Here is a 127,729-nt window from a genome sequence, read left to right on the forward strand (position 1 = left end):
AGTGTCCTCCGTTCCGGATTCCAAAATATGGTAACACTCGGTCGTGGCTGGAAATGCCGACAATAACCAATATATTTCCGCTTATAATTACATCTCGCATTATTGCAGAATTTCGCCAGTTGGAGATTCGATACAGGAACGAGGGAAAGATGAAGAATGAGGTGTGCTAGTGAAGCAAGTCTGATTTTACGCCGTCGGTTATAGAAGACTTTCTGCGCGTTCGTTGTGACTGGTGGATTTGATCGCATACGAAAAAAATTTGTTTGTAGTACTAGAAACATATAAGATTACTTTAGGAAGTAGGGCAACCAAACAATGCGGCACAGCCGTCGTACAGAGCTCGTAGACTCCTTAGGCCCTTACGTGTGTTGGTAATTTTATGGGTACAGACGTATAGTGGTGCCATTTTCGGCACTGTAGCCTAATGAGATGATCGAATGTCATATTCAATATATGCAGTGGCACCAACGCAGTTTACAATGTATGTTTTTAGATTTCAGGCCATCTGTGGGACGGTCACCCGGGTTGGAATCCCCATCCCGGTACGTTTAGCGTAATATATTTGGTGTGCCAAGAGGGTTCTCAGTGTCACACCTGTGTGCAGTCAGTAGAATCTTTGGTGTGCACGAGACACCGATTCCATATTGGACGGTCACAGATATCGATATAAGCCTATTATACTTTGTATAGAGCATAACGATTGTTGATTTAGAAACTCGTTTGAAAATTTAGCCTTAGATCTGTAGTGCATCACCGTCTATATGTTTTTTTTTCTTTCTGCAGGGTCGTATTTTATCACTCTGATTTAGTGGCAGAGGCCTATGCTATACCTGTTTTGAGGATGACCACCATGTTTCCTTCACCACAACCAAATGCAATGGTGGAGCAATCAACACCACAGAATTTTACACACAATGGAATGCGACCACCCAGGTGAATGATTATTAAAATGAATATAGGCCTACTGACAAGTTACTACATCTTTATAAAATTTTCGATACAATCCTGATAATACTTATTACCTTGGTTTCCACATGCAAACTGGTTACTGAGTGCTTTTTAATAAATGTAGTGTCAAGTTTACCAGGAACTGGAATTGCTGTAGTTTTTCAACTCTATTGGAATGGTTGAACATTAATCATGTCTCCTTGTCTTTCCCGTCATGTGAATATTTGTGACTGTGACGCTTACGTCATTGGCGATCTATTGCTATATTTTATGAGTTCGTTGTGCAATAATTCTATGCTTCTCCCTCCCAAATCAGTTTTAATGTTGTTTCGATTTATCAATGTTCCACTTCGAATTTCGGCCACAAAAGTTGATGGAACGTGGTCATTTCGAGTAAATTTTCAGTGCGTAATTCCAATTGTCAAATGTCAGTGATTCCGTTTTGCGCCATCCCTACCTGATGACCGCATAGCTACGCCATCACCAGTGTGGTCGTTTCTCTGTTTTGACTCCATATTCTATAATTTTGTGTAAAAATTATTGGATTGAATAAATTTGTCTACTTTCCAGCATTGTACATATTCTGCACTTTAGCATATAATGACTTGGTCAAAAATGTTTTTTTCCCTTGAATATTTTCCAAAGCTTTTTAAGATGTGTGGTGATGTTGAGTTAGATGTTCTTAGAAGACTCCATTGTGTTGATATGCTATGCAGACCAATGTATACCATAAGGATATTGGTTGCTGTCGCTGACGATTTATTTATAATATACCGGTATTGTAGTTCTGTACCTCCAAAAAGCTCTTATAATGATATAACGCGCACATAGGCCTACATCGTGCATCATTTTCAAATTTTTGCTCACAGGCAATACACACCATACATATTCCAACCAAACTTTTTGAAACAACAAATGAAGCAACATCGAATGACCCATGATTCCATGATCGGGCCGCCCGGTATGCATCATTCCGTCAGCATGAGCCATACACCACAGTCTACCGGTCACACTCCGAATATAAATCATTCCCAATTGCCAGTGAATTTGGCCGGGTCAATTTTGGACGAGATGAATAAGAAAAAGACCGGGCGCAAAGTCGTAGATTGGTCGTCGTCTTGTGCACTGTATTTACAAGTGAGTGAGATAGCCTAGCAATTGATTTTGCACGTTACTCCCTTAACTTACTCATAGAGGCCTGCAGAAGTACTATTAATTGCTGAGCCGTCTCTTGATTCATGTATTTTGTTCTGTAGAAACAGTTTGTTTTATTGTGCTGTATTTTAGCTTTTCAACTGTGGCATACCCCAGCGACAATATCCCCGTCTCTAACATATCAAAGAATATATTTGTGTTTGTATTTGTATCAATGTGAGCAGCTATATTTTATTGTTTGACATAACAATTTGAGTCGGCCTATTCGATTTCAAGGCGAGTAGTGACAGCGGGTGACTTCGATTCTTTCTAGTACTGATACTGTTTTCTTTGTGACTAGAATGTATACGCCTACCCAAAACAAGGCTAACAATTCTTTGAAGTAATTAGTCCACTCTCAACAATGACATATTAGGATTGGCCATGGCCGCTATGCTATCACACATTGTCAAAGTCCTTAGGCACTAGGAGTTTGAGCACTGGGGAGCACACACAAATCCCCACCATTAGCCTGAACTCAGATATATTGGCACAGAAATGGGTAGCCTATACTGTACTCTGTACATACCTGATATTCTTAAGTTACATATCAAGTGTGTAGTGGCATCAGCTTCCTAATCACAGTGTAAATGGCTAAAAATTGGGTTGCGTGGTTATTGTCATTTGTCAAGTATGCCACCCGTAAATGCCTCGATCACTTGTGCTCATCTTGGAATTGAAGCAGCTGGTACTTGAATTTGTATAGCCCTACATATTTGTCCGTGCTCTCGTATGTCCACCTTGCGTATCTTTCTTTTCATAGTATCACCAATTAATACCAGTGTACTATAGTCTTTCAAAGCCCCTTTCTCACTGACTTTTGTTTTACAGAATCGAAGATTTCAACGTGGCGATCGAGACATACCGGAGTTGATACCTCATCCTTCATTTGCTTTGGAAATGCAGTCAGTTTTTGCTTACCGAAATAATCCGATGACGAGCATCACGTCGAAATTCGTCAGGAGTGCCACAAACAAGATGAAGTGTCCGGTATACAAGGTAAATGGGTGAAGCACCTGTCACAACTAGAATAGATGTCAATAACACCTCATCTCTCAATAACTTCTTGAATGTCCTCAATTGAATACTTTTCGATGTAGCGTCGAATGCTGCGACTCTCTCAAAGACATGTTTATACTGCCATGATAATAATTATTTTGGCCGTCATAAAAATTTACCAACGAGTTGCCGCAATGTTGATAAATTTGTCTATGTTATACCCAAAAGAGCCATAGGTTCATGACCACCGATTTAGATCATCTAGATTCTAGACATATGTGTATCTGTCCATTTTCAAAAATAAGATTGGAGTGGGTCTGGTCCTAATTAGTGGGAGAAATAACTTGAAATCCGTTAGCAGGCCAGTAGCATATTCCAAGTTGACCGGTAAACTTGAAATGTATTTTCTGTTCTTCGTGCAGGTTGTTTGGACGCCAGACGGAAGGCGACTGGTAACGGGGTCTGCCAGTGGAGAGTTTACACTTTGGAATGGAACCGCGTTCAATTTTGAAACAATTCTTCAGGTGAATGGCGTAGAGAGAATATTATGATCTTTTTACGCTCCAGCCTTCTGAGGACACATGTTTGAAATGCTCAGTGTCAAACCTGTCTGTCTATTTACCGGAATGTTGAGTCCTATTCTTTTGTTATCGATAGGCTTGAACCCTGTTTGGGTTGTAAAGACCGGACTTGATCTGTAGACGACAAGCGCTGCCCACTGCCCATTCCGTGCACAAAATGCAGACGTTAAGAGATGCGCATTTATGATGTATTTGCAGGCTCACGATTCGCCCGTCCGTGCGATGGCTTGGTCCAAACACGAAAGCTGGCTCATTACCGGCGACAACCAGGGATACATAAAATATTGGCAATTGAACATGAACAACGTGAAAATGTATCAAGCGCACAAGGACCAGGCTTGCCGCTCGGTGAGGTGAGTGACGGCGAGGAATGACGTTTACGGCGGCGCGGTGTGATCTTTTGTTTGTGTTTCCAGTTTTGGGCCTACGGACCATAAATTTGTCACCGCCAGCGACGACGGCACCGTCCGGGTTTGGGATTTCTTGCGATGTCACGAGGAAAGAATCCTGCGTGGCCACGGCGCCGACGTGAAACAGGTATGTTCGACAGTTGATGTGTGACTTTTTTGTCGGCTGAAATCTCGGAATAACGGCCGATATTATATATCGAGTGTAATGTAATGAGAAATGCGTGTTTTTTTGACATTCGTCAAAAAGCCTTGTAGTTTAATATTAATATTAATAATATTGCGAATACACATTTTTCAATTACATAATCTGACTTTAAAATCATGGCAAAACCTTTCAATAATGCGAGTTCCGATCTTATTAGTTGGATTTTGCAAAATAGAAAGCAGTTTTGAGATAAATTGGTACCCGGAAGTTGGTAGTATTTTGGGTTAGTTGCGACTCACAAGTGTACACTATACGATGGACTGGACTTCTTGCAATTTCAAAAGTAGCTATCTTAAATTATCTGGTTAAAGTGCGTAACCTCACGGCCGAATCTACTTTTTCTGATTACATACTGTCGAGTGAATATGTCGGCCCTTATATTTACTATAGGGTTATCATATTTTGGAATCGGAAAAGGAGGACCCTTTTCATAATTTTCAAACTCGAAATACCGGAGAAAAATCTTGAAAAAATGTTAAATTTTTCGCACTTCGTTGTCGGTTGACCAAAAAAAGGTCAACTCTCCCGCTCGGCGCCCAACATACAGTTTCCTGTCACATTGTCAGGTGGTTGACTAAAAGGTCAACTTTCCGGCTCAGCTCCTGAAATGGCCGCTTTACTTCGGTGCTGATTTACAGTATCTCGGTCCAATTTGACCAAAATTCTCAAAAAAGACGACATTTCGGCGTCCTCCGAGGACATTTTCAAAAACCTGAAAAAGGAAGACAGATGCTCCCAAAGGAGGACGTATGGTAACCCTAATTTACTGCTACGACCATTTACTATCGCATAAAGTAGTTTTGACATGTCTCAGGAATCATTTCTTGTAATTGAGTATAAAATTTACACTTGTACTTATACTTCTAATTAAGTAAAAATGCTGACTATAACGGGACACTGTAAAACCCGCAAAACCTGTGAAACTAGCAGGGTTTTGCGGGTTACTACTAGGAGGGTTTTGCGGTTGACTAGCAGGGTTTTACGGGTGATAAAGCGGATTTTTGCGGGTTTTGAGGGTGAACAGCAGGGTTTTGCAGTTGACTAGGAGGGTTTTGCGGTTGAATAGCAGGGTTTTGCGGGTGGCCCTACTGGAATCTCGGTACGTTTTGCCTGATATATCAGGTGGGCAGCGATGATTCTCCAAGTTGAAGTAATGTAATAAAAAATAATAATAAAAGAAAACATAGTGTGAGCACACTCCGCACAGGACACCGATTCCATGCAGGGCGGGTGGCAAAACGGATTTTGCGGTTAACTAGCAGGGTTTTGCGGGTGATAAAGCGGGGTGAATAGCAGGGATTTGCGGCTGACTAGCAGGGTTTTGCGGGTGATAAAGCGGATTTTTGCAGGTGAATAGCAGGATTTTGCGGGTGAATAGCAGGGTTTTGCCGTTGACTAGGAGGGTTTTGCGGTTGAATAGCAGGGTTTTGCGGGTGGCCCTACTGGAATCTCGGTACGTTTTGCCTGATATATCAGGTGGGCAGCGATGATTCTCCAAGTTGAAGTAATGTAATAAAAAATAATAAAAATTAAACATAGTGTGAGCACACTCAGCACAGGACACCGATTCCATACAGGGCGGGTGGCAAAACGGATTTTGCGGTTAAGTAGCAGGGTTTTGCGGGTGATAAAGCGGGTTTTGCGGGTGGCGCACATAACAATACCAACAAAAGCAAGGCATACTCAGGTAATGTGTGTATCTTTTACAATATCATTCCTTCATGGCAAAAGTGTTTCGGTAATCTAATTCTACCTTTATCCATTGTTTTGTCACCAATTGGAAAACTCCGAATGCCAAAATTGCTGACTTGATGTACCAAGACCATAAACACACTCGAGCAAACAATCTCAATTCCCAATGATTTGCTGGTTTTGCGTACAGATATTTGGGTTTCCTTTCGTTAATAATTATCCATTCCATGATTTCTACCTCGCGAGATAGTGTAATGGTTGTGCGTCCGGCTTCTCGATCGGTAGGTCGTGGGTTCGACTCCCGGCCGGGTCATACCAAAGAATCGAAAACTGGTATCCGCGGCTATCCTGCTAGGCGCAATCAGCAATCACGGATAGCATGGAGGAGAAAAAAACCGGGGTGCAGACTAGATGACCTTACTATAAAGGCCGTATCGCATCTTCGTCGTCAAAGCATCTCGATGGTGCAGGCGATAAAGAATACCATATCTCTCTCTTTCTTCTTGGGGCCATGAAGTGATGATATTGTAAAAGAAAAGATACACACATTACCTGAATATGCCTTGCTTTTGTGGGTATTGTTATGTGTGCCACCCGGAAAACCCTGCTAGTCACCCGCAAAACCCTGCTAGTTAACCGCAAAATCCGTTTTGCCACCCGCCCTGTATGGAATCGGTGTCCTGTGCTCACTCACACTATGTTTTATTTTATTATTATTTTTTATTACATTACTTCAACTTGGAGAATCGTTGCTGCCCACCTGATATATCAGGCAAAACGTACCCAGATTCCAGTAGGGCCACCCGCAAAACCCTGCTATTCAACCACAAAACCCTCCTAGTCAACCGCAAAACCCTGCTATTCACCCCGCTTTGTCACCCGCAAAACCCTGCTAGTAGTAACCCGCAAAACCCTGCTAGTTCTGCAGGTTTTGCGGGTTTTACAGGTTTTGTGGGTTTTGCGGGTTTTACAATGTCCCGACTATAACCACCTCTGGCTATTACACCGGTAAAATTCTCCTGTTAAACAAATACGTTCTTTCGCGTCAGGTCGCCTGGCATCCGATGAAGGGGATCGTGGCGTCGGCGAGTAAAGACTTGCACACGCCCGTCAAGCTGTGGGACCCGAAAAGCGGACAGAGTCTCATCACTCTGTAAGTGTTGGCGACGGCGGCTTTATCCGTAGCATATTATCGATCCTCTCTCTGTTGACAGTCACGCTCACAAAGGCACTGTGATGGATGTGAAGTGGAATCGGAACGGAAATTGGTTGCTCTCCGCTTCGAGGGATCATCTCGTGAAACTTTACGACATCAGAAATTTGAAACAGGAAATGCAGGTGTGTGCAAATGTAGGCCTAACTCATACAGTAACTATGGTTTTCTGTGCTTTGTTTGGGACTACTATTTAATCAGAGGTTGTCTGTAACTAAGTACTTCTACTTCTAGTATATTTGCCTACTTACACTAATTCCTCAAGTATTTGTATCTTAGACTACTTATACATGACTGTTTTCTAGGCAAAACTACTTGTGCACTAAGTATCAATACTTTGACCACGTCTGCTTATAATGTAGGCTACTTGTAAATAGTTTGGAAGGCAATTTTTGGTACGTGGCAATTGATATGACTATTCTACCTTTGGCCTTGGACTGCGTTTACGCGTGCCTCTCTGGTCGTTTCGATTTCTAAGTCTAGTGTGCATTTTTTTGGCCTATTTCGTGCCTTTGATTCCCCTGTGGTTTTGGTTCAGACAATGTCAACTATGTGTACTATTTGGCGGATGTGGTCAAGTGGATAGTACTCGGGTAGAAGTAGAAGTGATGCTGTAAATTTCTTCAATTACAAACAAGTAGAAGTAACAATTTTCAAGACACCTGGAAGCTACCTGTGGTAGATGTAGAAAGCTAGAGCTATTCTAAGTACTCACAGATATATCCTTGTCAATTGCCGGTGGAAAACATTTACAAATTTTGTGTGTTGGCAGGTATTTCGCGGTCACAAGAAAGAAGCGTTTTCAGTAGCTTGGCACCCAATACACGAAAACCTGTTTGCCAGCGGAGGCTCGGAAGGCAGTATTCTGTTTTGGCATGTCGGGTAAGGAGTGTCCGTGTTGTTTAATACACGTAAAATACAAGCCCAAGCTTTCAAACAGTGAAGAGAAAGAAGCCGGTGCCCTGGAAGGCGCACATGATAGTTTGATATGGAGTTTGGAATGGCATCCTCTGGGACATGTACTGGTGTCTGGATCTAACGACCACAGCACGTAAGGACTAGTTGCTAAATATTCGCTTGCTGTATCAGGGAAATTCCATCGAATCTTGGTCAAAGACTGATTGATTGCTCCATTAGGACTTCCTGCAATAGGTGGTTAACTGCTGTTACTATTGTGTGACCACTAAGGACTCGAATGAATCTTATCGCATAAGTTAGGACATTTTTCTGCTGTCTTGTGGAGTTGCACTGCGGCAACTAGATTCACGGACTTAATATTTGTATATTTGCATATCTACTATTATTGTGGGTCGCTGTGGGCAGCGGTTTCTAACCTGTGTAGGAAGATGTCAGGTAAGGACCGCAGATTTTTCATCCATGATAATTATCGATGGATGTTGTTTCTATTTTAAAAATATTTACTCCATCGAAAGTAGCTGTTATCCTGGTGTGCTTGCATAGCACATTCACAAACATATGCTTTAGAACCGGCTATGATGTTAATACTGCATAGACGACATTCAGCATTTGTTACATCCCGTTTCTGTTGTGCCATCATTGTGAAGGTGTGCGCGCTGCGGCAAATTAATAGAATTAGTGATGTAAATCTACTTGAAATCTTGATAAATTGAGATCTGTGTATTGTACACCAGTTGGTTCACTGTTTTTCAAATTCGAGTCTATTCTGTCTTGTGACGTCGACAGAAAATTCTGGACGCGAAGCAAGCCCGGAGATTTAATGCGGGACCGGTACAATCAAGCGTTACTGCCACAGACGCACGACGACACTTCCACCACCGTCGGGACGTCGAGGACTGTCGATCCTGCGAACGAAAGCCCCTTCATCCCAGGTGGGAAGCCGCGTGGTTAGGTTATTAGCTAACAATGAGTGGTAGGATCCAAAATATTTCTAATAAATTAGAACCTCTATCGGAGATACTAAGACAATGCGGATTGCTGACTGCGAAGTAAGTTCATCTAAATGCACCATTTCCGTGGTCATTCCACTCAATTCGTTTTCATTAGTGGCAAAATATTTCCTAAATGTCGTATTCAATTCACGGTATGACTGATGTGCCCTACTGGTGAGTGTCAGTCAAAAATCTTTTAGTGAATTTCAATATGTATTAAAGTTCTGTACCTCCAAGATTCACTTTTAGTCAATTAGTTTACAATATGAACAATGAACACAGACTTGGACAACTATGCGGTGCCAGTTGTGTAATTACAGTGAAATGCCTATAATCTGCAGATGAGCATGACCATTTGATATGAACTGAACTTATTTATATCGTTGTATTTCTTTGAAATTAGGAATTCAATTCAATTTCCAAGTTTTCGCGAATTCGGTCGAGTATCACTCATTATAATGTGAAAGCAGCAGGAATGGTGTTGAATGTTCAAATATGTACATGTTAGGTGACCGCAAAGAATAGAATGCTAGTTCTTCATCACATCAAATGTTATTTGGTCCTTTTTCGGACATACCGATTTAGTTGCACTTTGTGACAATGCTGCGATTTGATCACGCCGTCACATATATGTCATTTTCATTTACGTGTGCGGCTTTACACTACATGTTTTGTGTGCTGCGATGATAACGATCGAGGTTTACAGCTGTCCACTGTGAAAAATACTATAATTCTAACATATTCTCATTGGTAAATCAACCGTTAGTTGTAAGGTGCATATAATTTCAGTATCTATAAATTATTTCTCACTACTCGACTCAAATCATTGTAATTAATACTCGATTCAAGTAGAGTGCTCGAAGTATCGTGTCCAGCATCAATTGTTTCGTGTAATTATAAAGCTCTGTACCCTGGATGGCTTGCTGAAATATCGTCGAACTATTTCAGGGATGGGAGACGCCGATGTCGCGGAAGCAGAAGTAGCCAAGAGGGAGCAGGAAGAGCAGAAATACGGAATCCCTGGTCTGGACTGGTCCTACGAAGAGAAAAACGAGTTTGAACGAAAGATACTGAACCAGCACGACCGCAAAAAAGCGCCCTACGCACGCCCGGTGCCGAGAGCGTTCGTGGCGGCGTGGGAGGCCAACAAGGAGGGACGGCCGGCCGACAGGGACCGACCGAGGTCGCCTCGTTTTCGAGAATTCGAACGGGACCAGAGAAGGTGGCGAGATCGACGTGACGACCGTCCTAGAGACTGGGGCCGCGGGCCGATGCGGCATGGTCCCGAACACCGCCCCAACCCGGACGATGACAGGGTTTACGTGGACGGGATCGAAGTCGGGCCTGATTTTGACCCGGAACGTATAAAAAGTGGCCCGGACAATCCGCGACCGCCTGGTCCGGACCACCCTCCCCTACCACCTCCCGCGGGGCCCGGAATGTCACCGCCGAGAGGTAGGCGTTTAAGCGATGTTCCGCCACCCACAGGCGGCCCCGGTCCAATTAGAGATTTTGAGGAGAAACGCAGGATGAGAGAGAATCTTTACGCAGAGGTGGCTAGAAGCGGTAATGAAAGAGATATCGAGTTGTTGAGAGAGCTGGAGGAATACGGGTTGCCTTTGGAAGAGGAAGAATTGTTTTTCGATCCGAATGTGCCCAGAATGGGTGGTGTAAACGAGATGGACAGAGCTGGGCCCGGTCCCGCGGACCACCCCTTTCCGAGAGACCGGCCGCCGATGGACGGCAGGATGATGGACGGGCCACCACCTATAATGCGGGGCTTTCCGGACAGGGATGGGGAGAGATTCCGCCACCCAGACCGGGGCAGGCCTCGGAGTCCGCCAAGAATGACCAGGGGCAACGGCCCACCAAGGTGACCGGGCTCTGTCGGTAGGCCCGAGCAGGCCATTGATTTGTCGCGCGCCCACTGTCGGGACCCCAGTTTGCGAACTGCGGGAAGACGCCTGTGAAATTTTGCGTCAAAAGCCGAGAGCTACATGACAGGGGTTCTTGAACTTAGTTGAACAACTGCTTGGTCACTAAAAAGATATAGCAGTCAACACTACCGTCCAGCCCTAATGACCTCGTAATTTTATGGTCGTTCGTTGGCAATTTATGGTCTGGTCCCCTTGAAACTAGTCCGCTGACCCCAGTTTGAGAATCCCTGTCGCAGAAGTTCGCTCTATTGACAATCGTATGTCGTGACATGCAGAGAGTATTTTTTTCGGTATGGTTCAATTTCGTACATTCTGTGAGTAATCATATTAAAGAGAAAAATCTCGTTTCCTCGCGTTATCACACTTCCACGGGAGTTCAGTATTGTACATTCTGTGAGTGACCGTAGTAAAAAGAGAAAAATCTCATTGCCGCGTGTGCCGTCACGCTTCCGTGAGGTCGTCGTTAAAATACAGGTGAATTCCGGGGGTCCATTGTTCGCAGTCCATGCTCAACTCGTAGAGCTGTTCGTCTTGGTCGACGATTCCGTTCTCCTCGAGCGTCCTTTTCATATCTAGAGGAACACCGTCGTACTTCCAAGTGTAGCTTTTCGCGTGGGCGTTGAATTTCAGGTAGCGTTGCAGTATCTCTTCCATGTTCTCTTCCGAGCAAACCTTGAAATTTGTATGGTGTTATACATGGATAAAACTGATAACTACCACCTTCACCGATAAACCCGATATTCAAAAGGTATGGCATATTTCTGAAACTTCAGAGCATATATATGACGGACTTTATAGTGATTGCTATGCTTGGGCATGAAATAGAAGACTGTGTCTGGACAGCACCTGTAAGTAAGTAATATATAAATTTTTCCAGTCTAAGTCAAATATTGTAGTGACATCACTCAAATTGGCGATATTTAAATCTAATGGCTCATACTGATATTTCTTACAAAGTGTGATACCAATGAGCTGATATAATGATTATAGTTGGTCAAACCCTAGTTATATATATATGAATATATCTATAAATACTGACTTGAAGCCAGCGCTGCGTTAAGTTACCTCTATGGATTGTTCTTGTGATGTTAAGGTGTTCACGATTCTGACGAATCTTGTCTTGATACTCAGCACGCCGACCTCGTACTTGTTATCCTTCCACCAGGGCCGGCCGAAGTCATTGGCCCAGTCAGAATTGGGTAATGGTGGAGGTACATGGACAAATCTGCCTAGAGGAGTGTAGTACTTTCGAATTCCGGTTTTCTTGTCTATGTGAGTTCGGATCTGGGTGGAAAGAGATGGACGCCTTCAATACATATTACCAGATGCTGGGATTTGTTGAATATACGTTACTTCTTCAGCTCCAAATCAAAAGTGCATACATAAGTAGGCCTACAACACATACGCATCCTCGTAGTCGAACTACCATATGTTCAGCACAAATTACATAAGAACACATGTATAGCTGTATCTTAGTTGGACGACAACGTGACAGTCGGTGAGAAAATCCACATTCAAGTAGAAATGCATGCAGTTTCTACTGAATGGATACTAGTCAGCGCGCGAGATTATCGGACTACGATCTGACATCGACTTGCCTACCGACACATGCTACAGTTACGTTCATCGCTTGTCGTTTTATGATAGCTTCTATATTACTTTTCCCTCAGTTTGCGAGTCTCTGCTCTAGGTCATGGTGAGTGCCTGATTAAACACTAATCCAAGTCATTTCGACAACTTCCTATCTTATCATAATATCGTAATCTTGTGGTGATTTTGAATTGATAAAAATATCGCTAAAGGTTTATTATTATCAATGTTTTGAACTCACATCCGCTATTTTCTCATCAAACCAGTGTGAAATGTCTTTTCCGGCGTTGCTGATGATGGGTTTGAGCAGTACATCCCCTAAATAATGAATTTTTATATATCGATCCGATACTATTAAACCTATCACCGACTACGTGAGCCTACCTGAATATTCCTCACACAGTGGCGTCAAATCATACACCTTGCCTAGATATGAGACCCACAAGTCCTTGATGGTGTTATGTAACCCAACTTCACCAGGAGTAAAGAAAGATGGACGTTTGTTTCCTTGACGCATGGCGACGGGGCTGTTCTAGATCTAAGAAAACAGTTTATACGCCGATCATTTCGTTCCAAATTTGTTGCAGGAGTCGTACTGGAGTTCCGCTTCTGTAAGTTCACCATGGTTACGTTGAAGTCATTCATGTGCATCGAGAATTCGTTTTAACCACTGAGCTATATCGTCATCATTGGTTTATTTTATATTTATATAAACGGGCAGACGACTAGGCGAGTGCATTCATTTTCCCCGATTAATTCTTCTAATGTGGAGATATTCGCTATTCAAGCACCAACTAAGACTGTAAATTAGCAACTGACAGCATTAAAACATCGATATCATTCGGCAGTTGAGACCAGAGATGAGCAATATGAGCATGGATTTGGATTGGAGAAGTCCCGATTTCAGGATTTTGCTCGGGTTAGGATTGGATTGTGGATTTGGAATTGAGCATGTAATTTCTAAGAATTTAGAACGTTTATGTGATTTTTCAGTATAATTTCAGTCATTATTTGACGTGAACTTGGATTTCGATTGACATAATAAGAAATACATCTGGATCTAGACTTGACTCCTAAATCCAGAACTTGTCTGATGGGGTGACGAAATGTTACCAACGAGTTACTCTACCAAAGTTCAAGCCAGTATTTTTCACTCTTAATTTACTTACTAACCACCAATTTTATGTAATCATCATAAGTGGGCAGAGCAATATGTTGAAGATGCAATAGGCAAATAAGTGTCGGTTCTCTGCTCAATTCCTAATGCAAATTTGTGATTTTCTTACTGTGTGGAATAATATAATTCTCGCAATACTTCAATATTGATCAATGCAAATGCATATCGCCGACAGCGAGATACAGAATACGAATGCTCGAGCTTGACGGTTTCTATTGCGGCAATCAATCAATCAATCATTGGGTTATAATTTTCATCTGAACAAGTTACACACAATGTACAATGCGATAACACACAATGCGATGTAACGAACAGATAGGAGGATGTCGAACGACACGCATCGGTAGCGATCCTTTACTCTAACATCCACCTCGGCCCAGAGTGCCCGATGTCACAGTTCTTTTCGATGTTGATCTTTTTTGAAGCCGCGGTCCTTTCTACTAGTTCTTTCCATTCCTTGTGAGTGCTTTCTTTCTTCGGGTCTTTTTTCTTGGCTTTTTCTGGGGAAGAGGAGCCCAGATGAACCTCCGATCGGAAACGAACCCGGTCCACCTGTCTAGTAGGCGCTCATCGTTACCACTATGCTATCGCTATGGAGGCAAAGTTGGAAAATGTATATAGGAAATGAGGTCTGCATCTCTCACGAACTGATTTGTCAGACCAGAATTTTCTCGTCATGAATATTTGATATCGCGGTAGATTTACGGAACTTAAGTCCTCAAGAAATCGAAAGGCTTTTGACCAGAGATTTCTAGAAATCCCCACTTTCGACGAAGAGTCAGTCACGTGGCATTATGCCAAAATGTGTATTTTAAATGTGTACATTGTACAATCGTTCTCGGAGCACGAAGCATCTGTGTTATTCGTTATAACCTAATTCGTTACCATGGCGATACCGCGACTCACGTCGCATATCCAGGGCTCTTCAACCGGGTGCTTCCTACACCCGAGAGTAGTGGTTCCCAACCTGTGGTACGCGTACGGGTGTGCAATATCGTACAATATGTTCATGTAGGCTGTACTATGGTAAGCTAGTACGTTTCATTCTTTTTGTGATATCATAAGCAAATGTTTCTCTTCATATAAACGTTGGTAATGGACTTATTATTGATTCCTTTCGGAGTAGAACAGGATGGAGTTGACATGTGTGCGCGATACCTGTCTATAATGATTCTTAAGGAAACCACCGAGAGAGCTCAAAAATATTGAATTGGTACTTTCTGCAAGATGCTTATAAACAGCGCAGTGTACATCATTGCAGGGGCGTAGCCAGGGTGTCTCGTTCGGGAACCACTGTGCTAGATGGTGGTCCGGTAACCTCGAGCCCTGATTAGTATGGCAAGTTTTTGTTGCAGTTAAATCCGTGGAAAGTTGCATTTATTTTTGACAAAAGTTGCAATAAAAAGTTGCATTCATTTTTTCACAAAAGTTGCACTAAAAGACCATATTTTGCTCGGTTGACTAAAAAAAAGGTCAACTTCTCAGTTCCACTCCTGATTGACTGAAAAAAAGGTTAATTTTCCGGCTCAGCTCCCGAAATACCCGTAAGAGCGTTACTTCAGTGCTGATTTACGGTATCGCAGTCGAATTTGGCCGTGAATTTCACCTAAATCGAAAATACTTTAATGTTGCAAAAAGTTGCATGAAAGAAAATGGACAAAAGTTGCAAAAAGTTGCACTATAAGATTCCTTCAAACAGCTTAAAACAGCATTCTACATATCTTCCGAGTATTTAGGAAGCTGCTGGAAGCTGTAAAAAAAGTTGCAAAAGTTGCAAAAACTTGCCCTACTGATTAGTATTTAGCATTTCAAATAAGTTGCAGCCTTGTTCATCAATATTTCAAGATGCCAGAAGAGTACAACTTGCAGGCGTACGACGTTAAACAATAATTATGCGGCCCTCAACACATAATTAAATTAGCGCCTGTTGGCGACCGCTGGTTCCTAAATCTTTGAGAGAATTATAACTTGGAAATTTCATTCACAGTAGGCGCGATTCAGGGTGACTAGGATTTTTCATATTAAATATAATAAAGAGTGTAATATGAGTCCCACCGTACAAATGCGATCCGCAAAGGAAAATGACAAACACCATAAAGAAATACCAAGCTGGAATGGTGTGCGTCTCACGAATGAAGGTTTTTCTTGTACGTGATGGCGGTACAGAAAAGATGCATATACATTATACAGTTACACACTACACAGTATTCGGTATCAGATAGGAATGATCGATACGACCTTGAGGGTCAACTATAGTCTGATCACACATGCATCGAACAGGTACACTTGACTCTATACAGTCTGGCTGTAAAAAATGTTAGCCAAAAAAAATGAAAATAAAAATAAAAGTAAACGATGGTAGCAAATGATCAACGAAGCAATATCTGGGCGAGGTAGGGCAACAGTGTTAATATAACGACAAAAGGTGATTAAGTAGGTCTTTTTTGAAGCTATTATAAGGCAATTCACGGATACGTGGTGGTAATGCATTCCAGATGATAGGTCGATAGATCTCTTGGTCCGGTTGCTATTGGGCGGGGGTATAGGTAGATATTTCCCTTCGACAAGGATGTCGTGTATAGTGGGAATGGACATTTTTAGCAGGTATGAAAAAGTCATCAAACACAGGAGGCAAACTATTGGAAAAATATTTGTAAACAACTTTTGCTACTTCGAAGCGATATATAGTTCGTCAACTCGTAGAATTCGATGCTTACGGTAGTAAGGCCTACCCCCCTACAATCAGCCACGAATTTTTCATTGAAACATAGTTTGCATTGTGACGCAACAATACCGTCTGGAATAAGATGCCGTGGCTCCGGGAGCAAGTGCGCCGCAGCGCAGCGAGAGTGTGAATGCTCATTGCTCATTGCTCAATCTCGGCCGTAACAATAATGGCCAATGCGCTTGCGGTTTGCACTGCGGTTTACTCGCTGCTGAGCTGCGGCATTATATTCAGACGGCACTGTAAAGCGTCACAATTCGAAAATCCGTGACAATGCAGAATTCAAGGCTGTATTATGCGGGTTCCAGGACCACGAGCAGAATAAAATTTATATTTTCGAAATCAGTACCGCTGTAGCTTTCGATTGATACCAATTTTATGAAATTTAGCGCTAGGCAACCCAGTCTAAATAGTGCCGTAAATTGCCTTTGGTCAAATGGAAGAATGCCGTACCCATTACCCAATCGCTGTGAGATTTGTCTGTGTCCACTCCACAACCAGACCATTGTAGGATACTATGGTAGAACACGACGCTACTCCCTTTCCGTTGCCTGATCTTTTATTGTTATCTACTGCTACATTCAATTCAGTGTGCAACTGTGCAGTAGGCCTACTATGCATATTATGTTTTAGGTGGGTGTTTGATAGGGCTACCAGGACCGTAACTGCCGCGCCCCAAACCCCCAATTGAGGGTGGGGGTGAAGGCGAGTTCGAAAGGTGCCCAAAATTATTTCGTGAATTAACATAAATTATAAACTATTTTTTGGAAATTTATGCAACTTTTTCAAAATTTAATATCGCCAAATATCATGATTATTGGGTACTCTTTCCCCAACAAAAATACGAATGATTTATAGAAATGGAGACCTCGGCGTCAGCCATTACTGCGCCACGACGCATCAAGACTTATGAAGTGATAGGCCATGTAACATGCGACTCCGAGAAGTGTACCAGAACGATCAGCAGCGAGAAGACCTTGGCCGAAAAGGAATGCCCTTGTGCTGACCGAAAACTTCAATATCTACAGTGTTTAATTGACGATAGGCGCCTACATGGATGGCGCCGAATGTTCCTTCCTCATAGAAAGCCGGTAATTCGGGATTTGAGCCTAAAGATGACCTGTTTTTTAGTCAACCGACCACAAAGTCGGGAAAAATTTACCATTTTTACAGGATTTTACTCCAGTATTCTAGGTTTGAAAAAATTGAAAACGTGTCCTCTTTTCAGATTCACAAAACATGGTAACCCCAGTGTTTGATAGAAAGACTAGTCCTACTCCAAGTCGGTTCGACTCCTTACCGTCTTTTCATTTTATCGCAATATTGTGGTGTTTCGAAATGATTAACTGAGCGAACCCAACTGACCTTTTAATAGATTTAAAAATTTAAAGCTTCCCATGATACTTTGAAAAATGCAAAGGTTTGGGATTACGATCCTCTTCGTTACAAAACGAGGGTGATTCTTAGCGATCACAGATCATAATAGGATTACAGGCCTGACCTTAGCGGACTGAGAGATGATATATAACGAACACGTCCCCCAAGATTCACTCATCGCAACAAGATGAAGCCAAACGCGCTTGATTTATTCGAGAAGTTCACAAAACGAACGACCTGTCACGGACTAGACCAGATCACCGAACAAGGCAGGCCGACATACATCAAGTGCGTTCCTGGTGCAATAGCGAATATATAGGAGGGCGATGTTATATTTTTTTTCTCAAGGTTCATTTGGGGGTTGGCTCTAGCGGTATTATTCGGCGGTATGTGTTGGCAGCTGACGGCGCGCGTGTTGGAGTACACTGAGTTTTCAACCGACACGAAGCTACATGAAGAATTCGCCCCGTACGTTGAGTTCCCATCCATCTCCATCTGCAACTACAACAGGTGCGGCTCTGCGTTTCACGACTAGAGGTTGTCAAAAGTAGTCAAGAAAGCTACTCAAGTAGAAGTATCGACGAAAAAATCTACTCAAGTACGAGTAGAAGTACTTCTTCATTAAGCCACCTAAAACTACTTGAAGTAGAAGTAGAATTGATTGACTTTAAATCTACTCAAGTAAGTAAGTAGTTTTGAAAACAGTCTTAATTCGTTCGCATGGACTGTCGAAAGCTGCAAATTGAGCTATGCACAAAGTGCATACAGCTTGATTCGAATTGATGCATCCCAGGAGGTATCGATTTTCGACAGAATGAGCATTCTTTTGCATCATGGGATGCAAATTATAGTATTGATATGAAAATGCGATACTAACCATTTGTTTACTAGAAGACCCCGTTTTAGATAATATCATGGCATGGCGCCCTACCACGTATTATAAGGCCCCAAGTTTAGGTGGAGAGCAATGCGTAGAAGTTGTATAGGATATACGGTTTCATCACTTTGCGCGATTAGTATACGGTAATAATAAATATTGTCCGTTGTAAAAGTTATATTTAGTGTAGCTCTATTTTCGTAAAATAGAGGCATTACTACACTTGCTTTCATGGTTCAAAATGTATGCTCTGCAGACAAAAGAACTGAAAGTAATTAGAACTTAAAGTATGATACTCACAATTCAGAGTGAAATACAAATACCACTCCTAAGCGGAAAACATATTTTATGTCTTTTGTCCATAAAGCTTCAAAGGTGATCTGCTAACACAGGTATAACGTTAAAAAACGCTGGATTTTCCAGATTAGCAAGACACGTGATGGGCTGCTAGATTACGATATATGACAGGTAAATAGGTAATTGCTAGATTGCGAAACGGTAGTTTCAAACGCTATGATGGGCCATATTTCATGTGATGAAATATTTGATATGGGCGACAATGTGGTGTGAGCGGAACCAAGCAATCCGATACCTAAATTATATTCACTGATACTTTCGGTAAAACATATTCATCACTCCGTAACTACTCTGCACGAAGCGCAACAAAATTTTTGGGCTTCACTTGACTTTTATGAATATTAGATGTTGGTACTCCGTGACAACAGCCCCAAAACTCCTCAGGTTATCTTTTGTATTGGGGGATTAAACGACTTCTACTTGACAAACTTAAAATGGCGAAAAGAAAGTAAGTAGATCAGAAAATATTACGAAGTAGAAGTAGAGAAAATCAGATTTACTTGAGTAAGTACCAGAAGTAAAGAAAAACTACTTGAGTACTTTCAAAAAGTAGAAGTACTTCGTTGCTGACCACCTCTGTTCACGACACAGTGCACACATTACCAACGCCCCCCTTTCCAGGTTCTTCAACATCACGGATCATCACGAACTGGCGGCGGTCGACGGCTTGATTCGGCTTTCATCGCCTGCCAGACTACAAAGTGAGGATGCATTATGGGAAAAGTACATCCGCGATTACTACCAAGACTCGAAACATTCGATTTTTCTCAGCGACGAAGTGGAAAAGAGAGGTTGGCAGCTCAGCGAACAGACGATCATGAAATGCACTTTTCATCACAAACCCTGCAATTACACGGTGAGCAATCTTTCTTCGGAAAGCGCAAACCGCAAACACATCGCTCCATAAAGAATGACGGGCACGACTGCGGACGTGCCAGCAATCCGACAGTCGTCGGGCATTTCAAATTCAGTATCCCCATTCAAGTCCAAATGCAAGTAAATGCAGCTGAATATAAATATTAGTCAGCGGCTCGAGATTTCCAGACCCCGATCCGATCATGTAATATCGACTTAGCCCAATACCGAAACCTGTCTTTTCATTTTCATATCTTAAACATTTCTGTCATCTTCTGTTACTTTTCATTCAGTGCGCATTATAGGGATGGTGTGAACGTGAGGTTCACGTTCGCGTTCTGTGTGTGAACCTCGGAAATTCAGAGGTTCGCGTTCACAACAGAACCTTGATAGGTTCTGCACTGTGAACCTTTTCATATAATACAGTTTTCACTTCAAATTTATTGCATTTCAACTGCGGGACACTCTATGCACGGCGCTGGAAGCATAAAAAAGCAACAATAAACGAGCATGTACCTTGGCAATCTCAAAAATTTTAATTGCTTTGTTACAAAACTTTGCTCGAAATATCTGGCTTTCCGCAATCACACAGCATCACAAACGAAATACACTACATGTAGTCAGCGAATGATGCTTATTCAACCAATCAATGAAATTGATATCGTTTTCTGATGTAAAATATTAAGCAGGCGTATGGGGTCAATCTTGACTTCATATGTTTAATATCATTAAAACCAAATCCGTGCAATTGAGGTGTTGGCTACTGTATAACCTGTTAATGGGGCAATATCGGGGGGCAAGTATAGAAACCTGTTTTACACTCTGCTCAATATCAATGTAACAGACGCCGAGTACATTGCACGGTCTGGCCTAGACCGTTCAGTCGTATGCTTATAATCCCTGGCAAAGCGACGGAAGATATTGATTTTACGGGATTATTATAACATAACATCGTTGGGTTATATTTTTAATCAGAACACGTCACACACAATGTACAATGCGATAAGACACAATGCGATGTCATGAACAGGTAGGAGGATGTCGAACGACACGCATCGGTAGCGATTATTTACTCTAACATCCACCTCGGCCTAGAGTACCCGATGTCACAGTTCTTTTCGGTGTTGATCTTTTTTGAAGCCGCGGCCCTTTTACTGGGCTTTTTTGTCGCCGTAAGAACGGCAACGGCGGGAGAAGAGGAGCCCAGATAAACCTCCGACGGCAATCGAACCCGGTCCGTCAGATTGGTGGGCGCCAAACCACTACACTATCTGCCCCGACTACACTATCTCCCCCGACTATATATCATTTGATTGCCTCAGTTTATACATTTAGCGACCTTTAAAACGCCAATATGTACTTCAGCATTGTGTCATTATGTGGCCCGAGTCGTCTCTACTAGGTATCGTGTTCAACTGTACATTAATATAGGCTATTACTTCGTTGAAAGATAGGGTTGGAATTAGCAATATGACGTCACGTGACGTCATGAGGTTCACGTTCGCGTTCACACAGAACCTTTCAAAAAGGTTCGCGTTCACACGAACCTGAACCTTTCAGAGGTTCACACCATCTCTAGTGCGCAATACTGTGCATCGTGCAATGCGCATTGTACAATGTAGGCCTACATGTCTCACAAGCCAAACGTCCCTAGTCAAAATGTAGATGCTTGAATGTAATGCTATACTGCAAGTTGATTCGACTCCTTACCATCTTTTCATCGCAATCTTGTGGTGTTTTGAGCCGATGCTCTCAGAGTTTCAGTTCCTTTATCACAACGATGGGGAAATGCTTCACATTCAACTCGCACGAGAAGAAGCAATCCATCCCGGGAGACGGACACGGTCTCAAAATAACACTCAACGTCATGCAGGTTGGTGATGTCTAGAGTTGCATTTAAGACAAAGGTGTTATAAAACACTTTGTTTAAAGCATGTTGTAACAGTGTTTTTAAAAAAATGCCTTTTTATAACAAAAAAAATTGTTTTTTGAACACAAACAAAAATACACAATAGAACACGTTTTATACAAGGGGTCATGTTTTGAAAATGTTTGCTTTAAATTGATTTTTGTTTTAATTGCAATCCTAGTGATGGCGTGTGCGGTATAGGTATACAAAATGACCTTGAACGACCTCCGTATAGGATCTCTACTCAGAACATCCCGATTACGGGAGACCGGAAGCAGGCGTTAAAGTCCACGTCCATCCTCACGACGAGCCGCCGATGGTGGAGGAATTGGGAACGGCCGTGCCGGCAGGGACGGTCGGCCTCATATCCATCAAGAAAGTGGAGGTGACTGATTTATGACATTTTTTTCACAAAACAAGCTATCATAATCACCGGCCATTATTTTCATCCACAAGTCACACACAATGTAGGCCTACATTGCGATATACAAGACAAAGTGCGTCGTATAAAGCAGATATAATGATGTCGATACGACCAAGTACCGTCTCTCAATCTAACATCCACCTCGACCTAAATGATCGACGTAACAGTGCTGTTCGATACAGATCTTTCGACTTTCTTTCTACTTACAAGCTTTGTCATAGACTTTTCATTCGTTTTTCTTGTAATTCGACCTTCACCGCGGGTCTTTCTCTGGGCTGTTTGTAACGACATAGTAAACAAGCGACGTATAGAGGAAGATGAGCCCAGATAAACTCCGACACTCGTAACGATGACCGTGGATTAACCCAGGGCACCCTTTCCGCCATACCGTCGATTTCAGCAGATGTGCGATGGCTAAACAACGGTCATCACACCTGCCTGGTTGGCGAATATAGGTTTGCTTGCTGTCAAATTTTCATCCAAAACAAGTAGAAATACACCTCAACAGTCTCGCGCGTCATGTTTATACGACTCATCACGTATATAAACCGCCGCTTTCAGTGTAATTTTTCTCATGTAGGGGAGACCGGGGACAATTGTAACACTTTTCGTATTTTCCAACATTACGTGTTCTTCTCGTGGAAATTTCACTTCCAAAGTTTTATATAAAGAAGCCAACAACTCGATAGTTGATATGAAAACTAAATTGGAACTCAATCAACAATCAATCATGGAAATTTTGGGTCGCAAAAATTGCTGCTCAAATGTTACAATCGCCCCGTACCCAGGGGCAATTGTACCACCCTTGCGGGGCGATTGTAACAGTGTTATTTATAACTAAACACAAACTGAATGAACAACGAAAACGGAAGCACAAATTGTAATATTGCATGAAACTAAAGGAAATGACGTTTGAACGCTTCCAGGCTACGCCCCATCGCATTTATGGCATCTGAATGCAATATCACCCTTCGTGTCTTGTTCAAGCTTAAAGTGTACAAGAGACACATTCATTCCATCATCTCCCTATACATATTCGGTCTCTTCTACCAAGGTTCTGTTGTTCAGCGGGCATAATGGGTTGGTCATTCGGTCACCTGCGAAGGTGCGAAACCGACCTGGCTAACATATCTTGGTTGAATGGGCCGATGATAGTATATTAAAACGAGGACGCAACATTGTGTGGCGTTAAAGCTATAATGACATTTATCTGTGCTGTAGAAAATTAACATAAATTGTTCACATCAAATATCAAAATGTAAGTGGGCCATGATCAAAGTCAGAGGACGAGAATTAAGACATGACTATTGGAGTTCGACACACCAAAAGTCGATCAACATGAGAAAGGGTGGTTGAATCACGAAAAATAACCGAACCGTCAGATTCACATCACCACTATTGTATGGCCGTTTCGACAGATGATCATGTTAGAATTGGTATCGCAAGGCAGTATCTGTTCTGGTGAACTTCTGGCTGTTGCAAGATTATTCTGCAGTAGATGAATGGTAATACCAACGTATGAACAAAGACATTCAGAATTGATAACATATTGTAACGGGGCAAAAGTAACAGACTGTTACGATTGCCCCTGACACGCTCGACCATGATTAGTGTCTCAGTATGGTACCTTCCCGGCGATACAAGTCCTATTCTTTCCATCACCACGGTAGACTATAGTAACATCGTTCCAGCTACACATATTACGTTGTAACTACTTGAGGTACTATTCGTCCAGACAAATTATTCCAGACCAGAAAAACTTTACTCAAGGGTCAAAAATTTCGTTTTTTGCAAATTATTCCGGGGTTTCGCATCGTAGCTCAACGTAACTCCAGGTATAATAGGAGAGATAACTACTGCATGCGCACTTAAAATATCAAGCTGATTTCTCCATCCTACTAGCGGTGAGGTCGATTGTTACATTTGCCCCTAGTTACATTTGTCCCCGCACATGTGCATAGTGCGACGTGCATCCTTTCGTGCTGGTGCACCCCATGCGGATATTCATGCATATCCTGAGATGCTCCGTGCACACAAGTCGAAGGGCACCGGATTAAGCGTCTACTCAAAATCCGCGATTTCGATATGAGTTTTCTGATGTCTGAGCACGGATGATTTTTTCACAGAGGGAACTAATGTCGGGGCTTTGGGGAATCTGCAACGAGAATCCAAAGAAAATGAAGTACCATCACAAATACAGCTTCGCCGAGTGCATGACTGAATGCAGGTACTGCGGCGTGTCACAACTCACGCACCAGTGGATATCATATAGTCATTCATGTTTCAGGATCGGTTACGTCATCAAAAAATGCGGCTGCAAGCCGTATTGGACGTATCAAGTTCATGACGCGCTGGAGTGCGATGTCTGGAACATGATCAATTGCTCGGGAGACGCTGAAGGTGTATGCTACACCATGAAAGGTTCCGCGCCTCATCTAATCGTCGCGGTATTTTTCGTCACAGCGGATTCACTGAACCTGACCCCGGACGAATGTGGGTGCGACCAACCGTGCCACTCTGTTGGCTTCGTTCAGGCGTTGTCTTACGCGACCTATCCGGGAGTTCTGGTGGGAGAGATTTTGGCGGCGGACGAAGAGAATCCAGAGAAGGGGTCCAACGATATCGGTGGGTTTTTACAGAGGTGGTCAAAGTAGCCAGCACTGCTACTCAAATATAAGTAGAAGTAGCGATTTTCAATACATGTCCAAAGTACTTCAATTGGAATAGAAAATGATAAATTTGAAAAGTAGCCTATACTAGACAGGGTCGAGGCATCGTATGCTTTTAGAGGGTAATCGGAGGTGACTACTTCAGAAAGTGCAAAGTACATTTAGCGAACAACGCAAAATAACTAATGACATTACAATAGCGGTGGAATCTTCGGAAATATCGCGATCCAGGGGCTGTTCAACGCTACACTACTGCTTCATGAAAAATATCATTCCAAAACTACTTACACTTTTCAAAATCCAATGTGGGAAAGGTAAGAAGATTTACCTAAGCAAATGTTCAAGAAGTGGAAGTAATAAAAATATATAATCAAGTGCTAGTAGTGCAAACAAGGAAAACCTACATGAGTACTCCGAAAAAGAACAAATACTTCGTTACTGATCACCTCTGGTTTCAAGTATAGGCCCGAGTTTTTGCGCAAAGATGGAAAATTGCTTCGCAGAATCTCACATCATGACAGCGAACGAGTTAAACATGTCCGAGATCGACCCCTTCCGCGTCAAACTGAACGCTTATCGAGACAACCACCTGATGTTAGACATTTTCCACGAGACGCTCTCTTTCACCAGAGTGACGCAGTCAAAGAAAATCACTGAAATGAGCCTCGCAAGTAAGTTGGTCCTCCGACATGACGACGAACTAACACGATGCCAATCTGCGATGACGTTTTTCAGGTGACTTCGGAGGACTCCTCGGATTGTGGCTGGGAATCAGCGTCGTCACCGTCGCTGAGATCGTGCAATTTTTCTTTCAGTTGCTCGCCGCCTTTCTCAAGAAGCGACCTGTCGTGTTACCTGTAGAACACGTATAATAATTATATGCTATGAAATGATGCGTTGTCTGATTGCGAGAATCTTGCGGTATAGGGGCCGCGCGCGCACGATCAGGATCCAGCTTCAGTCGTGTCCTCAAACTACATAGCCTAGATGACAGAACCACGGTTAGTCATCTCTACTGAGACATATCCGTGATTCGTTCCATAATACTATAGAGATTGCCTCTACCTCTATAATAATACCACGAGTGTCAGCTGTTACGTATTCTTGAAGTAGGCTATCTTGTGTGGCCGACGGCAGACTGGGAGTCTGGCTCGATCGATCGCAGCCCAAAACACCCGATTCTATAGAGCGAGCACTAACTTTCATCTCGTCTGCCTGTCGCCGAACTGGAGGTCTCGTCGTACAATCTAGAACAGGGTTCTCAGCCGTTCTTTGCCTGTGGCTCATTTTCCGGTTGAAAATGTTCTGTGGCCCACCTCTTATCCTAGAGTCATATCCTATTTCTATAGAATATGCGCATTTTTCTCTAACTGATCGGTGATCATTTACAAATTTGAACCTTCATACTCATGAAATCGCTCGAAGCCCGACGAAGATTTTCAAGTTGAATAAATCTCCTCCAACAAACAGACGACTAACGAAATTTGGGCTCATTCGAGCTCCCCCCCCCCCAATTGGGAGTTTTAGGTGCGGCGGTCCTGGTAGATCGTATAACTCAATATATATATAACTCAAACCCAATAACCTAATCCCCGCATCCGCTGTGGGATTGGGAATTTTTTAACATGCAAGCTGTGTACATTGTACATTTATGTCCGGTATCTACTGAAGTTGCGATGTCAGAACATTCCATCCAATCATTTCATGCGACTCTTACATTATGTACACAGTGATTTCAAGGCCGGAAATTTTAAACCTACTGCAAACATCAATGCGCTGCGCTAAATCCAATACATAATACATTACGATTTGTTGTGGTGGTTCAGGCTACTTCGATACGAAGTTGATAATTGATAATAAATTGCAATTAGGGCTATTTTCAGAGGTGGTCAAAGTAGTCAAGAAAGCTACTCAAGTAGTAGAAGTAGCGACGAAAAAATATACTCAAGTACGAGTAGAAGTACTTCTTCCATAAGCAACCTAAAACTACTTGAAGTAGAAGTATAATTGACTGACTTTAAAAGTACTCAAGTAAGTAAGTAGTTGTGAAAACGATCCTAATTCGTTCACATGGATTGTAAAAAGGTGCAAATTGAGCTATGCGAAAGGTGACGAGCTTGATTCATATTGATGCATACTAACAGGTATCCAATTTTCGATATATTTTCCGGAAATTAAAGGCATTACTACACTTGCTTTTATACTTCAACATGTATGTTATCCAAACAAAAGAACTGATATTAATTATAACTTAAAGTATATGATACTGGGTTGTAATGACTCGAGTCATGACTCGACTCGAGTCACGATTTTTTGGTGACTCGACTTGACTCGAGTCATTTTCTTAAAAATGAAAAATGACTCGACTCGAGTCAATTTGTGTATTGACTCGACTTGCACTCGAGTCATTGCGCATGACTCGGAGTCCGAGTCTCGGACCAAGTCATATATGACTCGGACTGGGTCTACCAAGACAGGCATTTCATTGTAATTTCGATGAATAGTAAAGTTATCACACTATAATTATTTCGTCTATCAGTACTAATACTTGAAAATGCCACCGGAATCTGTTATAAGTGAGGAAAATTAGCATATTATAAATGCGAACCATTCGATATCACCAAACAGAGTAATAAAAAGTGGGTTTAACAAGACTTTAACTGGAAACAGAGCGGTCAACACAATGACTTGGACTCGGACTCGATACTCTACACCGTGACTTAGACTCAGATTTGACTCGGTACTGAATTGAAAATGACTTGACTTGACTCGAGTCAAAACTATAAAAGTGAGATTGACTTTTGACTCGGAACCTTGTGACTTGGTTACAACCTTGCCTTTAGTCCAGAAAGTTTCAAAGGTGATATGCTAACCAGCTCTAAAACTAAAACAAAAGTCAGAGTCCACTTTTTCAGATTAGGACACGCCATGGACGATGGACATGCTAGATTACGATATGACAAGTAAATGCTAGATTGCGAAACATCAGTTTCAAACGTCATGATGAGCCATATATACTGTGATGAATTATTTCATATGGGCGAAGGACGACAATGTGGTGTAAACGGAACCACGCCAACCCGCGTCCTAAATTATATTCACCAATACTTTCGTGAAATCATACTGGTCACTCCGTATCCACTGCGCGCGACTAAAATTCTTCGCTTTACTCAACTCTTATGAAAATTAAATGTTGATACTCAGTGAAAACAGCCCCGAAATTTCTCAGGCTATCTTCCAGATTGGAAGATTGAACTACTTCTACTTGACAAACTGAAAATAGCGTAAAGTAAGTAAGTAGATCACAAAATAATACGAAGTAGAAGTAGCGAAAATCAGAGCTACTTGAGTAAGTACCAGAAGTAGAGGAAAACTACTTGAGTACTTCGAAAAAGTAGAAGTACTTCGTTACTGACCCGTTTTCCCTCTCATTTCCGACTTGTACATTGCGACTCTATACGTGCCATATGTCCCATCAGAGTCGGATAAAAAACTTATGGTAGCCTACGTATATTTAATAATATGAATATACTTTTGAGCAAATAACATGTCAAATACAACCAAATTTTCAATAGTTCTACAATTTTAGAAATAGCTCTGTGGCCCACCTCAAAATGCTCCTATGGCCCACCAGTGGGCCATAGACCACCCTTTGAGAACCCCTGATCTAGAATAAAGAACGTTAGAAATAAAGCGGCATGACTGAAATATCCATAGGTCGCATCGACCTCGACGTACAGTTCGATTTTAACTACTCTGCTGAAATATTCGAGATAGGCGTAATATGGTTCCTGTCCAGGTATAGTTCAAATATCTATTGCAAACGAGCTCCGTCAGCATTGCATAATCCTCCAAATTAATTAATGAATTCTTCAGGCCATTTTCTTCTAGAAAGACCCCCAGACGGCCGGTAAAACTACGACGTCGAGCGCGTTAATTGAGATAGAACGTTTTGAGTGACGCAGTTTTGGCGAGTTCTCGAACGGAAAAAGAATTTGTATTTCTACTTTGTCTGCTCAAATCTAGAGCCGGATATCAGCCACAGAAGTTGAGTGGCCACAACTGCCAGCTTTTCATTGACTTCAACAATTTACCAAAATTTCCCAGATAGTCATTTGCCGACTCCAAGTCGTTTCGGCACCCTCCTAACTTTTCATTATATTATCGCAATTTTGCCATGTATTGATTTGATAAAAATTTTAATATAATGACGATGATGACGAAACAGACTAGATGAATTTAAGGTGGGTGTCTGATTAAAAGGCTACTTCAAGTCGTTTCAGCACCCTCCTATCTTTTCATTACATCGCAATCTGTAGGTATGCTGATTAATAGAACGGTGATGATGGCTTCCAAAACGGTTCAGTATGGGTGGAAAAGTGACTACCCGACTGCATACTAGTATGTCGTAGTTCATAATACTGTGTTGTGGTTACATTATGCCATGTAGTATGTTCATAGCCTTTATAAAGGCTATGGTACGTTGTGGATATCAAAATACCTATCGCACACAATTTTCATCATGCGAACGTCTTGTTTTCGATGCGTCTTGTTGTCATGTCAACAAGGACAATCAACGAGCTTCTTGTCAGAATTACTGTTTGGGCTAGCGTGGGCTTTGTCAATCAATCGTCAGACTGTATTATTTTTTATATCAACTGATATTGTAATTGCGGAAACGAGATCAAGTATGGAAGTTGAGAGCATTTACAATCTGATTCCAAGGGCAATAGAGAAACCTCATAAACCTTCCAGATATGAATCCAGATTTCGAACGCACGTTAAAGAAGAGACTAAGCAGCAAAGGTCGCCCAACAAAACAATGGGGCCAGCAAAAGTGGTGGTTCCCACACCTGGAGAATTCCTCAAAAAAAGATCAGGAGAACCCAAGTTGCCAGATCCAGAAAGAAAGCCCCTTGATTCGAGCAATAAAAAACCACCTGTGCCCAGGAGAGATGAAAGACCGCTGATGGGTATCCGTACGAACAAGAACTTCATAAACACAAACGCGGTCGAAAATATAATGTCAGTCCCTAAAAAACCAATGCCAAAATCTGTGGATACAAGGTGGGGCGATGCTGGTCTGTTGGAACACTCCGGCCTAGTCCCGAAATACACGAGAAAAGGCGGCTATGGCGAAGTCCCAGAATATTTAAGGAGGAGAAATGAAGAGACGAGACGCGCTCAGGAAGAGTATGATGCGTACATTCGCGAAAGAATGAGGATGGGAGCCATGAAGCAACTTACAGACGACGAGAGGGAAGGTATTATCGGCGGCCTGAAGAAGAATTGGGAAGAGCTGCACCACCAGTACCAAGGCTTGTCGGTAGTCACCGACACCGCACCGAAGAAAAACAGGAAGGAAAGGATGGAAGCGGAAATGAAGCAATTGGAACGGGACATTGAACTCATCGAAAGGCATAAAATTATTTACATAGCAAACAACTAATTTTAAAATGATTGCTTCATATGTTCTTATATGTTTCTGTTATGTACTATTAGCAAGTTTTAGCGCCCATTAAAATATTTCGTATCCACGCTGTCGTCCAAGTGATTTGGATTCTGGAGTACAGTGGTCTGCATGTTACGATAGCTATAAACTGGTGGACAGTCATGAAGTGCTTCTACTTTTTTAGAGTACTCAAGTAGGTTTTGTCTACACACTTACTCAAGTGGTGATATTGATAGACTACTTTCACTTGTAGTTTTCAGGACAGCCTGAAGTACTTGCTTTTTACTTGGAAATCGCTACTTCTATCTGTATTTCAGTACAAATTTCCATTATTTCTACTTGAGTACCAACAATGACTATTTTGATCTCCTCTGGCTCTAAACTGCTTTTGATTTGATTAATAGTGTGAGATATTTATAAGGGAATTTTAAAATGCAAATTGGCGATGTTCTGGATACCATATTTTATAAAAGAAATTATTTTCTCAAGAACATCTATTTTGATCATGACTGAATGCAGGGTTGTAATGACTCGAGTCATGACTCGACTCACGATTTTCTGATGACTTGACTTGACTCGAGTCATTTTCTCAAAATACGGAAATGACTCGAGATTGACTCGAGTCATTGCGCATGACTCGAGACTCAGACGGCCAAGACCGACATTGCATTGTAATTTCGAAGAATAGTAAAGTAACCACCCTATTGGGATTACATCCATTGGTACTGGTACTTGAAAATGCGACCAGAAACTGCTAAAAGTGAGAAAATTACTATATCATAAATGCTAACCATTCGATATCACCAATCAGAGTGGGTTTAACAAGACTTTAACTGCAAATTGTGCAGTCAACACAATGACTTGGACTCGAGTCATAAGACCATGATTCGGACTCGACCCTCTCCTCGATGACTTGGACTTGACTCGGTGGTGAATTGAAAATGACTCGAGTCAAAACTATAAAAGTGAGATTGACTTGTGACTCGGAGCCTTGTGACTTGGTTACAACCCTGACTGAATGGGTCATGGGCATGGCTATCTGATCAACAGATCCATATATATAGGACAGCCATTACATACACCGTAAGGAATGCATTTATTGAATCACACTAATTCGTTTACAAACCATCTATTTGTAACCGGTTAATGGGTTTCTGTGCGGCACTGCTACTAAAGAAGATAACTATGAGCACATATATTTCCTCTTGTTTTATCTCATTGTGTTATAGACTGTAAGGTCATGATGGTGGATGTGATACTGGTGTGATACAATCATATCAGAGGCAATTCGACCAAATTAGAAAGACAGATTATGACAAATAGCTTAAATAAAGCATCTTAAAGGATACGCTTCGTTTAAATTACTGATAAGACCGAGATTTCGTTCATCTGACTGTGCGATGATGTAGCTTTTGTGAATAAAAACTATATCTCTCTAAACAATTCTGATTCATGACTAGATGAGATACATATAGCCATGTTGCAATTTACACTACACATATCTTTTGTTACCATATATCATATACGTTAGGTCAGTTATGTTATTGGAGTAGCTGTCAAGTGTCAACAGTTGATTTTTAAGTAATTTTATCTAATTTGAAGTGGGAGCATGCATATAATGATCATCGAGAATATCTCAAGTTCAGATAGTCAGAAGTGTGTACTACAACATTACGAAATAAAGTCCTACATCTATGCCTATATAATTGGCTTCACAAAGTTGTTTTGGCAATTCTTGTCATTTCATTATGATGCTTTGAAATGATGAGGATTTGACAGATATCAAAAGAATGAATCTGTTCAACGACAACATTCGAGTATTAGTATTCAGTTGTCAAAAGATCATTTCTCCTTAACATGAGCTGTACATAGATTGGCAGATGTGGTGAGCAAAGTAAGTTGTCTACTTGCATTAATTACTTGGGTAGCTCTGTTTCAAGGTCTCCAAGTCTGTAGCAATATATAATATTTTAATTCTCATTGTCTGTAGCACCATTTGTCTAATCTAAATTACTTGCAGGGATGCATCCTGTAATTTAAAGATTTTATGGATCAATTGCTGGATATCATACAAAGCTGATGCAACCAGACTTATAATTTACAGTTCTGTTCAACTTCATCATCAGTATACTACCATATTTCAACCTATAGTCATTTTTGTTTGTTAGCACTCTTTTACCAGTGAAGTCCAACATATCTGGACAGTGGACACCAAGCCATACCATTCAGGCAAGAGCAAAGAGTTTGGAAGTTGGCTACTACTATGTGTTGCACTATGTAAATAATGACCCCAATTAGAGCAATGCCACTCCGAACAGGAGATGAGCGTCTCACACAGACAGAAATGCGAGCATAACCCTATTTTTATAACGCTCTGAAGTTCACTTCAAATCGCCTGTGGTTAATTTACATCTAGTTTTGCCTAAAAAGCTAGTATGTAGCAGTTGTTTAAAATCTCAACGACTTCAGTAAGTAATGGAAGTAGGCAAAAACTACTTGAGTACTTTGAAAAAGTAGAAGTACTTCGTTAGCCTACTGAACACCCCTGCATATATGTACGGACTGGTAGACCATGTAACTATGAATAGACCATACCAAGTCATTTCGAAAACTTTCTGTACGTTGGTTGCATTGCAATCTTGTAGTCAACGAATGAATGATCACGATGTCAGGTATAATATTCCTGACCTGATAATATATCGTATCTCACAGGATAACCATGATTCAGACATCTGTATGGATCATTTGATATAGAAAATAAAATTTAAATAAACGAATACCCAAAAATCGCCCGCTTCGTGAACAGAATCTTTTCACCTTTTCATCAAATATTACCGCTTGATTTTCGTCGCGCGTTTTCTCAACTTTTCCGAGAACAGCTGGTGCGTTCGCATTCTTGCGTCATCGATCGTGGCTTCGGTCCAGTTACGACGCTTTCTTTATTGCGCTCGAAGCACAGACCTGTTGCATAACGGCGAGCCTGGGTTTATTCTGGAATATGGTTCTGACCGTAGTTGTTTGCCGCCAGGGGTTAGGCTTTTTGCTCGGGCTTTAAAAAGTCCTTCGATGTCCAAGAAGCGCAGGTATTTTTGGTGTGGGTTAGAACGCGCTATCCTTTATGAATGACTACGATATCATACTACGATGATTCATGTACGCGCCGGAGAAAAGCACTGTAGGGCCTACCTCTTTCGCATCGTGCACTTCGTCTATAGATAACTAAGGTAAACCGTAGATGCGACACTCGCGAGCATTACGTAACGTCACGCTCCAATTATACTCTACGGCACTGTTGTTGTTTTGCTTGGCGCTTATGCAGCAGGAGGCAGATTTCAGCATTAGGATGGTAATATCTATCCATGGGGTATGTTTAGCGAGTAGCTGCTCCGTATGGTTACTAACCAAGCTTATTGGATCCATGCTACACAATCTGTGCTAGGAAAACGAGCAATCGAATACAATTTTAAAGTCAATAAATACGGCTGCCCGAAGCGGATTTCCAGTATCTCAAGATTGAAGTTCCTTGGTGTAAGGTGTCGCATTGAAAGTGATGACTCGGACGTGTAATAATCTATCCGCATTTCAGCTGACGCGGTCTCGATCCCTTCAAATTCTGTAGATACCGGTATGTTGCTTAACATGGAATCACGCCGTATCTAATAACAATATGAATTTTTATTACTTGACAGACGATTATTTGTTTGAATCCAATTGCAACTTGGCCTAGACAGGCAGATTTGATTGAGACTACTCACTGCTGATCTTATTCAAGATCTGCTGAATAATGTACAATGATATGGAGGACAGGAGAGTGACGACAAGGAAGCAAGTGGCAACTGGTGATAAGACTCTGGAACCTAGTGCATTGCTCAGAATAGCCACAATACTACTGCCTACCATCTATCTTCATTCAATAAGTCTGTAATGGAATACGGCTGTCCCAATGCGGCAAGCAGAAGATTGATAGAAGTCGATGTGAATTTCAGTCGAAGCAGGTGATAACGCAGAAGCATTTCACGCATGGGACTATTTCTATGAAAGTTTATCAAGGATCAAATTTATCAAACGTTTTGCTCGGCACAATGAAGCTAATGAGTCCAGTCAAAGAAGAAGAAACTTTAAGGAGGAAAATTTGGTGCGTTGTGAGCAAAAGTCCTCAGTACATTGCATGGGCACTTTCAACAACACACGTGGCCCTCTCGGAGGAGAACACCGCGGTTTGGAAATTGTAAAATCTGCATTGCAATTTCCAACCACGTGGCTCCTACATTTCATTTATGAAGAGGAAGGCTTGGCCAAATATTCATATTTTTTAGAGGCAAACAAACCCAATACTGAAGTAGAAATGATGTTAATTTCATCTCAAACGCAAGTAAAAGTAGCGATTTCCAATAAGGCAAAAAGTTGTTATTCTAGGCTGAGTTTAGAAGTAGTCAAATATCATAACCATGCTAGTAAGTCTTACAAGTAGGTTACTTGAGTAGCCTACTTTGAAAAAGTAGAAGTATTTCGTCACTATCCACCTGTTGGAATCTGCCAAAATATATCTGACTGTGACATAACCAACAGTTCATGTGTTTCTGTTTTTATGTGCCATATTTTGTGATTTATTTTCTATATCATCATGAAGAAGGAAGCAATAAAATGCGATTTTACCAAATTTGTCTCACCTGGGAGAGCCTAACAAGGATTAGAGAACCGAATCAATGGTCATAAGTCACAGGAGTAAGGGAGTGTCTATATTTCCATCAAACCGAAATACATAACAAATAAGGTAGCATCAATAATGACATGGAAGATATAGCCTACACATGTGCAATACTAGGATAGGAATGAGTGATGAGACCTTCGCATTCAACTTGTCGGATCACACCCACATCATCATGTTGTACACTGTCTCATCTGATTGTATAAATAGTCGTAAACATATATGATTAGAATAATGTAAGGGTTAAATAGGTTAACAGTAATGATATGACGACAAGATGAAGATTTTCTACATCCATCATACGACTGTCCTAGTGTTCACGGATATGTGTTGTGACAGTGAATTACAAATGAGAGACCCTGAGTGGACAATAGATTTCGAGCCAGGTTACTATTAGATGCAGATAACTATAGATTTGCCCGTTGACAAGGATCTTGTAGTATGAGGGTGAAAATATTTGTGTGTAACTATTACCTTGTAGAATTCAATGCTTAATGAGGGTAGGTGACAATCTGGTACGTAGAGGTGTTTCTACATCTGAAAGCAGATGGGCTGCGAATCCCGCTGGTTGAACTGCATGTTTTGAAAATACTGGGTGTCAAAAATGTGGCAAATAGAAGCCGCCTTAAGATAACAAATCATCCAGTTAAATTATGTCAAATGTGAAAAATCATTTCACTGACAGCTTAAACGATGAAATGGACATTGCGCTGATTTTATGGAGTTTGTGCTTCTGAGATAAATTCCAGCGGTGATTTGGATATCTGACTGTGGAGTTACGCTAGTCACTCCATCATGCAGGCATTCACAGAGTCTCTTTGGCAAAGCTGTGCAATAATAGAGGGATCATCAATGATGTTACGTAGGTCTTATGTCACACAAATTTCACAACCTTTAATTTCATCCTCTTCGACTGGACTCAGCATCGTCATTTAGTTTCATTTTGTCGAGAAGAAACTTGGTCCTCGATAAATTTTCATAGAAATAGTCCCATGCATGAAACGCTTGGTGGGATCACCAGCTTTGACTAAAATTCGTACCAAAGTCCATCAATCTTTCGGTTGTCGTAATCGGATAGCGTGATTCCATTACTGACTTCTTGAATGAAGATAGCTGGTAGGTGGTATGATAGTGACCCTTGTATAAATTTCATATCCAGCAACCACTTGCTTCTTTGCCATCATTGTCCTCTATGTCATTGGACATTATACAGCAGATAACATGGTCAGTGAGCAGAGACTTTCAATCAAATCCCCCTTCATCGGCCAAGTCACAACGGTTACAAGTAGATTCAAAGAATTTATCCTCTGTCAAGTAACAATAATTCCTATTACTACAAGGCGCGATTCCATGCTAAGCGGCATAACGGTATCTACAGAATTTGAAGAGGCCGAGCCCGCGTCAAGTGAAATGCGGTTTCTTATTCTGATTGATATTATACCAACACGTCATTAGTAGTATAGTTACTTTCAATACGACACCTCGGAACTTCGGAACTTCTATCTATAGAGAAACAAGAAACACGCTTCGGGCAGCCGTATTTAATGGCTTCAAAGTTGTATTCGATTGCTCGTTTTCCTAGCACAGATTGTGTAGCATGGATCCAACAACCTTGGTTAGTAACCATACGGAGCAGCTACTCGCTAAACATACCCCATGGATAGATATTACCATCCTAATGCTGAAATCTGCCTCCTGCTGCATAAGCGCCAAGCAAAACAACAACAGTGCCGTAGAGTATAATTGGAGCGTGACGTTACGTAATGCTCGCGAGTGTCGCATCTACGGTTTACCTTAGTTATCTATACTTCGTCAAAAATCTATTTGAAACTGTGGCTGTGGCTGCTGGCTGGTAGGCCTACATGCGGCTTGATGTCCGTCTCTGTGAGCTGTAGGCTTGTCATTGGATTGATTAGATAACACATGAATGGGTGATCAAAATATCACATCAGTATACAATTTGAACCAAAGAGTTGAGATCAGATTTATTGTTTAGGATTGGGTTAGTGTGCAGGCCCACCCCGAAGTGACCTTAAAAACTTATGATAGGCCTATACGATGTATTTTTACATTGAATAGTGTTGTTTTAGTACTGTGATACATACAGGTTAGCTCAGTTGTGGTCAGTTTGGTCCAGATTATCATATAATATTTTTCAAATGCAAAGTAAGACGGACCACACTGTTGATTTGCCTGCTCCTTCATTTAAAAGCAGAGGAATGAAAGAATATCGCACTCCTTGTACATGTACTTTGAACCTTCATTAGGGTCAGGGATATCTAGATATCCCTGATAAGGGTGCGGGGATATTTTCAAGCGTTTAAACACAATATAATTATATATGATTGGATTGCTTTTCGAGGTAAATTTATAATCAGTATCAATTGATGCTGATATTTAATCTTATTTCCTAACTTCAGTAAAGAATTATGACTAAATTCTTGATCTGCAAGGAATGTTGATCATAGATACTCGGGCAGATCAGGCAAAGGCTTTTCGGCAGACCATGATTGCTATGGTTCTAGTTCAATATATATTGTCGTACAGTTGACTTCCATACCAATTGTAACTGATTTGACTAATAAATATACCCTAAATTTTTGTTACAAGATAGCGGTTACCTTTTGCTAAATTGTCATTTGCCGTGTGTTCAATGATTTTCAAAATCGAATTTAGTTTCAATCGTTACAGAAACTTGAGCTTACTATCACTTGTCATGTGAATGTGACAATGAAAGATCTAATGCTAACACTAGGCCATCCCGTTTGCTCAAATTGAGGTAGTAACGGGAAATGTCGAGGATAATGGTAAATGTATATATGAATATATTTTGTGATACGATTGTTGATATACAATGTTATTTCCAATTCTCTACGTTATTTCCAATTCTCTACTAGTTGCTGACGATTACCCCTGACGAGTGTCAGCCGAAAATATTCGGGTTTATTTCAATGTGAATATACTATTCAACTAAATATATAGTGGATACTGATACAATTCGGAGCCTTGCTCAGGCAGTTGTGCGAGAGCATCGTAATTGTTAGGCGATGCAGTGCGTATCAGTAATATTGTGACTATTTACAATGTTTCGTTCCAGTTATAATTCGTAAGTTATGCATCATATATCAGGCACTGATAATGACAGTGACAACAACAGTGAATCATCCGTCACGGTGGATATGGGCACTTTCCCCCCTAGATACCGTGACGTCTCTCTCATCGGGTATGGATCAATGAGTCTGATATTTTCGGTTATTGACCAAATGGACCAAACAAATCTGCGGCGGATCGCAGTAAAAAAGGTAAAATATTTGTTATAAGTTTTAGATTGGCACCTTCATTTGTTAATTTTAGCACATATGTGTAGTCGTACGTTTTTCTGTAACTTTCTTCAATGAAGGAAGTAACATATGTCCAAGAAATTATAGACACACTTCAAATCAGTCAATGCCATTTTAACTCATTGTATGTATAATTTTAATGCTTGCTTGTACAATTAATGAATTTGTTGTTGAATTTATTTTTGCTGTTCTTACATTGCAATTGATTATTTTGATCTACAAGTGAATGCGATGCCAAACACTAGTAATCATTAAATTGTATTGCTAGTACTGTACATCTGCATTGTTTTTGTGATGGTCTGTTCTTCGGGCCTGTTAGATCTTGCTTTCATTTCTTGAACATCTTAATATACATCGAATTTAATTGAGTTGCACACAGCACAGAACAATGGAATGTTGATTACCAGTTAAATGCTACAGGATATAATATTGGCTCATGGCTTGTATAGTTGTAATAAATCATGCTAACCATGTAGTTTCATGTCTTAGAAGGTTTAGTTTGATGGCATTACGCATAGGTTCTTGGATAGTTTCGAATTCGATACTAATCTCTCTGATGTTCTATTGTGCAGATTTCATATGCTGGAAAATTAATTCCGTCATATGTTGCCTGGAGTGAAGTACATGTTTAGATGTAAAATGCAGGATTAAATTATGGTGACTGTGAAATATTTGTGGAATTTCTTTATAGAGTTGTTGAGTTATGGATTGGCGTTGAGTGTGTTACATTTGCTTTTCTGTATGTCCCCATGATCACATATTTACAGGAAGTGCCATCCATGACTCTAGGACTGTAGGAAACATTTTTGATTGAAGCAAAGAATTATCTCCTAGTTTGATCTTACATAAGCAGTATTGTGTCAACAAGTATCTACAAATTCATTTTTTTCAGGTTGGTCTTCAGGGCGAAAGAAAGGAGGGCGTATTTCGTCAACTTTTAAGGGAAATCCGTATATTAAACCGTTTGGACCATCAAAATATTGTGAAAATTCATCATGTTTTAGTGTCAACTGCCCACGATTGTCCGGTAAGTACACTTTTGTTGGAAAACCTCGTAACTATTGATCTTTTTAGAAGGATTACTGGTCATCGCAAAGTGGAAGTGTCTCTCCATGTGTTTCTCAGTCTCCTTTCATGTTGCATACCGAGGAAATACAATATTGTCCAGATATCTTAGGAAAATTACCTTTATTGCACATTACTACGAGTACATCTTCACAACAGGATCACAATTTCAACACATATGAGGATTTTCAACAAATCGACTGTCTCTATATCGGAATGGAATTGATGGACACTAGCCTAAGGAATATCCTTGAGAAGCGACAACTTGATGCGGAATACGTGAAACTTTTTATGTATCAAATAATGCGTGGGACAAAGGTATGGGAAATGATTAGATGAAAGATTATGGTTGCTCACTTTTACTCCAAAATAATGTTATTATCTGCGTTATCCGTAAGTTGATACTGGATAGATCAGATTTGTTTTCCTCAGTCATGTAGGCTAATCGCTGATTTTACCAAGATCCAATATTGTTTGTCACCTGTATAACTCCCTTAAGTATTACTGTTTGCCTGTTAGCTTGTTTTGAATGCATGGTAACTCCTGCGGAATTAGTAATGGAGTTGGTACCCACTACTCTTAGAATTGTAAATATTTGTACTTCCCGTGTCCCGACAACCATGTGTAAGGTAGAAATGTTTGCATTTGAAGGCTTTTTGATGTGTTGGCAATGCGGTGTAAATAACATAATCTTGACGTAAATTGAATTCTATTCGAGAGAAGAGTCTGGTGACATCAGCAGATTCCAATCTTCTGAACCATCAATTGAAAAAAATGCATGTTGTCTGGGGAAAGGAAAGAAATTTGTCGATATTGTAATATCCTGTTTACTTGGTGAAGAAATTTCAAGGCAATCTTGGTTTTGTGTTTATCAAATCATCGCACGCATGCAGAATCAATGCCTTTTGGCCGATACCCTTTCTTATATTCAAATTTTTCGGTTAAATTTCCTGTGTCGTTTCTCAAAAACTTCATTTGTAATTATGCGACAGACTGATTCGGTTTCAAGTGGCACATGTAATGTCGTTGGTATATTTAGAATTTAATTGATGGATTGTTCGAATTCTGATGTGGATGATAATAGGAAATGCTTCAAATTTTACATGTCTCGAAATATGAGGTATTGAGACAAGCAAAGAGGATGTCCAATATTTGTATTATTGTTGATTTTCTGGATTTATGCAGTGTTGATGTGAGAAATGTTAGCTTGGTTTAATTTTGTACAAAGTTCAAAGTCTACCAGAATTTTGTTGACGGCAAAACGCAATTGAGATGGATTTGTCTACCGGCTGTCTCCCTGCAGGCTTTTGAGTGTGCCCCTTTGTTTTCAACTTTGAAATTGTTTTTTCAGTATCTGCACAGCGCCAATGTTATCCACAGAGACCTCACTCCATCAAACATATTAATAAACACGGACACACTGATGTTAAAAATAGGAGATTTCGGTGTTTCAAGATTACTTGATTATCAATATGACCATACTGTGAGTGAAATAATCTAAAATTGGGCGTAACATAATCTAGTGATGTATATTATGCTTCTTTATCTTTGTGCTGCATCGTCCAAATCTATGGTTATCTGTCCTCATTAACGAGTACTTGAAAGATAAGAAACCTACATCGAAAAAGATATAATGTAATTCACTTGGCTTGCTAACTTAATGGAATCTAGTCATGTTTTCATGGTGTGATATCATCAAATGGCAAGTGGTTTTAACTGCCCCGGGAAGGGCAAGACCTCTGACTCATCCAATGAATTACGTGCCAATGTCATTGTATTATGATAGTAACCTTTATATATAGATACCTCATTTGTCGAGGAATGCAATAGCATACTGTTGTGTTAGTATGCTGATGTAATGTGCGTGACGTTGGGGTTTATTTAGAAACTCCAGTAGCCTACCTGAAAACTCTGACTGACTGACATTACAGTTTTCTAGGAAATTATGCGGTCTATTATAGATGATTGGTAATTTTTATTGGTGCATTTAGGTTAAGATTATGGTACATATCCTCCCTCATTCATTCATAATTATTTATGTGATGCTTTGTAAATATGACATTTTCCCCACATTTTCGACCTTATTTCAACATCAATCTAACTTTCAGATCCTCCAAAAATCCCGATTCCATTTAATGTTTTCAAAAAATCCCGAATGAAACCAATCACGTCATTGAAACTTGGTACGATTGAGCATGATGTATTGGAAAATTGATGTCACATTGCGTTGACTGATGTTTTCATGTTCCCACCCGAAAAAATGCTCAAATTTCTGTCTGGTTTGAATTTTGAATCTATTATATGTTCTACCGCATCCACATGATCTCACCAATGTTCGGCAAATCATTGTCTAACGAGCAAAAACACCCACCAATCATGAATTGGGAGTAAAGATGTCACAGTAGATTGACTAGGCCTATACATTGTCAGAATCTACCGATTCACAACAATCATGACATGAATATTCCGTCTCCATGCTCTGAATAATCAGGGCGCATCCACAAGCTTTACCAGTGTTTGTGAGTTTTTTAGAGCGCGTTATAATTTTGCAGTATCACCTATCTATTCCATTGACCACTAAATATTATCAAGCGCCGGAACTGTTGCTTCACCCCCACCATTACACACGGGAAATGGATCTATGGTCCATCGGCTGTATCTTTTTGGAGATGTCAACAGGTAATTGAACATGTTCGAGTATCAATTTCGCTCTTGTTATGATAATATAGAATTTGAACTAGTTGATGTTGCCATTTTGGTCTACATACTCGGAATAAAACATGATGTCACTCACTGATCCACTTACGTTATGAATACATCGATATTTCCAGAACGAGTTTGTTTTGTCGGGTGGAACTTCAAATAACCTTATTATGGTCGCGACATCCGGGGGCCACACAAACGTATTCAGTCAACAGACATCACACGGGCCAGGTTCATTCTCGGAACTAATAAGGACGACTTTGTTAGTGATGTTTTTTCGGGACCATCTCGGCGCATAAGGAATTTATGAAACTAGTGTTGTTGACCTGGAACTAATGTAGTGTCCGTTGAGTTACTGACTTGTTGTGACAGCCGGTGTGTGCGTTGTTAAGACGTGTGCCTAACTCGAGTAAGATCAGTTCAAGCAATTCGGTTTTGTTCGATATAAATTTGATGCTGCTAATCGCCGATTCGTAATCACGTTTGTGAACCCGAGTTTTTTTAATCTCAGGTTCAGTGGCATTCCCTGGGGACAACGCTTACGAGCAGATGAGTCTTATTTTGGACACGGTTCCAGTAACTGCAAGCGATTGGCAAGCGGCCGCCGCCGCAGGATGCATGGACGAGGATTGCTGCCCCTCTTCGAGCAATTACAGCGTCCAAAATAACGGCGGTTGCCCGAGTCGACCAGTCGAGAATTTCCTTTTCGATATAGAGTTTTCCGGTTAGTGTACCTGCGAAATGTTTTTATTTCCGTATGGCCTCAGTCTCGTGCTTATCAGCTGAAAAAACAAAAGAAGGTAATTCGATCCCCGGCTGATCGCGGCGTGATTGGTTCTTTGTGACGGGGCGCGTTTTCATGTTGTTACTACAAGTCGCGTCTTGCACCTTACAGGCGTTAACCTTTTGAAACAAATGCTGCTTTTTGACGCCGGGATGCGTATCGATGCCGAGGACTCCCTGGCGCACCCATACTTCGTTTCCTACTGCGACCCAAGGCACGAACCGTCTTGCCCCCGTCCGTTTCATATCGAAGACGAAATAGACGAGCATTGTGCCCCGGATTTTCAGGTGAGAGATGCGTGTCTACGTATACGTCAGGTTCTAAAAATGATAGCGTGATAGCAGTTTCTATTGTATGACGCATTGTGAAACGCGTTGTAGTAATTTGAGCGTCGAAACAGAAAATGCATCGCTTTGTAAAACTGCTTGCAATGTTGTTAGTGTAAGATTTCGTGCATGATTGAAATGATTGGTTTCGCTTGTTGCGGTTGTAATGTTTTGACTGCTACTCCGCTAATCGTGATGTCAACGAAAACGAGTTTCACGACACAAACGGACTGTGGCATCCTGTAATCGTATGGCAAAGTAATCCAGCTTACCTGAGAATTATTAGAAGTATTAGCCAATTATGCAGTGATTCATGATGGCTATTTTTCATAGGTTACAAATAATTTCCCATTACGTTTGTAGCCTGCGGCTATCTCGATTGTATTATGCAACCATTGACTGGCGTGCGACTGCAATTTGTCAATCTGTTTTAATTTGCACTGCGATGTTACTGCCTTACGCTATCTGACCTAAAGTTTTAGCAAACACCCGAATCGCTAGGCGTAGTTACTATTGTTCTCTTTGTCATTTGTTTGTGTTATGTTAATTTTTTTCTAACCGGACGACGTACGGCATACGTCAAGCCGGGTTTGGCACTGTGTGATTTAACGTTGGTGTTTGTTTTGCGGAAGGCCATGCTCCAAGACATCAATTACAGCGTTACCAGCTCGTTCAGTCGAAGCACGGACGCCACTTCCCATACTGGACAATCTGACCGTATTGACGAACTTTCCACCGTAAGATAGCGATCAATTGAATTTCAGATATTATCGATCCTGCCTTACACGCTCTCCCTCATTTCGATGTCGCGTTTTTGTGTAATTGATTGAGTAGATACTTGTAATAAAAGTTCAGCCAAATGGTACTTGAGGGATGATAGCACGGCGACTGTGTTTGTAAAGATTTTCAATACGAGTCTAGTGTCAGCTTCTGACCGGCATGTTGGATATAAAGCGCTGATGTGTGCAATTCACCCCCAAGTATAATCAGTATTAATGACTGCCAAAGTATTCTCCAATCAATTGACCGACGCTATACGCATCCTGTCTTGCGATATTGAACGGGTCGATTTTTGCAGGGCTTGAACTCTTGTAGTACTTCGATTGTCGCCAACGGCAGTTATCGACATCTTTTGAGCCTCGCCGAAAACACACAAGAAGACGGATTTTCGGAATCCGAAGCACGTAACATCGCTGTTGATTTGGATTATGGCGTACAGGTGAGATTGTGTGTACATTTTATTGATATGTTCATATTGAAAATCACAAGTTAGCAAATGAAGAGGAATTTTTGAAAACTTTAGTATAACTGCATTGCATACAACCAATTGTGTCTTGGAAACAAGTAGAACACAAAATGCAGGAAAACTGCGGGCACAGCCAGTGTCTGATTTTCAAATTGAACTAAAATTCCTTCTGCTTACACAAGCTCACGATCTGCAGATTTAAACAAACCAGCAGTTCCCGAACTTCCGGTGGACTCTTTGCGATGACTTTGATATTTTGCCGCCCTATAAAAGGCAAAGAACGCCGTAGGAAAAGTTTGAACCTTAATCGAGGAAATAAGAGGCAGTAACTAACAAATATAGGAAGTTTTTAGTGTGTACACTTGTTTTCACGCAATTTAGTCATCAGTGCTTGGTTTTGGATAGTGAAACTCATATGTCGTGTACTACATCCAGTCGGTTTAATGATCGTAATAATAATCTTGGATAACAATAATTTCATAATTATGTCATATTATGTATGAATAATTAATTCATAATTATCTCATTACATAATAATTATCATAATAATCTTAGTGACTATCTCACATTGCAGATTATATAATTTACTAAAAAACATTAATAAAACTGGGTTATATTTATTAGTTGAAAATGTGTGAAAGCCGAAGTATATCTACTGACTACCTCCGAGCAAAAGTAAAAATTAATAATGATGACAGGTAACGTTGGACACATAGGTTAATGTTTGAAAACATTCTTGAACTCGAGACTAATAATAAAGCAAGTGTTACACCCAAAAGAGCTTGATTATCGAATCACAATCGTTGAAAAAATTCTTATCGCGTACCCACTTCAAGTGCTGTATGGACCCCAGTTTTGGGAACTGCTGCTCTATAAGTTGAATACGCGACAGAAACATCGTTTGTTGTTATTCAAGGTAGTACTGGTCAGGCAAAAATCATCAAATCTGTATTTCTTCAAATATAAATCCAAGCTCATCCACCGCAGTCCCAAATCTTTACGGTCCGACATTTCAGATCCGCGACGGCTCGTTGAGCAAGGACAGAATGTCTATCGATATCCGCCCTGCTTCCACGAGTGCCGCCTGTTTCGACCCTTACAAATGGGATCACTCGTGCAACCCGGCTGTAAATAGTGTCGCCGGAAAGCAGATGATGGTGCTCAAGGGCTCGGCGAAGTTAAACAAAAGCTTGGAGGAGATGTAAGATGCCTTGTTGTGACTGACTAGACTTTTAGGTGTTACGATAGCGCTAGCTCACACTCTTTGCCCTTAGGGATGCGCAATAAAAGGATCGATCAGCTTGTTGAGGGATCGCCTGTTAGCAGATGAGGTCAACTCAGTCACTTGACTTGCTATGTTTCAAATAGTGTTTCGCTCGGGTGCAAGTGAAAACTGTATGTTCTCAAGTGGACAAAATTAAAATACATTAAAATATTTCGACGACAAGACAATGTTTTTTTTTTTGCCAACAGGCTGCGAAAACTCTGATTTGCAAAATTGATCTAGCTCCACCAGAGCAAATAAAGTCACACATAGGCGTGATATTAAAAATTATATTCCACTGTTATGACATGCAAGCTATATCGATTTGGGGATTTCAGAAATCACAGTCTCCCAAGACGATGTTAATCTGAGGCACGGGTTGCTTGTTCATATATTTTACAAGTATAGTATAGTGGGGTTGGTGTGAAGACGACATCTTTCAAGCTGGCCTGGGGCTCATTGAGCATGGAAATAGCGTTGTCAAATATTGAGTACCGTATTTGGTTTGCGAGTGACCGCATTGCTGACCAACTATCTGGACAGTTTATCAGACAGCCTGTATTATTCCACCCAGATCTGTATTCTTCGAGTGTTTTTATGCCGAAAATCTGCTTTTATTCAACTTTGTGCCTGCGAAAATGAGTTTTAGTTTTAAAGTAACTTATTCGTCGAGTACGATAGTATGCATAAATCCAGACACTTCTATGCGCCGTTGCGGATCAATATTTGATTCTATCATGCAATTCATTTAGCATTGTTATATACAGTAACAGTACTACAGTTCAGTTACTACTGGTATGAATGAATGTATGTCACATTCAAAGCCAATGTTTGAACGATGTTTCGCGTATAAATTCCCTGCAATGTCGCGTTTCGATATCTCTAATTCTCTCTAGTTTCATATAACTCGCTTATTCGAAAAATGTGAGCTTAAGAACTTATAACGCGTAATCTGCTGTCGCTACACTGCTTGAGCGAAGATTATGAAACGGCATTTTCGCATTACACGGCGTAGTCCTTGAAGACCTCTCGACTTCTTCGGTTTTTGCAGCGGAAGAAACCGCGAACCTAATCGAGGCGGCACCGCGCACAAGAGCTGCTGGTCGATGGATGTGTCCGTTCCGAACAACATGGACAATCACTGGGGAGCTTCGTCTCTGGAGCTGTCTTCTGAGATGAAGAAGAAATCTGGAAATTCCACTCCGGAGTCGGTGGACAAAGTGGCCGATTCTTCGGGCACGGTCACACCGGTTGCGCGGTCCCCGGTGGACTTGGAGACGATCGCGTCGCAGAGACATAACGACACCCATTCTCATCAGGTGTCCCGCAGACACCACCATCACCACCACCACCATCATCATCATCATTCCCACCACCATCATCATCACCACCACCACCACAAGCACAAGTGAGTGGTTTTTTTTCGATTTGTGGCGATAGATGAATCTATTCTAGTGGAGAGCATTGGGGCTCGACCAGTTGTTTTTGGCCTACTTGTAGTTTGACCGAATTCTGTATCTTCAGAAGTATATGTACTGAAGTCCTGGATTCTTATTATTATTTTGGGATCTAGCTTTGTGTGTGTTCCATGGTACTGTACATATCTGGCCCTTCTGTTATGAAAGTTTAAAACGCTATCAGCTATAAAATTTGAAGTTTTCCTGTGCTGTCCTGAGTTTATTCGATACCCAAACTAGAATCGGGTAGTTGTGCAAGCTATAACGGTCGCCAGATGCGGTCGAAGCAGTCAGCGTTGCAAGCCAAGCAGAAGTAGAAGTAACGCCACGAATTCGTACACAATTACAAGTAGGGATAGGAGTACAATTTTGCAGGGCTTTAACCAAGTCACGAGTCGCAAGTCAATCTCACTTTTTAGTTTTGACTCGAGTCAACTCGAGTCATTTTCAATTCACCATCGAGTCAAGTCCAAGTCATTGCGTTCAATGTTCCGTCTTGAGTTCAATCCGGTTCAACCCACTCTTTTCAACCCTGGCTTGCATTCATAATATCGAAATTTTCCACAGTCCTAACCGTTTCTGGCCCCATTTTCCAACTGTCAAGACGACATACCAATAATGTGGTGACTTTACTATTCTGCGAAGTTTCAATGGAATGTCTGTCTTGGCCGTCTTAGTCTCGAGTCATATGACTTGGTTCGAGTCATGCACATTGCCTCGAGTACAAGCCGAGTTATTACACAAATTGACTCAAGTCGAGTCATTTTACGGATTTGAAAGAATGTCTCGAATCATTACAGCCCTGCAATTTTCAGAAAATATTTTCAGTTACGATAATACAAGCACTTTTTCTGTTTTTGTGATGACAGTTTTACCCATGAAAGTGAAACAAACTTTTCACAGGACTACCTCGTATTTCTCAAAATACAAAGTAAAAATGGAGTAGTTTTTCTACTAACTGTTTCAGTAGTTTATTGCAAGTGATCTAAAAACATAACGACTTCAGCAGTATTTTGTCACAGACCACCTCTGCTTGTCCATTATTTTGTTGTTCCCAATTAGATTTTTGTACTGTTTACTCTGTGCGGTCGTTTAGTGCTGGGTATTTTACGATGTTTACGCAATCCACAGTCCCAATATTTGTGCAATCGTCGTGATCATCCCGATTATTTGCAGAAATCGCCACGGCCACAGCTCTTCGACGAATCATAGTCGAAACGAATCGGACGAATCGTCGAAAACTACCGGCGACGCTGCGGCTGGCGAAAGACAGTTCAGGGCTCTGACGGATGACAAATCCGAAAAACACGCGGGCGACGACGCAGCAACGAGTGACTGTTCCGCGAAATCCGATCAGGACAACGAAAAGTCGGACGTATCTTGTCGCGACGTTCTGTTTTATAACCACGGTCCGATTCGAGAAAACGGACCGCCGGACGCAACCAAGCACGCGTTATATTCGACCATCGAGGGTTCGCTGACTCACTCGAAAAACTCTGCATTTTCAAAGCACCCGGCCAGTTCGAAGTATCCCGCCGACAGCAATAATCAGGCGATGAAATCACAATCAGCCGTCGTGGCAGTGCCTAAATCAGCTCCGCCTAGCCAATCGTTTTGCGAGTATTTACGTAACGTAGTCGCGGACACGGCCGACGAAGAAATGCGTCCGCGTACGTGGTCGGAAGGCTGTGCCGTAAGTGGCGCAAAAGCTATCGACATGTGGCGTGTCGATAATTTAATGAAAAACTGCGCGGTCACAGACGATGTGATTAGCTGTGGCGTGGTGGAAAAGATATACGCTCGCTTTAATCAGTTTGTTAAAGAGGGGCTTTGTTTTAACGCGGGTCGCATCGCGGACGAGGCTTTGTCGGACCAGGAAAGGGTGTTGTGGCAGTCGAGACGCCGGCATTTTTCAGACGACCCCACCTTGGTCGCGTCCGCTAAAAGTCTGATGTCGAAATCGAAGGACCGGGAAAGCGCTGTTGCAAATACAGTCCCGCTCGTTACGTGTCACGGCGCCGCCATTAAGACCGACACGCAGTCGCGGTCGGGTCTCCAGTGTCGTTTTTAATCGTTTTTACGTTCCTACCTTTTTCGTGCGCGCACATACTGTTTTACGGACCGGCCGGTGTTACTGACTCGCTGTTAATTTTTAGAACCGCTTCTCGCTCGTTCATATTGAATGTCACCTCATACCAACTTGATAATTTATTTTAGAGACTCGCTATTTATGTCCACTGAATATGAAATCGTTGTCCGGGTTTCGCGGGCATTTTTATTTGTGAAATTCGCGGGTTGTTAACGGTACGTTTGCCGGATTCCGACAGCCGAGACCGCTGTAATTGGTTCGCACTTACCGCTGTTTTTTGGTGTATTTCTCGGGATTTTGCTTTTACGAAAACGCGGTTCGCTCCGAATGGGTGGAATCGTGGTTGAGAGATGGATTATGTGGTTTGGGGCAGATGAAGAATTTTTCCTGCGGTGGTGGGGAACAGAAAAATAAAGTATATTGGTGTTCACTATGGGAATTATTTTTGCCTCTGGGTATTTTCGTTCGTCGCCGAGCCAGTATCCGAACCGATTCTGTCCCCCCTCTCTCTCGCGTTTTTTCCGCCGACGACTTGCTGCGTTTTGTGGTCTTGTCTCGCCATGCACTTCGGATTCGATATAAACGTGTTTGAATAAATTGGACTTCATGTGACAGTATGCTACTCGTTTGGTGTCTGTCGTAGTTTGTAATCGTTGAAAATGTGGGGAAATGAAGGGGTGTGGTAGTGTAGCTGACGTTGTGCTCTAATGTGCTCTAATTCGCGAGCGTGTTGATCGTATTTGTCTCTTCTACATTCCTAGTGCAGCGAGTACCCACAAATATGTTATTCTTCTATAGTTCACCTGCAACGATATAAATTGACGAGATGCACTACGACGACATCGTCGGTTAGCAGTTGGCCTGTAGGTCTTCGGAGCGACTGTAGTCCGGGGATAGTAATTTGTAGGGATGGTACGAAGTCACAAAAGGTTCTAGTTTCGGGTCAGTTAGTCATAAAATTTCATCATTTCGAAACTCTTCGATACCGTATAGGCTATCTTCGCAGCAATACGCAAGTACCATTCATAACTACGCTCAACGACTACAGCGTCGGTTAGTAGGTGGCCTACAGGGCTTCAAAGCAACCGCAGTTTGGGGTTAGTAATTTGCAGGGATGGTACGAGGTCCCAAAAGTTTCCGGTTTTGGATCAGTTTAATACTAAAATTTCATCATTTCAAAACACCACAACACTGCGCTACGATGAAAAAATAGGAAGGTGTCGAAACGACTTGGAATAGTCTTTGAGATCAGACACCCACCTGGGACTAGGTGATGTATAGGGGAGGCATGCACACTGTATGGAAAGTAAAAGAAGGTAATATAAAAGGACAATCGACAAAATGAGGTGGCATGTGATGGTAGGTGAGATCGATATGTCGGGTCGTGGCCCGGTAAAGTAAAGGGCTGACTAGGATTCATTCAGTAGAAATTTCTTGTATTTCAACTTGAATGTGGACAGTGGACATGCTTGACGACTGATGGATAGCCGGTGAGATACTATTCCATACTATGCATTAGGTCCGGCATATTTGATGGAGCCATAGAGCGACGATGATCTTTCGCGTCGATCATATGATGACGACGGTGTGAGTGAACGTCATAATATTAATTCAAACATAACTCGCCTACCGTTTTATCTCTGGTTTTGTATAGTATAGCAGTGTCCATTGTGTATCATGCGCTGATGAAAATAAGACAACTGTTGATTATGATGCATGCAAATCCAAATAAGTCAATCTTAGTTCGAAGCGTCTGAGGTTTAACTGGGCTCCTCCTCTGAGGCGCTGTTCCTACATCATATTTTCGAAAAAGCCCGCAATAAGACCCAATGAATACTAGGTAGAGAATGAAGAAGTAAAGGAAGGACAAAAAAAGCCGAATGATCAATACCAACCACCGTTAGATCGGCATTATTAGCAGAGGTGGTCAGTAACGAAGTACTTCTACTTTTTCGAAGTACTCAAGTAGTTTTCCTCTACTTCTGGTACTTACTCAAGTAGATCTGATTTTCGCTACTTCTACTTCATGATATTTTGTGATCTACTTACTTACTCTTCGCTATTTTCAGTTTGTCAAGTAGAAGTAGTTTAATCCTCCAATCAGGAAGATAGCTTGAGGACTTTCGGGACTGCATTCACAGGGTATTAACATTTAATTTTCATAAAAGTTGAGTAGAGCCCAGAATTTTCGTCGCGCTTCGCACGCAATAGATATGGCTTGACCGCTATGGTTTCACGAAAGTATCGGTGAGTATAATTTAGGTAGCGGGCTAGCGTGGTTCCGTTCACACCACATTGTCGCCCTTCGCCCATATAAAATATTTCATCACAGTAGATATGGCTCATCACAACGTTTGAAACTGATGTTTCGCAATCTAGCATATCATATCGTAATCTAGCATGTTCATGGTGTGTCCTAATCTGGAAAAGTGGACTCTGACTTTTCTTTCAGTTTTAGCATACCACCTTTGAAACTTTCTGGACTAAAGACATGAAATACATGTTCTGCTTTTTGAAGTAGTATTTATATTTCACTTTCAATTCCCAGTATCATATACGTTGAGTTCTATTTAATATCAGTTCTTTTGTCTGGATAACATACATGTTGAAGTATAAAAGCAAGTGCAGTAATGCCTTTATTTTCTACACAATATGGCAATTTTACGGTCCACCATATTTTTATTACCGTTTACTAATCGCGTCAAATGTTTACACCGTATCCTATACAACTTCTCCGTATTGCTCTTCGACTAAACTACGGGCCTTATAATATGGCGGAGGGCGCAATACCATGATATTTTCTAAAACGTGGTGTTCGAGAAAACAGAGGATTAGTATCTCATTTCCATATCAATACTATCATTTTCATCCCATGATCGAGCTCGGTTCCTTTCGCATAGTTCAATTCGCACCTTTTGACTATCCATGTGAACGAATGAGGATCGTTTTAACAACTATACTTACTTACTTGAGTAGATTTAAAGTCGGCCAATTCTACTTCTACTTCAAGTAGTTTTAGGTTGCTCATGTAAAAAGTACTTCTACTTGTACTTGAGTAGATTTTTTTGTCGCTACTTCTACTTCTACTTGAGTAGCTTTCTTGACTACTTTGACCACCTCTGATTATTTCTATAGTAATATCAGTAGGCCGAGATAAATGTTAGATTTATAGACCTAAATTTGTCGCTAAGAAATTTTCCTATCTGATCATTACATTGTTTTGTGTCTTGTGGGTCTCATTATAAATTGTACGTTTTGAGCAATGATATATATCTAATTATGTATATATGTAAATAATAGAACACTTGATTATGATCCTAAACTATTCCATCATAAATGTAATTCGGAGTCTCCGGATCCACCGCACTCAATGACCCATGAACGTTGCTACGCTGCATGACGCCTATTCACGAAGTGAGAGGTGTCGAGTGAAAGATAACATGGAATATTGAAACGGAATATTTATTGATTAGTGCTCATTGATACTGAAATTCTTTACTTATTTATCCTTGTAAAAGTAGTAATCGTTCATTTTAAAACAGCATAGACCGATATACCAAACTGGTAACCAGACCAACTGTTAGTTCGTGTCCTATCATCCTGTCACATATAATTTGTTGTTGAGAGCTGATGGCTGTTGGCTGTTGGTGTACGTGTGAAACTGTCTCCAACACTTTGAGGTATCGAACTGATGTATTTGATTTCCAAATTACACTTTTGAATTGCCCAAAGGTACTGTACTAGTGTACTTTGTCCACCATTTAAAATCAGCATGGAAAGCACTATTACGGTACTGTAAGTACTCTCGGCCTAAATATAAATCAGGAAAAGGGAACAATGGTGAAGGTATTTATAAATAAACATATGTTAAACATCTCACTAATGCATTACGTCTTGCTAAAAGGCAATATTTTTGAAATTATTTTGATTGTGCTTTTTCACAAAAATATTTGTGGGGTTTCTTAGCTGATTATTCATTCACGATGTTCACTAATGTTTGTATATGTATGATCACGTTTGACATCAACATCTTAAAATAATCACAGACCATACAGGCTAGCCTACTGCATAGGGTTACATATGCCCTCCATTGAAAGTGTCCTCCGAGGGTGCCTAAATGTCCTCCTTTCGGCAATTCGCCCTCTTTTACAGCTAGACTAATGGACAGGATCAACGGCATAAATGACGTGAAATAGGTGATGCGGACGTTCCAGCGAGTCATTCTGGAATCAAATCAGAGTCAACACAACAGAATTTCCAGTATATTTAATACGTTACAAAATCGGCTGTTTTTAATTTCGGCAAACTAAATTTCATGACTTCGTGAAAGTGTCCTCTTTTCTCAATTCCAAAACATGGTAACCTACTACTGCACCTCCAATCCTATACATCAAAAGTTTCTGCACTGTAGAAAGCTCCTACGGAATTCATATTTTTTTTTCTCTAGTAGTGATATGTTATTCGTTTGAATGAAGGCAGCTTTGTAGCTGTGAATCATGGCGCAAATCGGCTCGCTGTTGGCCAATCAGCCACAGAAATCCAAAGAGTGGCAGAAAGACCAAGATGACATTGAGAGAAGTAGAGCAAAGATCGCAAATGCATTAAAAGATGCCAAAGAGAGGTTAGTACTTTATCTTGATACAATCGGATATATGTTATGTTGGCTATCATCTATCTGTGATCTTTTCGTATGCAGACACCACCAAATAAAAAAATGTGACAGGAAATATTCACAACACTATTCCTGTTGCTTGCAGGTCGAAGAAGAATATTAACTTGGGCGATGACATCGACACAAAATTCAATCAACTTCAGGTTTTTGGGATTAAGCTGATGGACATGCTCAGAGAATCGTGAGTGACTAACCGATGACATAATGTTGTCAATATTTTGTCAATATTTTTCACAAAAATCTGATGTACCTCCTGTAAAACATAATTCTATGATGACAGTATTTGTCATCTGGGAGCATTTGTTGTGATCATCGCATTATCACTAGGGCAAGTTTTTGCAACTTTTGCAACTTTTTTTTACAGCTTCCGGCAGCTTCCTAAATACTCGTAAGATATGTAGAATGCTGTTTTAAGCTGTTTGAAGGAATCTTATAGTGCAACCTTTTGCAACTTTTGTCCATTTTTTTTCATGCAACATTTTACAACTTTTTCGATTTTTCATGAAAGTATTTTTGATTTTGGTGAATACACGGCCAAATTCGACTGAAAAACTGTAAATCAGCACTGAAGTAACGCTCTTATGGGTTTTCGGGGGGGCTGAGCCGGAAAGTTGACCTTTTTTTTTTAGTGGAACTGGGAAGTTGACCTTTTTTTTTAGTCAACCGAGCAAAATGTGGTCTTTTAGTGCAACTTTTGTGAAAAAATAAATGCAACTTTTTACTGCAACTTTTGTCAAAAATAAATGCAAGTTTTCACGGATTTAACTGCAAAAAAAACTTGCCCTAATTATCACTTAAGTTGACTTCTATTGTTTGCTGTAACTCATTATCCGACACTCTTTGAATTTAAACCACGCAGGCTGCTTGATCGCACCAAACTTTAGAGGTAGCTAGAATATCATAAAACACATCAATACACACTGAGTGTAATATCCCTTAGCAAGGATATCATAACACATATCCATGCACTGACTGCAATGACCTTATCTTGATTGCACTTTAAATAAACACGGAGTCCATTTTTTTTTCAATTCAATTCAATTTATTGCTAAAACTTTCATCATTTCAATTCACCACAAGACTGCGATTCTATGAGAGATAGGGAGGTGTCGAAACGACTTGGAGTAGTCTTCGAAATTAGACACCCACCCGCCACACTGAATGAAAAGTAAAAGAAGATAATATAAATGGAAAGGTGTCATGTGTCGGAAGGTGAGGTCGATATCTCAGGCCGTGGTCCAGTAAACTAGAGGGCTAACTAATATTGATTCAGTAGAAATTGTTTGTATTTCGACTTGAATGTGGACATGCTCGATGACTGTCGGTGCCGGATAGCTGGCGAGATACTGTTCCACAAATCCACAAATTTTGTGACGAGTGTTGCTAAATTAGATTTGTATCAATTGTTGCTTTCAGAAATATAGTCTATAAAAGGTACATATTGGTACTTTCCCACATCATCCATACGGTACTCTTATGATTTCATAATAAGTGATTCTTAAATGCTCGACTCGACTCACAGCCTAAAACTCGACTCGGATTCGAGTCAATTGATTTTGTCCAGCCCTTCTCACAACTAGTGTCATGATGGTCACATTCGGGATGCGTTTTATTCAGGGGAGTCGACCAAAGATATGACTGGTTAGAGTTGACTGAAAGAATGTGTCAGTTGCTTGAACCTCTAGCGATAGCAAGTCCATTCACAAGCGCCTCGGAAGAAAGAAACATCCGGTATTTATCTCCACAGCGTTGCATGATAGATTGTCTACAGACTTGACTAGACCTCTCTTACTATGCGAACAGGCAAAAGGATTTACTGTATAGACAGAGGGAGATGATGGAACTGACTCTTCTTATTGGTAGGAAGCTTCTTTTTGAAGGAAAGCATCATCAAGCTGTACCCGCTGCAATACAATCACTCAAGTAAGTGGATAGAGCGTGATCTCAAATTGGTTATTTAGTAGGAAATTACCGTAGTGCCCAAATAACCCCACACATCCGGCTAAAAATCTAAAGTTGGCAATATACCCTAAATAGCAATAATCATGAAAACAATGAAATAATTATTATATGTAATTGTTCCATATAATTCTAGAGATGAAGTGAGAGTAACTTGTACAGCATGTTACAGTTACATGTTACGCAAACACTTTTGATGTGATATTAAACTGCCTTTGCAACATTGCAGATTCAGTATCGATGTGCACGGCCTTAATTCAGTGAATCTTGTGCCATCGTACCTGATCCTAGCAGAAGCGAATATCGGTGAGTGTATCCGTTCATCGTAATCGAATTAAACGGTGAAAGACGCTTTGAACATTGTAGGACTTGGTAAGCTGACGCAAGCCGATGAATATTTGGCGCAAGCAGAATGGACGGTGATGAAATCGCCCGACGCCAAAGATTCAGTCAGATCCAAATTATTCAGAAATATGGGATTGTTGCATGCGGCTAAAGGAGATTATGATAACGCTCTGAGAATGCTGTCGGAAGATGTTAGTATGATTTTGAGTGCTTCCACTGATTACAACGGCATAAAGATAGTCAGTGACGCAGACATTCTATTTTAAGAGTGCTGAATAAGCCTCTTGTTTTCTCTATGTCTACTTGAAGTAGGATTGGTATATCTTGGGAATCGCTACTTGTACTTGTAATGGAGTTGTAATTCACGATATTACTTCTACTCTTACTTAGTAGCAATGCTGACTACTTTTTCCACCTCTGCCTATACTGTCATTGTCAGCTGTTACCTTCTAGTCATAAAGCAGTCACGGAACCCTCCTGCCTGAGTGGTTGGGATAATTTGCTCCATCACTTCAGAGGTTTTACTTATCGGTAGTCGGGGTATGGCAGAAATAGAAAGAAACGGTTACTTTGAAAGCGTTGCATATTTCATGTGAATGATGTATTTTTGTGGCCTTTTCAAACTTATCACCAATTTCATAATTATATAAATAGGGTTTCTATTGGTTAAGAACCACTGCTCTCTAGTCTATATGTTGAAGCATCTATCTATCCATCATATGCAACTATAAATATCTATTTATTTCAGATATATCATGCTAGTACAGAATGGAATTCCAATCACATAAGGACATCCGGCGGATATTTCCACATGGCGAATGTATTCTTTCGACAAAACAAAATGGATATTGCCGACTCTTTATACACTCAGGTACGTGTTAGCAATGGCGTTGCGTACTCGGAATTAGGAAAATTGGTGTTTCAGGTTGTAAATATTTGGTACGAATATCTGTGCGATGCGGTCGACATGAAAACAGCAATGGAAGAGGAAGCAAACGCGTTTGGCCCAGTCTTAGCTCAGACTGGTCCAAAGAGATTTCTCGGTAAGCTTCTCTTCCCCAAATGCATTGATGTGCTTAGGGACTAATTAATTGTGATACCGCATTTCAGATCAGACCCAAGAAGCGGAGGCAATCCAAACATTGAGCGCCGTACTGGATATGAGAGATCAATCGCCAAAGCGACAGCCTGCCGCCATTTCTAAGATCTGCCTCACCCTTGCGATGCTATTCTATATATTGGATGATATTAATAAGGTGATGCATCTTTCGCTTGATATTACATGATATCTGTGATTACTGATTATTGAGCGTCTTACACCATGCTGAAAATCAAATATATTTTAGGAATAAGCATTTTTCAAAGTACTTGAATATTCTGTGACTACACTACTTACTAGTCTTTGGACAAGTCGCTAGCTTCGAGTCACAGGTCATTTTGAGTCACCGCAACTTTCAACTCGAGTCAAGTCGAAGCATTTGAAAATTTTTCAAGTCAAGTCATCTCAAATCTGACTCGGTAGTGACTCGAGTCAAGTCATTCATAAAATGTGACTCGAGTCATCCCAACGCTGCTGCTTACCCGGTTTTGATTTTAGACTAATCCACTTCTATGCCTTTCAAATTTCCAATACATGTCAAAACGACTTCGATTGTAAGTTGAAAAGTTAGTAGTTTGCCTACAAAGTGTTCCAGTAGAAGTGGGAGTAGTACTGAGTACTAGTCAGCACTTGAGATTACTGGACCACGATCTTATATATCGACCTCGCCTCCCATCACATGCCACCTCATTTTTGTTGCTTGTCCTTTTACGTTATATGCTATTACTTTTCATTCAGTGTTCATGCCTCTTCTTTACATCGCCTAGGCCTAGGTGGGTGTATGACTTCAAAGACTACTCCAAGTCGTTTCGGCTCCTTCCCATCTTTCTATTGTATCACAATCCTGTTGTGATTGAAAGGAAAATTATTAACAGTAAACTGAACTGAACTGAAGAAGTAGAAGTATTTTGTTACTGAATCCCTCTCCTAGTGACTACTTTGACCACTTCTAGACTCGCGTTTTGTTTAGGCCAAAGACTATGGACGGAAAGCAAGTCAAAACAAAGATCAGAATGAGTCATCAGATCAGCAGCACAGTTTCTTGCGGTTGCTGGATAAGCGGCAGTAAAAATTCGTTATCTTTACTTCCATTTCTAAAGTCGCTCTTCGCATTTATCGACACGTGTTATCGGATGATACCCAGTATTATACTCAAATCGCACCGCTGTCTCGTCCAAGTATTACCATAGTCGTAACGAGTTGCTAAGCAATCACTTAAAATTGCAATTAGGAACTGTGTACATTGTAATGTTGACGTGACAATATGTTGTGTATTTTTCCGAATACGTACGAATATGAAAATATTGATAGAATACCGTGTGAATAGTAGGCGTGTGTGCTGATATTATAAGCAGATCCTTGGGATTTTCTACGATCAATTGTGCAGCCGTCGGCGAAACCTTGAAATAAAACACATTCCTCTTTGCCTGTATTTAACTACTCGATATATTTAAAACGCAGCTGATAACGATTTTTCGTTGCATTCAATTATGCCGTACGGCTCAAAAGCATAGCTAATCCTGTTCGAGAATGATTTCATCAAACAAAGCCGCCGGTTTTGATACTTTAGAAATTACACACGATGCTTTCGAGATTAGCGAATACAGGCCCCGATTTATTCAGTGCGAATAATAAAGTACAGTCCATTGATCTCACAATTGTTCCTCGATATCAAATTCAAGGATGGCTGTTTTCGGGCACGAATCCGTGTCAGGCTAGCTGAAATATAGACTTCAGGTTGGCCTTGCTCCCAATACAGATGGACTTCGACTCGTGGTAGCGTAGACGTCGCTTCCTTCTGGCTCGCTGTAGATCGCTTCGTTACGCAGCACATTACATTCGCGGTCGGTAGCGGTGGTGGAGATGGTGGGGAGTTCTGCGTTGGCGTTGGTTATGATGTTTTGCTCTATCTCCTGAAAGGCGCGATTTGTCGCACAGCGCGGTGAGGGTCGTGGGGTAACCGATCGCATCCGTGGTTGCTCCACATCTCTTGAAATTGTGTTAAGCTCGTGACGCTGCTGTCTTGGAAAGCGTAACTTTGTTTTCCTGCGTAGAATAACGTTCATATTGAAACCTAGTTTTGTGATAGCCTACTTAAAAAATTAGTACGGTACTGCGGAAGTGCCGTAATAATTTGGGTGTGACGTCATCATATCGGAAGCACATCCCCATTATATTCTTACATCGATATCGTCGTTGTTCAATGTCCATAGTCTACTTGTCTGAATCTACATCCACAACAGACATTAGCAGGATGGATTTGAAGTTGAAATTCCGGAGATTTTCCCGGGGTGAATCGGATTTAAAATTACGAATTGGATTCAGATTTTTAATTAGATGATCTTGAAAAATGTTGGTGTCTTTTGAACTTGTGCCTGTGTGCAGTGTCAAGTACACGACATACATATAGTGCTTAGTGTTAATATAATTGGGAGTCATCCATACAATTCATACATTACATTTGCGTCGATTCGTAAATTCTGTGTCTTGGGCAGATACGTAGGCTATAGGCTTATACAAGTACCGATGGTTTATGGTTAAATTACCTGCAACGTCTATACCCGATAAGTAACGCAACGATCAAGATAATAACCATGACAATTGGGATCACGAGTGAGATTAAATCCATTTTTATTCCGGCAAGAAGATTTTTTCCTCCGGTGATGTTTGATGACGGTCCAGCATTACCTCAAAAGAATATTAAACGGACGATTAGCCGATAAAGATCAAGAATTGCAAATCAATGCAACAAGCTGATTAGTGATCGTTGACCAGGGTGATATGTAGATTCAGGTTACTGGTGAATGTCACCCGGACACGGTGCATACCTTCGGGAACGCAAGTGGCTTGACCTGCCCATTCACCATTCATCTTGCAGGTCAGATACTCAGACCCGATCAGTTGCAGCCCGTCTGAACAGCTCAAATCTACAACTGAGCCAAATCTGTTTCCACACGTTGCATATGCCACTTTTAGATTCTCGAACTGCGCGACATAGTCATTTACGTTGTTACAGGATAAGACTGTGGAAATGTATATATTAAATATCGCTCGAAATTTTCCGTTAGGCAATGCAGATTACCCTCAACGATAACGTAAAATTGGCAATCGACTACTTTCCCCATCGAGTCTTTGAATTGATATTTTTGTCGGTGCGTGCCCTCCTTCAAGCGGCTTGGAAGTTGACGGCTACGCTTGGATGACCGCGCGCCCGCTAGGCTTGTATAGTTGCTAAAGTCCGACTGGATAATACATAGAACAACTGTTCGATTGAGACATGCGAATATATACTTACGGCACTTACACTATAGTTCATCAAAACAGAATCTTCACAATGAGGTGCTACAACTGTTATATTTTGTTGACATTCAGTCTCCGTGACTGGTGGTGTGGGTACCGGTGGTGCTGCGGTCCGTTTTGAAGCATTACATTCGCTATTAATATGTTTTCCACAAGTACACAATCCTTTGAGGTCCTTGTTCATCGAATCCACACCGTAAACAACCGAAGGCTCCGGCACTGGAATACACATATCAGTGCAGTTGTTGCTGTACTTTGAGCAAGGATGGTGAACTGAAAAACGCGACCGATATCATCGCAAATCGCCTGGTACCGGAAGATTTTGACCCACCTGGGATTGTTAGCTCATTTGGCACGAAATGAATATCACATATTTTGCTGAAAATATTGGGTCCAAATGGTTCCGGGCTAACGCCGCGTTTACTTTTCCTGATCCGCATCACGCTAGGCTCGTTCCAATCGGTCCAATACAGATGGGCTGTATGGGGAACAAAATATCAATTGTTTACATATATATATATGTATTGCAAGAGCGCATCGCATTCCTGAACGGAAGGACGTTACCTTCTGTAATGGCTATACCAAACGTATGAGCATTCTTCGTAAAATTTTGTACTTCTCGTCTATTGTTGCCTTCCAGATCCGACACGTAGATGGCATCGGAACGGGCATCAACCCAATACAGATGCTTCTCGTTTCTAAATTAACAATATTTCCATTTCATGCTTCATAAAATTTGACTGATGGAATATGCTACATAGCCTACTACGTAAGGAGAGTGAGTGCAATCAACGTGCAATGAACTAATGATGGAAAGTACAGATAAGAAATAGTACATATACTACAAATGCCACGTGACAAAATAGGACCAGAGGTAAAAAAAGCTTTGAAATCGCAGGACGAGAGGTTAGCATGGAGCGAGTGGCATGCGTTTATGCGCTTATGAGCTTATGTGCACAAACAACTACAGTCCGAAAAATAATAGAAGATCACGGATCGATGAGGATAGGGGGATCAATGAATTGTCTCGTTAAAATCGCGGTAACAATATCAATAGAGAGAGAGCGAGGGAATTGGTATTCGTTTTCGCCTGCACCATCGAGATGCTTTGATGACGACCGCAAGGTCACCTATAGACCCCGTTTTTTCCTCGATGCTATCCATGAATGCTGAGCGCCTAGCAGGAGAGCTGCGGATTCCAGTTTTCCAGTCTTTGGCCTGACCCGGCCGGAAATAGAATCCACGGCCTACCGATCACGAAGCCGGACGCATCACCATTACACTATCTCGCTCGAACACACTCAAAAGGATAGGAAGTAGCCTACATATGTCATCACTATTGATACGCCTGTGCTCATACCAAATATTTTGTCTTTGTACCTAAACTAAAGCTTCTGTTTTTAAAATATTATATGGGGGGCTGTGTCATGTAGAAATGGCATCAAAATCTGCGCAGTTGTCTTGATTTTTACTGCCGTGACGAATGCTTTTTCAGGTACAATATGATTCTGCTTTGTTAATATGCAAGAACAGCACCATGAGATTGCTCTGATATTAAACACGAGTCGGAATTTGATCACGGCACCTTCATATACCTGTCCACAGCTATTCCGTTTGGCCAGTCGACGCTTCTGTCAATAATTACTTTTCGATGACTGCCGTCCAAATGCGCGGACTCAATCGTCTGCTTCGTCCAATCAGTCCACCACATCAATCCAAGGAACATATCAATCGTCAATCCGCGAGGTGATTTGAGATTGTCAGTCAATATGGTTTTTCTGTGAGTCCCATCCACCTTTACTACACTTATTGTTCTGGTTCCTGCAAAACGAGTGTTAAGAGTGTGCCAGAAGACGGATTTTTATATATAAACTTATATGCTACAATGTACTATCCAAAAAGCAGTTAATCGAGCTTAGTCATCAGAAACACACTAAAGCGCCAACTTCATCCGTAATGCTACAAAATAAATAATCAGTAATGTTTCAGTTTTTCGTCATGTTGCGGAAAGGCGAGTTTCATAGCATATATAGGGTAGTTTAAACGGTTTACCGTCACAATTAGGGTTGTATTTAAAACAAATGGTTATTTAAAACATGTATTAAATCAGAGGTCTCAAACACGCGGCCCGCGGGCCGCATGCGGCCCTCGAGACCATTTTGTGCGGCCCGCGACGGCATTTTGGATTTCGAAGTATTCGACAATATTTACCTACCATTTTTTTTTAATTTGAGAGAACTTAAAATTCGCTCTAAAACAACTCCAGAAGCCTGAAACTACTCATTAAACTTTACTAATACATCACTTTCAAAAGTGTTACCACGCAGTGGATAATCAACTATTACGTGAAATTACTTGTTTATGATGGTAAAACATGACCCGTTGATGATTCGTGACTGAAAATTGTGATTTGGACTTGGGCGCGACCTTCTGTAGAATAACTCGTACTCGTGTACTCGTCGCGTCAAACGTTACAATCTGAGATGGACTTTTGTGACTCGGAATGCCGTGACTTGGTACAACCACGCACGCAACAAACAATGGTGTCCTATTTGGTGTGGACACAAGAAAATCTCACTGCTCAGTGAAATTGGTGTAAGTCACACTTTCCATTTGGCCAAGGCAATTTGACGCTAATTTTTGAGCGGCTTGCCTAGCATGAAATCATATAAAACGGGTATCAATCGAAAGCTACCGCGGTACTGATTGCGAGAATATATATTTATTCTGCTTGTGGTCCTGGAACTCCCCAAAATAAGCCTTGAAAGTTGCATTGTAAGTGAGTTTGGTATTGTGTCGCAGCAATGTCGTCTGGGAGCCGGTGAGGACCACCGCAAGCTGCAAGTGTATCGGCCTTTGCTGCGCAAGCGATTGAGCATTCACACACTCAATCTCGTGCGCATTTGCTCCTTGGCTGCTCAGACGGCATGGTTGCATCACAATACCAAACTCACTTACAATACAACATCCGAGGCTTATTTTGGCGAGTTCCAGGGCCACGAACAGAATAAAATTTATATTTTCGCAATCAGTACCGTGGTAGCTTTCCATTGATATCCGTTTTATCAAATTTAATGCTGGACAAGCCGGTCGAAATTACCGTCAAATTGCCCATGACCAAATGGAAAGTGTGTGTGTGACGTAGACCAATTTCACTGAGCCGTGAGATTTGCTTGTGTCCCCACCATAAGGACACTATGAACAAACTTAGGAGAAATAGTAAAATATCAAAAGGTCGTAGCTTGCGTTGCGTAGCTTATTTAGATATCTAAGGAGGTATAGGTATGGCAACCGCCATTGGCATTATGTTGCCCCTTTGATGTATAGTTGGTTACATCCTGTGTCCTCTTAGGTATTTTTATATATGCTATTATCGCTAATTTAATGTGGCGAGTATTAACTAGTCGTAGCCTACGCTTCGCAGCTGTAACACGGCGATTGCACATTTCTATTATGTTCAAGTTGTTATTGATCTGTTCCAACATCGAAGGTAAAATCAAACTCTGATTCTATTTGACTTCGGTAATGACATGATCAATATAGCCTAGTTATCAGGAGTAGGACTATGCTCGAGATCCGGAAATGAGACCTACTTTGAAATACATTGAATTCCCCTATTATTGGTGATGCGGCCCGCGGCGCCATCAAAAAGTAGGAAATTGGCCCGCAAGCACATTTGAGTTTGAGACCTCTGTATTAAATAGTGTTTTAAACAAAGGCATTTAAAAAATGTTTTTTTAAAAAGTTGTATAATTATGCCATAATTGTGTAAATACTTTCCAAAAACATGTTGTATGAGCCTCTACGGACGATTACCACCCGATATAGCCGACGTATACGGTACGGGATGGTTGGAACCCTCAAAATAGTCGGTTCAACAGCTATAGTACGTATATATTTCGTCGAAGGAGCTATATTTCCCCTATACTTTCAACTGTCAATGTGAATCTACTATAACGTCACGATCAGGGCCGTAACTGCCGCACCCCAAATTCCCCAATTGGGGGGGGGCCGAGCTCGAAGGGGGCCCAAAATTATTTTGTGAATTAGCATAAATTATAGAGTATTTTTTTTTAATTCGTGGAACTTTATCAAAAATTTTTCGCGCTGCGCGCGATTTCAGGTTGCCAAATATCTTGATTATTGGGTACTCTTCCCCGAACAAAAAATACGCAACATTTATAGAAATGGGCATATCGGCGTTGGCTATTGCCGCGCCACGACGCACCAAGACATAAAGTTTTAGGCCATGTAATATGCGACTCCAAGAAGTGTGCCAGAACGATCGCCGGCGAGAAAACCTTGGCCGAAAGGGACTGCCCTTATAATGACCGAAAACTTCGTTATATATAGGCATACAAAATACACATAGGTTTAATTGACTGGCGCCGAATGTTTCTGTCTTGGCAATCTGAACCTCACAAGACAAATACCATCCCGCAGGGAAAAATTATATGGCAGCGAAGAAATACCAATTTGAAATCGTGTGAACTTTTAGTTTAGTACGTTTGGCCGATTCTATATTTTTTGATAGACAGGAGGTCACGAAATAACATCATGCAACGAAGTCATACCAACGGGTCCGCCCACCCGAATATGTTTAATTATTATTTACGGACTCTACAGTTTCGAAGACACCTCACCTAGCTATCCAGGTAAATATGAGTACATAGGACAATAAATTCATAACAATATATATGCAATTACCGACCTTATTGACCGATTTATCATGACTTATCAAAAATTTGCGCACCTGGCTCGCTGGCTCACGAAACGGTACCACTATAATTTCGTTCAAAAACCAAACAACGTGATGGGGGCCGGTTTATCACCTTATGGAAGCCCATGACTCAAGTTATTTTTTGGGGGTGGGGGCGTGACGAAGTGTTGTTTCGTTCTTGGCAACGGGTATACACCCGGAGATGCTTATAATTATTATTGAGGGTTCCTACCTTTTCGAACACCCCTCACTCAGCTCTACCGGTAAATCCGATTACGTGAGCAGAGAGAGGGTAAAAACTAACTGCAATACATATGCAATTCCCGATCATATTGATCGATTCAGTCATCGAACTATAAAAATTTCTCGCGCTTCGCGCGTTCAGGCGAGAAAAACTGACACACAGAATGGACAGCCAATGTAGAGGATAAGTAGCGGGAAACAGCGCACAGGCTTAGGGGGGTCTGGGGGGCGAAGCCCCCCATAGGTTAGGTTTATCAGCCTATGGGGGGCCCAAGACGAAGGTTTTTTTGGGGGGCCTGACGAAGTGCTGTTACGGCCCTGGTCACGATTATATAACATGTTTCAAAAAAGGGCCCTGTTTTAAACATGCTTGTTCCAAATTGATTTTTGTTTCAAATGCAACCCTATATAGTCACAATATGGGCAATTGGGCATATCCATACCTTCATCAGTCCAATATACATTTTTAGAAATGCTATCCAGTGCCAGTCCAGTGGGTTGCAGTACATTCTCCGTGGCAAGAGCTTTGTAGTTTGTACCTTCCCAACTAGCGGTATTTACCGATTTGGTTCCAATATCAGTCCAATATACCTTATAATAGCAATGTCGTTGATTCCCAAAAGATAGACGTGGGTGGCAATATCATCTCACCATCTTGGTTTCACTGTCGAACTCCACTTGAACAGGTATTTCTACATTGGGAAGATTCAACCGGCTATACCGGGACCCATCCGCTGATATTTGAATGATAAATCGAATATCCGAATCGGCGATAATGAAAAAATCTCCCTTTATCAAGTCTTTGGAAAGAAATACTGATTGCATGGTGATAGCATGCCCCGATTCACGTAACATAGTCGCAGACAATATACTGGGACGGAATGCGCTTACAATAGTGCGATACCGCAACAAATATCACTTCACCTGTCTCGCAATTGGTACCATTCGCTGACAAACGGAGACCGATCGAACAGCCACATTTCCTGACGTTTCCGGGGGGCTGAGGAAAGCAAAATTCTTCGCAATCACCGTTCCTAATGTCACACGGACCTATAGCGTAGCATTTAAAACAAATGATGTTTAAAAACACTTTAAAACACATAATATGCCAAAAAAAATTATTGTTTTCTTCAAAAGTCGTTTAAGTATCCTATAGCTGTGTAAATACTTTCGAAAAAAACAAACACGTAGAATTAGCGCACGGAGTTGTACACGATAGGGAATGGTTCGTGGTTGGAACCCTCGAGATCGTCGTCGGTGCAACAATTATAGTATGTAGTTATAGACAGTTCGCTTCAGACCCTCGTCGAGTGCGGAGGTCTCTTGTTCGCGTCAGGTAATTAGTGGATTGCGCCACGAGTAGCAAGAGGTTCTACGATAGGATTTACATTACGGTAAGATCTTTCCTTTTACTAGTGTAGCGTAGTGTAGTGTCAGCACTAGACGATATCTGCCTGATATCGTTGCCTCCTCACTACCATTAGGGTAGAAGATGGACGGCGTATCTTCAGAAAAGCGTAAAGCAGACCCCATCTCATCTGATAGCGACGATAGCACATCGCGTTCAAAAGTTAAGGTTCCAGCAAGGGGATATGCTTCTATATCCACCCCTCCTGAACATCGAACCTTCCGACCGGCTAACAATAGAAATTCCACGGCTCCTTGCGCCAGTAATGGTAATGATAAAAATACTTCAACCCAGACCACGGCATCTTATTCAGCAGCCGAATCGGTGACTGCTGCCGTAATCACACCTCAACAGCAGTCCACTCCTGCAGGTAGAACCGATCTTCAGATCATAATATCCGGGCAGGATAGACGTATGACCCGCTATCATCCCACCCAGGTAAACAGGGCTCTGCACTCCCTTATAGGCAGTTACGACGAAATAAAACCCTTACCGTCCGGAGACATTGCTATAAAATGCCACAATCAAAGGCAGGTTAAACTAATATTAGAATCTGACCACATCAAGGACACCGTCACACAAACCAGCATACCGATCAAGGCTTCGATTCGTGATTATCGTAAACCGTGCGCTTCCCGATGTGTTATAAAGGGCGTACCCTTTGACATATCGGATTCCGAATTGTTAGAGGAGTTGAACTCTTTCCAGGTCACGTTCACGAAGCGACTTAAAAGGAGGTCTGATAAGGATCTTGTGGCAAGCATGACTGTTCTACTTGGTTTCGATTCCGAGCAGACTCCGTCGTATGTTACCTTCGGGTATTTGCGCTTCAAAACACATACTTACAATCCGCCTCCAACAAGGTGCTTTAATTGCAATCGGTACGGACATACAGCGAAAGCATGTAGAGGTAAACACAGTTGCACAAAATGCGGTGGTCGAGACCACAAATACGAATCTTGTCCCAATGATAAGAAATGCCTTAATTGCCATCAATCGCACAGCGCCGCTTACGCAGGATGTCCGACGTATAGAGAAGAGGCCAAGATTCAGGTCGTGAAAGAACGCTCGAACATTACATACGACGAAGCTAGGACTTTCATTCGCACGCAGCCAGCAACACCAAATATTCAATGTGATAACAGTGCAGTCTCGTACGCACACAAGGCAGCCTCTACCCCAAATAGTAAGAAAGTTCGCGGCCCCGCAGCGCGTCCAGCACAAAACGATGGCGATCTTAGACATCTTCAACGTGGAAATATGTCACCATCTCCACAGGTGTCATTGAACCCCGTGAGCACTGTTCCTAGAAGCAATGACAATGAAGTACCGAAAATCGAGACCGTACAACTGCTAGCAATGATTGCACAAATTGTTCAGCTAACAATATCTGCATCCAAGTGTGGAGACACCGATATATTCAACATAGTGGCCAAAGTGTCCAGTAGCTATTTAGGCCACGAGATCTCCCCTACCGCGCTCCAGGGCTCGTCAAATTTGGTGGACCAATATCAGCAGGGAAAGGATACTGGCAGCCATGACGCATAAACAACTCGCAGTGCTACAATGGAATTGCCGCGGTATTTACCGCAAGCTATACGAGTTCAAAAATTTCCTGACATCCCTTGATCATAAACCGGACGTTATAGTACTTCAGGAGACCCATCTTATTGCTAAATACAAGCCCAAATTAAAAGGATACAAACTATTTAGAAGGGACAATACCGTCCATAAAGGTGGTCTCGCAACATTCGTCTCCGAAGCGCTAAGCTCAACTGAGGACCCATCTATAACGTCGCAATGTTTCGAACTACTTTGTGTAAAAGTTGGGACCACGGCGATATTCAACGTCTACGTGTCTCCCGACTGTCGACTAGAAACGAATGATTTGTCATTTCTCGACTGCCTACCATCTCGCAGTGTCGTATGCGGAGATTTCAACGCCCACCATTGGTCGTGGAGTCATACAAACAACCAGCGTGGTAGCCGTCTTTACGAAGCTATAGACAGAAACAACATCGTTGCAGTAAACACCTCTCAACCAACCAGGATCAATCTGTCCGTAAACGCCGAGCATCGATGGTCTCTCATCGATATGACGCTTGCTTCACCAAGTATCGCCCACAAATGCCGCACTACGGTCTCACCACACCTTTTAGGAAGCGACCACTTCGTAGTTCTCACCTATTGTAATATAGGTCAAAACCGAAGTGAAACAAGACCAACAAAGTGGTGCCTGCAACGAGCAAACTGGTTGGAATTCTCTAAATCGGTGGACAACATGATAGGTGAATTTAGTTCAGGTGATGTGGAACAACTTAACAGCGAGATTGCAAATTGTCTGAAAATGGCAGCAAAAATTTCAATACCTCGATCGCGCGCTTCTACTAAGATACCAGTCCCATGGTGGAACGAAGACTGTGCCCGCGCAGTACGCCGCAAAAAAGCCGCCTTTCAAAAAATGAAGAGAACGTTTGCCATGACAGAGGTGATAAATTTCAAGAAAATGCGATCAGAATGCCGCAAAGTAATATTATCAGCTAAACGAAAATGCTGGGAGGCTTTCTGTGATTCGGTAAATCAGAAAACGAGCTCTTCTAGGATTTGGAAAACAATTGCAGCCATGTCCGGTTCCACGTCACTTCGAACCATGCCGACGATGTACTCCGGGGACAACAGTTACCATGACGACAGATCTAAAGCACAAATTTTCTCATCAGTGTTTTCCGACGTCTCTAGCAATCATAATTACTCCTCAACATTCCAATCTAATCAGTTGGAGTTCATGAGAAGCAATGATATCATTCCAGGATTCGAAAGTGGTAACGAACTTGCAATCAACATGCCTTTCAGCCTCGCCGAACTACGTTCTGCGGTGCATAGCCGTAGGGACTCGTGCCCGGGAGAGGATTCGATATGTTACGCCATGCTGAAGAACTTGTCTCGCTTTGCCACGTCGCGGCTACTGAATCTGTTCAATAAATCCTGGATAAAAGGTCAGATTCCTCGTGATTGGAAACACTCTATCGTTATTCCGATACTGAAGCCTGGAAAGGATACGTCGGACCCAACATCTTACCGTCCAATATCGCTTACGAGCCATCTGTCGAAAGTGTTCGAAGTAATGATTGCCCGCAGATTGCGTTGGTTCCTAGAATCACAAAGTCTGCTCCATCATTCTCAATCTGGTTTCCGGGAAGGACGTAGCACCCTCGATCACATCATGCGAATGCATGATACAGCTTACAAAGCGATAAATAACCAGCGTTCAACAGTGGCCGTGTTTTTGGATTTCGAGCGCGCGTATGACATGGTGTGGCGTAGCGGATTATTACACAAGCTTTCGCAACTTGGCATTAGAGGTAGAATGTTGAAGTGGATAGCAAACTTTCTCAACGGCCGAACCTTCCAGGTTAGAGTAGGGGTCTCATTATCGGACACCGGCCACCTAGAAAACGGAATTCCACAAGGTACTGTTCTTAGTCCTTTGCTTTTCACTGTCATGCTCAACGACTTGCCACCTTGGATACCCAGCCAGATTGGCCTCTACGCAGACGATTCCGCAATCTGGGAAAGTGGACTCTCAATACCCTCTCTTGTATCATCCCTTCAGACCTCTCTCGATACAGTCCAGAAATGGTGTGATCAATGGGGGTTTACTCTCTCAAAAAGCAAATCGGTTGCCTTGGTTTTTAGTAAGAAACGTAATATTCCAGAAATATCGTTGACGATCGAAAATCACAGAATTGAGCTCGTTAACAGTTTTAAATACTTGGGGGTTACATTCGACAAGACCTTGTCATACAAGGATCACATAACAAACATCGTCAAGAAATGCTGTCAACGATTAAACATACTCCGTGCATTGACAAGCACTAATTGGGGTGCGAACAGGAGATCTCTCCTCCGCCTATACAGGTCAGTTATACGATCCGTCGTTGATTATGGGATGCCAGCGTATTTTTTTGCCCCTAAGTGCCACATCAACAAAATCGAAGTCGTCCAGAACCAGGCTTTACGTCTCTGCTGCGGCGCCATGCGCAGTACACCTATTTGCGTACTTGAGGCCTCTTGTAATGAGTTTCCTCTCCATTTGAGGCATAAGTATCTTTGTAGCGTATACCGTTGTCATCTTCTTAGACATCCACCTGGATCCCACCCGACGTTGGGACTATTAGAGGATTCATGGGAAGAATTATACAGTCTCACTAAGCCGAATTTCGTCACGTTCAATATAGTTTCCAAGTCGCCAATCTTGGCGGAATTCAGTGTTCGCCAGCGCTATCCTACTTTTCGAGAGCCGTGGTCGGTTAGCCCACTAAACGTCCACACGCAACTGTGTGGCGTGATATCCAGACTGGATACCCCACATAAAGTAAATTCTATCTTCAAAGACTTTCTGTTCGAAGTCTGTGACCAATATATTGAAGTATACACAGACGGCTCAAAAACGTCCACTGCCACTGGTTACGGTGTTTACATACCCCAGAAGCTAATGAAATATTCGCAAACTTGCTCACCATTGAAGTCGGTAATTACTGTTGAATTGGATGCGATCATGTATGCACTTTCATGGATAATAGAGAACGGCTTGAGCACAGACAAATTCGTCATACTTAGTGATTGCCTCAGCGCAATACAGACCATTGGCGAGCCGCTAGACATGCCTAGTCATATCCTTAATGCAATGTATCCTTATCTTGAACAGATCAAACGGGCAGGCATCGACGTAGCCATCAGCTGGATACCCAGTCACAGCGGCATTCACGGAAATGAAATTGCGGATGAATTAGCACGGACAGCAGCCTCTCAACCTCCACCTCTTTGGTCACCAACGATTCAGTTTTCAGATGCGAAAAGCGCGATTCGGAAGTCCATCCGATCGCGATGGGACACGGAATACAGAAACAATGAAAAAGGATGTCACTATCGAGTTTTTCAAACTTCCATATTCGACCGAATATCGTCAGATGGAATATCGCGCCGGCATGAGAATATTTTGTTTCGCCTTCGTTCCGGTCATTGCCGGCTGAATGTGCATCTGTTTAAAATTGGGTGTATAGACTCTCCTTTATGTGATTTCTGTTTCGTACCAGACACCGTCGAACATTTTCTTTTGTCATGTTGTAAATACGCTCACCATAGACGCACGGTAAAACACTATTGTGAGGGACTACATCTTGCGTTCAGTACTTATAACCTTTTAGTTAACCCGCTACTTTTTACGGCTGTCATCGAATTTGTGGATTCTTGTAACATATTGCTATGATTTTCTCAACCTTTTCATTTGTATTTGTCCTGAATTGACTATTCTTTACGATTAACCTTGCACGTGGTGCACCAGACCTTCATCGGTGATATGCGCCACTTCCATTTTTTTACCATCTATAATAATAATAATAATGTAGTTATAGAATATAGATCATTGTTACGGAATAGATCAGTGGTTTCCAACCTTTTTCGAATCATCGCCCCCTCATCAAGATCGACACAAATTTTGCCCCCCAATATTTACGGATACGAAAAAGAGGACATATATACGGGAAATTTATCCACCTAACTCTGATCGCTGGTGAATTGACTAAGAAATGGCCTTTTCTCTGAGTATAGTTGCTCGGAAAACCGGTTTGCGCGTCTACTTTCCGTTGAGTTGACCCTTTTTTTAGTCAACTTTCGTGTCATATGCAGAATAAGCCGCCCTAACGTGTATATTTTGGCCGTGTTAATTAAATATATCTCGCAGCACGTTTTAACATTTTCGTCTCCCATCGTCACCCAGTAGCCCCCTTTGATATTTTCGCCCCCTTGTTTCTTAAAATCGCCCACCGGGGCCGATATCTCCCACGTTAGGAACCACTGGAATAGATGTTCTGATGATAATGACCGCCGACCGCAAGAATGATACATTACAATGTAGACCGGGTCAAAGATATTTTATGGTCCGTTTAAGACAGGGTCGGACGACTTTTTCGACAAAGCAGCCATATTCACCCTATATTTTCAATTGTCGAATTCATTCTACAGTGACGTCAAAATAAAAGATTCGTGACCGTGACTAATAAAAACAAATAAACCAATAAAAACACGTTTTTAACAAGGTCCATGTTTTAAACATGTTTGTTTTAAATTGAGTTTTGTTTGAAATGCAACCCTACACGGACCTATATATAGAAATATAACTTGGAAAATATAAATTCATTCTGCAGTCGCCGTTCTTCGTCGGGTGGTACCGAATAATTAACTATTATAGCTGGCATCATGCATCAAAGACGGCTACATTAGCTCAAAATCGTTAAATGGTAATATACATACTGCGAAACGTTTCCTGATATTCCCCACCAGATATCACGATACCAAGTGGATTAGCAACCGTCATTGACGACACGACGGCTTTTGTCGACTCATTGATAACTGTGATGCTTCGGTTGGCATATTTTGCCATAAAAATCAGCCCCTGAAAAGTAGGAGCTCTAGATTTTCATCGACATTATATACGAAGATTATCACCGATACTAACATTATGAGCGGCTACACCTGTGATGAATTCTTTCCCAGAGTACACCATGACGGCATGGTTTGTTACATCTGAGCCGGTAGACCAGACCGACCCAGTTTTATGTTCAATCCAGTATAACCTGATCAATAAACAACTTAAACGAAGGCACATATAGTCCTGTATAGCAGGGCTTCTCGAGAGTGTGGGAGGTGACGGCTTCATTCGGGGTCCCGATAGGTTTTGGTTTGTCTCATAATCAGATATCATCGACAGATTACGAAACAAAAGCCATCCTATTGCTGACCAAAAATGAGTGGTCAGTATAAATTAGCACTGGAAAACAGTTAAGCCCGGCGAGAATTCCGTTTAATGTTTTTTTTCAACGAATATGGTCCACAAAAGTTGATAAGCCCCGATGTTTATTGTGTCTATATACCTTCCTGATCCCGGATCTAAAGACATCGTGATTATCGATCCTGAGAAAGAGTGCACTTTTATGCGTTTGTGGCCGGATAGTGTGCTCTTCCAGATTTCACCTCTATCGGCCGAATCCTTGCTCCAAAATAATAGCCTAAATATAAATACATACATATTTTACATCCACGCATTAAATTCGTTCCAGAGTCACCGCTCTTGACGGTGTGTTCGCAGTCCGCACCCCTGAGGGGTCCCCATACGTCCCTCGATAACGGATTAGGTCTACCTCACCAATGAAAACTAATAATTGTAAATGCATATACCCTTTCTGAGGGTAGACAGCAACACCCTTCGGACCAGATATATCACTGATGATCTTGGTCATGTACTCCAACTTTGAGTTGGAAGCCGCGATTAGCATTCTTCCCGCGTCAGACCAGTATATGTTTCCAGTAGACCAGTCAACGGAAATTCCAGATACTAAATAGAAAGGTGTTGTATAGTTTCGGCACCATCCCTTATTTTTGTTGACATTTACTATACGGACTATCCAATATAGTCTCCCTTTTCGGCAAAATGGAATTTTTGCAATTATGCGGCACGAGACGATGTGAGTGTCTGTTTAAGCGACTACTCCAAATCGTTTTTCTGTATACCCTCCTATATCTTTATTATATCGCAAATCTTGTGGTGAATTGATTTTATTAAAAATTTAGGAATAAACTGATGCTGGTGATGAGACGAATTTTCCATATATTATGCCTATATAAATTTATAATACCCCTTTATCGTACAGCGCAATCAATCAGGTTTATTAATATTTTCATCGTTTCAAAACATCACAAGACTGCGATACAATGAAAAGATAGGAAGGTGTCGAAACAACTTGGAGTAGCCATTAAGATCAGACACCCACCTTAGCCTTGGCGAAGTAAATAAGAGGCATGCACACTGAATGAAAAGTAATGCAGAGAATATAAGACGCAAGCGACAAAATGAGGTGGCATGTGTCGGAGGGCGAGGTCGATGTTAGGTCGTGGTCCGGTAATCCTGAAGACTGGCTAGAATTGATTTAGAAGAAATTGCTTGTATTTCGACTTGAATGCGGACATGCTCGACGACTGTCGGATAGCCGGAGAGATGCTGTTCCACAATTGGGGTCCGGCATACTTGATAGAGCAATGCGTTTTCTTGTATTCAGTCCTGATCATATGGTAGTTGTTCTTCGATGACGCGTGTGTGCTGTACTTGTGCGCTTTTGTCTCCGAGGTGAAGTAGTCGTTGAAATTTGAGGGACATTGACCGCAATGGAACTGATACATAAACTTGGCAATTTCTAGCTTTCTCATATCTTCTAAGTTTAGAACACCAAATCTTTTGAGAAGCGATTTATCAGTTGCACATCCAGGCCCCCGTGGGGCTTTGGCAATGATACGGATGATTCGATTTTGAAGTTTTTGCAGTGGGTCAATTGTATTCTTGCAGGCAGCACCCCAACAAAGAATTCCGTATTGTAACTTTGATAGGAATAGAGTGTTGAAGAGTATCAACAGCGCGCTGACTGGCAGAGTGTAGCTAAGGCGGCGAAATAGACCACATACCTTCGATAGTTGTGGTTTGAGTGATTGTATGTGACTCTTCCAGGACATGTCCGAATCCAGTAAAACACCAAGGTATTTGGCATTTTTAGTGTTGGAAATTGGTTGGCCAGCGATGTCAACGGTTAGGTTATCGCAGGAGTTCACGACCAATAATTGGGATTTCGCAGCGTTAACCCGAAGGCTATTATGGGACGTCCACTCATGCACTTTGGGCATTTGATCACGGGTGACGGCATTCAAGCTTGCCGTAGTAGGTGCGTGAGATCAATTATATATGAGCGAATTTAAGATCCCTATTCCTATATCCCTTATAACTGACCAGAAAGTAATTTAGCTTACCTTGTTTTGATGGCCCACCGAAATGACCTGAGAATTTACCCATCCTGAGACTATATGACACGATATTACCTCTTCCTGTATCAACTGCAATAATCTCGCGTCGCGCATCGTTGCTGTATAACGAAGATGACAAAAAGTAACATTGCAAAATCGAATCGAAATGATGCGTACTAGTTATCCCCATGATCATAGAGTCGATATTGGGGAGCAAATGTCGATTTTGAGAAGTTTTGGATGTTGGGAATCGTCACACAGTATATCGACAAATCAATATATCAATATTTTTCAATTTAGATAATACCGTGCTGATATATGTTTATATAGCTTGATTTCTACATATACTGCTAGCAGGATATATCAGAGGTGGTCAAAGTAGTCCCCGTCGCTACTCAAGTAGAAGTAGAAGTAACCCCGGAATTTCTACTCAAGTAGAAGTAGGAGTGGCAGTTCACAAGTAAGTAAGTAAGTAGGTATTTTACGCCTATGTTTGCCTAAAAAACTGAAAACTGTCAAGTAGCTAGAACTAGTAGGCAAAATCTACTTCAAGTACTTCAAAAAGTAGAAGTACTTCGCTACTGACCACCTCTGGGATATATACCAACACTATGCAATACCGACACATATTTGTCCACGAAATATACCTGCTTATGTATGATAATATATGGGGATGCTTCAAAGATGCAATTTTTCTAGCTTCAACTTCGGAATTCTGCTTCTCAAAAGCCAACAAAGGCGCGGAGAAAACGCTGCTGGTCTTTGTTATATCGTCTGATGTTGTCCATAAAAGTTGAGGAGAGACTCGACCTTGGATGCAATGTAACCGAGGTATAAGTATCCCAAATTGCAACAAATAATCCAACGATATTATGATTCTGTAGGTAGAACTATCGACCTCGCTATGCTGTACCTGGGTCGTAAACCTGTTCAGTGTTCACCAAGCTGGCGCCCCTCTAACACGAAATAAGACCTATGGTTCTGAACCAAATTCTAGTAATATTCATTATAGTCTCAGGGTTTGAGGTATATGGGTTGCATTTTAAACAAATCGCGCGATAAACACACGTTTTAAACAGACGTCTTTTTGCAAAATAAATGATGTCTTTTATATTGCGAAACCGTGTTCAGTATAGACCCTACGATGACTTATCAACTTATTATAAGTTATCGTAGCCTCCCCCTACCTATATCATTATTTTCGAAAAACTATGCAGCATGATTGTGAGTTGTGACGGCTACTTGCACTGGAAATACTGGAAGTATGAGAGGTATGAGATATGGATAGTATCAACGTTCCAAGATATTCCTGTATTGGGACTATAGTCACACTCGATAATTTGGCCTGAACATATGACTCAATAAATCGACGACAGGTACCGATTTGCGATATCATATCATGGAATTAGCTTTAGTGGATTTCTGAAGCTGTTGCGATTTCAGAACAATTATCATTATAACACATTTTGAATATGCATTATTCTTGATTTTGCAAATCCGAGCATGAGGCCAAGTAAACTTTCATCCGGATAACATTACAGACAATGTGGTAACTGCTCATTGCAGCTCACTCTGTTGTCGTACATCGACGCCTTGTAATGATTTGTCTTGTGGAAATATTTCCTAAATATAGGTACACCGAAATTATTTCTTGGATACAAGTATAGTATAACTTTCGGTTACTTTAGGTTTGTGCGAATGCACATGTATACAAATGAATGAAATATCGTAATTTTAGATATCATATTTTCATGAGATCACGAATAAAAAACAAAGTTTTCAACAAGTGTCATGATTTGAACATCTGTGTTTTAAATGCATTTGTATTATAAACATAACCCTGGATGTAGGGCTATATATATAATTTAGCCTACATAGACCATAGAGAAAAAAAATCATTTGTAATGGTATAATAAATATCCCCAAAGCGTTATAATTGCATGAATGCATATAGCACGAAAGCAATAATATGTTTGCTGTCCATGGAATAAATCCGACTAAAACGAATACAACGATCTTAGTATCGATTACCTATAGCGACTTATCCATCAATGAAATAAATATAGGCTATTTCCAACATACTTGTTGCGGTACCTCGCATCCGCACCTGCAGTAGATGTATCACAAACCAACAGCGCAATAAGTCCATAAAAAGCTCCTCGTAACGTAATGTCTGTTCATATATAATCATGATAGATTTACTCCTAAGTTTTGGATAACACTATGTACTGATTTCGAAGATATCGACATACACCTCAATTTAAAAATCATGCATTTGCTGACATCATGGCTAATTGTCCCTTTTGTATCTTTGATTCTGTTCTTGTGTCAAAGTGAAACTGAACTGAAGTATACACCTGAATTAAATGTCAATCAAATGTTCGTTATATCCACATGAATCATATTGTATAATCCCCAAGATACTTATTAGTCATAAACTGTGATTATTCCGATGTGATTTTGCCTCATAAGGGTTTCTGCCCTTGCGGTCTGGATATCTGAGTTCAATCCCAGGTCAAGATAAATAAAAAATAGTCATATAGTACACACAGCTCTTTTGCTTAGCGAATTCCACCACGTGATATGTGGTTATCACCAGAATATATGCAATTGAGCAGACGTTTTCGACTAGCAACTAAGCAGTGAGCACGGTAACTTACGCGCCTACTACTCTTACCTATCAGACAGAAATAAAGTTTACAACTAAAAATTAAATCCGCTGTCACTCTGCACCTTGTGGTTCTATGCATTAGTGCTGTAGCACAATTCTGAACAGGCAGATGGTTTGTACGCTGGACGCAATGTATTGTCACAGAGCAAGCTCGACATATGCCAAAGCTGGTGAGATTTGGCAATATTAGAAAAAAGCATGCCGATTTGAAAGGATAATATGGATTTGTGAAGAGAATTCGGATGAGCTGCCAACATTCAGTAACGTTAGCGGCGTGAAGGGTCACAAATCGACTTGTACGCTATATCATGAAATGGAACAGGAGATTGGCAGTCAACAAAGTCGCACCATGTTCATTGACAATAATATTGCATATCTGGTTCGTGGTACAGAACTTGAATATAGCTTTCAATACAATATCCATTGTATAATAATATTTATTAACTCGAAGACTTTTCGGGTGCCTCTTTTCAAGAGTTAACGGCACACTAAAGGGATTTGAACAGATTTAAAAGCAAAACCAAGAAGGCAAAGTATGACGCAACCATCAAAATCACAAACCATGAAATTCGCATTGTACCAATGGCAACAATAACAAACTATGAAGTATACGGACATACGGTACTATAGTAGCAACGCAATTCGTAAATAAACAGTTACATACACGAAACACATGAACTAATGGGAAATTTGTAGGTTATAGAGAAAATCTTTTTGTCTACATAAAATAGGTTTGTTCAACTGAATAATAGTAGACTCCAGCACTTTTAGATGAAACAAAGACCTACCAAGCGCAATGACAGTGAACATATTGTCATCATAGTGCTGTGCACAGGCGAGGTTTTCACTCAAATGCTGACCGATTGACGAAGCATGTGCTTGGTAATCGTCATAGCAGTCTGTTTTGGCAGCCAATTTGCACTGACGTGTGAGCTCCGTGCGAGTATTTGCGCATGTTTTTGACCGAATCAATTTTGGGATATGCTGCTTGATACGCTCAAACAATCTTTGAGATGTACGTCCTACATACCTACTATCACAGTGGCACTTGTATTGGTAAACAACATTACTTGCATTAAAGGCAGGAAGTACATCTTTTCGAGAGTTGGGCAACATGGGTTTCGTTGTGTACACCACATGCGTGTTTACGCTGTAATAACAACGGTGAACACCCGACTTAATGAGTTTTTTCAAAACGGTTGGACACGTTACCTAGCCAAGGTAAGTGTAAAAATGCCGGGCATTTTTCTGGTCCGTATTTGGGAGCTATATCCGATTTTTTCAAAACCCTGGAGATGGAGCATTTTAATATCTGGTCTGGATAGCCATTTTTGGACAGAATCAAGTGGATATCATCCAATTCACGTGACAGTTTTTCCGGTGAACAAATGCGCAAGGCCCGATTGGCAAGAAATGAAATAAGGTTTAGTTTACGCCGCTTCGGGCAGAATGAATCCCAACGGATATAATGACCAGTGAAGGTAGGTTTTCTGTACACCGACGTTAAAAACGTTTGTCCTGATCTCTCTACTAAGACGTCTAAAAAGGGAAGGGCAGCATCAGTTTCCTTTTCCACGGTAAATTGTAGAGCTGGATGGAGACAGTTCAATTTTTCGAAGAAATTATCACACTCTCGCTCATTTTTAAAGGCAACAAAGGTGTCATCGACATATCTAAAATAGAGGAGAGGTTTTGCGACGTTTTCAAACAATTTCTTTTCATGGTATCCCACGAATATATCGGCCAAACTAGGTCCCAACGGTGAACCCATATATATTGCATATATGCATATATACATGTAAAAGTGCGAAACATTGTTACAAATTGTGGTATAATGCTTCACATTTTCCATAATAATTTTTATGAAAGCAGTATTGTTGACACTGGGCCGCCTATAGAGAAGTGTATCACAATCTGATATCGTTTATGCACATTCCAATCGGAGATCGAATTGTGACATATGTGTATTGGACGTGCTTAATATATTGTTTTAGAATTCCAAAATCGGGGCATCAAATTTGTCGTTCTCGCTTTACACCGTTATTTCAGTGAACTGTTTTCGATGTGCGTAATCGTTATATTTGGGGATATTCAGTGTATGTATAGCGTAGATAGCACTTCGGTGATGTCTCATTCCCGAATGAAAGACAATTTTTGCTGGGTAAATATGACAGAATCTGAACAAAACCTTCTTTGGTACCCCCAACCGTATTTAAATTCATTGTCGGTATGTTTTATTAAGAAACGCTGTATTTGGTGGGGGCTCCGGAGTATTGAGCGGTGCTGTGATTTTGTCTGTCGTCCACTGAGTCCCGATGGTCCTTTTCGAGGAAATGTGCTGTACGCCGTGCGTGGTATCGTCAGACCGTCTCATATAGAATCCGGAACCCTTATCGGCTTGATTTTGAGAATTCGACGCGTCATTAATGCGATTAATGTAGTATGATTTTCCTATTGAAGTAACAGATGCAGTCAAGTCTGACGCATAGGATCTTTCGGACCGAGTCTCTTCCGTTAGAGCGTCTACTTCGAGATTTCCTTCATTTTCTTCAAACAAGGCTTTATGAGCTTTTAACAACGAGCGCTTCATGGCACGAATCCTGCCTAGTTTTCTGTGACTCGCCGTGCCATCGTAAGGCTTCGGTGGGTAAGAGATATCGCCCAATAGTCCGCCGTCGCTAGTGCGAAGACCCACCAAGCCCGGCTGGCTCCATTCGTACGCATCGTTGGCGGCTTCAGCCGCCAGAGTGCGATGCCGCAGCGACAGAAGAACGCGCGACTGCCCGCTTTGCCTCATGGTCTTTTGGAAATTTACGTAGTTGGTGCTAGCCGGCGCCGGCCCGAGCGTGCCGTCTTTGCGGAAGACCATTTCCGGTCGCGAGTCCTCCGCCATTTCGAATGTAGAAACTTTCACGGCCGGATCTTTGCGATCGACGAAATCGGGATGGGTCGCGACTACGTTTCGTTGGATTACTCTTTCTACGTGGACGTTGGTGACGACCTTTTTTGGCTTTCTCAAGTTCGATTCGTTGAAACTTTGAAACGTAATTTTTGTGATTGGAGCTGGCATGAGGCTGTCCGTGTGACTGCAAACAGGAAAACATACATCGCACGTTTGTTTTAGGGAGTCATTTTAGAGCTGAAGGCAGCTAGGTTAGGGTTACCATATTTTTGGGATCCGGAAAAGAGGACACTTTTTACAAATTACAAAAGTGAGATTATTTATCGGACCAGGAAACTGCCGATTTTTAAAAAAATACCGGAAATCATGTTGTGTTGACTAAAAAAGGTCATCTTCCGGACTCGACTCCCGAATTACACACTTTTTACCGATACTGCTGTGGTGTTGACTAAAATAAAATAAAAAAAATAAAAAGGCAAGACTTGACTCCCGAATGACCCGCTCGTACGTCCAAATTACAGATTTCGCGTCATTCATGGCGTTTCTTAGTTCTGCCTGTCAATTACCCTGGCTGTCAGCATCGAAAATCATGTAGCATAAGGTTGGAATGAATTCATGGAACGACATTTATGCCAAGCATTGATCGTGCTTCACAATAGCCAGAAAGCGGTACGAAATAGTCACGGTCCAGAAATAGGAACGTATTTTGGACGGCGCGAAATCGGCACTATTTTCCATGTGGCCGCAAAAAAGATACATTCTGCATTTGAACTTTCAAAAGTCATTATAACTGGTATGACGTCATAATAGGCAGTACTCGATCACTCGTCTCGACTTGAAATTTAATGCTAGACTCGTAATCGCTAATCGTATAACTCGGCAGCTTCTCAATTTTGTCCAGTCCTATATATTAGTTGTGACTTGTGAGAAATTCTGAAAGCAGTGGTTCTCAACCTTTTTGTCTTCGCGGACCCCTTTTGGACCGTCATGGACCCCTGCGGACCCCCTCACCTTTTAGTGCAAATTTAGCTCAATTATCGTACAATCGTCATTTGTCTTGTGTAAATATTAGCTGTAGGCTAGCGATAAACACTAACAAAATTGCATTCTTGAAAATAACATCATAGTATTTATCAGTGTTGGGATGACTCGAGTCATGACTTGACTCGAGTCAGACTCGAGTCAACTTTTTCGTATGACTTGACTTGACTCGAGTCACTTTGCAAAAATGACTTGACTTGACTTGACTCGGCGCTTCAAAAATGCGAACTGACTCGTGACTCGGAGCAAATTTTACGAGTCAATTTCGAGTCATCAAGTAAACGGTATCGATTAAATCATTGAATTTTGTGAATGTTAGTATTATGTGCGATACGCCTGCAGTGTCACTCGCGAGAGTAACCAGTCATTCACTGATTGTACGTTTCACTGATCCTCTATTGTTACACCACAAATAAATTGACCACAAACGTAATGATCACAGCTTACGTTGTTAGTAGGAGGAGCAATAGATTAGCCTCATAACAACGTATCTCTGTTTCTTAGACGGCCCAGTGCTTAAATTCCACGGTGTTAGCCTTTACCGACCCTCTTGTATGATTTAAATCCAGCGAATATAATTTGTGCGTTTATTTTCTCACGGATGGGTATAGTTTATTGTACCATATCAATTTGTTAAACTTCTCGAGGCTTCGAGCCGATTGGTAACTCATGTATTTTATTTGCAGTTCTACGTGCGCGTGAGCGATACAACGCCTTCTTGCAGGCATATTTAACTTTATATTAGTTATTTGATTCAAGATAAATGGCCAATTATTCTGTCTTTCACACAGCTAGCAAAACGTAATGACTTATAATCGTCACTGATATTTCGAAAATTCAATTTGACTTGAAATATGACTTGACTCGTGACTCGACTTGACTTGACTTGACTTGACTCGAGTCACCTCCAAAAAACGAGTGACTTGACTTGACTCGAGTCACCTTCGAAAATCGATTGACTTGACTTGACTCGAGTCAAAATGTGCAATGACTCGAGATGACTCGTGACTCGAAGGTAGTGACTTGATCCCAACACTGGTATTTATGTGGGAATTGGGTGAACTTTTTATATATCATATTGAATCCCAAAACCGCATTTCTTCAAACATGCGGTCGTGTTGTTGTTTTAATTGTGTTTGTTGTCTACTATGGTCATGGTCTGGTCACCGACACCTATCCCAGGCCGATATTCCTTATTTTTGATTCCGTAACTGTCGGCTTTTAGCACGGCCCACTTCTAGGCTTTTGTAAGACACTGCCTACGCGGATGAGATGGCGAGGAGAAGCCTGGATAAACCTACAACATTTATGCAGGAATTCTGGAGTCGACCTCGGTCGGACTCGAACCCACAGCCCATTGGTGTTGTAGCTGCGAATTAAACCACTACGCTATCTCGCCACTCAGGGATTTCAAGTTTTCTAGATTTCTACTTTTAGAAATCCCTGCTCGCCACTGCGTGGTCGTTTTTTTAAACATCTGCGCCTTCGATTTGATATGAACAAGTTTCTTGAATCCATTTCCACAAAGAAAGGTGGTGACAAATATGATAATAACGCGCAACGCTTCTAACGACACTTTTGAGTATAATCGCAACAAATATGGCACCAAAGTTGAGAAACAGATATTTAATGAACATATAACGTCCAGCCTGGTAATTTTTATTTAGCAGCTCATCTTGAATTTATTATGGAATAGTGGTTGTGTGTATAACACAAGAAAATGGTTCTCTGCAAACATTTCGAAGTCATCGTGATTGACCTTTCTACTTCAACTTCTTATTTTTCCACAAAGTTCAAAAAAACATCTCCAAACAGCAATACGTTTGTATCAGTAGGCTATTTGCAATTTAAAAATGAAAATGAGTTTGCCCAGTAGGATATTTCATTTCAGACGGTCAGTCTGTTTATGTGAGTCCTGGAGTTTTACCAGTAATGAAGAGACACTGCCTCGTGATTTTCCTAATTTAAATAAATACAAATTAGGTTGAATAGAATATTCAAATTGAAATGAACCCGAATATTTTCGGCTGACACTCGTCAGGGGTAATCGTCAGCAACTATAGTAGAGAATTGGAAAGAACATTGTATATCAACAATCGTATCACAAAATATGAGGTCACCAGCGTGGACGTTTTAGTCGCAAAGCACAATACCAACAAATTTGAAACGTATGTCTTCAGGAAACTGACATTCACAGGCCAATATCTTCGTTGGAATTCATTTAGTCCTCGACGCAGAAAAATTAACCTCAAAAGCACCCTCATGCATAGAGCGTTGATGATATGTTCGGGTAACAAACTGAGTTTAGATTAGAATTCGACAACATCCGCAAAATCTTACTTGATAACTGTTACCCTGAACACGTCATCAACCGTGGCATAAAGAGGAAATTAACGCAATTCAACGCAGAAAAGTCAACAGAGCCCTCTGAACGAGCAATAAAAGATGTTTATATGCATCTACCTTGGATTAGTCCCATTTCCACCCACTTTGAGAAACAATTGATTTCTGCTAGCAGTAAGTGTTACGACACAGTCAAAACCAATGTAATTTTTACGACTAAATAACTGCTCCCTTCAACACGCAAAGACGTGATTCCTGCACTTCAACAAAGTAATGTAGTGTACGAATATAAGTGCCACTGGGATTGTGGCTACGTGGGAAGAACGTAGCGTTTGCAGGAACGCATAAACCAGTATTTCCCCTGATTTATCAGAACACGTGCACAGGCTCGGTGAAAAGCTTCCACTCAAGCTTGATGCTGAGCGATCAAAGGCCATTAATTCTGCAATCGGCAAACACCTGTTGGATAATCTGATTTGTGCGAATAATTATCGAGACGACAGATTTCGCGTCATTGGGAGGGGCCGTTCACACTTCCAGCAGTTGCTAGTTGCTGACGATTACCCCTGACGAGTGCAGCCGAAAATATTCTGGTTTATTTCAATATGAATATACGATTCAATTGTATACTTCCATTTGTGTGCCTTGGAGTCGACTTTTATCAAAACACACCAGCCGAAACTCTGTCAACAGAAGGAGTTCGTGTACCACCTGGGAATAGTGCATTGAACGCTCTTTCATTCGAAATTTCATGCTGGTGACCTCGTATTTTGTAATACGATTGTTGATATACAATGTTCTTTCCAATTCTCTACTAGTTGCTGACGATTACCCCTGACGAGTGTCAGCCGAAAATATTCGGGTTCATTTCAATATGAATATACTATTCAATTTCATATTGAAGTTCTGTACCTCCGAGAAGCTCTACAAATTAGGTTATCAACCATTTAAAGGTCTCGCGGACCCCCTGAAAATGCTTCGCGGACCCCGGACCACCGGTTAAGAACCAATAACGTACCTCAATCGCCGTTGATTATTATCTCCTTCGTAATCATCGTACTGATCACCATTATTGCTTTCTTGCATCATTGTATTTTCGGAATTGTCGATTTGATCACTTGGCGGCGCAGGAGTCGAGCGACGCTTCCTCCGTTTCAATTTTTTGGTTGGCCTTTTCTTCTTCGGAAGAGAGAACTTGACCAACGGCATCCGTTTTTGCTTGTCTTCAAAATCTGGCTGAGCTTGATGCTCGCGTTCGTCGGCTTCCTTTATTCTGGCGATGTCATGAGCGGATGCGTAAGCCGGTATGTCTTCCGGCATTGGATTCGTGACTGTAATCCGAATCGGCGGCAGTGGGGCTATGCGGTTTGTCGGATTCGAATCACCTTTCGTAGAGAATATCGCCAATGATTTATTGTCTTCGTTTTCCGTGAGAAACGTTTGCGACGATATTTTATCGACAAATTTCCGGTCCCGCGAACCAAGTCTCTTGCGGAGTTTGTGTAAGAAGGGCAGATTTCGCGACGCCTGTGGTGGTACACTCATGCTCATTTCGCCATTATTGCCAGTTGACATACTCTTGCCTGTGCAGGTTACAGTTTTATTTGAATGACGTTTAATTGCGATTAGTTGACCGTGATTGCCGTACCTTTCAAAGTGCTAATACCGACGGCATCCTTTCGGCGTGCTGGAGGTGAATGGTTTCTCGCAGCCTCGTACTGCCTTTGATTTTGATGAGCTTCATATTGAATCCTTTGAGGAGCTACAGCGACTATTTTCCTGAAGCAATATACAAGGCAACGTGACGAAAAAAATTGGATGTGAAAAGGCCGAATTATATACCGATTTAAGGGGCTCTCGCCCTTAGTGCGTACAATGCTCAGTTGTATGAGCGTATATTTTTACATTTAATCGGTGAATACGATATTTCTATATCAGTCAGTATTATCAATGGCGAGCAACCGTCAGTAGCAGCCGTGCTCTATACTGCCCTCTATGTATGACATTTACGGTAGTGAGTGACGTCTCGTGGTTTCATTTCCTCTTTTGAAGGAATAGGCGCATTAATAAATTCTCTAGAGCAGTTGCTGGATCGTGAATAGTCAGCTAAATAAGTTGGCTTTTTACATTTTCTACCTCCTAACAGTCTATGCTTTATTATAAATTACTTCATGAGTTATACGCCTATTCACAGTTTACACAAATACCTCCGACACCTTCCTATCTTGTTATTGTATCGCAGTCTTGTGGTGTTTTGAAATGATGAAATTTTAATAATAAACTGAACTGTACACAACACACCCGACTCATACAGTTAAGTCGAGTGTCACGCACGCCACGCACGTATCGCAATTCGCTAGATCCAATTCACACATTTACGGTTCTCGATTATACGAAATCTCCGAACGGTAGCCTTTCGACCAGTGATGAGCATCGGACTGATTCGGATAAGGCTCGGACCGGATTTTGCACAATTTAGAGACAGTCAGATCGGAATCAAATTTGATTGCTGATTATGTTTCGGATATTTTCGGATAGTTGTAACTTTTGCTTCGGATGTTTTTGGATAGTTCTTAACCAGACGTGAGTATTGATTTCAATTCAAAAGAAAAGATAGTCCGCTCGACAACCAAACACGGGAAGTAAACACGTTATGATAGGACTGTTAGCACTCTAAAATTGTTCTGTCAGAGGTCGAAGCAAATATATATCGGATAACCTTAACATGAGCTTTATAAATACTACTCTGCTCATATGTATAATTAGGATTCTTCGAAAAAGTTATTCGATTCGGATTTTGGGATTCTGGACGGCATTATTCGGATTCGCGTGGATATTTGGTTGGGAATGTTTGGAGATTCGGACGAATAGTTCCTCAGAGAGTCGAGCTGTCGGACGGATTCGGATTCTCAAAAATCAATATCCGCTCATCACTGCTTGCGACGGCGAACCGGGCGTATGTTCACACAGTCCCGGCTGTTCAACCGAGGTGGCAGACGATTTATTTCCAACGGCACAACCATACTCCATTACGGCTTCCTATGTCTTCTTTTCACCATTACTAGACAATACATATAAAAATTTGAGTTGACGGGTATTTCTACTTTTTCGAAGTACTCAAGTAGTTTTTGCCTACTTACTAAAAGTAGCTGTTTTCAGACAACTTCCACTTCAGTTTTCAGGTTAAACTACTTACTTTTTACACTTTGGATTTTGTAAAGTAAAAAGTAGTTGGGTATATGCTTGCATCACTTTTATGAGTGAAATTGTCGTGACAGGAGGGTGAATAAGCCGCTGTGTCATGGTACATCAATCAATTATAATGTATTTTCGAAAGTTGAACCTATTTGTATAGTGTCATTGCTTATTTTGCCTGTCGCGAAGATTCTGCAAAAGCATAAGTAGCCACCTCTCATTAACCACAAAAAATATCCGGCCCATCTATCAAATCTACTTTTTGAAACAACTTTTCAGATATCCATTTTTCACTGGTAGTAATTTTGATGTCTTTAAATTTATATTTCTACATCAAATTGAGCATACATTTACGGCATCACTTCTATTTCTACTTTAGTAGCAACGCTGAGTACTCTGACCACCTCTGATAAAAGTCAGGAATCCATAATCATGCCACTAAAGCCTGTGTGCCTTTACAAACGCCAAATTAAATTTCCAGATCCACCAAATCATGTGCCAAAAGGCCCATGTATGATGAATCAGGCTACGAGTAGTAGCAGCGAAGAGATTTACATACCCTCCAAGTCTCTCGTCCTCGTCACGAGAAGATCGCAAATTTTGTGCCTCAAAATTATCGATATATCGGTAACTTCTGTTGAAAAAAAAAGGAAATTGAGACGGAAAGTTTCTCAAGAATAAAAGTCACAAACTTGCTTTATACTGATGGAATCGTCATATTCTTTTGTTGAAAACATGCCCCCTTTCAATTTTCGACTTGGTGCTCTACGCATGGGGCCTTTGCGATTCAAAATGAGATCAATGTATTTCTGTAACAGGATAAGGATTATAGTGTCAACGATTAGGAATAGCAGCTAATTCTATTAAAATGGTAATCAACCTGAGTTGGCACTCCTTTGTTCGGGTGAAGCTCGGTGTACCTTGGCCTGAGCATTGGTAACTGCATCATATCGCTATGATCTCTATGCGCTTGACGGATAATTCTGTATAAATGATCGAGTAATTGATTGTGTAACGACATAGAGAGGAAATTGAATCTGTAATACTCACTGACTAATATCGTATTTATCCGCAAGGGTTTTGTTGTTGAAAATGTAATCTTGCGCTTGCAGTCGAAACGGATCAACAGCAGGGCCATTTGCGTGCCTTCGCCGCTGAGCAATAAATCTGTGAGGTAATTCTGAATAAAGAGAACCTCGTCAGCGTAGCGGCGAGATAGCGTGGTGGTATCACCCACAGCTGCAACATTACTTGGTTGGGGGTTCAAATCCGACCGAGGTCGACTCGAGGGTTCCTACCAAGGTTTTGGAGGGTTATCTAGACTCCTCCTCGCCATCTCATCCGCGTGACTGGATTATCATAAAAAGCCTAGAAAGGGGCCGTGCTAAAAGTCGGGAGATACGGAAGAAAAAAATTGGCCTGGTTTAAATGACCGTACTAGTCGACAAGTAGGCTACTATGAATACCACAAAATAACAAACACACTTCATCAGTGTGGAAGTATAAGATTGGTGCCATAATTATTATCATCAGAAGCGATGAAATTATTAGGCAGCATTATTACTCAAGTAGACGTAGTGCCAATTATTTCTACTCAATTACAAGTAGTAGTTGAAGTAACGATTTATAAGAATAAAACTGCAAACGACTTCACGTAAAAGTAGAAAATGAAAAGTCCGAGAAGTACTGAGGTAATTAGTTGTTAAAAGTAGATTTGGTAGAGGTGTCGCATACTTTTAGCGGTGAATGAGAAGTGAGCTGCTTTCGAAATTGAAAAAAAAATTACTGATGATTAGGGCGATTTTTTTTTGACATGTCAATAAAAGTCACAATTTTGTCAAATTTGACAAAATTGTTGCGTTAGGTCAAAAACAAAAATGTCAAAATTGTTTACAAAGTCAAAATTTTTTTGCAACTTGCGTTTCGTTTGTATCGTAGATGTTTGCACTGTGGGTGAACTTATTATTGATATTTTAGAGCTTGTAGCACAATTTATCGGCCTACCGTCACAGACGGCCACATTGTCTGCTCATTGTGAATCATAAACGGCCAAATGAAACGAATAGGTTGGCATGGTGCTGTGCTCTAAGTACCGAAATATCCTAACTCAGTGGTTCCCAGCGTGGGCGATTTGGCGGTCTAGGGGGCGAAAATAACGAAGGGGGCGATAGGGGGGCGAAAACGGACGAAAGGGGCGATAGGGGGCGAAAAAAACGAAGGGGGCGATAGGGGGGCGGTGGCGCGTTAAAACGGCTATTTTGGAGTCGGGACCGTAACTGCCGCACCCCAAACCTTCCAATTGGGGGTGGGGGGCCCGAACTCGAAGGTGACCCAAAATTATTTCGTGAATTAACATAAATCATGGTGTAATTTTTTAGAAATTCATGCAACTTTTCAAAAATTTTTCGCGCTGGGCGCGATTTAATAATTTCATATATCTTGATTTTGGGGTACCCGTCACCCAACAAAAATACGAATGATTTATGGAAATGGGAGACTTCGGCGTCGGCCATTACTGGGCCACGACGCACCAAGACATATGAGGTTAGAGGCCATGTAACATGCGACTCCGAGAAGTGTGCCAGAACGATCAGCAGCGATAAGACCTTGGCCGAAAAGGAATGCCCTTGTACTGACCGAAAACTTCGATACATATATATATGTTTAATTGTCCATAGGGACCTCAATGGCTGGCGTCTAATGTTTATGTCCTTGCGACCTTAACCCTACAAGACAAATGCCATCCCGCAAGGAAAAAATTATTTGCCAGCAAAGAAATACCAATTTGAAATCATGTGCGTCTTTTAGTTTGGTACGTTTTGACGATTTCCATATCTTCTGACATAGCAGATATAGGAGGTCACGAATAGAGCATCATGTAACGAAGTCAATATAGCAACGATCTCGCCCGAAGATGTTTAATTATTATTTAGGGGTCCTACCTTTTCCAACACACACCACGCTCAGCTCTACCGGAAAATCTGATTACGTGAGCAGAAAGAGGATATAAAATTGATAGCAATATATATGCAATTCCCGATCATATTGACCGATTCAAACATGAATTATATAAATTTGTCGCGCTTCGCGCATTTAGGCGAAATACGGTGATTACCACCAAACAGTACATGAAGTAGGGTATAGCCGATATGTAGCGACAAAAAGCCCACTGGCTGAGGGGGGTTTGGTTTATCACCCTACGGGGCCAAAGACCAACGTTTTGGGGGCCTGACGAAGTGCTGTTTTTAGGTTCCCAATATTTGGGGGGCGATGATCGGTGTGGACCTTCAAAAGGGGGCGATGAGTCGAAAAAGGTTGGGAACCACTGACCTAACTGAAGCAATCTGCGTGGGCAATGGGCCTTGGTTTTTATATCAACAAGCGCATGATGAAAAATTGTGATGTAGAAAAAATTGTCAGAATGAAGTAACACGTCGTGTCACCAGCCGTTAACTGTACACGCAACTTCAGTGTTGGCAGCCAACAACTGCTACTGTTTCTTTCTCCATTCTTGGCAAGCTATACTTAGTAAGGACAGACACTTTCTAACCAAGAATGTAGGAAAGTATCTTTCGTTGTACTACAACAAATTTTAATTAGTTCTCTCATAATGCGTGATGTAACTACTGGAATTCTTCATAGGTCCAGATTAAGTTAAAATGAAGTTTTTTCATGTAAAAATTTGTGAGTTTTCAAGTCAAAAAAGTTTGCTCAGGCCTAACTACTTCGTATTGACGGACAGTTCCAAACAGATGTGTAGATAAGTAGTACAATGCTAAGATTTTGTGGGAAAACACCTAATTTACATACGTGAGGTCAAAATTTGGTCAAAATTAAGTTTATGACTGCAACATGCCGTTACATTGAACTTAGCAATAGTTGTTTTATATACTAGACAACATGGTTATACCTGTTCTCGAGGGCAGAACTGTGGCACCTCCCCGCAACCTCTGAGATATTCTCTGCTGGAGGCGAAGTCGGTTCTGTGACAAGAATGTGATGAAACTTTAAATTGTTGGAGATCTCTTTTCGCTATGCCAAACGTGGATTTCGACATATGCACAGAGAAGCTGGGACCAATCAGCGCCACTTCATTAAAGCTTCCCCACAATAAACAATTAAACATATTATACTATGTTCGGCAGAGTATCAAATCCAAGGCTCGAGGGTAAGTTTGAGTGGTCTCTAATGCAGATTGACGCTTGCGAGTTCATGTGTTAATGCATAAAAAGGTTTATCATTGTGACCCACAACTGCCGGTTTTAAAATAATGAGACCCTTTCTAACTATGGCAAAAACGAGCGGCGAGATAGTGTATAGTGGTATGATCCACGGATGCAACACCAATGGGTTGCGGGTTCGAGTCCGACCGAGGTCGACTGCAGAATTCCTGTCGGCTCCTCCTCGCCACCTAATCCGCGAAAGCGGTATTATAAAAAATTGTAGAAGTAGGCCGTGCTGCAAGTCGGCAGATATGGTGTGAATGACCATTGTAGTCGACAAACACCATGAATAACACAAACAAACATCTATGACAAAACAATTCTAGTGAAATTAATGCCATGGTAGTGAGGTTGTGATTCTTGCTATTTTCTTTTTTTTAGCTTTTTTCTTCATAAGCTTGTGGGTAGCCTGATTCTTGGATGAACGAGTTAAACGGGTTTCGTAATATTTAACACATCAAGAATGTTATATGTTCAAACTGAGCCACGAGCAAACATGCATTAATAAAATGCAACATTAGGGCTCCTTGAAAATATATATGATACATTTGTTGATACAGTCAACGTAACGTTTAGAGATTACATTTTCTTTCTATGTTAGATCTGTAAGCTCCTCTGTCTCATCGAAGACAGTCGTATGCTTATGTAAGTGTAACCCTTGATGTAAATAGATCTGCATGCACAGTATATAGCCCTTTCCCCTGCTTTGGGGTCGACTGAGTTAAGATTTGCTGTATATAATTTCATATGCCGTATCGCGAATTATTCCCGTAGGAGCAATACAATTCCGTAAAATGATAGAGCGGCGCGAAACTATTTGGCGCCAGACATTCCGGCACCAATGTTTCACGACACTTCGGCGCCATATCGATATCTAATTTCGACCAATATATGTAATGACAAGGAGTGTGGCGCCAGAGCGACCGACGGCGATTAAACCTTGCCGCTCTCATGTTGACCGAAACCTTGGATCTCAAAATCACATGGCGCCGAAAGGAATCCACGGAATAATCCTTTCCCCGACATAAACACAGTGTCTCCATATAATTCCAAAACTGCGAAGTGTAGCAGGTACTAGATACAGCAGGGGTGGCCAACCTTTTCAGCCAAAGGGCCACATTCGATTGACGAACTCTTGCGCGGGCCACTAGCCGCGCGAAGTGCGAAAATGTTTCGAAGTTCATAGGTCAATAATATCGTCTCTTGACTGTATTGCGGGCCTGCTGTATATTGCTGGGCTCAGTTTGCAAGGACTGGACTATTCGTCGCCTGAACATATAGATATCGAAAGCTTCGACCAACATGGGTCAATCGTTTTGTGCCTAGGTTGCTGAACGACACTTTGTCTCGTAATCGCGAATATAGCTAGACGCAATCTGATGCATTAGGAGCTCTTTCATTTTCACAAAGGGGTAACAATATTAAAAGCAAGAAATCAAGTGACGACATGCTGGCGAAGCGTGTAGAACATTTTTACTTTTGATAAATCTATCGCAAATTATTTTGCTTTATTGTAGTGTACGAAGATCTACCAAAATGTGACCGGTTCATGGATCTGCCAATGCGTCGGAACTGATATTTTAGTCATCACATCTCAAGTGTTGCGGCCAGACTAATCAAATTTTTGGTTGGCCTTGCAAGTTCACAATCTGTGCAATCCATTTTTGATAATATTAATAATTTCGGAAATTACCTCGCGGGCCACTCAAAACCTTCTCGCGGACCACAGGTTGACGGCCCTGATATACGTTATATACCTGTCGACGTGATACGGAATAAAGTATCTTACTGTGTGGGATTTCCACCGAAAAGACGGTCCTTGGAAATCAGAATCGTATTGAATATCGCTGATATTTTTTAAAAGGGCGTTCTAAGTTTGACTGCGAACGTACTCACACCCAGGGCCGTAACTGCCGCACCCAAAACCCCCCAATTGGGGGGGGGGGCGAGCTCGAAGGGGGACCAAAATTATTTTGTGAATTAGCATAAATTGCAGAGTATTTTTTGAAGATTTTGGCAACTTTTTCAAAAATGTGTCGCGCTATGCGCGATTTCAAGTTGCCAAATATATTTATTATTGGGAACTCTTCCCCCAATAAAAAATACGCAACATTTATAAAAATGGGCATATCGGCGTTGGTCATTACCGCGCCACGACGCACCAAGACATATAAAGTTTTAGGCCATGTAATATGCGACTCCAAGAAGTGTTCCAGAACGATCGGCAGCTAGAAAACCTTGGCCGAAAGGGACTGCCCTTATGCTCATGCTGACCGAAAACTTCATTATATACTATATAGCCTATACAAAATACATATAGGTTTAATTGTCCATAGGCGCCGAAATGACTGGCACCGAATGTTCCTGTCTTTGCAATCTGAACCTCACAAAACAAATACCATCCCGCAGGGAAAAATTATATGGCAGTGAAGAAATGCCAATTTGAAATCGTGTGAACTTTAAGTTTAGTACGTTTGGGCGATTCTTTATTTTTTGATATAGCAGACAGGAGGTCACGAAATAACATCATGTAACGAAGTCATACCAACGGGTCCGCCCGCCCGAAGATGTTCAATTATTATTTACGGGCTCTACAGTTTCGAAGACACCTCACTCAGCTATACCGGTAAATCTGAGTAGCGAGGACAATAAATTCATAGCAATATATATGCAATTCCCGATCTTATTGACCGATTTATCATGAATCATCGAAAATGTTCGCGCCTCGCGCTGGCTCACGTAACGGTACCACTATGATTTCGTGGCAAAAGCGAACAACGTGATGGGGGATGGTTTATCACCTTATGGAAGCCCATGAATCATTTTTGTGGGTGGGGGGGGGGTGGCTGACGACGTGCTGTTTCGTTCCTGCCAACGGGTATACACCCGGAGATGTTAAATTATTGTTGAAGGTCCCTACCTTTCCGAACACACCTCACTCCGCTCTACCGGTAAATCAGATTACGTGAGCAGAGAGAGGGTAAAATTAATAGCAATATATATGCAATTCTCGATCATATTGACCGATTCAGTCATGAATTATAGAAATTTCTCGCGCTTCAGGCCAGAAAAGCTGACTCACAGAACGACACACAATGTATATGGCAAGTATAGCTGGGAAACAGTGTAGAGCCCGAGGGGGTCTGGGGAGCGAAGACCCCAGAAGTTAGGCTTATCACCCTATGGGAGCCCAAGACCAACGTTTTTTGGGGGGTACTGACAAAGTGCTATTACGGCCCTGCTCATACCATGTCATATTGACAAGTCGAGGTGTCGGTCAATGCTGTATACAATATAGGATTCCTAATAGTGGAGCAAAATTGTCTATCGAAGCATCTGGGCAACAATGGTCGGATACGAATGTCGTCTTCCTTCCAGTTGTACACCATGACCTGAACTGCATCAATTCCATGTGTACATGGAGAGGAACTATAGCTCTACAAATTTTGCTCGCGAGTGAGTGAATGCGACTTCGAGAGTCAATCTGGAAAGCAATCCAATATATAGGTCCTATTGAATAGGACATCCGCGTGCATGGTGCATTAGCCTACATCTCAATTATTGTGACGATTTCCCTTAACTAGCTTGTCAAAGAGCCAAGAAATTGAGAAAGAATATGCGATATAATTTTACGGAGGCCATCATCTTGCAAAATTTCAATCACTATGAGATAAGAGCTCCGCAACTTTACCAACGTTTGGTGCTTACTGCTTATACACAGAAAGACGAGAAATAAGTTACAACACTGTGCTCTAAAAGCTGCTATGCTACGCAACTTCAAATACTCAGGTATCGGACTCTTTGTTCTCATGTCCGGGTAGAACAACAATTACAACAAACTTGTAAGCAGCTTACACCGCGCTTATCATCACCAACTATCTGTATATTCACGTAATTCTTTCTTACCTCTTCTATCAAGCTTGCCATATTATCACATACCCTCTATGTCGTAAAACGTCTTGCCGGCATGAATTGAATAAAATATTTCTTGACACGGACAGGTCGAGATCCCGCTCTTTTGCGAGTTCTTCTGTTTCGGCGCTGCATTGTTCTCGGTAAGAAGGTGGGAAGACAATAGAGATTACAAGCGCTAAATAATGGTTTGTATATTTTGAATCGTCAATCACACATGGAAGGATATGATTGCCACAAAGTATAATGTTTCATTTAAAAAATCATTACGCCTCAAAGAGAAATCTGACACTTCCTAATGGAAAGAAGATATATCAGGCTCGTGTTTGCTGCCATATTGATGTTTATGCCCTAGAGATCGGCACTACATCATGTTGTACATAAAACTTCGTGTGTCCGGTCATTCATGGACCACGAAAGCGGCATGCGTATTTAGCCCGTCGTGATATATGGGAAGCTAAACTACGAATTTTACCGGCTATCCGCATATATCTTGATATCGACGTATAGCAGTAACATGTGGTTAGGATGACAGAACTGGTCAAAGTATTCTTTGATGGTATTCAAGTACAAGAAGAATGATGCTGTAAATGTCTAGTAAACTACAGGTACCAATTGTCAAGATGTACCAAAACGGTGTAACGTAACATTTGATAAGTGGTGTGGCCCAACCCTGAAAAACTTGAAGGAAGTAGATTGAAACGACGTGACTTCTGTTATAGTCCAGCGCCAATGATCGCATTCAAAATTGTACAAATTATAATAGCGATTAACACCGAATGGATAATGATGGCCCGAATTGGCGTGATTTTGGAAATGCTATTCCATTTAGTTTAGTCTGGTACTTTTGGACGACTTCAATATCTTATGAGTATATAGCAGACGGGACGCTACGACATTAGAGCACACAGCAAAGCAATAATAAAAACGGGTACGCCCCGAGGATGTTATAATTTTTCATTACGAGCCACAGATTTGCGATGGCACCACCCCAATCACCCCCCCTCTGACGGTAAATCTGATCACGTGAGATGAGAGAGGTTTCCAAATGAATAGTAATAATACATGTAATTCTCAATATTATTGACGAAATTGCGTCATTGATATGAAATTTGTTCGCGCTAGGTGCGACTAGACAACAAATACACACTAACACTCCACCGGGTAGCGGTGAAAAGGTCGTGTGCTAACTAGATAGGGGAAGCCCCTCAGAAGTTTTGCTGTTCATCATGGGGGCCCTAAGACCAACGTATTTTTAAGTGGTTGAAGAAGTGCTGTTTCGGTCCTCCGCGCAAGTAGACTAGACCTACTTTCGCACTCTTGCTTGAGTATATATTGTAAGTAACCGCAAATTAGGCCAGTGGTCCGTATCCGAGAACTTACAGTGCGGTGTTGCTGTGCTATGACCTAAAGTTTACTTATAACAGCCTTATTTGTGTGAACGCTGCGAAATTACAATTTTTAGTGATGAGCTCCCATGGCTACCTAATCGTTGACATAGCTTTAGTCAGCCTATTTCCAACGCCGAAAACGCAAAGTACCTCAGGATTGTACTGGATACAACATGCCCTGGAAGAGTCATATGTACATTCGATTATAAAGAGGCACAGCGCCCTTAATATGACATGGTATTAAATTAAAGTTGAAGGCGTGAAAAACATTTTTGCAGTATCTATGTTGCTCGGAAAGCCTCCGCATTCGAACTGCAGCTAAAAGATTTTTACGAAAGGTACCGACCAATTTAGCAATGTCTGTGGTATCAAGGTCACGTGCCATCGATTCTTAACGTTTTGCAAAGTTTTTGGCGCGTATCTCTTCACTGTTGCACTTTCTCGACGTAATCAAGGCAGAGCAGGAATTTTAGATAGATCTCATCCGATATTGTGAAGGAACTCTCCTCATTTTGTCGTTTTGTCTTTCCAGGTTGTCTTCTATTTCTTTTCTTTCAGTGTGCAGTGCATCCCTCCTCTTTACTTCGCCTAGGCCCTAGGCCACGGTTTGTGTTTCATTTAAGACTTCTCCAAGTCGTTTAGGCCCCTTCCTATCTTTTCATTATATCGCAATCTTTTGGTGTATTGATTGGATAAAAATTTTATAATAAACTGAACTGAACTGAACTGTGTCTTTCGAATATTCGTGGTTTAACGTTAACAACGACCAAAAAGGGTTGACTTCGAATGGCTACACAAACTTCACACACAAATATACCCGGCTGAACGTCGTCCGTTGATCCCCGGTACCGGACGCCTACTTACCCTAACTCAGGGGTTCTCAACCGGGGTCTATAGGTTCGCTGTGAACTCGAGTAGGCTATACCACGTCACGTAACATCATAATAATATAATTGTACAACACCGCGGGACCCAAATATAATTTCTAGTTCCATCAGGAATGATTTACCCTGTCACTGCGGCGGAATGGAAGCTCATTAAAACATTCCATTCCGTTTTCGGGGCAAGCACTTTGCGGTGACGGAGGCGTACCATTATCTTATTTACAGCCATAATTGTGGGGGGGTAGCGTAGTGGTGACGATAAGCGGCCGCTACCCAGGCGGCTCGGGTTCGATTCCGCGTCGGGCTCCTCTTTTCCCGTCCCGAATCTTACGGCGACAAAAAAGCCTAGAAAAAGACCCGATGAAAGAACGCACCTGACAAGGAATGGTAAGTGCAAGAAATAACAGTGTGTTAGATAAATGGTTTAAAAAAGGTATTTTCTTTCAAAGGTTGCGTAAATACTTTCGAAAAAACATGTAGTAGCCTATACAAACGATTTGAACCCAATATAGACGACGTATATGATATGGGGTGGCTGGAACCCTCGAATCGTCGTCGCTTCGACAGTAATAGCATGTCGATTGTGGATATAGATCATTGGTACCGACCGGCTATTCTGATAATAATGACTGCCGACCGTGAAAATGCTGGTCGTTGAAGACATTTTTGGTCTGTTTATGACAGTGGTCGGAACCCTTTTTCGTCGAAGGAGCCATATTTACCCTACATTTTCAATTGTCAATGTCAATCCACTTTGGCGTCACAATTGATGATTCGTGACGTCATGGATGAATATAGAACAATAAAAGTCATGTTTTAAACAAGGGCAATGCTTGAAACATGTTCGTTTTAAATTGATTTTTGTTATAAATGTAACCGTAATTATATCTCAAGCAAATTGATGAGAAACTATAAAATTTTCGACTGGTATTCTATAGGTCAGGGGTGGGCAATTATTTTCTTACGCGGGCCAAATGAGAAGTAGAAAATACGTTGGCGGGCCGAGTGAAAAATTTTAGCTATATTCTCCAGCGTATTTTAATATTTATTTTTTATTTTTATATATTTCTATATCACATTGTTAATAAATGCTGCTGAGTGAATGTGTTGATGTTAGGTAAGGAGAAAGTGGCTGTTGATCATGATTCAGAACAATGTTAAACACGATACGTTTTCAACTCTTTTTAGAACCCTATCCCCGTTCTTCTATTAAGACACTAAAACAGTGGTTCTCAAACTTTTTTTTAGACACGCCCCCAGTTATGATAGTGAAAAATTTCGCGCCCACCCCCCTGTCATGATATCACAACGTATTAAAAAGAGTAACCAGCATGCTAGCAACCCCGACGGATAGTTTGATGGCATGGAAGGTTATGGTTGTTGATGAGAGATTTCTGTAATATCAAAATCGGACAATATACAGAGCAATAAACTATAAGCTGGGGTTAAATCGCATTTATCTTCAGCTTCGCGCCTTTCTTCAGATGCATTCACGCCCATCAGTTCGAGAACCACTGCACTGAAATGTATATGGGATAGTACAAAGCTTGTCTTGGTTGCTGCATTCCGAAGAGTGTGCAGCTCAAATAGCCTTGATGTTTAGCGAAGTTTTTTTAAATTCACCCTCCCCTGACCGAGTGTTTCGTGCTCGTTGTCGAATTTTACACTTTTGCAGCTAAATTTCCGTGGGTTGACTAAAAAAAAGGTCAATTCTCCGACTTGACTCCAACATAGCCGTTTTAACGCGTCATCGCCCCCCTATCGCCCCCTTCGCTATTTTCGCCCCCTGTCACCCCCTTTGTCCATTTTCGCCCCCCTATCGCCCCCTTTGTCCATTTTCGCCCCCCTATCGCCCCCTTCGTCATTTTCGCCCCCCTAGACCGCCAAATCGCCCCCTGGGGGGCGATATCGCCCACGTTGGGAACCACTGCTCTATACCTTCTTTGAATTTCAGCTTTCCGCTGTCTCTTTTCGACATGTCCGTTCATCCTTTATGGGTGATAGATAGCCTACAATGAGTCATGTAGTAATCGCGAGCACTGATTGACTTGTTTTTCGAATTAGGGATTTGGAAACACCTCACGTAACAATTTGAAACACGTAGCCCACCCGTACAATGCGTAATGTGACAATGGCAACAAAGAAGGTTTGACCTAAATTGAAATAGTGATTTCTTGTGAATATAATTGTTACTCTTACTTTGCCACATTGCCTTTATTTTGAATCTGGATTACGCATGCGAGGTACGTATATAGGCAGCGTAATCGTGGCATATGAATGAACAGGCTTCAAAGTAAACGAATTTCCTGTTTAGTTGATACAGCCTATGGTTTTAGTCCATGCCTCAACATTCAAAAAGCAGGTTTAATTTTATGAATTCCAAGTACATTTCGCGGGCCGCACAGAATGGCTTCGCGGGCCGCATTTGGCCCGCGAGCCGCACTTTGCCCAGGCCTGCTATAAGTATATTTTAGTTCACTGATTGTGTTCTTTTTTTGCAGTCAACGCCATGCACAGAGTGGTGATAGGAAGTTGCAATTCACGAAATTTCGATCGAAGACGCTAATTACTTCAAACTTATTCGATTTCAAAGATCGTTCACAGTGTAGAAGGGTCGCCCAACGCGTTTTTAAAACTTTTCAAAAATAAAACGCTGTGCTCTCTCTCTAACATGTGCGACGGGCATGTGGTTACCACAAAAGAAATAGTATTTTAGTAAAGAAATACAAATACAACAAAAAAATATCATGATCATCACTTCCATTCCATTTGAACTATGAGCCGCGCACGACACCCTACAACACTTTTCAGCGACTAAAGAATCGATATTGCTGGGGTTAATTAGCTACCGGACTTGGACGACTGGAAAATTTTTACAGGTTTTTATCAAATTATAGAATTAAAATTCGAGCTACAAAGTTTTTTTCTAAATTGGATTAGAATTAGAGCTACAATTTTTTTTGTTCCAAATTAAGTAAGAATTAGAATAACTGAATTCGCAAAAATTCCAAATGCGCAAGAAATAGAGCAAAATCAGAGGTGTTTAGTAACGAAGTACTTCTACTTTTTCGAAGTACTCAAGTAGTTTTTCTTCATTTACTTACTCAAGTAGATAGAATCTTCGCTACTTCTACTTCGTAATAGTTAGTGATCTACGTACTTACTTTTCGCTATTTTAAGTTTGTCAAGTAGAAGTAGTGTAACCCTCCAATTAGAAAGAGAAACTGGGGAATTCGTGGTTGTAACTTTCAATTTTAGGAAAATTTAAATCAAACCCAGAATTTCCGGCGCCCTTCACATCAAGTAGATTTAAAGTTACAAATACGTTTTTACGAAAGTGAATATTATTTAGGTTGCACGTTGCATTGCATCGCATTGACGCCCATATGACATATTTAATCACAGTAAATATGGCCCATCATAACATTTGAAACCATACCGTTTCGCAATCTAGCATTCATCCATCGTATCGTAATCTATAGCAGCCCATGGCGTGTCCTATTCTGGAAAAGCGGGCTCTGATCTGTTTTTAGCGGACCACTGTTAAAACTGTTTCGACAAAAGACATAAAATACATTTTCCGCTTTTCTGATGTAGTTTTGTTCGATTCACAGTATCATTACGTAGAGTTTTAAGTAGTTTCAGCTCTTTTGTCGGTCGAAAGCTCATGCGGTCGGAAATTTATACCTTCTGGGATGCATCAATATACGTTGTACATGAAGCTCTCTGCACCTTCCGCGTATCTGAATTTGCAGCTTTTGAAAGTCTATGCGAACGTATTATGACCGTTTTCAAAACTACTTACTTACTAGAGTAGATTTAAAGTCAGTAAATTCTACTTCAAGTCGTTTTAGGAAGAAGTACTTCTACTGGTACTTGAGTAGATTTTTGCGTCGCAACTTCTACTTCTACATGAGTAGCTTTCTTGACTACTTTGACCACCTCTGAGCAAAATACAAGTTCAGTTCACATCAAACCAGAGCTCATTCCCATAAGCATGTCTGTGCCCCAAGCTGTGAGAGTATGCCTATTATATTCGTCACAGTAACTACTATGACTGTACGGTGTAAGACTGTAAGCAATGCGATGGCGGCTTGGAACTGGTTTTCCCTGCGGGAGAGTGATATTTTTGTTAACTTGCTGCGGACAAAAGTGGCATTTTCAGAAGAACAATTAATTAGATTAGAATTGAAGAATTAGCGCTTACAAACATAAAAAAAATAGATTAAAATTAGAACTAGAGCATAAAAACATTTTACGAAGTAGATTAGAACTGAATTACTGGCATTTCGCTCTAATTTAGTCTAATTACTAATTAGAAAACTAGAATTATGTATAGTTGTCCAAGTCCGCACGATAGGCCTACTTGCTGGAAGACTATCTCCCCGTAAGGCTTGATCTTGTGGGAAAGCTCCAAGTCTTTTTATAAGCGTATCGGTCTTAGCGGCGTCTGAGCCATTGCACGTCAAGACGGTAGGCCCATTCATATCAGCCAGTTCTTCCTCCGTGGAATGTTATTGTCATCACGGAAGCTGTAGGCCTATGTGTTAGTGAGGTTTGAGGAATAGTGATGTTGAGCAAAGGAGAATAGCTTATCTTGAATAACAACAAAATATCTTTGAACTGAAATCAACTTCAGCCTTTCGAAATGCTTTACCAAGTGCTTTTACGAAATCTCCTGTCAGGTCACGGGCTGCAAACCATGACCTTGCGGGCCGCGTGTTGATGACCCTACTGCAAGTACATCGTCGGTTTGCGAAGTCGGTTGCGCATTGTTTCAGTACGCTTTGACTGTCAGATTGTAAGCCAACAATCAGTGAGGCAGTGTCATCTGTACCTTACCTATGGTAATTGTTTCTCTGCGCCGTCATTGTTCGTAGCAAAGCCGAAATTTACATTCCTTGGCGATTTTGAGGGATACTGGTGCTATGACATTATTAACATTTCTATTTTCGGAATCAGTGCGGCAATATAGCACTCGAGTAATACCAGTAATTATAAATTACGGCCCGTTTATCACGAATTGGGCTATCACATGTGAGGCTTGACTCCTCTGTGCCTCGTGTCTTCTTTCACGCTGTATTTTTGAAGAACTAGGCAAATTGCGTGTCACTCATTCATGAACAAAAAGGATATTTAAAAACAATATTTTCTTTCAAATTTCACTGGCTACGTGATAAAATTATTATGTTGGCTAAAACATCGCTGCGTGCCAAATTTGACTCAATTCCAACCACTAGAAGCGAAGTTATTGCGGTAGAAAAATTTGGACTTTAATAAAATAGTATTTCCGGTGGCTAACTCTTCAATTATTATAAAATCATGGAATTACAAATATTTCTACTGCAATACCTTCGCTTCTAGTGGTTGGAATTTAGCCGAATTAGGTGTGCATCATCTCTTACTGACAGCCTAACAATTTTACGCGGTAGACAGTGAAATTTGAAATATTATTATTTTACCTAATAAAATTCATAATGAATATAATAAACTTCCTACTGCAAGAACGTCGCTTCTACTGGTTGGAATGGAGCCAAATGTGGCGTGCAGTGTTGTTTTAGGCAACCTAACAATTTTATCACATAGCCATTGAAATCTGAAGAAAAAGTTTTTTTTTGAACAGCCCTAATGAATACCGATTAAAAATATAATACTAATATCATTGACGGTATTCACAATCATCGTCTGCCTCACTTGCCTCTCCTGACCGCTCACCGGTACATGGTCTAAACTAGGCTATGATTACAGACACCGCATTCTACATATTCAATATACGTCATTGCAAAATTCGGTATAGAATGCGAGTGTATTTTAGCTGCAACATACATCGATGATGAGAAGACTCGTTGCCGAAACAAAGCTCAGAGTCTCGAAATAGGCAAGTTTGGCATGCGTCGAACGAGTTGCAGTAACATATGTGAAATGGGTTGCTATGGAAATACTACGGCTAGATAATGGCGGACTACTGAATTAGGGGAAATGCCTGGGAATAGTGTTCGGCTTTTACTATATAACTTAAATAGGGCACTTGCGGTTCTGAAGGCTGCTAGTACAACAGAGATGAACAACTTTGAGCATGGATTGGGATTCGGAATAACGATTTGGATTTAGGATTTTTGCCAACTGGATTTGTAGTAGCTCACCTTATTACTAATAATTTGGAATTCTTATCAACATTTTCGTGGATCTCAATCATTATCCTATATGGAGTTGTATTTAAGGTAATCATCCATATTTGGATTCCAAATGCTCATTTCCGACCCATTGTTGTTCCCTGCAAATTATCAAGTCTCATTAATGTGATGGATCGAAAACCCGTTACACGAAAAGAGAGAGGGAGAGAGAAAAATAAACAATACAATAAAGATGAAAACAATATAAAACGCGTGTAGAGTAAAAGCTGTCAAAGTATGAAGCTAAATTATGGCGGCAGTTTCAAAAATATGTTTGCTGTAAAAGGAAATATTCACTGTATTGTCGACGACCAACGTTTCGCAAAACCCATAAGAAACGGCAAGCACGTTTTATACCATCTCTCGGGCGATGATTGGTCCATGGTCAAACCCGCACGAATACACGATAAAAGTAGATATTCATAACCACCGAATCGATGTGAAGCTAAAGCAAGTGTAGTAGCACAGATTACTCGGGGCAAACGTAAAGGATATCAAAGAAGCATAGTACGAGAATAGCATTGCTAACAAGGTATCTCAAATATGCGGAGTAATAAAATAAAGACTGCTGTATCATCCCATTCTTACCCAGTAGATTTGAAATCATATGCGACTTGCATGAAAAGTTATTTTGCAAAATATCGGCTGCGTCTTCAGAAAAGAACACATCGGCAGAGGTGGGATTTTAAAAGTACTTCTACTGCATTCGGGTACTCAAGTAGGTTTTGCAAACTTGCATTACTTACTCGAATAGTTATGTTTTACTCTAGCTTCTACGTCTACCTATTACATACTACTATCGCTAAGTAAAGAGTAGTATAATGATGTTTGAGTCACGTTCGCGAGCAAAATTGCCATACCAAATGAGCAAAATAGCCCATGTAACACCGTAACTGAATACCGTAAGATGGGTAACAAGAGCGTGATGGTGGATGGTCCGGTTTCTTGATAGGTAGGTCGTGGGTTGGATACCCGGGATGGTCAGACCGAAGACCTGATTTGTAACACTGGTATCCATGACTTCCTGGCTTGGCGTTCAACATTATCGAGATAGCATGGATGGGTGGTGTTCGATTAAGAAAGCCTTATAATGCTATTTCTGCACCTTTCGTGTCCAGCGGCATATATACATGTCATGCACAATGTACTCATCATGTACTCATGGAAAAACAACTAATCATATGCGATATTTCGACCAAATCCACATTAAATACGTACTGGAGTACTTTTCTACTTCCTTCTTGGACACTGCTACTTCTAGAGTATAAGTTTACGGTGTTACTTCCACCTGAGTACCGACGCTGACTACTTTGACCACCTCTGCGGAGTGTCTAATTTGCACTGCATCGAAATAGGATATCTAGGCTAAGGTCAAGTTGGCACGTATATTCAGCCTGAACACAATTCGACTAGGGCACTGTATATACATACATCCACGATCAAAATAACCGCGCTATTGCAAACTACCACTCTGATCAAACGGCTGAAGCGAGAGAAGCTGCGCCGCATTATTAGAATTATTAGCGGGCACCTGTTGCGAGTAGTGTCCCACGCGATTATTCAAAGGCTGACTGATGTATTCGCGGTGGTCACGCTGGTAATCCGGTAACAAAGGCTGCGTTTGGTGGTAGTAGGAAGGGTGAGCATTTTGCATGTGGTGGAACTGCTGGTCCGTAACGGTATTTGGATGGTAGCTATTCACTGGCCTGTGAAAGTCCGCAGTGTAGGGGCTCTGCTGCCTTTGCATGCTTGCTGTGTGGGCGAGGTCTCTCTGGGACACTACACCCGCGTGATCGTACGGATACGATTCGCTTTTGACTTGTTGCTGTTCCTGTTTTGAGACGTCTACGTTTGGCGATCTCATGCTTGTAACGCTGACTATGCTATTGCTGTTCATATCCCTGTGTGAAACCGCGGCCGTGTGATCGTACTGCGAATAGGTTTCCGACTTGGCCTCCGTCTGCTTCGATACGTCAATGTTCGGTGGTGTGATGTTCATCACACCCACAACTCCGTTGTCTTCGACGGGTTTAGAGTCTAGAGTTGTCTTTTGGACGCCGGCGACGTGATCGGAGCTGTTGCTTTGAGGGGCTTGTTCGTTGGAAGATATCTCGTCGGCCGAGTCGTCGTCCGACACGTGGTTGCCGGTGTATTCGTCGTCTGCGGTTTTCTCGTTGGTGCCGCTAGATCCGCCATCTTGCTTGAGACGCCGCCATTTTGCCCGGCGGTTTTGAAACCACGTTTTCACCTGTGTGTGTGAAATATGAAATTAGTCGCTTTATCGCTTGAAATTGGACTACAACTGTGAGGTTGAATGGCTTGGCTTTGGCTGTGGTTTTAGTGCAGGGTGTTTTTCGCTAGTTGGTGCTATAGAGTAGCCTACTTGTTGCACGTGTCGCGTATGGGCCATTGTCGGTCCAGATATAACGGGCACGTCAAAACGCGGACCGCGATTTTACCCATGTGCTAATGTGGTAGTTAGTAGTTGCACAACTCATAGAATATGTACTCCTCCGGCTGTATGCTTTAGATTCCCACTGCAAAGCATCGGGTATGGTTACCTGACATCGCGTTCATCGGGGTCCGTGGACAATGGACATATGAGCTGAGCATGCGACATGTGGGTTTAAGTCTGATTTAGATTTAGGGTTACGGTTTGGGTTAGGATCATAAAGTCACGTGTCGCTCAAGCGCCGCATGCTAAGTGTCACTCTCGTTTTTCATTATGCTGCACGTTCAAATTTCGGATAATCTTTCATAAGCTACTGCCTAATTGATGGCGACTGATTAGATTACATACCAAGACTTCACGGATTTCAAGCAGGATTTCGAAATCAGAAAACATTAGTTGGAAAAGCGTAAACATATTTTGCGGGTGGTAGACACACCATCATTAGTCGCATTAAGCATATAGAAATTACCAGAAAGCCGAGAGTTACAGAAGATGGCGTCTTATGACGAGCATCCCGGAGTAAGCGTACAGTTTGGAGTTGCTACCATTGTGGTGTCATCCGAATTGTGATATAAACCTGAAGCCGTTGTTTTCATTAGCACTTCAAGGTTACAAGCCCAGCACCGCCACCACCCACGAGCTCGTGCAAAGAAATCAAATGGTTTGTGTTGAATGCAAATCTCAATATGATCATGATTTATGATTATTGATAAGCAGACATTCGCGTCATTTATATAACGAAGAAAAATATTCAAAACTTCACAAGAGGCACAGAGATTTAAATCTTGGAGTACGGTGTAACATGACCTTGTTACACAGCTCTACGTAAATCTTACCTATGCGAAATATTCTGCCCTGTCGAGTATTTTATTTCGACATTGGTCGCCTATGAATATGTTTCAAATTGGAATATAGATTCGCGTCGTCTTCGTCACCAATCTCTCAGCTTACGCCATTCACAGTATAATTCGGCGAATTACATTGGTTTCGTAATACGGGCACTATGCTCACAGTTCGACATCGGAGGTGCAAAAAACATCGTTTAAAATTGATCACGGAGGTGGGCATTTTGGAAGAAGCTGCAGATACAACTTAATATACGATGTGTTGTGCTCAACGAAACACCCGCGCGTGGTGCAGGGGACCTTTACCTGGCGTTCGCTGAGTTGCAAGGACTTCGCCAACTTCTTTCGTTCCGGCGGGGAAAGATACTTTTGCTCGTCAAACTTCTTTTCCAATTCCGACGTCTGGTCGTTCGAGAATCGCACTTGTCCCCCCTTTCGCTTGTGCATGTTTCGATGCATGAACGGGCTCCATAGCATTGGCCGACCCACTGAAACGTTACAGATTGATTCGTTCAAGATTTCATTTCGAGTAGAGTCTATAACCGGAAATCCCGATAGAATTCCACAAGGAAATGTTAAATAGACCATGCAAATCAGTCCGTTGAGGCCAGCAACTGTGAATTAGATATATGTAGGTGCAATACAATATCTTTCCTTGCTCCATCACAAATATAATGACGTCATAGAATTGCGAATAAATCATTTTCGAAGGAGAAGAAATCCCATTCCTGATTTGCGTTACGACCATCGCTACCACGGATGTTTGACTCGACCGTTTCCTTCCAATTCAATATCTCGTTCAATCAGAGCATGAGACTAGATTGGTCAGAAGTAATCATGTGCAGAGCTGAGCTAAATATGGGAGGAATTCAGTATAAGCCACGATGAAGTGCAATCAAACGCAAATGCAAATATTGTGCAGCTGATGCAAAACCATGAAAGCTTGATCATGTGTAGCGTTCCGAGATGGTATAACGGCCATTTTCTATTCTAAAGAGTCGTTGCATTACATAGTCACCACTGAAACCATCAATTCCTCCAAGACAAATTCAGTTGAAGTGTACTCAGTGGTGGCTTTTGGGGTGGGCGAGGTGGGCGGTCGCCCAGCCCCCCCTGGTCGAAGGCCCCCCCCCCTCTTTGGTTTATGCGCTTTTTTTCAAGGATAATAGCGAATAAACATGGAAATCCGTGTACCAAGCAAGAATATGATTCCGTACAGATGTGTCAATCATCATCAAATCTCTGCATTTGTTAGAAAAGTCCCGTATCCCGATAATCATCACGTCTCTGCATGCAGTAGAATTACTTAGTTTTGATGTAGGCTATCCTTGCACACATGCAATAATAGATATGGCCGAATTCAGCATATGGCCAAACCTTGACGTGGTGAAAGATAGATAATAACAACAGGTGCGAAAGGGGGGTCTGGGGGCGGAGCGGAGCCCCCCAGAGTTACGGTTAGATACTTATAGGGGGGGCCTCGGTAAGTCTCGCCCGGGGTCCCCCCGTTCGTAGGGCCACCACTGAGTGTACGGTTTTCGAGTACTGAAAGTAGGCGAAAGCTCCGACAGAATGTTGTAGCCATAATTCCTAATGTAATAATTATGAGACACGATGTGTAGTTTCTCGGCCGTATTTACCGTTCTGTGCCGGTGAAATATCGTAAACTGGAAATAGTTAGTTTCAGGCGCCTCTGGCATGGCCAACTTCGACGGGTTGGCCACAGTAACAGAAGGAGATAAAATACCAATAGTTGCTTGTTTAAGACAGATTCCTATTGTATCACGAAGAGGTAAATATGCATAGCGGTAATATATATGTTGAGCAAGTAATCGGCGCCGGGATTTGTTGACAGATCGCTCAGACGAATCCCCAATGATGGATCTCATTTACGACAATTAGGAAGGATTGCCGGAGGAAAAAATATACATTGATATGTAAAGGGATTGACTTTTGAAAGAGCGAAACGTGAGTGAGGACCCAAACATAATCCAAGTGGGCAATACTCGGTATTATTTATCACGTATGCGTCGTGTATGTCTACTTCGCTAGACTACCGCCAAATGACTTTCCAAGTTACTTCCACGATGTGATCAATAGTACCAGCCGGCAAACCAAATACACATAAAATGAAACAGAGCAATCACATATTCAGTTTTATGTCACGGCAAATTTTACTTGGTTCAGAGCCAAATTACTATGCCCACCTTCAAAGTTCTGACTGAAATATTGAAGGTTCCACGTTTGTGACGAAATAGTCGCAAGTATAGAGCGACTACAGTCCTTTGGATTGTATATATATATATTACAATCAATCATTCCAAGAACAAGATAGATTAGTATCAGCAATCCGGAAGTCAGCGCCAATTATTCGCCTCATTTTCGTGGCAATCATGGGCCTACCCGTTATTTCTTCAATGTGACATGAGTACAGGACTACCATGCTGGGGTGTCTGGGACGAACAATCGAACACGCTTTAATGCCAAAATTATAAGAATAACAATATCAAATTTTTCAACAGATTCTCAATTTTTAATTCCAAATTTCTCTATGACACAGCTCAAATTGCTCCACCGGTTATGAACCATAGCTCTACGAGGTTTAGTTTGCTTGTGGCGAAACGGCAAGTTGGCATTTGGTCCATTACCAGGCCAAAAACATGTTTTCGAAAATGAGTAGGCAGCCACCCCATGCTTATGCTTACATAATTGTATTCCGGGATAAATTACGAAGGAGATTCCTGCAGCCACTGTCAACTTCTTATTCCCACCAAATACCAATTGACTTTATATATCTAGAACTACATCTCTATCATGTTCCAGATTCGACATTATGGAAACGCAACAGATCAGCGACTCGCGGATAAAGATCGATGATTCACATGCTAAGTTTGCAGAAGCAATCGCTTCAATAGCCTCCGCCGCGCAGCCTCTCCACCAAGTTACCCGAGAAACAAAGAAAAGTCTCTTGCAAACTTGAATAAGAGAGAACTGCGAGTCGCAGAACTGCAGCAGCTGCATTACAGCATTACATTATGATGACAAACTACACCTGATATTGGTTGCAAGAAATAATCAGGAAAAAAATAACTTTTCGAATCCTCAACCTGAACGATTCACTCGCCGAGTGAACAAAAATATTGCATCCGAACTCATGATTAAAATGCGTATTTTATTCAATCGGCAATTACGTTATTTTCCGGGACAAAATCAAGGACATTGTAGACTGACATCAAGATTAATGGGTTTACATAGCGCGGTGATAGGGACTATACGGCAATGCCCATGTATGACTTGATTACGCATACGCATGTTAGCAAAATCTGTAATCCCAATTAAGTGGGGAATGTGTAAACACTACAGACTCTAATATTAATTTGTTACGAGTCGCGCGATAACTCATGTAAACACAAGAGTTCTCAAATGCCTATTAGCCACTGGGTAGAAATGAATCGGTTCTTTCACTGATGTACCTTACTTTTACGTTACATATGCGTTCCGAGATGTCACCCCACGACAGACATGGATTCTGCATGATACCACCGCTGGGTATCGTGCAATATAGCCTTGTCGTATACCGTGGGAAAAGTGTCTGAAGGCACGCAGACGGAATCCGAACAGAGTGCAAGGTGTCTACATCAATAAGTAGCCGATCGAGTCAATATATTAGATCCTTCGAATATCTTGTTGGCCGAAATCACTCAAATGAATACATACTTGATAGACTACTTCAACCGTACAGATACTGAAAAGACACCAATATATTTTCGGATTCAAATACTATTCGACACGTCGTAGCCTACATTGGACTCACGCGGAGTCGGGGTTTACGAAGACACGTTTCAGTCCATAGAAATTTAAACCATTAGGATATGATACCTTTACGCGATAGATTTTGTAATCGGGCGCCACTAATGCTGAGTTGACTTTGCTGTTAGTTTAATCTGTGTAAATATGACGAACGTCTGAAGCTGTCAATAATTCGCTGCGCATACCGGCTTTACCTCACTGTAGAAGCTGGTAAGTCTTTGAGAAAACATGCGAAATTCGTTTAATAACATACCGGTAACTAATGAGAGCCACTAAAGAGATTTAATAAGTTCTTGTAGAGCAGTGATTCTCAAACTTTTTTCGACCCCCCCCCCTTGATGACAGTGGAAATTTTCGCTCCCCCTCCCTTATCGTCACATCAAAAACATTCAAAAGAGTAACTAGAATGTTTGCAATACTAACGCATAGTTTTATGCCTTGGAAGGCTATCCCATTTTAGGGACCTCTCAAATATGATATCCGAACTGTACTGTACAGTGTACAAGGAGCGATAAGTACGAGCTGGAAGAAAGCGTGAGGTGCGGGAAAATACTTTCATTTGACTATTTTGTCAAAAATAATCATGCGCAATTTTAGCATTTAGCATTATACAATTATACATATTTTAGCAATTTTGGGGTCATATCCCTTCATTTCCTGACTTGGACTTGGCTCAAACGTACCTGATCATAAGCTAAATCAAAAACCAATGGCGCAGGCCGCACGCCATTCAAACTTGGCACTTCTTAACGGGACAAACAATTTTTCTCTTCGAGTCGCAGGTGTTCGGCAAGAGAATAATTCAATTGTTTACTTTTGTTGTTGCATAAAATGGGTTTCGTGAGAGTGGCATTCTATACAATGTGTATCAAGTGAGCAGAGCATGCCCGCAGTGGCTACTTCGACGTTCTACACCACCTCGATTTAAATCCTTGCTTCTTAGATTCAAAATGAATACCATATATGACATATGACATGACCTTATAAGGAAGATGCACAGATGCATGATAGACAGGCCATAAAAGCATCAGCTATCACCAGATAACCCTAATTCATATATATCTTCTGATGGGTGCAAGGTCCGGTATCAGGCACAATGTAAAATCGGTGTATGGGCAGTACGACGCTGCTATGGCATCTAAATCGCAATATAATTAGGGTTATTGAGCTGTTGAGACTTGGAAGTTTCAGCACAAATTCAACTTATTCCGAGTTCATGTATTTTATATCTCTCGGGCAACTTCGCGGCCCTTCAGATGCTTTCGCGCTCCCAGTTTGAGAACCACTATTTTAGAGGAAGGGCAAAATAACATAATTACTATTATTTTTATGTTTGTGTTGAGTTTCTGGAGATTGAGTAGGTCCAAAGTGAACATCGAACATTCGTGGGGATTGAATGGGGATTTATCTCTTCTTATTAAGCGCGTGTGGGTCTCACTTTTCAATTTTTCCTGCCCGTCTTTTGATACAAAATCTGCTGCAACCCCAGAAATGCGGTATCAATAACGGCTTTATTGTAACTTCATGATCTGAAGTAGGCGGCCTGAAGTATATGTAATACGAATTCACATTTACGCCGATAGAACAAGTAGATGACGCATTTGTATTAGCCTATTCGCTTGTTAATACAAACCGTAAAGCCATGTGATTGTTGCACATCGATAAATTTCAGACGTGGAAACAAGACAAATGCACTCTGAAAGCGTGACGTCATAGAAACAATACATCTCTGACGGGGCGCTGGGAAAGTTTGACGAACAACAGGAAGCGCAATGGTGTCTCGATTAGGCAAGTCTTTGTATCGGCGTCCAGTTCGGGTTTGGTTGCGTGATTTGCTCCGCGTGCCTTGGCGAACTCACAGGAAACCCTTTCTCGGTACCAAGCAGCACGCGCGCGCCAGCAATACGGCGATCTAGATCCGGAAACGCGCAATCATAATCTGGACGCCAGAGCGAGGAAAACGGGAAGTAGTACAATGTCGGCGGTGGCAGGCTCGGCCATTTTTTCGTTTTGTTTCTATAGTCTGACCTTTCGTGGCGACAAGACGGCAACGCAGTTCGGAAACCTTGCAACTTACAGCATGTGAATCACGGCATTCGGTTTTAAAGGCAGACCGCGTGTGCTCGTACTCACCACAAGCGCGAGATAGCATTGACACGCCGTTAAAAGCGCCCAAGCCCAGAGGTTACGAATGTTCACTGTAGGGCTCTTTAAAAATGAGTTTTTTTGTCAAATCGTACTGGCTACTTGATAAAATTGTTAGGTTACCTAATTTAAGCCTACACACAAAACTTGGTTCAATTCCAGCCAGTAACCGCTTTGCTACAGGAAGAGAAAGTTTCTATTTATTATGTAAAAATAAATAGTAAAAAATTTGAAAATTTTCTGTTCACCCCATGAAAGTGTTAGGCTGTCTATAGAAACGATGCTCACCAAATTAGGTTCAATTCCAACCAGTGGAAGCGGAGTTATTGCCGTCGAAAAATTTGGATTTGAATAAAATAGTATTTACGGTGACCGATTCTTTGTTTATTTATTATAGTTGTGCTCACCGTAAATACTATTTTACTCATATCCAAATTTTTCGACGGCAATAACTCCGCTTCCACTGGTTGGAATTGAACCAAATTTGGTGAGCATCGTTTCTATAGACAGCCTAACACTTACTTTCATGGGGTGAACAGAAAATTTTCAAATTTTTTATTATTCATTTTTATATAATAAATAGAAACTTTCTCCTCCTCTAGCAAAGCGGTTACAGGCTGGAATTGAACCAAATTTTGTGTGTAGGCTTAAATTAGGTAACCTAACAATTGCATCAAGTAGCCAGTACGATTTGAGAAGAAAAGTCATTTTTGAAGAGCCCTAATGTTCAGTTGTTTTACCATTTACAATGCAAACACAATATAACTTTATACTTGAACTATACTCAGTACATTGTGTTACTTAAGTTGCAGCGTAGCAATAGCGGAACGGGTACAATATGGCGCCATGGTTTATGTGTAGTTACTCCTGAGACCAAGATCTCCCCACTATAGTTAGTTTCGAACGATTGTGATTTTGAGAAAGGTTTATATTCCGCAAATAGGATTCTTTGCTTAGCTGCTCCAACACACTACATTTCGTTCTTACTTTGAATATAGGTCTGCGTCTACCATGGCAATACGGCGGAGAGGGCAAGAACGCCCATCAGTATAAACCATTGGTTCCCAAATTATGGGTCGCGAAGATTAAAATCTGGAATACAACTCAATATTTCTTGCAGTCATAATACTAGTTTTGAAGTTTTTGGCGTGATCTCAGCTATCGCTATCATCAACGCTTCGAAATCCTCTGCGTCTGCGTCAATTTCAAGGATTTAGTGGCGCGTGAGCTTGAAAATTTCCTGCCAGATATCCATGACCAGAAAAAGCATGGGACCCACTTTTGCATTGCACTCAATAGAATCAAGAAGTGCATCGAAAATATGAAGAATAAATTCTGACATCGACAGCGCTGAATTTTTTGCAACAAATTGTATTTCATATTGGTTGTCCGATGTCCACGGTACCTTGTCTATTTCACAAACACACGAAAAAATGTAGCATGTTAACACTAAAATGCATTTCTATATACGTGCGAGGCTTGTGGTTCATCAGACGCTTATAAAACCCAGTTTTGGGACACGCCCTAAAAAGTTTGGGAATCACTACTGTAAACTTTGAGATACACGTGGATATGTCTGATGGCCTTATTACTTTGTGGCAAAGGGCCGGGAAAGGAATTGGAATCGGTAAATACTTTCCAAAGTCCTACAAATCGGCCTATCCGATATAAGATGTTCAAGAATCAATTTGATCTTATAATATAGTTAACGCCCACCCTCCCGTACAGAACGCTCAGAGCTATACATTAGAAGCAGACTCGCCAAATAGTCCAAAATAAAACGAGGAAAATAATGGTCAAATCACTTTTTAAATTCACTGCATGCGTTCATAGGTGACAGAAAAAATATGGTTCATTTTTATGATACATTACGTTACAGTAACTTGAGTTGAACACTGCAACGACACAATTCGCTATCTTCCGTTTAGTAATGAATTTCCACGTCGAAGTTGATAGTATTTAAATTGTAGTCCTGTCGTTTTGTCAAAACATCATATTTGAAATAAACTTAACTATAATACTGTTGCGCCGCAAATTCTCATTGTGAACAATTCCATCACTGTGGCAAATCACGTCACAGCAAAATTTTTCGAGCGTGGAATCTTTGCCCGAATTTTATATCGCCATTATTTGCGCGCCTCTTTCAAACGAATTACCGCACTTCAACAAGCGAAATCCACCGCGAACGTAATTACAATATGGGGATTTAACATTTCAAATAGAGCTCACGAGACGGCGAAGAAGTCTGCTCGCTTGCTATGTGCAGTCGCGAAACGGCAATCACGATCCCAGCTATTACGGCGCCCAACATTATTTGTTTATAACGCGTGGGTTAGCCATACTGGCATGCAGTAAAATACTACGCGCTGTTACTCGTTTCAAGAGAAGTTTGAGATGATAAACCAACAATATGTATTTACTAACATTCAGAAACGCAATTCTAACTGCATAGCTTGTTTGTACCGAAGATAATACAAAACTACTGGCATGCCTTCGAGTCAGAGGTTAATTAGTACATGGATATTAAAGATACCTTACAAAACATGCGGGCGTCGTGATTGATGCGCATTTGTGCTACAAGGGGCCACCGACAAGTAACAGTACATTTGTCTAATACTTAATGAGGTCTGACGAGCCTTATAAAAATTATGAATTCCTTCGCGTGTAGTGAAAGTATACTGCATTTTCAATGTTCATCAGCAAAGTCGCGGAACGCGGTTGTGCAAGTAGGCGTATACGCAAGTTGCGTGCGGTTATGTCACGTATAATCACTTGAAAGGCAATATACGCTCTATTATAGCCAATATAACTACTATTAGGGGAAATATAAAGCAGCAATTCAAGAGATAGCACCGCTTCCACTAACGATGTCCGTATTTCAATAGTGATTCAGTTGCACTAAACACCGCATTCGGCGAGGTTATACACATGCCGGGAGCGCGCGGTGCATTCACAGAGGCGGACGTGGGCAAGTGCTGTGTTTCTTTATTGAGTTACCAAAAGCATGAGCCTTGTGTGGCGTATACTCCAGTTTCCACGTGCTGCCAATATGCGGACGTTATTGTATCGCCACATTCTGTAGCGGATGTTTCTCGCAAGCTGTCTTCCTGTAATTCTATTTACGGTTATCCTAATCAAGCAACCGTCATTCACCAATGCGACCAGAGTTGAGCTTGTGCAATAGCACCAGCGTTTCGGATCGAAGCAGGAAATTGTCCAGAAAACAATTTTACGCAATAAACGAACAAGATTTATGATTGCGGCTTGAGAATGCCCGCATCGAGACTGGGACCTACAAGTTCAAACATCGAAATTCCCATAAGCATGTCTCGTATGAAATCGCCATTTTAAATGAAGGACGCGAATCGCGATGTCATATTATGGGCGGATAGAGGTCCCATATATGTATCGTACATGTATACATAAAACTAAATGTGGTTGTGATGTATGTCGATAATTTTCTAAAGCTGTAGCGACATATACGACGCAGAGAAATGTCTGGTCATATGCTTTTGGTGGTACAAACATCACTCATGTACCTTTAAAATCTCAACCTAATAAGCTGCTAAATTTTAGCTTGAGCCAGTTTGTTATCCGCCGAATGTCTAGTATCAGTGTGGTTTATTAGACTAAACACAGACCTCCATCTATGATATTGTGGACACAGTCTCTGTCTCCAACTCAGTGCTATTACGTGCGGCACAGTGTATTCAAGTATACGTCGCGTAAAGTCAGCAAGGCTATTAAACGCTAACTCGAATTGGCTATATATTAGCATCGAATAGAGCATTGTTCGGATCATCGGAAGTTATCATCGTTATTGCAGTAGGCTATAAACCAGAATTTCATAGAGAGCGGCTATTAACAATCTTTCGCACAAATAATATTGACATACACATAGTCTAAATTGTATAACAGTAAACTTGAAATTGTACGTACATTGTACAATGTACATCGAAAAGGCATGCACAAGCACAGTAGCCCGACATTGTCACTTACGTTTTGTGTATGCGTTGCGATCAAACAGCCAAGCTTGTGGGTGATATTCAGGGTGTGGGTAAGGATAGATTGCCGGGCTGGCAGCGTACGTTCCTGCCGGCGGATACATATGCGAAGGGCCAAACTCGTTGGGAATCCTTTGGTCATACATTGGCCTTGGATAGCTGGCTGTTGACGATGAATAGCCCAGTATAGATGGTGGATGACCTGGTACGGCCTGTATAGGTGTCGGCACTACGAGGCCGGATGTGTTTTGAAGATTAATTGGTCGTCCTGGCGTTGAATAAGTGGAAACTGACGAGCACGATCGATTTAAGTTAGAGTTCATAAGTGACTGCTGATACGATTGATCGTCCGTTTGATACGTTCCTGTTAACGGCCCAGTGTGAACTGGCATTGATGGACTCATCGAAGACGCGACAGGAGTACCGGGTCCTAGTGCGGTTCCTTGATCTATCCCGGCGGGCTGGATATCTCCCGGACCAACAGTCTGTTCGTTGTCCTTGGCTCTTCGCACGACGCCATCGCTGGCGCTCGAAGGATTCACAGTTGGCGAAGGTCCCAAAATATTGTCGATATAGAACGGCGTCGGTTGACTTTGAAATTGATTGTAACTCATCTGCGTGTCTGAACTCACATTGCTCTGCATATTTTGAAGTCCGACTGGATTCTCGTACTGTATCATGCTGAAGGCTTAAGCTGCAATAAAGAGCTGATACGTTACCGAGTACTCACACGACACTGTCGAAGCAATCACGCTAGAATACTACACCGTCGGCTTCCTAAAAATCATCGGAAAAGTCTATTAAGCCTCAAAGTGGCTTCAGCGTGTCGATGCTGATCGCGCTTCATTCGGACATTGGTGAAGGCGCGCGAGTAAGCTCAACGTTTCTTGTCGCTAGCTCTCGCCTCTGTACTGCATCTCCGGTTTCGAGAGCGAGAGAGGAAACGGCATAGGCCCGTGAACGCTGTGCGGCAGCACTGCCTAAAAAGTGGCGCAGGATTTTGAAACTCTTTCATTACATCATGCACAATGCACCGCTATAGTCAGCAGAACCAATATTGAAAGCGCGAAATACTTAGCTTACGGCCGGGTGTTAGCGTGGTATGCATTTACCGAAACCGTTCCCAAGCTTGAAAGGAATACGTTTACTTCGAGATGGGTTTGATTATAAAATCATAATGGAGCTTTGGAGTACCGTTTGTTATTTGCGTTAACCGCCCTTTGGGCAAAATAAACCAATGTATCTACCTTGAAATAATCACGATACGATCAAGCTCTTGAGAAAAGATGCTAAGAGCAAGTGATCGCGGTCACTATTCAAGTCAATAACACGGCGCGTCTTTGAAAATACCGCCGGCGGAGATTGAAAATGATGACGTTTTCCGAGCGTATGCGTATGGTATTGTGAGATTGCACAATGGAAATTTTCTGATCTTTCTACAACGGCCTTCATGTCGGCCTACTTCCGCGTTGAATGGCTACTATTTGTAAACGCTGTCGTCGGAGCAACTTCTTGTCAGCCTACATTGTTTCCTGATACACCAGTGGTGTTTAAATGGAGTTTATACGCTCCGAACATATATGCACTCAAAGTGCAAAACAGCCGCGGAGCAGCTTTCATTACTTTACCTAGCAACGATGACGGAAACATAGACTATAGGTAATCATCAATGTGCGGCTGTGCCCAAGTACGCATGCGGCAATGACGTTCGAATGTACTTCAGATTAATGAGGAAATGAAGTTTGAGATTGGATTTCCTAGAATGTACTCTCCACCCGTTAGTGTTCCTTGTACAGGCGACTTCATGACCAGCGCACATTACACGCGAGTATAGCTTTTACATGTGGATACTTTACAGAGTATTGTTCTCTCAATTCATAATGTTACATTTGCGAAACACAATGGAAACTATCATTGGAGAGTACCTATTACAGGCACTTGAATTTTGCTTCCTTTTTTTGAGAGAAAGCTGCCCAAATAAACTCTGCGTGCCCATAAGATAGGGTAATCACTAGTGAGGAATTGACCTAATACGAAGACAAGTCCTTTGAAGTGCCCAAGATCAATAGCTATACATCGTGAAGAAGCATATCGTTGGGTAAAGATCACGCATTTCACATGCGCCCAGCAATCTCAGCTCCTTCTTGTCCACGAGTGGAGTGAGACACAACGAAATCGCGATGACTTAATGACAAATCGTTTTGAAACAAATCCAAATTGTTACAATTGGTCGAAAGGGCGCGAGAGGAGTTATTCATTGAGCCAATTACCGCCAACACCAACATGACCCTTACGCCGTACTTTCTACACACTAACCACTCGGCACCATTTTGTGTTTGATGATCACTAAATTGGCAGGTTTTTTGATAATTGGACAGCGTCTGTGGACACTCGAGATACCCAATTGATAAAATACTGGATTCCATTAATTGCCTCAAGGATGACCCTCAAAGTTGGCGAGTGCCACCATGCTCATGCCGATGTCAGTTACTCAGCTCATCAGGAACCACCGTTCCCATGGTTTATCACTTGCGGGAAGCGTCATGTTGCCGCAATCGATCAGGCTAACAATGGTTGATATGAATATAAAATGCTCTTTTGTCACAAAATGTTCAAACTTACATTCCGGATGACAAGTGCGAATATTCGATATAATGCCCTCCATACCCTCATGAACTATATCCACGAGTCTTCCGGACATTATGAGCATGACGCAGATATGAACATTTTATAGTGATGCAACTTGAGGTGATACTTCAAGAAATTTTAGAGGTGTCATGCTTTGGAAAATCTTTCGTGATCTCATCCAGGTATTTACAGAAAACCATTATCATGATTCACAAACTGTTGGCTGCATCGATTTGTATAGGGCTATATCTTATTGAAGAAGGAAAACTTGTAATGCATGCACAGTGTTCCGATTATATGAGATTCTCAATCTTTTTCTATAGTCACGGACGTATTACTGAGATTTTTCGAGCTCACGGAATCCTAAATTTCAAAATTGAAGCTAGCGAATAATTTACAAAACATCCCATGAATATGCACCATTCGCATCCGAAAGGCTTAGGTCCGGATTTTCGTTAACAATAGCAAGCTATAGTTGGCAAACGGTATTTGAGTTCGGTTTTTTTAGGCTCACCAGGTCAATACCAACTCCCTGCACTGCGTGTCAATTACACATAGGCCTACAGGCTAGATATTTATGGAAACCAAATATCAAGCAACTCGTACAGTGACTTTGATATCAAATGATGTTGCGTAATATAGGGTAAGGATGGGGAACTATTCATGACCAGGCCAACTTGCGGATTAAACGAAGAATTACAAATAATACTAGATTCCTTACCCTATTCCAGACACGTCATTTTCAATCCTCGCTCGTACAATTGGCAATGCGACACAATTATCTGGTTCACACCGTCTCTGTTGCGCATTGGCCTAGCCTTCATCCAGTGACAGATCAAAAAGAATTACGCCGTTGCCACCTCAAACGTATTTTACTGTCTGACATACCCAGGTTTGCGTAGGGCTCATAGCCACACTGCGGCGTTTGTGCCAATGTGCCGTCTATATCATTGCAGTAATGCAGAGATATATTAGACCTTGAAAGATGAACTGCATTATTACAGGAGTTGGTCACGAAGTCAACAAAAGACAATTCTATACTGCGCAATATAATACTGAATTATCATCTTTCTGAAACTATTTCGTTGCGGGACGCATATTTCAATCAACTCACAAACCCCCGTAGCCTTTCCACGTACCCTAAGGGGCCTGGGAAACCTTGGGTGGAAACCACTGCCATAGATAAGAGGATTGATCAATCATGAAGATGCGAAGAATGTGAGAGTTCGCAACGTTTCACAAGTATTATTCTTGAACTAAAATACATCCAAGCGAACAAATTTGTATTTTCCATTACTGGACAGAACTAGCTAAAAATCCACAGATAAGCCCAGTTATATGTTGTACAAGTACTACTGAAACCCGAGAGGCATAGTATGAAAAGACACCAATCAAAGTGGTGGCGAGGTAGCGCATAGTGGTATAATCCACGGCTGCAATGCAACGGCTATGGGTTGCGGGTTCGAGTCCGACCAATGTCGGCTTCGGAATTCCTACACCTAAGCGTTGGAGGCATATCTAGGCTTCTCCTCGCCACCTCGTCCGCGTAAGCGGTGTCTTACAAAAAGCTTAGACGTGCTAAACGTGCCTAAACCGGCTATAAGTCGGCAGTTACGGACAATTACAACTACTATGGTGTAAATGTCCAAAGTCGACAAACACCATGAATGCCTCAAAACCAACTAACAGCATTTAAAGTCATACTGATGCGGAAATTAATTTTAGATCTAGTTATTCAATTTAAGTTTTTCAAGTTACATATATGCGTCAACTTCTAACACGCTAGCAAGTGTGAGCAGGTTTATTGTCAAGGAAGGAACATAATTTCCTCACATAGCAGCAGAAAACAAGGAATAAACAAGACAGCAGGGAACAATAACGAAAATAGGGCTAAACTAAATATTGCTGTCTAGCATACTCAATTTATCATCAACCACATTACAACAATATGCTGGCTTGATAACAGTCACGACTGTTTCTTTTCGGTCAGTGTTGTGAGTATAATACAAGACTAATTAAATCTGGGATAATGTGACAGACATATCGGCAAATCAGGAATCAAGATAAGAAGCAGCTCCTGGTGTAATATTACCGAAGCAGTCGAAACACCATTAACCAAACAACAAACATAACTTTTTTCAACGGGCCCTAAAATTGCGAGATTAGTGCTCAAGCCAGTGAGCTAGGGTGAGGTGAGTGTCAAAATCAATACGAACAGACATGGTATTGAAAGAATCCAGATCTTCGGGAGAAAATACCAGAAACTCATGTGATGCTCTTTAAAATCCTACCAGGGCGGACAAGCTCAGGCGTGCCTGCGCTATCGCCCACGCAGGACTTAAACAATATATATGTAATGTATATAAGTATTAAGTATGCTCAGTGCTCACTTGTTCATTGTTCATGCAATTAGCAACTTGGCGTAAAGTATTTAGCGTCATCTAGCGACATCTCGTGTATTTGTCAACCGCCGCATGGAAAACCTATCCATTTGTGAATCGTGATTGTGTAATTCAGGATCAATTTCAACAATTTCCAATCATCGCACTGTGACGTCCGTCTCCAAAATTATTTGCAGAGCATTAATATTGATTGGAAGTTCAGCAAGACGTTTACATATATATATTATTTATTTATATATATATATGTAACCACTTTATACGGCTAAAATGTTCGGGAACGGAACAAAAGTGAAAATTGCACGTAAAAAACTGTCAATTTAGTCAATTTTTCGCTTAATTCGGACAAGTAGAAGTAGCGATGTTCAAGTAAGTAAAAATGTAAGTATTTAGACCTATTTTACCTAGGAAACTAAAAACTGTAGTAGAAGTATTCCAAAACCATAACCAGCACTCCTGCACGTTTTATGCGATCAGTGCGAATTATTGCAGTATGTAATTCCTTTATGACTCGAGAATACATGATGCGCTTGTGCATATGTCGCTGGGACACGTGGTCGTCCCAGTAATGCATGAGCGCCAAGCGGGAAAGTCATGGATACCAGTGTTACTAATCAGGCCTTAGGCTGACCCGGCCGGGGATCGAACCCACGACCTAACGATCATGAAGCCGGACGCTTCACCACTAAACCACCTCGTCGGTGCCCGGCGGCAGAGGAGTCGGCTATAGTCATCATTGATTTCGTGTCCCAATGGCATCAGGAATATTCGATTGTGATGTAACAGTTGATATCGGTCGAAAATGTTTTCTCGAAAATGTTTTCTCGAAAATGTTTTCTCGCAAATGTATGTACGTAGATCCGAACAGAACAAGTAGTTTCATGACCATATTTTTCTCAGGTTGGCAATCTTGGATTAATTCTGTGACGCATATAACTTGTCAATACTCTCAGATTAGAATTTCACTTTCAGGGTAGAAACTCTCTGCGGGCTGCTCAAAGCCCCGTCACGGACCGAATCCGACCCGTGGGCCGTATGCTGCCCGCCCCTGGTTTTGACACTATTGACTGGATGAAATCATGGTGAAACAATGACGATCCATGCAGTAACAATCAACAACGAACTCATATAAGCCCGTCGCAATGTTCCCTCTAATTTTTCAAGAGTCTGCGCAAACACGCCTACTCACTGCGCAGGCTATCGGACAACAGTGCGCAACCACCCTCCAATAGGGTGATAAAACTAACTACCGACGGCTCTAGGCTTCTTCCGGTACTTGTCATGTGTATTGGGTGCCCCCATTTTGTAGTAGCGTCCCTAAACGCGCGAAGCGCGAAAATTTTTTTATAATTCCTGATTGCATCGGCCAATATGATCGGCGATTGCATATGTATTGCTATCAATTTTTATCCTCTCCCTCCTCACATAATCAGATTTACCCGTAGAGCTGATCCAGTGAGGTGTGTTGGAATAGATAGGCCCTCTAAATAATAATAAAACATCTTCGGGCGTACCCGTTGATATAATGACTTCGTTACATGATGCTATTTCGTGACCCCCTATCTGCTATGTCAAAAGATATTGAAATCGCCGAAACGTATTAAAGTAAAAGACGTACACGATTTCAAATTGGTATTTTTTAACTGGAAAATAATGCTCCCTCGATATAGCATTTGTCTTGTTGTGGGACTTGGATCGCCAGGACAGGAACATTCGGCGCCAGTCATTTAGGCGCCCATGGACATGGACAATTACAGAATTACACATATATTTGTATCTATCGAAGTTTTCGGTCAGCACCGGGGCAGTCTTTTTCGCCCAAGGTTTTCTCGCTGCTGATCGTTCTGGCGCACTTCTTGGATTTGCATGTTACATAGTAGGGATGGTGTGAACCTCATGACGTCATCTAACGTGATATTACTATTTCCAACCCTACATTTCAGTGAAGTTATAGCTTATTTATACACGATACCTAGCGACAACTCTGGCCACATACTGCCACAATGCTGAATGACATATTGACGGTATAAACGTCGCCAAATGTATCAACTATATAGGACAATCAAAAGATAAAATAATTAATTGCATAAAATCAATATCTCTCGTCGGTTTGTCAACAATTTCTACGAAGACTTGCAAGGGCATATATATGCTTACGGTCTAGGCCAGACCGGACAAGGTATTCGCCGTCTGAGTATTGCTACGTTGATATTGAGCATAGTGTGAAACGGGTTTCTATACTTGCTACCTATATTAACAAGTTATAGCCTGCAGCAGTAGTCAACACTCCAATCACATGGATTTGGTTTTTATGATACAATAAACATATGAAATCAAGATTGACCCGTTCGACTGCTAGACAACGATATCAATTTCATTGATTGGTTGAATATAAGCATCATTCGATGATTACCTACGAGTACCGCATTTCGTTCTTGATGCTGTTGGATTACCGGTTAAGCTCGCAGCAGAGAGTCAATAAATACTCGAGCAAACTTTTGTAACCAAGCAAGTAAAATTTTTGAGATTGTCAAGGTGCATGCTCGTTTAGTGTTGATTTTTTAAGCTGCCAGCGCCATGCATATAGTGGCCCGCAGTTGAAATGCAATAACTTACAATCAAAGGTGTTATAATGAAGTGAAAATTGTAATATAAAAAAAGGTTAACAGTGCAGAACTTACCAAGGTTCGTTTGTGAACGTGAACCTCTAAATTTCTGAGGTTCACACACAGAACGCGAACGTGAACCTCACGTTCACACCATCCCTATTACATAGCCTTTAACTTCATATGTCTTGGCGTGTCATGGTGCGGTAATGGCCGACGCCCAACTGCCCATTTCTATAAATCATGCCTAATTTTTGTTGGGAAAAGGTACCCAATAATCAGATATCTCACAATAATAAAACGCGCGTAGCGCGAAAAAAATTCCTAAAAATTTCAAAAAATACACCATGCTTTATGTCAATTCTCGAAATAATTTTGGACCCCCTTCGAGCTCGGCCCCTCCAATTGAGGGGTTTGGGGTGCGATAGTTACGGTCCTGAGTAAATCTTACGCAATGTTCATGCCACGCGGAGAAGATTATCATTCGTTAGTTTCTCGCAGATTAACTTTGAGCTAGCCCATTGTTATTTATAACTTTGTTGAACCATGTTATTTCGCCATTCCCAGAAAATAATGCGCTATTGAAATGATATCAGTATCGCTCACGTGTACGAGGCCATACTAAAAAAAATATCTTCCGTGAGGCGCAAGTGATTGTGAACTCTCATTTCTTGACGGAGCGCAATAGTTACCTTTGCGGGGCGCACTTGTACCTCGGTTTCAGACTTCAGTGATAACACTATTTGGCCCTGGCAATGTTCCATCTTAATTTTCACGAATCTGCGCGCCTGCGTGGTCCATTGGACAACAGTGCGCAACAACTATAAAAAAAAAACATCATTTCTGATTTTTTGTGCGCAGCGTAGATTTTCTGTGCGCAGACACCGTTTCAGCACTGCGCATATGCGCACGTGCGCAGCTTAGAGGGAACATTGAGCCCGTGCCAGTTTCATAGGCACGACTATGCTTGAAATAAATGTTGGATCGACAGTTATTCAAACTTCACTTTTTCAGCCACGACCGTAGCGCAAACGAATTCGGACCCATCAAAGCATTGTATTTTGTGTAATTGTGGATACTTCATTCTCGCTTCGTGGGATTTGATCCTGCTGGAACCGAATGCTGCAATGACTGGAAAGTGGTTATACATGCAATCAATTATGACTGTACAAAATTTGAAAAACTAATCTCGCGCTAGGTTGTGTTATATTGGTTTCTAGCCATCTGTTGGTAGCATTATACAGTTACTGTTAATTATTATTGTCAATGTTTTCATCTATAGTTTACAATACAACATATTAACTAAGTTATTTTTGAGTTGCAGAATGTGCATAACAGTTTCGGTGTTGGTTCGTGATGATTGTTAAGAATTACATATGTCTCATTCTTGATTTACTCGAGTCATGATACAGTATATGTATTCTGCGTTAGTCGCATTGTAAGTTGCGATCGCGAAAGTTCAAAAATGGTTAGCTATTACACCAGAGCAGTGTTGGGATCAAGTCAATACCTTCGAGTCACGAGTCATTTCGAGTCATTGCACATTTTGACTCGAGTCAAGTCAAGTCAATCGATTTTCGAAGGTGACTCGAGTCAAGTCAAGTCACTCGATTTTTGGAGGTGACTCGAGTCAAGTCAAGTCACGAGTCAAGTCACAATTCAAGTCAAGTTGCCTTTTCGATGTATGAGGCATGATTATGTCATTGCATTCTGCTAACCGTCAGAAATACAGATTGATTGGTCGTTGATTCTGAACCGATGAACGAATGTAGAGTTGAATATAAACGCAGGTACGCTGTATCGCTCACATGTACGTATAGCTGTTAGACTACGTAAGTAATTGCATAGCCTCAGTTTATATTTACCAGAAAATAGAGAAAAGAATTGATAAGATTCAATACATTACCCATTTATACATATTGATATGATACAATTCGAGTCTGCGCCAACGGTTGAGGAGTATATAAACTATATTTGATTTTAATTTCAACAAAACAAAAGGTAAGGACAGAGAAAAGATATAGATAT

The 127,729-nt window shown here is 41.4% G+C and overlaps 9 protein-coding genes and 3 long non-coding RNA genes across 14 annotated transcripts; 6 read left to right on the forward strand and 6 right to left on the reverse strand.

Annotated features, from left to right (window-relative positions):
* The first annotated feature begins 750 nt into the window (after positions 1–750).
* LOC145456146 (pre-mRNA 3' end processing protein WDR33-like) lies at positions 751–11,436 on the forward strand. The gene is made up of 12 exons (XM_080334209.1): positions 751–933; positions 1,818–2,085; positions 2,974–3,141; positions 3,564–3,665; positions 3,921–4,075; positions 4,139–4,259; positions 7,079–7,182; positions 7,244–7,367; positions 8,015–8,124; positions 8,183–8,293; positions 8,947–9,092; positions 10,101–11,436. Exons 1-12 carry the CDS (start codon positions 842–844, stop codon positions 11,027–11,029), a joined length of 2,430 nt encoding a protein of 809 aa, XP_080190335.1. The 5' UTR covers positions 751–841; the 3' UTR covers positions 11,030–11,436.
* On the reverse strand, positions 11,322–13,293 carry LOC145456149 (cytochrome b5 domain-containing protein 1-like). The gene is made up of 4 exons (XM_080334213.1): positions 13,064–13,293; positions 12,921–12,997; positions 12,155–12,373; positions 11,322–11,761 (listed from the first exon to the last, which is right to left on the reverse strand). Exons 1-4 carry the CDS (start codon positions 13,194–13,196, stop codon positions 11,531–11,533), a joined length of 660 nt encoding a protein of 219 aa, XP_080190339.1. The 5' UTR covers positions 13,197–13,293; the 3' UTR covers positions 11,322–11,530.
* Positions 13,294–16,086: 2,793 nt separating this feature from the next.
* Positions 16,087–25,942, forward strand: LOC145456147 (acid-sensing ion channel 1C-like). 2 transcript variants are annotated; one of them, XM_080334210.1, is made up of 11 exons: positions 16,089–17,012; positions 17,083–18,246; positions 18,307–18,468; positions 19,814–20,048; positions 21,804–21,920; positions 22,192–22,341; positions 24,507–24,607; positions 24,668–24,780; positions 24,844–25,005; positions 25,553–25,720; positions 25,785–25,942. In XM_080334210.1, the coding sequence occupies exons 2-11, from the start codon at positions 18,146–18,148 to the stop codon at positions 25,919–25,921; spliced, it is 1,446 nt and encodes a 481-aa protein (XP_080190336.1). In that variant the 5' UTR covers positions 16,089–17,012; positions 17,083–18,145; the 3' UTR covers positions 25,922–25,942. The 2 variants fall into 2 exon arrangements, with proteins under 2 accessions (XP_080190337.1, XP_080190336.1); XM_080334211.1 differs by lacking the exon at positions 22,192–22,341 and having other exon boundaries at positions 16,087–17,012.
* Positions 25,499–33,625, reverse strand: LOC145456153 (uncharacterized). The gene is made up of 2 exons (XR_013920511.1): positions 33,319–33,625; positions 25,499–25,904 (listed from the first exon to the last, which is right to left on the reverse strand). It is a non-coding gene; the product is annotated as an uncharacterized LOC145456153 (long non-coding RNA).
* Positions 29,629–30,587, forward strand: LOC145456148 (enkurin-like). The gene has a single exon (XM_080334212.1). It carries the CDS (start codon positions 29,740–29,742, stop codon positions 30,496–30,498), a length of 759 nt encoding a protein of 252 aa, XP_080190338.1. The 5' UTR covers positions 29,629–29,739; the 3' UTR covers positions 30,499–30,587.
* A 79-nt stretch (positions 33,626–33,704) lies between the features above and the next one.
* Positions 33,705–35,161, forward strand: LOC145456151 (uncharacterized). The gene is made up of 2 exons (XR_013920509.1): positions 33,705–34,126; positions 34,191–35,161. It is a non-coding gene; the product is annotated as an uncharacterized LOC145456151 (long non-coding RNA).
* Positions 35,162–35,227: 66 nt separating this feature from the next.
* LOC145456152 (uncharacterized) lies at positions 35,228–37,014 on the reverse strand. The gene is made up of 2 exons (XR_013920510.1): positions 35,893–37,014; positions 35,228–35,833 (listed from the first exon to the last, which is right to left on the reverse strand). It is a non-coding gene; the product is annotated as an uncharacterized LOC145456152 (long non-coding RNA).
* Positions 37,015–38,215: 1,201 nt separating this feature from the next.
* On the forward strand, positions 38,216–50,101 carry LOC145456145 (uncharacterized). 2 transcript variants are annotated; one of them, XM_080334207.1, is made up of 12 exons: positions 38,225–38,511; positions 39,443–39,577; positions 39,775–39,933; positions 40,967–41,098; positions 42,168–42,294; positions 42,830–43,042; positions 43,214–43,389; positions 44,061–44,165; positions 44,507–44,647; positions 45,691–45,875; positions 46,990–47,346; positions 48,572–50,101. In XM_080334207.1, the coding sequence occupies exons 1-12, from the start codon at positions 38,323–38,325 to the stop codon at positions 49,464–49,466; spliced, it is 2,814 nt and encodes a 937-aa protein (XP_080190333.1). In that variant the 5' UTR covers positions 38,225–38,322; the 3' UTR covers positions 49,467–50,101. The 2 variants fall into 2 exon arrangements, with proteins under 2 accessions (XP_080190334.1, XP_080190333.1); XM_080334208.1 differs by lacking the exon at positions 40,967–41,098 and having other exon boundaries at positions 38,216–38,511.
* Positions 50,102–53,891: 3,790 nt separating this feature from the next.
* Positions 53,892–58,991, forward strand: LOC145455263 (zinc finger MYND domain-containing protein 12-like). Its single transcript, XM_080333209.1, has 10 exons — positions 53,892–54,105; positions 54,242–54,337; positions 55,774–55,887; positions 55,960–56,079; positions 56,345–56,421; positions 56,482–56,651; positions 57,209–57,331; positions 57,386–57,503; positions 57,571–57,716; positions 58,530–58,991. The coding sequence occupies exons 1-10, from the start codon at positions 53,981–53,983 to the stop codon at positions 58,626–58,628; spliced, it is 1,188 nt and encodes a 395-aa protein (XP_080189335.1). The 5' UTR covers positions 53,892–53,980; the 3' UTR covers positions 58,629–58,991.
* A 154-nt stretch (positions 58,992–59,145) lies between these two features.
* On the reverse strand, positions 59,146–76,857 carry LOC145455262 (uncharacterized). Its single transcript, XM_080333208.1, has 17 exons — positions 76,725–76,857; positions 76,084–76,196; positions 74,467–74,623; positions 74,163–74,297; positions 73,748–73,865; positions 73,543–73,684; positions 66,747–66,872; positions 66,474–66,622; positions 66,266–66,413; positions 62,455–62,680; positions 61,424–61,557; positions 61,191–61,337; positions 60,864–61,132; positions 60,642–60,801; positions 60,388–60,582; positions 60,106–60,247; positions 59,146–59,605 (listed from the first exon to the last, which is right to left on the reverse strand). Exons 2-17 carry the CDS (start codon positions 76,124–76,126, stop codon positions 59,293–59,295), a joined length of 2,604 nt encoding a protein of 867 aa, XP_080189334.1. The 5' UTR covers positions 76,127–76,196; positions 76,725–76,857; the 3' UTR covers positions 59,146–59,292.
* Positions 76,858–80,965: 4,108 nt separating this feature from the next.
* LOC145455597 (uncharacterized) lies at positions 80,966–96,514 on the reverse strand. Its single transcript, XM_080333574.1, has 9 exons — positions 96,359–96,514; positions 92,140–92,212; positions 89,280–89,409; positions 89,110–89,212; positions 88,926–89,038; positions 88,789–88,863; positions 86,683–86,813; positions 86,053–86,617; positions 80,966–81,834 (listed from the first exon to the last, which is right to left on the reverse strand). The coding sequence occupies exons 1-9, from the start codon at positions 96,377–96,379 to the stop codon at positions 80,967–80,969; spliced, it is 2,079 nt and encodes a 692-aa protein (XP_080189700.1). The 5' UTR covers positions 96,380–96,514; the 3' UTR covers position 80,966.
* Positions 96,515–104,426: 7,912 nt separating this feature from the next.
* LOC145455192 (uncharacterized) lies at positions 104,427–119,299 on the reverse strand. The gene is made up of 3 exons (XM_080333150.1): positions 118,064–119,299; positions 108,416–108,597; positions 104,427–107,060 (listed from the first exon to the last, which is right to left on the reverse strand). The coding sequence occupies exons 1-3, from the start codon at positions 118,746–118,748 to the stop codon at positions 106,266–106,268; spliced, it is 1,662 nt and encodes a 553-aa protein (XP_080189276.1). The 5' UTR covers positions 118,749–119,299; the 3' UTR covers positions 104,427–106,265.
* Between the last annotated feature and the right edge of the window lie 8,430 nt (positions 119,300–127,729).

Source organism: Botryllus schlosseri, chromosome 14, assembly GCF_051294905.1.
Source record: "Botryllus schlosseri isolate E-star chromosome 14, Bs_hap1, whole genome shotgun sequence".
Lineage (NCBI taxonomy): Eukaryota > Metazoa > Chordata > Ascidiacea > Stolidobranchia > Styelidae > Botryllus > Botryllus schlosseri.

Coding starts and splice junctions, on each gene's coding strand:
- LOC145456146 (XM_080334209.1), top strand. CDS start 842: ATGACCACCATGTTTCCTTCACCACAACCAAATGCAATGGTGGAGCAA. Junction 4,076..4,138: donor CAGGCTTGCCGCTCGGTGAG/GTGAGTGACGGC, acceptor TTGTGTTTCCAG/TTTTGGGCCTACGGACCATA. Junction 8,125..8,182: donor ATTCTGTTTTGGCATGTCGG/GTAAGGAGTGTC, acceptor GCTTTCAAACAG/TGAAGAGAAAGAAGCCGGTG.
- LOC145456149 (XM_080334213.1), bottom strand. CDS start 13,196: ATGCGTCAAGGAAACAAACGTCCATCTTTCTTTACTCCTGGTGAAGTT. Junction 12,374..12,920: donor TTGATGAGAAAATAGCGGAT/GTGAGTTCAAAA, acceptor CTTTCCACCCAG/ATCCGAACTCACATAGACAA. Junction 11,762..12,154: donor CACAAGAACAATCCATAGAG/GTAACTTAACGC, acceptor ACAAATTTCAAG/GTTTGCTCGGAAGAGAACAT.
- LOC145456147 (XM_080334210.1), top strand. CDS start 18,146: ATGAAGCCAAACGCGCTTGATTTATTCGAGAAGTTCACAAAACGAACG. Junction 22,342..24,506: donor TATCCATCAAGAAAGTGGAG/GTGACTGATTTA, acceptor ATTTTTTCACAG/AGGGAACTAATGTCGGGGCT. Junction 25,006..25,552: donor GAAGGGGTCCAACGATATCG/GTGGGTTTTTAC, acceptor ATTGCTTCGCAG/AATCTCACATCATGACAGCG.
- LOC145456148 (XM_080334212.1), top strand. CDS start 29,740: ATGGAAGTTGAGAGCATTTACAATCTGATTCCAAGGGCAATAGAGAAA.
- LOC145456145 (XM_080334207.1), top strand. CDS start 38,323: ATGCATCATATATCAGGCACTGATAATGACAGTGACAACAACAGTGAA. Junction 39,934..40,966: donor AAATAATGCGTGGGACAAAG/GTATGGGAAATG, acceptor TTGTTTTTTCAG/TATCTGCACAGCGCCAATGT. Junction 45,876..46,989: donor AACAAAAGCTTGGAGGAGAT/GTAAGATGCCTT, acceptor CGGTTTTTGCAG/CGGAAGAAACCGCGAACCTA.
- LOC145455263 (XM_080333209.1), top strand. CDS start 53,981: ATGGCGCAAATCGGCTCGCTGTTGGCCAATCAGCCACAGAAATCCAAA. Junction 55,888..55,959: donor TCGGAAGAAAGAAACATCCG/GTATTTATCTCC, acceptor CTATGCGAACAG/GCAAAAGGATTTACTGTATA. Junction 57,717..58,529: donor TATTGGATGATATTAATAAG/GTGATGCATCTT, acceptor CGTTTTGTTTAG/GCCAAAGACTATGGACGGAA.
- LOC145455262 (XM_080333208.1), bottom strand. CDS start 76,126: ATGGGTAAATTCTCAGGTCATTTCGGTGGGCCATCAAAACAAG. Junction 66,414..66,473: donor TCGACAGTGAAACCAAGATG/GTGAGATGATAT, acceptor TGCTATTATAAG/GTATATTGGACTGATATTGG. Junction 60,248..60,387: donor AGCCACTTGCGTTCCCGAAG/GTATGCACCGTG, acceptor TATTCTTTTGAG/GTAATGCTGGACCGTCATCA.
- LOC145455597 (XM_080333574.1), bottom strand. CDS start 96,379: ATGGCAAGCTTGATAGAAGAG. Junction 86,814..88,788: donor GAGGACGAGAGACTTGGAGG/GTATGTAAATCT, acceptor ATATTGCTTCAG/GAAAATAGTCGCTGTAGCTC. Junction 81,835..86,052: donor AATAATCAACGGCGATTGAG/GTACGTTATTGG, acceptor TCCTGTTTGCAG/TCACACGGACAGCCTCATGC.
- LOC145455192 (XM_080333150.1), bottom strand. CDS start 118,748: ATGATACAGTACGAGAATCCAGTCGGACTTCAAAATATGCAGAGCAAT. Junction 108,598..118,063: donor TCGCAACGCATACACAAAAC/GTAAGTGACAAT, acceptor GTAACGTTTCAG/TGGGTCGGCCAATGCTATGG. Junction 107,061..108,415: donor TGCAACTCAGCGAACGCCAG/GTAAAGGTCCCC, acceptor TCACACACACAG/GTGAAAACGTGGTTTCAAAA.